Source organism: Nansenia antarctica, assembly GCF_963989245.1.
Source record: "Nansenia antarctica genome assembly, chromosome: 2".
NCBI lineage: Eukaryota > Metazoa > Chordata > Actinopteri > Argentiniformes > Microstomatidae > Nansenia > Nansenia antarctica.
Window position 1 is genome coordinate 37,491,665 of NC_137675.1, and position 144,179 is coordinate 37,635,843.

A 144,179-nucleotide genomic window follows, 5' to 3' on the forward strand; every position below is an offset into this window, starting at 1 on the left:
ATTATGTTTTTCTGTGATCTCACCTTCATTTTTAAGTCAGTGAGGCCCAAGGTCTGTGCTGCAGCTTTCATAACGGCCGTTCTGTTGGCGCTGTTATGAAAGTATAGATGGAGCTGCTGCAAGTGGTCCCTGAAGGTAGCCATGTAGGGGACCGCAGATGAGGCATCCCTACATGCCAGGGCGAGGCGATGGGCAGCACACGCCACTGGCAGCATCCAGGGGAAGTCGTCCTGCAGCTGCTTGGCCACACCATTCACCCGCCCTGTTACAGGAAAATAAATATAATCGAATCAAGACATGCAGATACCATTTCATGGTCAGTGTCTGAGCAACTAAAACATGCAGTAAAAATAAAAACCCATTTACAGTAATTCCACTTGCTCATGTTGTGTCTCATACCGGTCATTACAGCAGCTCCATCTGTTCCCAATCCAAATAACCTTTCGGTTGGAACCTTGTTTTTGTGCAGCACATCCTTTATGGCAGCCACTATAGTAGCTGCCTTTCCGTCAGGCACTGACACCAGATCGAGGAACTGGCTGTGGAGCTGGCCTTCATTGTCCATATATCTGAAAAGCACAAAAAGACATCCTCAACATATATGTATTACTCAGACACAATCAGTGTACTTTGATTTGAATAGTACCTGATGTGTATGTCCAGCTGCTTCTGCACAGAGACGTCTGTGCTCTCATCCACCTCCAGCCCAATAGCCAAGGACGAGTGGATGTTTTGGAGGATTGGCTCCATGACCACTTTAGCCAAAATCTCCAACATTTCATCTATGATGACATGGGACCGGTAGGTGGTCTGTTTCCTTATCTAAAAATACATTTGATTATAGTTGGAATATTACATTTTGAAGATAATTTGCGAACAAGAACAAGAACAACGAACAAGAACAAGAACAACATAGCAAGCATGATCATTGTTTACCTTCAGCTTTTTGAAGTAGTCACACCCCAGCAACTCGGCAAGTTCAAGGAGAGCAGGATAATTGGTGTGGTGTGCCTGCTCTCGCTTGGTGAGGTAATAGAGGCATTTAAACCCCCCAATGATGGCCTCATGCTCTAAATTGATGACTGGGTTGAATGCAGTCACAACTGAAGAACCTATACAAAGCAGGTACAAATGGTTATTGCAACAAAAGCTGGTTATACCTGATAGTCCTTTATCAATTAAAATAGCTTCCTATATCTAAAGAAGAAAGTTCACCTTGTGCCACTGAAGCATGACACTTCACACTTTGTTTGTGGTGCTCTGTCCTCGCATGCCTGTCCAATTGATCAAGCCTATATTGTTGGCTGCCTGTCTCTATAAATGGCCGATTGGCTCCTGCTGGTCCTCCCTTTGGGGTCTGTTTATGTTGCCGACATAAGCGGCAAAACATTCCTGTAAGGACAGAGTAAATTGGCATTATTGGTCATATTGCACTGAAATATTCTGAAGTGCATGATATGGTGTAAATAGTATACTCACCACGGTCACTGTTGTACAGCCATGGGAACTTCCTGTTCTGTGCCCATTTAGGGTCCCAGCCTGAGAGTCTGTGTTTTCCTTTGTCTCCCTGCTTCTCTGCTGCTCCACTCTTCTCTCCTGCTCCACTCTTCTCTGCTGCTCCACTCTTCTCTCCTCCACTCTTCTCTGCTGCTCCACTCTTCTCTCCTCCACTCTTCTCTGCTGCTCCACTCTTCTCTCCTCCACTCTTCTCTGCTGCTCCACTCTTCTCTGCTGCTCCACTCTTCTCTCCTCCACCCTTCTCTCCTGCTACTCTTTTCTCTGCTGCTCCACTCTTCTCTCCTGCTCCAGGCTTTTTTAAAAAGCAATTTTAGCAGATTCAAAACACGAAATTCTGTGCTCACTACCTTTTCCAGTTGAACATAAACTAAACTTTTTTAAAAAACATTTTAAATGCTGCTATTGTTTGCGAAGTTACAAGATCGTTAGCCCGCAGCGCAGAGCGCACAATGTATACGAGTTGACTCGCTGGAACGAGACAGGCCGCAAGACCACCACACACGTGCCATATCATACCGTCTCATCATATTATTACATCGTATTTATCATCATATTTTTCACTATGTGTGGTTACCTGACCATCTTCCTCATCTTCTGGTACTTTTCGTTTGAAATACTTTAACAAACTCATCTGAAAATGGAACCAGGAATTTATGAACACATAGCTAGCTAACATTGCTAGCTAACATTTCTGGCAATTACTTTAAGTAGTTCTAAGGTAGCGGAAACATAATTGTTTCACAAAATAGCCTGATTTAGTTGACCATGAACATCAGACTACATTACGAATGTTCATTTAAAATACTTGTATACTGAGCACTGGTATAAGAACACGAACCATAGAATGCAATAACCCACCGTCGTGCTGATGCAGTGTTGCTAATCAATCTGTAATGGATTGTAACATTTGAAGTAGTTTGTAGACTAGACGCAGCCTAGATGTATTCGACCAATCACAAAACAGTTTTGCAAGCGCGTCGCTTCGCGCTTGTGGGTGTGTCTAGCGCTGTGAAGGTCTGAAAAGCGGCCTACATTTGTTTTTTGTTTTTTTTTAAAATCTGAATGGTGGCGGAGGAAATTCAATTGTGGCGGCCCGCCACGAATAAATGCATGTAGAGGAAACACTGGTTGAACTCGTAGGCTATAAGGCTGCTTTCAGAGAGAAATGGCAATGTACTTACTGTATATCAGAAATGAAAGTAACTATCTGACCAGACAGGCCATTTCAGGATATCTCTTACCACCTAGACCTAGGACAAATCTTTTCAAATCTACTGTAATTTACAGAGCCATTACAGGATGGAACTCTTTACCCAAGCATGTTAGTAAATAATGTATATAATATTATAATATATACAGTATAGTATATAATGTTGACAATTGTCCAAATATGATTTTGTGTCGGACCCCAGGAAGACTAGTTATGGCATTAGCTAATGGGGATCCTAATAAAGAAATAAACAACGAGAGGGCTGAATTAATATCAAACGTGTCGCGTTATGTTTTTATAACACTTCCAGGCTCCGTGGAGAACACACTTACGTTAAGCAAACCTAAGTAATTATGCAGGCAGTAAGGTTATAGCTTGCAAGGCCAGCGCTAGCTATGGCCAGGGGTGGACCCAGCCCATCCAAATGCGTCTGGCCAACCCGATCCAAAGTTAAGACTTTTTTTTCTGGTATTGTTAATATTACAGGGGAGTGTTTGAATGTTTAATGTATTTACTGTAGGTGTATATAATATATTTATCGGTGTAGCGCTGCCCATCGCAATACGAGTGAACTGGGTTAGCTAGCTAGGTACTGTTATCTGTCTCGTCCAGCCAGTATCAATCTCATCTCAAGTAGTGCAAAGAAAGAGGTGTTTCCCTGGCCTCTCTTCTTGAGCAGTACAGGACGTTAGCTAACTAACCTCAGGAGTGGGGCGTGGGGAGAGGAAGCTCATTTGGATTCAAAGCGACATTCACAAAAAAAGCCAGTGGAGAAAAGGACTGGAATAGAGGGGTATAGAAGCATGCTAGAATTCCAGAGACCTATATTGAATTGTTGAAAAACAGGATAATATGACTCCTTTAAATACAGAGCGACCGAGCAGGTGGAGGCTGGGGCGGTGGGTGGGACACTGTTTAACCATGCTGGAGTGTTGCATTCCTGGCTAGGATTAGCCTGTCCATGTACATGTGATGATGTTTTGCCTACATATGAATCAGCTGTCCATCACCTGATGTTGTTCGACTTTAAAGCCTATAATAACTACGCCGTAACACAGTCCGTAATCATGAAACATTGATTAGGTACTCATTTGCGTTGGTTGTAATATCAACAGTCTCTGACAACCTTTCCCACAGCGTGTGCAGACTCCATTGATGTGGTGTTACTTCTGGCACTGCTGAGTCTATGGAAGCAGCACTTGTTCTCATGTTGTTTCTAATCCTGTATATGTTCCTATTCTTACAGGAGAGAGCTCCAACCCAGACTCAGACATCGAGCTCAGCTCCACCGCATCAGGAAACCATAAACAATACAGACGGAGGAGCTCAAGACAGAAGAATCACCAGTGCATGGTCTGCTTCAGTAGTTTCTATGAGCCAGAGGACTTGAGAAGTCACACCTGCAGGCCCCGTCCCTGTTTAGACTGCAGTGAGAGTTTAATTTGTCCAACTCACCTTAACTCACAACCACAGACTCAGGGAGGAAAGAAGACTCAGTCTTTTCTTCAGGGTGGACAGAGTTTTGGTCGTATGGCCCACCTAAAGAAGCTATTCCGCTGCTCCCGCTGTAGGAAGAATTTCCGCGATGCAGATGCCCTAAAGAGGCATCAGCTGAAACGCACAAAGAAGCCATTCCTCTGCTCCCAGTGTGGGAAGAGTTTCAGTGAGGCAGGAATGCTGAAGAAGCATCAGAGAGTACACACAGGAGAGAAGCCATATCTCTGCTCCCTGTGTGGGAAGAGTTTCCGTTTGGCAGAACACCTAAAGAGCCATCAGAGAGTACACACAGGAGAGAGGCCATATCGCTGCTCCCAATGTGGGAAGAGTTTCAGCCAGACAGGAACCCTAAAGAAACACCAGAATACACACACAGGAGAGAAGCCATATCACTGCTCCCAGTGTGGGAAGAGTTTCAACAGGATAGGAACCCTAAAGCGCCATCAGAAAGTACACACAGGAGAGAAGCCATACCACTGCTTGCAGTGTAAAAAGAGTTTCAGTGAGGCATTATCCCTAAAGATGCATCAGAGAATACACACTGGAGAGAGGCCATATCACTGCTCCCAATGTGGGAAGAGTTTCAGTCAGGCAGGAACCCTAAAGAAACACCAGATAACACACAATGAAGAGAAGTAATATCACTGCTCCCAGTATGGGAGGAGTTTCAACGAGTGAGGATCCCTAAGGGAGGGAGGGGGGGGGGGGCGGGTCTCCTGTTTGCACCATCATCTACTGTATGTACATTTGCTTGTATGTACATTTGCTTGTATTGCGTATCTATTCTGGATACTCCCTGGCGCTGGGCGAAGAGAGAATGAGGGCTGTAATAAGGAACAGGGAGAGGGTTGAATGGCAGACGAGGTCAGAGGTCAACGTAAGAGTTTGGTTCCCCCTGCAGCCGTTCAATGTAAATAAAGGCCCAGATGTAGAAGCCAGGTGGTATTTGTCCTGAGCAGTAGGCCAGGCCGAGGTACACAGGATGGACAAGGTCAACAACAGTGCTCAGGTAGGCTGTGGCGTTTAAACGATGCTCAATTGGTACCTAATAAGTCAAATCAAATAAGGGGCCCAAAGCGTGCCAAGAAAATATCCCCCACACCATTACACCCCCCCCCCCCATACCATTACACCACCCCCCTTTTAAACGAGGCCTTAAAACCTACCTTTATAATAGAGCCTTTTATTAGCCTTTTTTATTGACATTTTATTGTTTTATTAGTTTTATTTTTATTCTTGTTTTTAATCTTCCTTATGTAAAGTGCATTACAAATAAAATGTATTATTGTTATTTTATTATTGTTGTTGTTGTTATTATTATTATTATTGTCCAGTTTGGTGGGGCTGTGCAAATTGTAGCCTCAGTTTCCTGTTCTTAGCTGACTGGAGTGGCACCCGGTGTTTTCTTCTTCTGCTGCTGTAGCCCGTCTGCTTCCAGGTTCCATGTGTTGGGCGTTCAGAGATGCTCGAGTCCTTCAGGGTCGTGTCATGATATAAGCTGTGTGTGTGGTGTGTGTGTCCGTCTCTCCCCCTCTCCCTCCCTCCCTCCCTCCCTCTGTAGGCTACTGAGGATGTAAACAGGTCAGTGTGAGGTATGAAACTGGAGCCATGCAGACATGCAACCTGCACTCAGCAGCAGAGGCAGAGCTCCCAGGATGCACCTCTGCAGGGTTCAGGGTCCATTTGGTTTTAATTCAGGGGGTGATTTAATTTGTAATTAAACATTTGAAAACGTTTGTTGTCCTTAAAGGGTCATAGCATAGTCCTCTGTTGAGCATTCATTCATCTGGCACACACATCATCTATAGTGACTCATTTACTAGTAAGCTGTCATGTATTGTGGCTGGACGACACTGACAAAAGAAGCAACGAGAGCACAGAGACAATAACACAATGCCATTTCTGAGCCTGGGGCCGATTCCTAGAAGCGCGATTAACTGATCCAGGTTTAAATCAGATCCGGGCGCTAATTTAAGCTTGCGTTCGGTTCCATCAATGTGGCTCAAATAATTTGCTGCTTGGTTGCTATGCAACCAATCCTTCTGAGTAACTGGTCGCGAGCAGGTTTAGAGGCTGGTTTAGGTAATACGTGCGTCAAAAATGTCTCACAGGCGGAAGCTATATCCCGAACGACAGTTCCGTCAAGTGTCTTTTAGGAAATATTAGTTCCCACTTTTTACGAGATAGATAGATAGTTTGATTGTGTGATAAGATATGAACTTTCATTGCCATCACCGCAGGGGTTAAGGCAGCCAGCTAGAGGTCTGAATGTTTTTTTGTTTTTTTTACATTTAACGGAAGCCTTCATGCAAATCGATTTACAATATATATATATATATATATATATATATATATATATATATATATATATATATATCTGTCTAAGTGAATCATCTATCCATCAGTAATCATAAGAAAAAATAATCTATGCCAAATCCAGGGTCCAGTTAGAAGAACATCATTTACTACTCAGAAAGGCTTCAAACACCATTGTAATCGTGTCAGTTCTTGTAAATTAGCCTGCACCATCATTTTATAGCCTTACATACCTTTTTAGATGAGATTTTAGATCAGATTCAGACAACAAAATGCAATAAAAAGTGTGTCAGAAGAGGGATTTGACCCACCGTCTTAAAATGATGAATAAATACTATGGCAGCGGTCAATACCACTATGCCTTCGTAACGATATGACGATGTAGCCTGCTGCTGATATCACCACAGTAGTAAATATTCATTTATTAAAATATGAACATATAACAATAACTTGGGCTAGTATGACCTACGCATTTAATCGGTCAGCAATTTCTTGCTAAACCATTTCCCTCGCCTTGTTAATTGCGGCAGTATTGCACTATTTTACATCTTATTTTTCGTCTTCATAACGATCAATAAGTAGGAGTGCTGAAAGGCAGCCTGCTTCGTTTCAAAATGCATAGGAAAAAGGTATTTAATGTTTACCTCTATAGAAGGAGAAAGTTTACAGGTACGTCAGACAAGTCTGAACGGTCAAAGTTTCTCTCAAAGTCCAGAACATTCATTACATTTCAGTATATATACACATAGGTACACTTCAGGTAACAAGTCCGCCCTTGGGTGAGGTCTAGGCCAATCATTTACAAGGGGTGTGGATTTGTACATTGAGGAAGATGATGGGGGATGAAGGTTAAGGGGGAATCGACCCCCACTTTCTCCTAGAGACACAAAGGCCACAAACTGGTTTAGTCTGGTCCTAGAGTACTGGGTCTGGGGAAACACAAAGGTCCAAAACTGCTCTAGATGGCTTAGTCCATCTAGGTGCAGGTCAGGAGAAAAGAGAGCAATCAGGTCTTTGTAATAATTTAAATGTGTCTGTTGTCTAACCAATGTCAAGCTTCAAGTAGAGAAACTGGTTTCATTGTCTACTAAGCTGAGGTCGTCAATGTTGGTTCTGCCCTTGTGAATTCAGTCAGGTGAAGGAATATTCTTATTAATATATAAAATGTCTTAGGCAATATTATTCCATCACAGTGCTGTGCAAAAAGTAGGACCCCTGCAGAGTGTAGTATCTTCATTTCGACAGTTCGACTCTTCTGGGCTCTTTATGTCTGCGTGCACGCGCCCATATCGAGGATTTCTAAACCGGTGTTCTGTGAACACTGATGACACAAGCCTGATCCTCGTTTGAGGAATCACCTGAGGCTTGAATCCCAATCATGAGTTGCCTGAACGCAGCTTTTATTTTAATCACCGATATACTAATCAATGTACGTGGAATACCCCCCTGGGGGCCGTTCCACTAACGTTGATTAGTATATCGGCATCTTGACTTCCTATTGGTCTACCCGCAAGTCTCCACTCATTGGAGGATTTTTTCCTGTGGTAAATTTAAGGAGACACTTGAAAGATCTTCATCATTATTGACATCTGATCGTCTTCGCGGTAGGTTTTCTGTTCAATTCAACTTGTTTTCTATCTAAAAATATATACATATAGCTACATGTTTGTCTTGTATCCAGCGGCTTTTGATTCGAAATACAGTCTACTCCGCTCCGGTTGTAATTTCGAGAGCCTACTCTTAGAGTAACTCTAGCCCGCTAGACGCTATTTGTGTGAATGGTCCCTCCGGTTTCGAAGGGTTAATAGTAAATAGTAAATAATCAACTGGAATATATAGGTAGATCGCTAGATAAGTGTATATGTTGTTTTATGTCCACATAAAATGTAATCCATGTAACACACAGTACTGACTAGCCTAATTTCGGTTCTTTGTTTTGATAAGTTCATATTTTATTTTTACAGAGTCTAGCTATGGCCACAAACGCACCTCAAGTGTCACCTCTCCAAATGTTACCTCAAGTGACACCTATCGTTACAAACGGCTGGCTCTATGAGCAGAGTTTAAAGGGGATGACTGCAGCAGAATTAACTGAAGAAATAATTAAATTGGTTCCTAATAAATATGGACGCTCAAACAGCCTCAGACAAAAATGTGATGATGCCCTCTCTAAAATCAAGAAAATGAAGAAAAACAAGTGTAAAGACCTACAATTATTTTGGCAATCTGAATTTCTTCCACCAAAGGCCCGAACCCCAAATTCAATTGAAACCCAACTCAAAAAAGAAAACCTATCCCTAAGCAGAAAGCTTCAGTCATCAGAAGAGCAGGTCTCTCAAATACAAACACAGCTCACAGCCATGGAGGAAAACGCAGCTGATAGTCAGACCAAATTCCAGACCAGTATATTACAGTATCAGCAGGCCAGCATAGATGCCACATTGGACAGACAATCATTGAAATTACAATTGGAACAATTTGAACTTGAGAACTCTAATCTGACCAAACAGTATGACCTCTGCCTACAACAATTAATTAGAGTAAAAGCAACTTTACCAAGAAAAAGAGCATTGGACATGAAAGACAAAACAATTAAACGGCTAAAAACTACCATTAAGCTATCCAAGGAGGATCTTGAGGAGAAAGAGGGAGTAATACAGGTGCTCACTGAGAAGTTGAGCCACCAGGACAAGTGGAAGCAGGAGAAGCTGGCCCTTCAGAAGAGGCTGAGTGTGATGAGAGGGAATGTGGCGACAGCCAGGCGGGAGAGGGATGAGGCTGAAGATATGGCAGAGGCCTCCATTCAACACCTGGAAGCTGAGGTAAAGCAGCTGGAAAGGAGAGAGCGAGAGCTTCAGTCTGTGATAGACTGCACTGAGAGGGAGGAGGTTGCCACATTTGAAAATGGCAGATACACAAATGAAATCCGGGAGGTCTGCATGACACTACTGACAGAGGGGAATGTGAGCATCCGAAAGCTGCCAAAGGTCCTCACTACAGTAATTAAAAACCTGACGGGCAAGGTACCACAGAGGCTTCCCAGCAAGACACTTCTCAGCAGTCGTATTATGATGGAGGCCAGAATAGTGGCGAGTAAGCAGGTAAAAATATATCTGAACATGATATTGGTCTATTGCTCAACTTCTTGAAAATGTTTTGCCCATTTAAACACAATGATGTTTATGGCAAATTCATAATAAAATCAATTGTGTCCATTGGTAAGGTTGCTGAGGAAATGCTGAAGGACTTTGATCCGGAGAGTGGTGCAGGCACAACACTACACCAGGATGCCACCACATTTAATCACAGCCATTACCAAGGCATGCAGGTATGTACTGCCATTGAGCCCTCTAACAATAACCATAATCCTCTAAAGTGTGTGTGTGTGTGTGTGTGTGTGTGTGTGTGTAAACAACATGTACTTGTTTCCAATTAAATCAGGCAGTAAATTATTATACTAATTTATACATTGTTTGCAATTCTGGATTTACATAAAATATATAAGATATTTAAGTATACAAAATGCATTTATTGTTATTGTGAATTTGCTTTAAGGCAAACATGATTGAGGTTTAAAAGCGGTTACAGTGTATGTTTTAGGTGTCACTGAAGTCAGGGAAACACCTGACATTAGGGCTGAGGCAGGTAGCAGGAGGAGATGCTGAGACCTATCTGACCGCTTTCAAGGAGAGCATAGACAGTCTAGCAGCAGCAATCACATCAGCTGAGGAGGAGAAGTCAGTAATCGTGGCATCACTTGTGTCGAGCATCAAGTGCTTGATGTCAGACCAGGCAGCAGTCAACGGGGTCTTCAATCGACTTCTGGCCCAGTTTTCGGGAAGAGCTACTGCCAACAATAATCCCAGCGTTTGATAGGTATAATGCAGTGATTTTAGATAATCCCAGAGTTTGATAGCAGTGCATTAGGCTAGTTATTTCAATAAGACCAGGAGGCTTCAATTTGTTTTGTGTGTTAATAGAAACAATAAATGAGTATTGATAAGAAATTAGAAAAGGACAAGAAGAATTATAGTTAGTTAACTGTTAACTCTGATTCTTGTGAGTAGTGTTTTATTTTGTGCAAACACATTTTACACACATTTTACACACTTTAATCTAATCTAAAGCTTTTAAAATATGTTTTAGTCTTTCAACAGACCAGCAACAGCAGCTCGTGGAGATGGGGACCTTTGCGTGCCGAATGTACCTGCTGGTGAATATGGAGCCTGCAGCAGCCCGTGCTCTCCATGCTCTGGATATCACACTCTCTGAGGGCACCAATCCCCACAGTCTGCACAGTAAGGAGGCAGGGACACAACGAGTGATCAGAACCGCTGCAGCCCTATTCACACGGCGTGGGTCTGCAGTTGCTGGGGCACCCGACATGTGGGAGGTTATTTTGAGAGGCAAAGGTGTCACGGCCAGGCTCATGACCATGACAAAAACGGGAGACACACACGCGATCTTAAAGTAAATGATAAGAAATGTTTTATTATAACTAATAGAGGCCAATAACAATAATAAGATGAGGTGTGGTAGTCAGTAAATCAGTGGTGTAATGTGAGTGTAGTGGAAAGTGGTGAGGTGAGTGTTGCATGGTGTGAAACAAGGAACAAACAAAATAGGATAAAGAATAATGGTGCCTAGAAGGGGGCCTGCATACTGAGGCCTGCATGGGTCTTTTATATGTCCCGGATCCTGGAACCAGGTGGGGCACAATCAGCTGTCCACCAGCTGATCTGCATTCCCCTGATTAGTAACCCTGTCCAGCAGGAGGCCTCTCTGCAGACAGGGAAACAGATGTTATTACAGGCCAGGACAATATATGGGGCCAGGGCCGTCACAAAGGGCAGACAAAAAACTATCTTGTGACCTACCATGGCCACCGAATGAACATTTCATTTCAAAATGCCCTGGCCCTGTACTTCCACTGGGAAGATGCTGCTATGTTCCTCACTGACTGGCCTGCTGACAACGACCTGGTAAAGTCAGTGAGGTATGACATTAAGGAGCCTCTGTACAGGGCCGGGTGCAGGGCCATGGGCCTGGTCTATGCTCTCCTCATGGAGCCTTTCGAAAGGATCCTGAAGATGCCTGGTAACATCCTAGATCTGAACAGTGATCTTGAAAGGATGCTCTCCTCCCTCCAGGTGTGGTCCATCGATGGCTCCATGGCGATGAAGAGGGGTTCAGTGTTCGCCGTGCAGCCCCTTGACAACGAGCTGACGGCAAAGATATTCAGAGAGGTGGAGAATGCGGAGGAGAGCGCCTTCACCCAGCTCGCCATCGAGCTCATTAGCGCGGAGATGCTGGTTGTGCTACAGAGGCAGGCTTCCATCCAGCTGCCAGGGGGGAAACACTGGCACCCCAGCACTCCAGTACAGCAGATGGCAAGCACAGTCCCCAAGACCAACATGCTGGGTGAGTGTGACCTGGCTGTGCTTGACCATCTGCTCCGTTCCAAGCCCTCCATCTCCAATCACAACCTGGAGACGCTGGTCATGTGGTGGCAAAATAAGCCCAGCAATTATCTGGAGAGCCTGAGCCCTGCTGAGAGAACAAAGGTTCTTGATGAGGCAAGGCGTCAAGTTCCTTCCTTCATTTTGTCAATGAAGGAAAAGAAGGCTACACTACAATTGGCTCTGGAGGAGAAGATGGCGAGCAAGATAGAATCAAAAAAAGCTAAAGATGCCGCACTTCGGACCACAAAAATTCAGTTGACACAAGGTGTCACCAAGTTGGGGGGGCCATGGTCCAAGGAGGAGGTACAGTCGCGGCTCAACGAGATAGGCTCTGGTGAGTGGAGGGAGGCGCTCCTGGCCCAGATAAGATTTCAAAAAACCGTCCTGAACTCTGCGGGGGAGAGGCATCTCTTCCAGGAAACAAGGGAGAAGAGGAAATACTCTGTGGAAGAAATAAAAAAAAACTCATGTCCATCTTGGAGGCTAATGTCAGTGTCCCTCAGATCATTCAGCCTGGTGGTCTTGTATATAGGTCCAGGGAAGAGCAGCAAATCACAATTAGCGACTGCAGAGCCAAAATGCTCTTTAAATTAAAAGAGGCAGAGCAGAAGTGGAAAATACAGCAGGCTATGTCATGGCTGGAGGAGTTCGGTAGAAGGCCTGAGCTGTTGGTTGGCAGGAGGGTCATGCACCTGTGCAAGGAGGATGGGAAGGTAGAGTGGTTTCCAGCAACAGTCTGTGGACTTAAAGAGCCTCAAGCAGAGGAAGTCATTAACACTCTGTTCAACATCAAGTATGATGTTTGTGAGGAACACTGGTGTTTTCGTCTTTTAAAGGATATTAAAAACCACGATTTGTACTTTCTCTGATCACTCCCCACCCTCCAACACCCCGTCCCATTGAATCACCGCTGGACTGGCCATACAATCTACCTGCCCGCTGGCAGATGGGCCGCGCTAGTTTTGGGCCGGTCGGGCCGCCTGACCCCACCCCCCCCCAAAAAAAAAAAACTAGCGCGGCCGAGCCCAAACTAGCGCGGCCCAAAATAGCGCGGCATCAACTAGCGCTGAATCAAGCGGCGGCCCCCGTTTATACTAACACATGGGCTGGCCCAATCACATGCTTAGGCCCTGCTGTCCATCGGCCCCCTCCCCCACTCTGATCCCTCGGCCGACAACCCAAGTACAGTGTCATGTCCGTAGATAAGATAGTGAAAGGGGGTGCCCAGAAAATTAGGGAGAAAAAAAGTAAGAAGCTAGCAGAGGATGCCTCAAAATGTCAGAAACTGACAGATATGTTCTCTGCATCGACTGTGGGGGGGGGCTAGGCCTACTACAGCTGCGGCTGCCACAGCAAAATCTTTACCGCTAACTAACGTTAGCACTGATGTGCCGTTAGCAATTGAGGAGGAGACAGAGGACACAGCTAGAGAGGTAAGCAATGTTGTTACTTGGTTTTACAAAAGCAAAGTTATGTTAGTCGCTTGCATTGGCCAGATTAAGGGAGCAGCAGCAGAGAATGTCTTATGACTAACCCGTACAGGCAGCATGATTGCATTGCGCTTCACCAGGACTTGGCTGGAATTCATGCACACACAGTGATCTCTCTCGTGGTGTAACGTTAGTGCTGCTTGGCTGTGGACTCTATAGCTAACGTTAGATGGGGGTGTTCTGCATTTTGTGACTTTCTATTTTGTTGCTAGCTAGCAAGTTGAGGTATCACTGTCACTGACATAAATGCAATACCAACAATGGGTGTTAATAATACTTTTTATTTGAAAATCTACACTAGCCTAGTTCAGAACTAATGAATGCTTTTTATTGCATGGAGAAATAAAACTCATGCAGTCTGCAACCCAATAATGTTGTCTTGCAACCTTCCATTTGGTGTAACATAATGCAATCATGCAGCCTGTGTGTACATGTAAATGAGAACTTTGCTGATTTTGACAACCAGTTAGTTTACTTCTCTGTCCATGTCTTGTTGAACCAGGTTGAGCTGCTGCTGCCCTCCCCAGAAAAGCAGAGTGTCAGGGAAAGAGAGGAAAAGGAGAGAGAAAAAGATGAAACAGAGGAAACAGAGTGCCACGTTCAGGACTTCAATTACTTTGCCTACAGGTCCTGAGCCTTCCATGCTAGATCACTTTTTAGATTACCACCCTCAGCAGAACCAAAAATACAGCGGCACAAAAGTATTTCACATGTGCAGATGGCACCAGTAGGAAGTGGCTCACATATTGCGAAGAACAGCATACATTGTTTTGTTTTGTCTGTATGGCATTTGGCAAAAGCACTGACCCCAGAACATTTATTACTGGAATGACAGGATGGAGACGTGCGCAACAGAATGTGGAGGAGCATGAAAAGAGTGCTACACACCGAAAGTGTGCTGAAGCCTATTTTCTAAGAAGTAGAAAAGGAGATATCCAGAGCAAGTTTGCTGGCAGTCAGATGTCTGCTCATAGGCAGCAAGTAAGAAAGAAACGCCAGGTTTTGGAGTGTGTTGTGGATGTGGTGAAGGTGATAGGCAAGAGGGGCTTGAGCTACAGGCATGTGGAGAACGAGGCAGCATACAAGTGGGACGACAGTACCCTGGATCATGGCAACTTTTTGGAGCTCATCCTTATAATAGGAAAGTGCAATGTTAGCCTCAAAGAGCATCTTGAGGAGTGCATTAAAAAGAGCAAAGAATTGCATGCATCCAGTGGAACAAAAGGTAGAGGGTCCCTCGTCACCTTACTGTCCAAGACCACTGTAAACTCAGTGATAGACAGTATTGGTCATTTCATTCAGGAGACCATCGCAAGTGACATACAAAAAGCTGGAATGTTCACTGTTCAGCTCGACACCACACAGGACATAACCAGCCAGGATCAGTGTGCCGTCGTTATTCGGTACGTGACAGAGGAAGTCCATGAGAGGCTGGTTGCTGTGGTGAAGTGCCATGCATCCACAGGGCAATACTTTGTGGAATTGCTCTCTGGGGTCCTGGATGGTCTGAAACTGGACAAGGCCATGTGCATCGGCAACTCAACAGATGGAGCATCAAATATGCAGGGTCAGTACAGAGGCTTTTCAGCACTTATGGCATCCCAGTCTCCTACTCATGTCCATGTATGGTGCTATGCCCATGTACTGAATCTTGTCCTGGCAGACACGACTGGAAGTGTTTTGGAAAGTGGATCTCTGTTCAGTCTACTAAACGACGTGGCAGTCTTCATCAAGGACTCAGAGGGTCATACTGTGGGACAATGAAGCCCAAGACAAAAGGCACAGACGACTATCTCCAATAGGAGAAACACGGTGGTTGTCCAAGCATGAAGCAGTTGGAAAAGTGTTTGGACACTTTAATAAACCGACAAGCAGCCTCTACCTCGAAACAGTGCTCACACTGACAGCCATAGAACAGCAGGCAAAGGAGAAGCCAACCATCCGTGCCAAAGCAAGAGGATTCAAAGAGGGCCTCCTCAAATACGAAACCGTCTTAACAGCACAGATCTTCCTCAGAATATTTGAGCTGACCACACCACTCTCCAAGTACCTCCAGACCAGTGGGATGGAAATCCTCTCCGCCCATCGGATGGTGATAGCCACACAAGACAGCCTCAAAAACATCACACGGGATTTCACTACTGTGAAGGCGGCTGCAGACACCTTTGTAAAGTGGGCCAACGAGAACTTGGAAGAGAGAGAGGGAGGAGCAGACATCGAAGTGGAGACTTCACTCCCCAAGAAAAGAATAAGAATGAGGAAGAACATGCCGGGAGAGAAGGCTCTAGATGAGGTACCTGACAATGCTCTCAGAGCATACGAGGTGAATGTCCACAACCTAATTCTGGACACAGCCAGCGAGGTAATCCAGAGAAGGTTTTTAACAAACGGCACTCTCATTAATGATTTGGCATGCCTGGACCCCAGGAACAACAATTTCAAGACGACAGACCTTCCTCACAATGCTTTCCAGGACCTCAGCAAATGTCTAATCAGATTTGACAGCAGGGCTACAGTGGAAAACCTTCAGATGGAAATGAAGAACTTCGCTCTGCAGTGGGACAGGCTTAAGGCATCCCACATGGAGGAATACACTGCCAGAACAGTGGAAGAAGATGGGTCTGCAGGAGAGGATAAGGAGCCAGATATTGTCAGCAAAAGCTGCGCCTCCTGCAGAAACTGCCCACTCTGCTGCTTTCAGGTACTTCGACAGTTCAACATGCTCTCAGATGCCTACCATGTCCTTGGGCTTGCCTACAAGTACCTGCTGACGCTCTCCGTAACCCAGGTGGCCTGCGAGAGAACATTTTCAACACTCAAGTTCATCAAGAACAGACTGAGGAGCACCCTGTCTGCAGACAAGCTGGAGACGTTCTTGTTGATGGCGACCGAAAAAGATGTCCTCATGGGGTTGGACTCTGACACCATCATTGACAGGGTAGCTGAGAAGAGTGACCTCATGAGAAAGATGCTCCTCTAGCTTAAAAAGGTGAGACATATATTTAAAAATATCTAAATTCTCATCACTAGGCTAGTCCAGTCTCAGGGATGTGTGTGCCACACACCGCCACCTACTGTGCGGGAGTGTGCCACAGACTTGCCAAACAAATGCTAATCTCTCTCCTTTTCTCTCTCTCTTTCTCTCTATGTCTCATAGGATGCCTTCCCTTGTCATGTTTTAAAGACTGCAGCCTTTCCGTTTGTGTTGGTTGATCTGGAGTTCACAGGCAGCGTTTTGACTTGGTGAGTATATACACTATATAGACATGCTGCAAATCTGTTTTTTGATTCCCAGAAGATTCTGATCTGAATCTGTCATGTAATCATTCCTCTCTCCTTCTCTCTCTCTTGCTCTCTCTCTCTCTCTCTCTCTCTCTCTCTCTCTCTCTCTCTCTCTCTCTCTCTCTCTCTCTCTCTCTCTCTCTCTCTCTCTCTATGTCTCATAGGATGCCTTCCCTTGTCATGTTTTAAAGACTGCAGCCTTTCCGTTTGTGTTGGTTGATCTGGAGTTCACAGGCAGCGTTTTGACTTGGTGAGTATACACTATATAGACATGCTGCAAATCTGTTTTTTGATTCCCAGAAGATTCTGATCTGAATCAGTTATGTAATCACTTATCATGTCTTCTCACTCCTTGTCTCTTTATCTCTGCCCCTCCCTCTACTCTGTTCCTCTCACTAGCTTTCGGATATGGCCATTAATTGTCCAGGTGGAGATTGAAAGGGCTGAGCCTTTCGGAACTGGGTGAGTATCGAATCTTTTCAGCTATAGCCATCTTTTACATGTGTTGCTGTACCATGTCTCACATTTCTCTTGTGTGTGTGTGTGTGTGTGTGTGTGTGTGTGTCTTTCTCCCTCTTCCCTATTGCATTGTCTGCAAATGTTTTACAGTGGTGTTATATTGAGTGATATTTGATATTGTTTGTATTTAAAATGTTAATAAATAATTGTAATTATTCCTATGACTGCAGAGCTTTTTGTTATACAACTACTTAACAGTATTAAAATGTTAATAAATAATTGTAATTATTCCTATGACTGCCGAGCTTTTTGTTATACAACTACTTAACAGTATTGAGTATGGGTATTGTTTGCTCAGCACACCAGCCATGTCTCATCACCGTGGAGTACGTCAACAGTGAGTGAGTACACTGGTTCACACTTGCATTGGTATACTTGCTGTCCATGTCACTTACTCCGCTCTATAGGGGGTTTTACAAATGGTATATTCAACAGACTGCCAGCATGTTGATCGGCGGTGTCGGACCGATTGGGTTGGGCCGGTCTGAGCCACATGGCAGGGCCTAATTTTTGTCCCAGTCCAGCCCTGCATTGAATAAATGTTTTGTTACCTACCTTTAGTGCCTGGACCTGGATTATTTATGCAATTTCTTGGTCATAACTCTTCCTCTCTTTTTGAATTATGCATAGTTGTATGCATAGCATTTATACACAAAAACCTAACACAGCATTTACAAAAGACAACAAAAACATTACGATGGCCATGTTAGATTTAGTCTGCCCTCTTGGATATGAATTGTGTGATAAATTTTTCTATTTGCTATTAATATTGGTCTTAAAATTCTCAAAAACATGATATATAGGTTTATTTAATAAAAATGAACAGTTTAAAAGATACATTTGAATTTCATAATTGGTGTATCCAGTGTCTTAACGACAGCCATATTGGATTTAATCCGCCGTCTTGGATATTAATTGTGCGATAAAAAAATTCATTTGCTATTAATATTGGTCTTAGAATTCTGAAAAGAATGATATATAGGTTTGTGTAATAAAATGAATAGTTTAAAAGATAAAGTTGAATTTCATAATTTGTGTGTTCCATTACTGCACAGCAGTTATACTTGCAGTTATACTTGTTAGCTAGATTCTATTGAGATACATTCCTGGAATTCACATGTGTATGTAAAGAGGTAAACCTTGATAACTTTTGAACCGTACATGATAGAACCATGGGGTTTGGACCATTGTTTTTCTCATGAAATTCTCTGTGAGATGGACACTAAAGTGAAAGCAAAATTATATGTGTGAACACCCTATATTATGGCGATGTCCTGTAGAACTGAAAGCGGCAGGTAACAGGCAGGTAACATCCATATGCTGTATCAGTGGCGGCTGGTGCTAAAAAAATTGGGTGGGGCACAGGTTATGGGGGCATGCTCCACGGGGAAGAATATCAACTTTAAAATCTGGATTTACAGTCGATTTTAGCATGAGAATATCAGTGTTTCCCCTAGGTTTGCTGCCTTGGGGGGGTGGCATGGACCGTGGCATGGATCCCCCCCACCCCAGGGGGTAAGACCCTGCGACATACCAGCGTCATGTCCAGGGGGTGTACTAACTTGTACATTAAGCCGCCTCACGCTACGGAAACAGGAGATAGGCTCCTTCCCTATGGGCCATTAGGCTCGAGAACCATCGGTTCTCAAGGCTACTTACTTATGTGGTCTTGACTACCTGTCCACTTTCTCACCTGGTTCTTGCTCTCTCTCTCTCTCTCTCTCTCTCTCTCTCTCTCTCTCTCTCTCTCTCTCTCTCTCTCTCTCGTGTGCCGACACCATCCTGCTCTCTCTCCTTCTCTCCCTCCCTATCCTTCTCTCTCCCTTTTGCTGTCAACCAAAAGGCAAACATAACAACCAGAGTATTTATAATCTAATAAGAGGTATAAATTGATCCATATCAATTGTTATTCATATATATTAGACCCATTCCAACGGTCTCCGAGAAGCCTGTGAAGAGCCTAGGTCGTTGGTATGATGCCTCCCTCAAAGATAAAGAGCAAGTAGAGCAGCTCAGGAAGGAGGTAGCCAGCGGCCTGGAGAACATCGACAGAACCCTGCTTCCTGGCAAGCTGAAGCTCTGGTGCATGCAGTATGGACTACTTCCAAGTCTCCTGTGGCCACTAACCCTCTATGAAGTTCCTCTCTCAAAGGTGTAAAAGCTGGAGAGACTGGTCAACTCATATGCAAGGAAGTGGCTTGGCCTTCCCAGGTGCCTCAGCAGCATTGGGCTCTACGGCAAAGGGATGTTACACCTGCCCAGTTCCAGTCTGACAGAGGAGTACAAGTGTGCCAAAGTCAGACTGGAGATGATGCTTCTGGATTCGAATGATCCATTTGTAGCCCAAGCTGCCCCCATCCTGGCCACTGGGAGGAAGTGGACCCCATTGGCTGCAACTGAGCAGGCAAAGGCAGCACTCAGACACAGGGACATTGTGGGCCGAGTACAGGAGGGGAGGAGTGGTCTTGGCCTCGGGATTAGTACACCGGCCTGGAGCAAGGCCAATCCATCTCAGAGACGCAAGCTGGTGGTCCAGGAGGTACGTCGGGAAGAGGAAGCAGGAAGGCGCGCACAAGCTGTGGCGCAGGCAAAGCAAGGGCAGTGGATGGCATGGGAAGGAGTGGAAAAGAGGAAGATCTCCTGGAAAGATCTGTGGGAGATGGAGGCATTCAGAGCGAGCTTCACCATCAGGGCTGCCTACGATGTCCTGCCTTCTCCTGCAAACCTAAGCCAGTGGTATGGCGAAGACCCCACGTGCCCTCTATGTCAAAGTCCAGCAACACTGAAGCACATCTTAGTGGGATGCAAGACCAGCCTCACCCAAGGCCGTTACACCTGGCGGCACGACCAGGTGCTAAGGTGTCTTGCAGCAGTGCTGGAAAGTCAACGGACAAGTGTGAACGCCCTTCCTCCCCCGTCATCCCGGTGGCAGCCAGCACCATTTGTTCGGGAGGGCGAGGGTCAAGGCAGCCTCACCACCATAAGACCAGACACTGGGCAGCTGGGCAGAGCACGGGACTGGAAGCTGCTGGCAGACTTGGACAAGAAACTCTGCTTCCCAGCTGAGATCGCAGCCACCAACCTGCGACCAGACCTTGTGCTGTGGTCAGCCTCGCTCAAGCTCGTTTACATCATCGAGCTCACTGTGCCCTGGGAGGGTGCAGTGGAGGAGGCCTACGAGCGGAAGAGGCTGAGGTACACTGAACTCGCAGCAGATGCCCAACAACAAGGCTGGACAGCGAAGGTACGCCCAGTGGAAGTAGGCTGCAGAGGGTTCGTAGCCACCTCAACATCCAGGCTACTCAGGGAGATGGGAGTGCGAGGGAAGACCCACCGGCAGGCAATCAAGGACCTCTCCAGGGCTGCTGAAAAGGGGAGCCAGTGGCTGTGGATGAAGAGAAAGGACTCGACCCGGGCGTTCAAATGAGCTGATCGCATCTAGGGAGTGAACCTGGGACGCTGGGATTCACTGCTGAACCCTCTGGAGGTGTCGTGGGCTTATCAGCGAAACATTCATGAAGGAGGGCGCCCACTTGACAACCCAAAGGATGCCATCGCTCATTTGAACACCACAGAGTCTCATCGGTGCCTTAAGTATGTATCTATCGAGGGATATCAACATCTAGTCCTACATAACAGATCTACATACATATCATATATTCGTCATAGTCAGGGACTCCAATTAAATGTCACGTAGCCTATAGGCATCTCCATCAATCCAGGATTCATTACATTGTCTACTGTCACATTGCCCATTATAGTGGGCTGTTGTTCAGGTATTGATGTTAGCCATTGATGTAGTCAGGATTATAGAGTTGGTTTAATTACCTGGATGTAGTGTGCCATGGCCTCTCTGTGGTCCGTGAAGGAGGCAGTGTTGTTAGCAAATGTGATCAGCTTGCGTGGAAATAACAGCCCATACCTCACGTTAGCCTCCCGCGGGGTTGAGAAAGTTTTTGTTCGATATCAGTTAGACGGCGTTCCGTCTCGTTAGCGGCTGTTTCCAGGTCCTTTACCTTGGTCGTATTGGAAATCATATCCTTGCGGAGTGAATCCAGACATTCTTTAATTGGTTTAAGTTTCAGATCAAATGCGGAGTCAAGCTCTTCACGTATGACTTCTCTCATAATTGATGCAAGTTCTCCGCGGTCCATCACCGTAACTTTTTGTTTTAGATCGCTTCTTAGATTTCTTAACTCTCTGCTACCAGCAGCGTTGGCCATACAACTTGAGTAACCTATATCAAACAATCAACAAACAGCCGGTGCGGAGATTGCGACCACAAACGAGATAAGTTTGACTTCGGTAATAGGTCCAGTTGCAATATCCTCAAGTTAGGAACAAAAGATGCCTCCTTCTAATCCATTTGTTCAATTTGTTTACCCCGGAAGTCGGAAGTCCTCAGGACTTCCGCATTGGAGCATATGCTGGATATACAACCGGATATTCAAGGCGCAAATTTTTGCGCCCCGGCCGAGAAATAGGAGACAGCCAATTGGAGCGCTGCTACAGCTCACGTGTAAGCGAAAAGTATTTGGCCTGCGATAGACTTGCATTCGACCGGCGTCCCGACTCCTCCCCCTATGTATTTTAACAGTGAATTTTACACACACACAGATAAAAATGTTTATTGTATTGGAGGATTTTTAATGAATGCTGATAGGCGCCGACAGAATATCAGCCGCATTTTGTGAATAAACAATGTTTATTTTAAAAAAAAACTTTTACAAATCGCAACTAGGAAGTGAAGGTGGGGGCGGCGCCCCAGCGCCCTCTATCGGCCAGCCGCCACTGTGCTGTATATATAAATAATGTCGGTGTCGACCGTGATAGCAGTGTCGTATCGACACCATTCAAATGGTTTCAGATTCCCTGTCCTCTCCCCTATCCGGACACGTTTGAATTGTTATCCTAACCCACGGTAAACCACAGTTATTAACCCGCAAAGGGTGCCTCCGGGCACCGTGTTTGTCCGTGAATAACACCGGCTATGAAGGTGGTACAAACACAATACTCCTTTGCTAACTTCACCATCGGTATACGGTCATTTTGAGCCCTGAACCACCGCGCTGACACCCTGAGAAGATATGCTTTTAACCGTAAACTCAATGAACCGGGAGTTCACCCGCTGCTGCAAGCGTATCTATAACGAACGCGGAGATTGAATGAGCCCCGCGTCAGTCAGCCTTTCCGTAGAAATACGTCGCACCGTTATATATCTAACGTTACATGTTTTAAGGCTGATCTGTGCATGATAGTGCTGCATTATGTTGATCTATTTATATCGATCTATTCTTGCCAATTCCTTATTACCAGTGGAAAGGGGGAAGACTAAAACACGTTGAATGGAATAGATAGGACTTTCCGTTCAATGGAGGAAGCATGACACTCGCGAGTTCATCTCGCTTTTCCCCCGGTTGATGTATTAAACAATGTAGTATATTTTACTTGAAACACACACACGCATACATGAATTGTAGAGTAATAGGGCCGTGCTATGAAGGGCCTGTCCTCCTGACAATGGATTTTTTATGACAGCTTGTAAACACACACCCTTTTTTCTCAAAACAGCCAGATGACCATATTAGGATAAAGAACGGGGGAGATGACCATTTTTGGATAGGAGGCTAGGAACAACTGTAGAATGACGGTTTATGGCTTTTTGACCCATACCTCCTTTTCTTGGTTGGGCCATGGGTGAAGGTATATTTGCATATGAAAAGGTATAAAACTCGGGTGCAAAGATGCAGCCCGCTCTCTCTGCTTCCTGTGACCTCCCCAGCTGACCAGATCCACCCAGACGATCGTATCCTGTGTATTTGCCTTGTTTGAATAAACGGTCTTAAACTGCTCAAGAACTATTCTTCATTTTAGTAGCCAACAGGTAACATAATAGACAAAAGGTGGCGAGCTAGCCAGGAGTCACGAAATAGGTGAGAAGTTTGAAGACATCAGCTGGAACCATCGGCCTTGACCAGGTAAGGACTAAAAAAGCTATTTACTCTTTACACCGCTAGGGCCGCGTGCACAACAGTTGTGACTTTCAGGCATTTTTCCTTGTGACAAAGAATCTTGATGTGTTTTAAGTAACTGTTGGGAATATAAGATCTTTATTACTTTCATAAGAGTGGTGGGGTTGAACAAAGAGCCGGGTTGTGAAGCCCGTATTTGTAAATACGTTTTAAGTGTAAGATAATTTGGAATATAGTGTATGTTGTACAACAGAGAATGAGCTGTTTGTAGTGCCCGTTTTGCGAACGCGCTGTCAGTAGAATATTGTGAGAAGACGTTCTCACAGTGGGCTGATATTTTGTGATTATAAGTGTGTTGGATCAGAAAAGAGTTTGATAATTGTGTTATTGTGTGTATGGAATGAGAATTCCTATTTGATAAAGTGTAATTGGACTGTGGAGTCCGGTTTGTAAGTAGGAGCATACTTTGAAGTAGAAATAGACTCCATTCTAAATTCTCCATTGTCCATTGTCTTGAAAACGCGGACACGCGGACACACAAAGGCCATTAGCCTTTAAGTTCTTTTAGAAGAGAACAAACGTGGAAAGCATGGGCATTAGAGAATATTAGAATGAGAATAAATTGGTAAATAATAATTTAACTACATTGAAAGATAATCTTGATTGTAATTTGTTTGTGAAACCAAAGTTGTGTTAAAGAGATTGTTTTAAAGCAGTCCACAACACAAGGCCGTGGTTTTTCTTCAAACCATAAGGACAGAAGGTTGTAAAACCCCCTCCCCTCTTCTGCTCTGCTCATTTCAAAAACACGCGCTTTCACGCTAAAGCACACACACGCACACACAATAGGCTATAGAATTTCGTTCACGGAGCTGAGAATCCCTTCTACAAGGGAAGCTGAATTTGATTGATTTCATTACTAATCTCTTACAGATAAAGATAAGTCCATTCACATAGATTGTAGTATTTATAAAGATAGAAATAACGTGAATTGATCATTGGGGCATTTTTAATAGTTTAAAGACATTTTAAAAAATGTATTCACGGGCCCGGGGAGGAGTGTGCGCATGCGCATTGAAAGCGCATTCCACACACAGAGAAGGGCATTGAAGGACGCATTCCAACACAGAGAGCGCGGAGTTCAAAAGAATACTCTTTTCTTCCATTTTCATTTCTACTCTTTCCTTCAACCCCTCCCTGCGATAAAGTTGTGATCGCTGAATCACGGAAGTTGAAGCATTGTGTTTGTTAGGAGAAAAATAATAGATTGTGACTTTAGATCGGATTCAGGGCGTTTTAAGCAATCGATACGCGAGTCGGCTGTTTGGCTCCATCTGCTGGCCGAAGCACGACAAGACATCTTTAAAAAACACTGGTTCCTCTGTGTGATTGCTTGCAGAAGGTTGATGAAATAATCCTTTACATTCATAGATTGATGTTTGTAAATGACTGTTGAATATTACATTACTTTAATTAATTAAATTAATTACTAATTGGTTAAAATAATAATTCAGATCATTCATTGTCTGTTTCACAAAACAATTGATTGATTCCACAGGTTTGATCAAATGTCTGTGACAATCTAATGATAACCATTCTTTTGTTTGATATTTTGATAATAGCTAATTGACTTCACAGGTTTTAAATCAATGATGTATATGATTGTATAATGAATAATTCTAACTAATCATTCATTCCTTTCAAATAACAAGTTGATTTATTTACAGGTTGTAATTAATATTTGTAATTTACATCTTTTATTTTAGTTAGGTCATTTCCACAGCTTTTGATTAAGGAATAGCAGAATAGTTCCTATTTGATAATTGAGCAGTAAAAGGTTTTTGTAAATCAGTAAATACTTGGAGCGTGACCTGCCTTTGTGATTTGATAATTGTGTTGACCAGCCTTTGTAGTTTAATAATTAAGTTGACCTGAACTATAATTAGTATTGAATGAGCAATTAAGTGACACATATTCATAAACAAAACAACAACAAAAAACATTTAAGTGATAAAACACACACATAGATTACATTTAAGTCAATAATACACAATACCACTTAAATCAATCCGTTGTTCTAGGTTGTAGTGATTCTGTGTGGACAGTTAATACAGTTAAAGTTAGACTAGCATCTGTTTAGCAAATAAGGCAATAAAGAAGGTGGGTTGTAAGAAAAGTACACCTTATTCAATTTACAGTATATTTTCAGCTTATAAAGCATTTAGGAACCCATCAGCTTAAGATGGGGGCAGAGTCAAGTAAAATGTTAAAGGCTGTTAATGAAGATAGTGGAATATTGGCTACTTTATCCCCCATGGCTATAGTAAAAAAAATGAATCCTCTTGTTAAGGTAATTAGCAAAATGTCAACGAAATGGAATATTCGTTGGGCAGACATTGAACAACCGTGGCCAAAAGAGGGCACCTTTGACTTAAAAGTAATTGCAACATTGGAAGTACTTATCAATGTGCACAAGGCACATCAGAAAGGAAAATACAGGTCAGAGAAACGCAAGTTAGAATTAGCAATTTTAGAACTATTTAAGGTAGAGGGGCAGAAATTAGCATTGGCTTGGAATGAGAAAACAGCACAGATGGAACCGAAAGAAAAAGATGAGTTGGCCAAAGCACTGGAAGAGAAATTGAACATTCCATTCTCACACATGTCTCCTGTCTCCAGTCCTCCTCCCTATGCCAAGATACTGGAGGACAATTCCCAGCGGATCTACCCTCAGGTCCCCGTCCTAAGTACGAACGGAGACTTCACTATCCAAGATGAATATGAGACCGTACTAGAGAGGGGAAAAGCGAACGTGACCGTGAATTTCGAACCAGAGAACAAGTCAGGTGCCAAACCAAAGAAGAGAGGGAAGGAACCAAAGGGCAAGAAAAAGGGCAAAAAAGATGACCGTGAGGAGGACAAAGAGAGTAGTAAGACAGATGACAGTGAAGGTGGCAGTGGAGATGACAGCGAAGATTCAAGTGATGACAGCGATGCACAGGCAGGCTACAATGCTCAGGTCAGAAAAATAATAGCCAGGGCCGAAAAGAAGGGTGGGACAAGACACTACAAGAAGGGAAAAGAAGAAAGCAGTTCTGAAGATGAGAAGAAGCCTCTGAAGGTGGAGAAGAAGAGAGAGAGCTCAAAGCAAAAACAGAAGAGGCTGCAGAAAGAGGAAGAAGAGAAAGAGGAAGAAGAGAAAGAAAAGGCGGCGAGGAAACGCCACGAGAGACTCCTAAGAGAGGAAGAAAGCCAACACAGACGACTGAAGCAGCAACGAGAAAGGGCGGAGGAAGATTATCGTCAAGTGTCATCACATATTCCCCAGTTGAACCTCTCAAGTCCCGCAGTGACAGTCAGGCGGGACGAAATAATAAAGAAACTTGCAAGCGATTATAACCTAAGGAGCCAAGATAAGACACCAGAGGAAGAGGCGATACTGAAGAACTGTCCGGTGCTGATTCGGGGTAACAAGATAGAATATCATCCTTGGAATCATACAGATCTATCTGAAGTGATAGAGAAACTCCCCGTTCTGGAGGATGGGGGGCACCCTTGGACAACAGAGGTAGACGTGAGACTGACAGGAACGCAAGCAGCCATGGGAGACCTGAAAAGACTCTTAGCTTCAATTACAGGGTTGGATACAATGCAGGAGATATTGATGAAGGCAGGACTTCATAAATATATCAATACATCGGTCTATGATCCAGAGCTCTTCGCGGCCAACAGAGGCAGGCTGTGGAAGGCAATCAGGGAGACTTACCCTACTCACATTCACCCAGACAATATCATTGTGAAGCCACTGGGGGGAGATGAAAATCCCAGGGGATTTGTTGCCCGTGTGCACACTCAATGGAGAAGTGTGACAGGGAAGGACGCTGAAGATAACCCGTTAGAAAAAGCCATAATCAGGGAAAAGATACAAGAAGGTCTTCCTACCCCAGTTAAGAATAAGCTAGCAGAAGTGGTGGGGCTACGACACATGAACAAGGCTGTTTATATAGACAACGTAGCTCATCAAGTAGAATTATTTAGAAAGAAGATTCAGGTACAGAAGACACAAGACGAAGAGTCACTCAGAAGATTGACTCAAGTACAATTGACTGAAGGCAAGAGAACCAGAGAGAGAGAGTGCAGGCTTTAGCTCTACAGGTCCCATCTCAGCCACAGCAACAGCCACCTGTAGTGCAAACTGTCCCTCCCCAGTCATACCCACAGGGGCCACAAGGGGGGTATCCTGCTACTTACAAGCCATACCCACAGGGGCCACCAGGGGTGCAAGCGGTTCCATACCAGCCATACACACAGCCTGGCCAAGGACCACCACCAGGGGGATGGACAGCAGCAGGGAGGAAGATTCTAGGGCCATGCTTCCAATGCGGCCAGTATGGACATCTAGCCCGTACCTGCTACAAGAGGCCCCAGGAGGGCGCAGGGGGGAGACAAAGAGGAGGATATTGGCCCCCTGCTGCACCGGCTCCAGGAGTGGTGAACCCCTACGGAGGCCCAGGAGCTGGGCTATAGGGGTGCCCAGAAGATCCGAGGGGGAGGTGCCAGCTGGTGGTGACAAACAGGCCTGAAGACGAACCTACAATATGGGTGTCGGTCAATCAACGTCCATTAGAATTAATGGTGGACAGTGGAGCAGCCTATACCTGTCTGAAGCCTGAAGACGCCACGCACCTTCCTATGTCTGGAAAATATGTGAAGACAATCGGATTTGAGGGAATTAAACAGCTGATTCCTACTACTGAGCTTGTAAACTTAGAGTACAAAGGACAGAGAGCAGCTCTGTCAATACTTGTGTCAGAACACACGCCAATAGGGCTGCTAGGGAGAGATGCTCTATGCCAATTGAACTGTACAGTAAAATGCACACCTGACGACTGTCAGGTGACGGTGCCATCAGAAAACAGACAGCTGTCTGTCATGATGGACAACAACGCATCCATGGTGTATTGGGTGGGAGGGCTTAGCCCAGACCTAATGGAACCAGCAAAGATGTGGGACAATTACATCCTGGCAAACATGTCAGGGGCCAGAAGGCCTACTGATCCATTGCATTGTACACTCCAGTATTTTAGAAATGCTGCAGACGCAAACCCAGATGAGTGGCTGAAGCATCAGCCAAAACAGGTACAGCTTAGCATAAGTTGTATAATCCTAGGCCCTCAGGGAGTGGCTATGAAGATAAACAGTGACACTTATCTAGATCAGGAGCATAAGGTTGAGGGTAGCATCCCACATGTGACACTTATGATATCTGAACGTTATGAGCAGAAGCATTTAGGGGCAATGATGGCAGACTCAGAGAGAGACAGATTTGTAACAACAAAAGAAAACCCTGCTATCTGGAGGAGCAGTGATGGACAGTTTACAAAGCTGATGATCTCTGTTCAAGGAATGGGACATCCCCACACTGTGAAACTAATGAACAAGCCAATCCTTCCTGTACAAGCGGAAAAAGACCTCAGAGAGGAAATGATGCAGAATGTGCCAGCAGACCTGTGGGCAAAGAACAGTACAGACATTGGATTTGTGAAATCAGCTCGTCCATTGAGAGTTGAACTCAGACCGGGTGCAGAACCCCCTTGGAAAAATCAATACCCATTGAAACAGGAAGCAATTGATGGAATTGAGCCACAGATCAAAGGACTGTTAGAGGCAGGAGTCTTGAAGATAACTCAATATGGAATGGAATGGAATGGAATGGAATGGACTTTATTTGTCATTGCTACAGTACAGGTACCAAACAACGAAATTTAGGAGGGGTGGCTCCCCTGGTGTTAGGAAAGGAAAAAAAAAAAAACATTTTAGAAAAAGCATAAAATCACAAGAAGGTAAGGAGCTGGTTTACATCAATAAAGGCTATGTACACAATCCACTGTACTATACTGCACAGATAGTCAACTAGGGTTGTCATATTGCACAAAAGTATTTTTTATACTTTATACTTTATTTTTTATACAATATCCGTTAAGCAACACACCTCTTCTGCCAGTGAAGAAACCTGATGGTTCATATCGTCTGGTACATGACCTACGTGCTGTGAATGAGGTAGTTGTCAGCTATCCAGCTGAAGTTCCTGATCCTCATGTGTTGTTGACTCAGATTCCATCTACAGCCAAAGTGTTTACAGTAATTGATTTATGCGGGGCTTTCTTTTCTGTACCTCTTAGTGTAGAAAGTCAAGGGTTATTTGGGTTTATCTACAAAGGTCAGCATTATCAATATACCAGAATGCCGCAGGGGTACAAACACAGTCCTCATGTTTTTAATCAGGTCTTGAAGGAGGACTTAGACGGGTTAGAGCAGACGATAAGTAGTACTGCCATTCAGTACATGGATGACATACTCCTTTGTGCCCCAGATGAAGAAACATGTCACAGGGATTCCGTTAAACTGTTAAAGGTTTTGGCGGAGAAGGGACACACGGTGTCTAAAAAAAAGCTACAATATTGTCAGGAAAGGGTAGCTTATTTAGGACAATCTATTACCAGTGGCGGCTGGTGCAAAAAAAAAATTCGCGTGCACGCGCATAAAACGCACTGGCGCTCAAAACAAAGACGTAATTTCACTTTACCCACGCAATACCCACTTAAACATGTGTGAAGATACGTAACGGCGTTTTGTGACAGAACTTTCACTTTCATTCATGAAATTCACCCCGTCTGTGTTACTGTTTACACAAGTACAATCACAGTGTGACAGTCAGATGGAGCATTCGGTAAACAACAACAGCAAGGTAATGCTATCAGTTGAGTTAAAGAAAAACAGCTCTTACCTTTGATGACAGAACATGAGCCCTGCTTACCCGTACCTCCACCGTTCTGTTCGTGGTGATTTTAGAGGCAATAGATTATTTTTGCCCCGCGCATACGTTAGGTGCGAGGCTGCTCGGTTAACCCATTAGAGGGAACATTATTAGTTGCACAAAATAGGCTGATTTAATTGACCATGAACATCAGAGACAGACATTACGAATGTTCATTTAAAATACTCCGGAAGCCCGGAAGTCCGGAAAACCGGAAGTCGGAAGTCCTCAGCATAATGCATTGTCTGCAATACAACCGGTTATTCAGGACGCACATTTTTGCGCCCCGGCCTAGAAATAGACACAGCCAATTGGAGCGCTGCTACAGCTCACGTGTAAGCGAAAAGTATTCGGCCTGCCATAGACTGGCATTGACCGGCGCCCCGACGCCTCCCCCTATGTATTTTAACAGTGAACTTTACACACACACAGATAAAATGTTTATTGTATTGGAGGATTTGTAATGAATGCTGATAGGCGCCGACAGAATATCAGCCGCATTTTGTGAATAAACAATGTTTATTTTTTTTAAAAACTTTTACAAATCGCAACTAGGAAGTGAAGGTGGGGGCGGCGCCCCAGCGCCCTCTATCGGCCAGCCGCCACTGTCTATTACACAGGGACATCGCAGTGTCTCTAATGCACATTTGGAAGCTATTCAGAAGGCTCCAAAACCACGATCAGTTAGGGAAATGATGATGTTTTTGGGCATTACTGGGTATAGTTCAGCATGGGTGGAGGATTACACTAGACTGGTAGCTCCATTGAGGGGGATGATTAAGGAAACAGGTAGTGGTAACCTCCAATGTTGCATCACTTGGACAAGGGAAGCTGATTTGGCGTTTGAGACAATTAAACACAAATTGCAAGAAGCGCCAGCTTTAGCGCTTCCAGATTATTCTAAAGAATTTGGATTGTATGTTTCTTCTTCAGCCGGAGGGAAGTATGCCTGCGCTGTTCTTACTCAACCAACAGGCATTGGACCTAGTCCACAGCCCATAGCCTATTATTCTGTCGCATATTCAGAGGTAGAAATGGGTTTTGCGCCATGCTACAGAGCAATGGCCGGGGCATATCTTATGTATGAGAAGGCATCAACCTTAACAATGGGGTACCCAATTACCATTCTCTGCCACCACAGTCTAAGAAATCTCTTGAATCAAGGCAAGTACATTTTGACTATGCCTAGGATTAGGGATTATTACAGGATGTTGGAAAGGGAAGATGTAACATTAGCAAGATGTAACACACTTAACCCAGCAGAGACCTTGCCAACCCCAGAAGATGGGGAGCCACACGATTGTGTGAAGGAAGCCATGAGGTACTCTAAGCGTAGAGCAGACCTACTAGCGTTGCCTTTAAAGGAAGCTGATGTTGAGTATTGGACTGATGGATCTTGTTACCGGGTAGGAGAACATTTATGTGCTGGGTATGCCATAGTCCGATCCCAAAATTCAGAGTTCATTGTGGAACAAGCTGAGGCTGTTCCTCAGCCTTGTTCAGCTCAGTTGGCTGAGTTGATTGCCCTCACAGAGGCATGCAACTTGGGAACCGGACGGAGAGTAACAGTGTACACAGACTCTGCCTACGCACATAATGTGTGTCACTTACATGGAGCTGTATGGAAGGGGCGGGGTTTTAAGAAAACTGATGGTTCGCCTATACAGCACCACGCCCAGATCATGAAGCTGTTACAAGCCATGATGAAACCAAAGGAATAAGCCATAGTGAAGTGTGCCGCACACAGGTCTGACTCATCACATGTCACACAAGGTAACAGGGCTGCAGATGATGCAGCCAAAGCCATTACAGGAGCAGACAAGGCAGGTAAGGTTCTTCTGATCACACATGAAGTACAATTACAAGGCATGGTCACACTTGAGGATTTATTGATGTTACAGAGTGGGGCAACTACGCTAGACAAAAACCTATGGTTAACAAGGGGGGCTAGTCAGGATGACACAGGTCTATGGAGAAATCATGAGGGGTTGGTTGTGGCACCCCCAGATTTAGTAGGCATGTTGATACAGGAAGCCCATGGATTAGCACATGTGGCTAGGGGGGAGGTAAGACGCAAGATCACCAAGGAATATGGTTTTTGGGCTCCATATTTACTGGAACAAATAGACCATGTCCTTGGTCAATGTGTGGTTTGTTTGAAAAACAATATCAGACCTGGAATACCAGTGGGAACTGGGCATATCCCTACCCCAAACAGGCCAATGAAACATTTGGTGATCGACTATGTGGACATGATTCGTCCTGTTGCAGGATACAGGTACATGTTAGTCGTGGTGGACAGGTTCAGCAGATGGGTAGAAGCTTGCCCCACTCGAAGAAAGGATGCTCAGTCTGTAGCAAAGTTCCTATGCAGGGAATTCATACCTAGGTTTGGAATTCCAGATAGGATAGCATCAGACAATGGAAAGGAATTTGTGGATAAGACGGTAAAGCTTATACTACAAAAGTTAAGGATCAAGCAGAGATTTGGGTGTATTTACTCACCTCAAAGCCAGGGGATGGTAGAGAGGATGAACGGGGTCCTTAAGAACTGTCTTTCTAAGGTCTGTCAGCATACAGGTCTTAATTGGGTGGAAGGACTCCCTCTTGCATTGATGGCCTGTCGTTCCAGTGAGATTCGAGGGCTGCACTTGACTCCCCATGAACAGGCTATGGGGAGAGTAATGACAGCTCCCTGTGCACGAACCAGCGGGAAAGGGCCAAGTTTGGCTCTCCTGGAGAGTGACATGAAAGCCTATGTGCAGTAAATGACTAACCGGCAAAAGAGTATCTCTTCTTATGTGATCCATAAACAGGAACGTGAAGAGGAGGTGAACGCACAGGAGAAGAAGGACGCGTTGCAACCAGGTGACAAAGTATACGTGAAGGTATACCGACGAAAGTGGCATGATGCTCGACGGGAAGGACCGTACGAGGTTGTTCGTTGCACTGGGACTGCCATTCAAATCAAGGGGTCCCCCACTTGGTATCATGTTCATCACTGCATCAAGGCACCCAATGAGGAAGATGAGGGAGAACCTCAGCAGGATGGTGAGGAAACCCCTGGGGACGAGGATGTCCACAGCTTGGACATCCGGGCTGATGAGGATGTTGGTGAGTATCTGCGTCATGATTCAGATGGTGCCGGGGGCCTCGTCCCAGACCCTGTCCAGCCCAGTGGTGAGCGGGCCGATGGAGATCGTGAAGGTCCCAGTGACTGTGACACCCCTCTTGGGGATTCTACCAAGCCGGGTGTTGCCCCTGTTGTCACCCCTTCCGACCCAGGCAATGCTCCAGACGGAGATGTCACCAACCCGGGCGGCTGCCCAGACCAAGGTACCATTGAGAGACACAGACCTGTCAGGGATACACCCCAGCCAGGCAGACCCCGTGATAGACCAAGGCCAATTAGAAAAAGGCTCAAGCCACGCCGTTTCAGAGATAAATATATCTCTTAGTGTCCCTACCCCGTTGACTTCATTGGACAATATTACGTTAACTTCTTTGGACAATATTAGGTTAACTTCTTTGGACAATATTACGTTGACTTCTTTGGACAATGTTACATTTCACTCACACACTGTTATGCCTGGACGTCAGAGAAGAATGATCTCATCAATGAGATATTTTGCTTGCCCACATTCACGTTGTATTGTTGGTGACTGTTTGATCTATACCGCCGAAGAGGACGAGTGGTATTTACTGGATGCTAAATATGTTAAAGTTGTGGCTCGCAGGCTTGAAACTCATGTGATATTAACTAACTATGACAAGGAGTTGAACCCGTATTGGTGTGCTAAACGTAATATCGGTGATCGGGTGTCTTTGACCAAGAATTTCAAGGACCTAGTTTGTAGGTCCACTCCTGACTTTCCACACATTTGGCGGATGGACTGTGAGGAATTTGAGTTTGAATATGTTAAAGTTGTGTTACCAAAGGCTGTTAAAAAAGTTGCTGTGATTACTTCTACGAAGGCGCCTGTAGTCACTACTGAAGATTATTTGTTGTTTGATTCTAATCAACTGGGGACACGGTCCCACCCTAATTCTGCCACTAGTATCATGAAGGATTTTGCTTCAAAAATGAATTATTCTGATTGCTGGATTTGTCAACAGGTACCTGTAAGTACGTCTGCTCCTATGTTTTCCCCCATACCGTTAACTAAAGCAGAATGGTTTCATTATAATTGGCAGGGTTTAGCCCATCTTGTTTTACAGGGCAAGGACCAGAGCTCTTCTTGTCAGCCCAGCACGATTCTAGTTCCTTTAAATTCTTCCTATGCAGGTGTTGATGATGGTGTGTTGGAACGCCTGACAGCAGAAGTTAACGAACACCATAGGCCTAGCGGTTTTGGGAGGGTTATTATTGATAGGCTTACACATTTGTCACAGCCAACAGGTCCGAAGATGATGTATATTATCCAAGCTATGTTCGTCCAATTGAATGATACAGCAGTAAGTCCTCATTTGTCATGTTCTGGGATTGTGACTACTACACCGTGGAGATCTTCAATTGTTATTTCTGGATTGAAATGTAAGGTTGTTGATTGTGCTATGGTGCCTCAATTGAAATTACATGATACCAATAATACCAGACGGCAGAAAGGCACCACGCAGCTTAAAGTCATGCCTCTTGTAAATGTTACAACCTGTATTGACATTCAATCTCTGTCCAAAAGCCGCTCGATTCTTCAGCTAGGGGACGCTTCTTGTGTGGACCCTATTTATGTCTTTTCGAATCCTGGTAAGGAGCTTCAACTCCCGGAGGGTGTGTTTCTTGTGTGTAATGATCAGTGTTGCCACAGTTACTTTGAAAAAGTATTCTGATTACTGATTACTGATTACTCCTTTAAAAAGTAATCTAGTTACTTTACTGATTACTTGATTTTAAAAGTAACTAAGTTAGATTACTAGTTACTTTTTCAGTTACTATTGGCAGCTGCCTATAGGCACCCGACCCCCCCCCCCCCCCCCCCCCGCAACATAAAAATGAAAACTGGTTTTGCCAAAACTCACTTTATTTTAACAGTAACTTAAATTACATAATTAAACTTTAAACAATAACTGTGCTGTGCTGAGATTCCAAATGTTTCTTTAAATTTGATGTTGTGCTTTTACCACAGGACAATATTTTCTTGCCAGCACAGAGTGTACAACGAACATTTATGTTCTTGTCATCCTTTGCTGACACAAACTCAAAATAATCCTTATATTTCCAGCTATTTAACGCATATCTCTGTTCTCGCTCCATTGTGTAGGCTACGCTTCTGTTTACACTGTGCAATCAGCGTGGTGATACACGTGAGCGATTCTGCTGCAACCTCGTGTTGAAAACGTGAGCACTGACGTCACTCCCCAAGACGCGAGAAAAGCAAACAAATGTTTGTTTACTCTCGAACATTACAAAGAAATACTGCATTTAGCCTAAGTTATGAGGTAGTAACGCAATAGTAACGCACAGTCACTTGAATAAGTAACTTTAATCCGATTACTGATTTTGAAATTGTATCGCGTTAGAATACTCGTTACTGGAAAAAGTATTCAGATTAGAGTAACGCGTTACTTAGTAACGCGTTACCGGCATCACTGGTAATGATGATGCATTCTCTAAACTGCCTGCTATGAGTGATGGTATTTGTTATTTGGCTCATCTGATACCTTTGATTAGGAAAGTTACTCGAAATGAGATGTCCGTGCTTCACAAACAAGCAACCTATCGTAGTCGTAGGGAGTTATCTACTGCTCAGAAGTTTTTTGGCCTAATATTCCCAAGTTATGGTGTCTACAACTCTCAGACTGAATTGAGTGCCCTGTCATCTGTTCTTGAAAAACACATTAATGCTTCGGATACGGTGATATCTGCCCTGGCTACTGAATTGACTGAAACTAAGAATGTGGCACAGCACAGCACAGCACAACGGGGGGAAATGCGATAAGAATGATGTCAAAATGCAGCACCATCATGCACAGATCAGCCTTAAAACATGTAACGTTAGATATAACGTTATACAGGGAGCGATGTATTTCTACGGAAAGGCTGATAGATTGTAGAATCTTCTTGTCGGTAAAACGATGGAATCAATCTATTGAGGATTGTGATCTTAAATGCGTTGTGTCATCTCAGGATAGATTAGGTGCACAGCAGTGGCGTAGCGGACGGGCCCGCAAGCGACGCACCGCGGGGGGGGGGGGGGGGGGGGGGCAGCCACTAGGGGGCCCCCTAATATCGGAAACAAACTTATTTTTTATTTTTTATTAAAAAATAAAAATAAAACAAAGAAAATAAGTGGCCCTTCATTGTGTCAACCTTAATTTTAATATATAGGCCTATATTTAAAAATATATACATAGTTAGCCGTATCCAATAGCAACATGACTTTGACGTCACACGAAAATGAGCAAGCGAAAATACCTCAGCGGTGCGCAAAAACGGGAACTTTCCTATAAAAAGGAACAAAATTCAGCGAAACTTCGAAAAATGTCATCTTTTCTTTTACCCAATGCAGCTTCTGGCCCTTGCACACCAATGCGTTTTTCACGTGCGTGTTTTACGTCCGTTAAAAAAATAAATTAGAACTCATGTTGTGTCAATCACGCTTGCACACCGAATCCGTAATATTCGTCCGTCAAAAAAAAAATCGGAACAGGTTCGATTTTCTGCGTTTTTCGCGCCGTCAAAAGCCTTTTGAGAGTTGTTATTGACCACTCCGCCATGGTATAGAGCAGGGGTGCTCATTACGTCGATCGCGATCGACCGGTCGATGGGTAGATCACACGGCATTGAAAAAAAAAAAAACATTTAAATATTTTTGGGGGAAAAGTAGCACACACACACACACACACACACACACACACACACACACACAGACAAGCACACACACACACACACACACACACACACACACACACACACACACAGACAGACAGACACAAGCACTCACACATGCACACACAGACAGACAGACAGACAGACACACACACACACACACACACACACACACACAGACAGACAGACAGACAGACAGACAGACAGACAGACACACACACACAGACAGACAGACAGACAGACAGACACACACACACACACTCCGCCGCCCGGAGACGTCGATGGCACCTGGCTTGGCACTGGCCAGTCTGGTGTAAACCACTCAGAGCTCCTGAGTTAATGTTAATGTTAATGGACTACCAGTGTGAATATTTGTTATATAGTTTAATAAATCTCTTCTTTGATTTTGAAACAGTGTAGCGTGTGTAACGATGGTCAAACAGCCAAACTTCTTTCAATCAATTCTTTTATTTGACCTGCAGAGAAGACCTGCAGAGAAGACATATAAAACACAATTCTTCTCTGTTCTGCAACTCTTGTGAATCCATTAAGATGGCGGCCATTTTCTGTACCACCGTCTATGTATATTTTACATCAGGATAATTTGCTTACAGAAAGAACACAAATTTCCCTCAAACATTACAAATAACAATTACAAACAACATGTGGAGCAACATACCTGCAGAGAAGACATATAAAACACAATTCTTCTCTGTTCTGCAACTCTTGTGAATCTGCGCGTTCAAAATAACATACAATAAATGTTCTGTTTCACATCATCACAATACATCACAATACATGTAAAAACAAACAGCACAGTACTACACCAACATTTTCACCCTACATTACAAGATTCTCCATACAAACAACAAAACACGAGGAGCGTTTTACATGCGCACATACCCATTAAGATGGCGGCCATTTTCTGGTACCACCGTGAGTACGGCAACAAGAGAAGGACAAAAGAACGCGCAGACCTGCAGTACACCCAAACTCCAAAGGGGGGCTCCAACAATAACCAGGGCTGCTCAAGCACGGTGAAACTCATCTACATTCACCACAACTAAACATACATTCCCAACTCTGTTACACCCACCTCCCCTGAATTTCGCCAACCTTGAGCAGCAACTATACATTTAAATACTACTTTTTACTTTTTACACTATTACATAGGGCCGCCAAAGGACAGGACAGCCAACTTGAAAAGTATCCTATAAGGATGAAGTGGAAAGAGAGGTAAACTATCTCTCCAACCAACTACTGGCGGTAGGATGCGTTCTACACCCCACAAGACCCTTTTTTTTTTTTTTTTCCTTCACTGTGTATTACTAGCCTTCAAGAGGCCACAACCTCTTATGAAACAATCAGAATAACGAACAAACCTATATGTCATAGGATGTCAGTGTGCACAGTGTATACATGCACTGAACTGAGCTTCGGCTTATCTAACTGTGGAAAGCCTGGAACACTGACCTACAAACAGCTGGAATGTTTGACTTAGTGTCTTGGATAATGTCTTGTCCTGACATAGTATAAATCAATCTGTCAACTGGTTTGATAAGGCGACCAAACTTGGACTTGACCTGTGTGACTGTACTAGGATGTTCACACTGTGTAACAGAAGCTAGAGTGTCAGTACGCTGTGTGTCACTAGCATCATCTGTCTGATTTGTGTTACCAGAAACATCAGTACAATCATCAGCGCTAACCACAAATCTAGAATCAGAGTTAATGGACTGATCTACCATTTGCTCCTCAGCCATCTGCTCGGGGACCCTCTGAGGGGCAAACGAGACTGAAGACACTACAGTGTTAGTAGCCTCTGTCCGTGAGTGGTCAGGGAATGGTAACTGGGTGACCCACTCCAGGGTTCTTCCCTTGGGATCCTTGGGCTCTGGAACAGTCAAGGGAACATCCCTCTCCCGAACAGCTCTACCCCCATACTCCATGTCTTCAACCTCCCCTCCCTCACTCCCAGGACAGGAATCCACTCTCTCCGACTCGAACGCGGTTCCTCTACTCACTTCCCCAGGCAAGGAATCCTGTTCCACTTCCGACACGGACATGTCACTTGGCTCATTTGATGTATGAACAGCAGACAGGGATGAAACTGGGTCAGAGATCACACTCGTATCATACACCGGCAGAAAGTTCACCAACAACAATAGATTACGGTGGACTACCTTCTCTCGTCCAGTGACAGTGTCTTGTATTCTATATGTGTGAGTCTCAGAGTTCCTATCCACCACAGTGTATACAGTAGACTCCCAACGGTCAGCCACCTTTCTCTTTCCTCTCTCTCTCTTGTTCGCCAACAGCACACGGTCTCCGACGTCAATGGTGGGCCCTTTCACTCGTCTGTTGTAGAGCTCTGTGTGACGGTGCTGTTCTTTTATGACATGTTCCTGGGCTATGACCATAGCTTCTCTCAGATCCTTCGTAAGAGACATCACATACTTGTCGTAGCTGACCACAGCTGGATCATTCAGGACTGTCCGGAAGAGTATATCGACAGGGAGACGAGGAGTACGCCCGAACATCAGATAGAAAGGTGCATAGCCAGTTGACTCATGCGCTGTGCTATTGTACATGAACGTCAGAGTTTGCAAACGCCTCGGCCAGTTGATTTTTGCCTCTGGTTCAAGCGCTCGGATCATGTTACCGAGAGTTCTATTGAAACGTTCCACACTACCGTTACCCATCGGGTGATACGGGGTTGTGTGCGACTTTCTGACACCGGAGACTCTGAGCAGCTCACTCACTAGTTGACTCTCGAAGCTAGCTCCCTGGTCGCTATGGATACGTTCTGGGAACCCAAAGACGCAGAAGAACTTGTCCCATAGAACTCTCGCCACCTGTTTGGCTGACTGATCTTTGCAGGGGAATGCCTGGGCCATTCTTGTAAAATGGTCAGTAACAACTAACACATCAACTGACTTGTTCCTTGAGTCCTCCGCTGACCAGAAATCAATGCAAACCAGCTGAAGTGGCCTGGTTGATGTGATACTCTGCAAAGGCGCCCTCGCAGCAGGTTCAACTGTCTTACTGACAATACACCGCTGGCAGTTACGGACGTAGTCTCTTACGTCTCTGTCGAGGTTGAGCCAGAAGAACCTCTGTCTGGCCAAGCCAAGACTCCTGAACTGACCTTGATGGCCAGCATGGTCATGAACACCTCTCAGAACTTCAACTTTCTTAGACTCAGGAACCACATACTGGCGGCGTTTTGACTTCACGACTTGATCCCTCGAGACTCTGTAGAGTATCCCATTGCTCACAACAAGTTTCTCCCAGTGCTTCAGGTACCTCATGACTGTGACTGATTCCTTATCTCTCTCTCTCCTGGAGGGTCTCCGATGTCTCTCCACATAGTACAAGACTCGAGAGAGAGTCCTGTCTCTGAGCTGTTCATCCCGGAGTTCCTTCTCACTGTAAGCAGGAAGTGAGTCCTGACCACCTGGGACTAACTGAGGCAAATGGTGCAAGACTGCTACAGCGCGCGTTCTTGCTCCGACCTCCCACAGATCGTCATATGACTGTAGAACAACAGACACTTCATCCATCTCCATAGACTGAGCGTGGACATGCAGAGGTGATGGGACACTTTGAGCGTAACTCTCTGCCTGGCGTGGAGTGTCACCACTATCATTGGACGACCGGAAGGCGTCCTGTACAGAAGCACTCGACACATCCTGGACTTCGGAGAGGAGATTCTTGTAGGGCTCTTCAAGTAATCTGTGACTGACTCTCTGCTTGACGAAAGGCACACGACTCAAGGCATCAGCGACAACATTCTGTGGGCCTGGCACGTACTTGATGTCGAAGTTATAGCTCGCTAACTTAGCCACCCATCGTTGCTCGCAGCAGTCCAGCTTGGGCTTCGTCATGATATGAGTCAATGGATTATTGTCCGTCCAAACAGTGAAATCATGCCCCTTCAACCAATGGCTGAACTTGTCACAGACACTCCACTTCAAGGCTAGGAATTCCAACCGATGGGCTGGGTAGTTTCTCTGAGACTGAGAGAGGGACTTGCTGGCGAATGCGATTGGCCTCGCTCGGTCTTCACCCTCTTGGATCTGCGACAGGACAGCACCGATGCCATCAAGGGACGCGTCCGTTGACAGCATGAAGGGACGGCTGAAGTCAGGGTGAGCCAGGACAGCCGTCTCAACCAGCGCCGTTTTCAGCTTCTGGAAAGCCTGCTCCGTTTCGGGGGTCCAGTCAGTAACATTCAACTTCCTGCTTTGTGACCTTTGTTTGGACTGTTTCACCTTCCCTTTTCTCTTCTGGCCCGTCAACAGAGAGAAGAGAGGCTTTGCAATAGCGGAGAAGCTAGGCACAAAGTGCTGGTAATAATTGATCATCCCCAAGAAAGATCTGATTCGTTTCTGTGAGGGGGTTACACCGTCCACTTCCATCAGGTCAGCACTTGTCATCTTTGCGATGCTCTCAACTTTGCTGGGATCAGTCAACACACCGTTGTCATTAATTATGTGGCCGAGGAATTTGACGGATTTCCGGAGAAAAAAACACTTTTTGGGGGCCAATTTCAGGTTATGACCACGCAGTCTACTGAACACCATCTCCAAGCGTTCCAGAGCTGTCCTCTCATCAGGGGCATACACCAATAAATCATCCAGATAAACCAGTAAGCTCAGATAGTTCTGGTCTCCGAAAATGCTAGTCATCATACGCATGAAGCTCCCAGGACTATTACAGAGGCCCTGCGGGAGGCGATTATACTCATACAAGCCCATAGGTGTTGTAAAGGCAGAGTACTTTCTGTCATCCTCGTGTAGTGGCATGTTATAAAACCCTGAGGTTAGATCCATAGTACTAAACAAGGAGTTACCTCCAAGTGCAGCTAAGCAGTCGGCCTGGTGAGGGAGAGGGTGAGCATCCTTCAGGGTCCTCTTGTTCAGCCAGCGAAAGTCTGTACAGATACGGAGATCTCCGTTCTTTTTCCATACAAGAACCAACGGAGATGCATATTCACTGGTTGACTTCCTGATTATATCTTTCTCCTCCATCTCACTCAGTACTTGGCGCAACTTCTGATACTGACTGGGGGGCACTCGTCTGAATGGGAGCCGGAATGGCCTGTGATCTGAGAGGTGAATGCGATGTATGAAGCCCTTTGCCTCTCCACAATCCAGGTGATGGCGTGAGAAGATGTCCTTGTAGCGCACAACCAGGTCAGCCATCTTGCTTCTACACTGTTCAGACACGTCACAGGAGTGTATGTCGAGCCCACTCAATCCCATGTACTTCAGTTCCTCATCAACAGTGCGGGCCGCATTTTCACTGGACGGGGTTACTTGACAGCAACTGAGTAGTGGGACCTCAGCAGGTCCGGTCTCATCCATGTCCTCGAGCGCAATGCAGGAGAAGACGTCGGCCAATTTAGCATTGCGTCTTACCAAGACGGGCCTGTCGGACGAGTTGATCAGCTTCAATGGAACCCATCCGTCTCCCCACAAAGGAGTAACAACTCTGGCCACCAGAACCCCTCTTGGAGCTGAGCGACACGATGTGGGCTCTGTCATCACAGCGCTACCAGGAGACACAATAGTGGACTTGGGTAGCTTGCCCCACATCAGGTACTCCCGACCAGGCTCAAGACACACGGCTGAGTTGCACCTGACTGTGCCTATCTTGTCAGGTATGACGTCACCTCGCCAACGGTTCAGACCAGCGAGCATCGAGAGAAACTGTTCAGATTCTGGATCGCCAGCAGGACAGGGCGTAGACACAGCCTTCCAGTAGCCATCACATTGCTTATACTGCCGGAGGATATATTTAATAACATTGGTGCCTAGTATCAACTCATCATGCTGGCCTTCAACTACCAGAGTGGGAACCATAATCCTACAGCCATACACCTCCATTTCCACGTTGAAAGCTGACTCAGGCTTGACACGGCGACCACCACAGCCAACAAGCACCACATTTGAACTGAACTGGTTATGCTCTGTAGCAACTCCAACCTCTCTAAGCTTTCCCTCTGCCGTCTTACTCATTGTACAAGCCATAGACCCACTGTCTAGCATAGCATTTAGAGTCACTGTATTACCAACTGTCACAGGTGTGTAGAAAAGGCTGTCACTACCACTAATTGTATGCGTATTCTGATAAACAATATCTTCAGAGTTATCACTTGAGCTTTTGAGAGCTATATACACTGTCTCAGCACTAGATTCGTCCTCACAATGGGAGTTTACTTGGCGACCTATACTTTCTCCCTCTGAATACAGGCCACCTAGTTTCCCTGAGGCTGAGGTGCTCGGGACGACCTGGTGGGACACTCAACTTTTGTGTGACCTGGGGCTAAACAGACAAAGCACAGCTTCTCTGACATGCAGTGTGAGATGGTAGTGTGTCTACTGTCATCACAGACTCGGCAGGCCTTCTCACGGGCGCCACCCTGGTATCTTCCGCCACGAGGAGCACTGTCACGCTGCTGCACTTTCCCCATCATCTGCTCCAGCCTCTCCATAATGCGAGCAAGAATCCTGTCTTCAGATTGCTGAGTGTTCTGGGCCACAGCAGTCGCGGAGGAGTGGCACGGAAGCTGGCCTAAAGCATGGTCCTGGGAAGGAATGAGGGTAGAAGGCGGACACTGTGTGTGGTACACTGGACTATGGGCAGGAGCAGGGGGGTACTGGGTGGAACACTGCTCAGACACAGACTGAATCGAAGGCTCTGGATGAGACTGCACAGTGTGGAGGGCGGTGGCATGGCTCTTCAATGGCACAAAACTACCGGTCCTGCCAGAGGCTCTCAGCTCTCTCTGATAATTATCAATCTTCAACTGTATGTCTCGTGAGCTCCACTCCTCAATAGCCTTGCATTCCAGAATACGGGATAGTCCAGAGTCCGGGCAATGCCTGACAAACATCCGTGCTACCTCTTCACCCACGTTCTCCATCCTCCTACCTTGTCTGCGAAGGCCCTCACCAGCTACATCAGCTGCTTTGTTGATCCTCAACCAGTAGTCTACAGGGTTCTCATTGGGTCTGGGTAGAGTGGCATAGAAATCTGACAACGGGAGGCATGATGACACATCACTGAAGTACTTGAGAAGGATATCATAGATGAGATCAGGGTTCTGCTTCACATCAAGTGTCTGATCGCTTCGCAAACCAACCCTCACAACATCCTTTGCCTTACCCATCAGCCTTGCCAGTATCTCCTCAGCCTGTTCATGCATTGGACATTTCTGCTTTCTCAGATAAGCTTTAGACATGTCAATCCAGTCCTGGACTGAACACTTATCAGAACTATCACCTCGGAACATTGGTGGTTCCCTGTCTGATGTTACATTCACAGTAACGCACGGAACCTCCTGTCTAACAACATTAGGATCAGTTACAGGATCTGGAGGCGATGTGCAGTTGAGGTGTGCACTGCTCATACTACTTGAGTGAACTACACCAGCTGAAATTAACTTGGTTACAATGGACTCGCCAATCTGAGCACCTAGCTGACCCATCATGTCTGAAAGGTGATGAAGAGCTTCAGTGTCATTAACACTGGGTGTGGATGTGGGAGGAGCCTCCCCTGTAAACTGTCCGACAGCAGCACAACCTGGGTCCTGACCTGACCCTGTGCCTCTACCACTGTCAGTAAACAACTGGGAACACCCCACCTCCCTACTATTCAACCCACCGATGACAGCACTGTCTGCTCTGCTCTGACATGCCCCCCATGCACCCCTCCCCATAGGCAACACTGGACTGGCAAAAATCTCATCATTAAAACCTGGCCTCTGAGCCATAGTGGTACAGACTTGCGTTGTGTAATATTACTGAATGAAAAAAATTATAATAATAATAATGTTTAAAAAAAATATAAAGTTACAGCAGGACATAAAAACCAAAACAATCAAAGCACTTTTTAAACTGATGTAATCACAGACCTCAGACTGAATGACCATTTACTATAATACTCTGACCACACTTGATCTATCACACTAAGACCTGGCATCCACGCAGCATCCACGGAGATCGGCGTTCAGCTGATCTTGAGATCGACGTGTCACGGCACCAGTGTAACGATGGTCAAACAGCCAAACTTCTTTCAATCAATTCTTTTATTTGACCTGCAGAGAAGACCTGCAGAGAAGACATATAAAACACAATTCTTCTCTGTTCTGCAACTCTTGTGAATCCATTAAGATGGCGGCCATTTTCTGTACCACCGTCTATGTATATTTTACATCAGGATAATTTGCTTACAGAAAGAACACAAATTTCCCTCAAACATTACAAATAACAATTACAAACAACATGTGGAGCAACATACCTGCAGAGAAGACATATAAAACACAATTCTTCTCTGTTCTGCAACTCTTGTGAATCTGCGCGTTCAAAATAACATACAATAAATGTTCTGTTTCACATCATCACAATACATCACAATACATGTAAAAACAAACAGCACAGTACTACACCAACATTTTCACCCTACATTACAAGATTCTCCATACAAACAACAAAACACGGGGAGCGTTTTACATGCGCACATACCCATTAAGATGGCGGCCATTTTCTGGTACCACCGTGAGTACGGCAACAAGAGAAGGACAAAAGAACGCGCAGACCTGCAGTACACCCAAACTCCAAAGGGGGGCTCCAACAATAACCAGGGCTGCTCAAGCACGGTGAAACTCATCTACATTCACCACAACTAAACATACATTCCCAACTCTGTTACACGTGGCCTTAATTTGTTATTATTACAGTACATTTTTGTGTTCGCAGCAATGGCAATATGTTTTATTTGGTTGGTAGATCTTGTTGAGCTGGTAATTTGAAAAGTAGCTCACAAGCCTAAAAAGTGTGAGCACCCCTGGTATAGAGGGACACATCGTCAAATTCGAACTGCAGGACAGTTGGATTAATGCTTACGGAAGTACATGTCTCAAGTATTATCTCGGCGGTTAGTCGAGTGAAAGAAAACAACATACAGATGATAATTCACACAATATAATACCACGAAAGCGTACGGCACTAAACAATAACATTTATTTGGGCAGCATCACTAAACAATAACATTCATTTGGGCAGCATCATACTCAAACTCAGGCAGAAGGGCAGGGTCCGGCCAGGTTCACACTGTCACAGACTGCCAGTGCATCATACAGGTAGGCTACATCATTCAGCTGGTTATAGCGGTTTCTTTTTCTATTCTACTATTCTATTCTACTTCTGCTGTCTGCGTCTCCCTGGGTATTCCAGGTGGCAAACAGTAAAGAAATGCCACAATATACCAGGACTTAAGAAACGAGATGTCCAACAAGGATTTGACAAACCCTGGCCTATTTTGCGCAACAAGTAGACTCTGATGCAGCGGAGGCAGGGTTGCCAGATTGGCTGGTTTTTGGTGGATTTAGCAGTTTTTAGATTGGTTAGGTTGGAAATTCTCAATCCCATCTGGCAACCCTTAGCGGAGAGTCTACAGATTGTATGTTTACAGATATCGCACTGCTGTGCACACCACACTTTGTTAAAATAAATAAAGCTTGTACTTTTCTACTTATAATACATTCTACTGATGTAGTCTACCATTTGGTTTTAGTTATAGGCTATTGCTCTCACTTGTTTGTACCTTTTGCTAAGTCAAACATTTAGAATGTAGAGTGCATATTGCGAAATTTCGCAACGTCAATAACGCATCGGAATCTAAAAAACGCAGTTTTTTTTTTTTTTTTACCTCCGTTGCGAAAGGGCCCCCGCCGCCACCTTGCGGGGGGCCTCGTGATTTTGCGGTACGCCACGGGTGCACAGCATACACGATTTGACAAGGAAATAGGATGTTCAACACGGGTCGGAATCTCTGTTCTTGATTTAAGACAGTCAACGAATGGTCCATCAGCACAGTATCTCAGCATCGGCATTCAATGACCATTCCACGACATCATTATGACATACAGACAGGCTGATAGATACGAGTGCAGCGCTGTCTTGCTGGTAGTCAAATATATTTATTTATACAGCATATGGATGTTACGTGCCTGTTAGCCTACTTGCCGCTTTCAATTCTAGTAGATTTGTAGTTTAGATCTCGCAACCAGGGATTGGGAAGCGATGTATTTCTACGAAAAGGCTGACTGACGCGGGGCTCCAATCTCCGCGTTTATAGAGTGCTCCGGTGTCTTGCTGGTAGTCACATATGTATTTATATATACAGCATATGGATGTTACGTGCCTGTTACCTGCCGATTTCAGTTCTAGTAGTTTAGATCTCGCAACCAGGGAAATGCCGACACAATTCTATTTTTATTTCTCCTGACACGTTGAGTAGTTTGAATCCGCTGTAGACAGCTCCGGTTTAGCCGGAGCAAGATTATCGGCATTAGTCAAATACATGCTTTCACATCAAGTCATCCGCTCACTGCTGTCCATCAAAAATGGCACATCCATCAATAATATTACATAATAACAACTGCTCTGATTAGATTGCTTAGATTGTTTAATACATCAACGGGGGGAAAAGCGAGATGAACTCGCGAGTATCAATGCTTCATTGAACGGAAAGTCCTATCTATCCCATTCAAAGTGTTTAGTCTTCCCCCTTTCCACTGGTAATAAGGAATTGGCAAGAATAGATCGATATAAATAGATCAACATAATGCAGCACTATCATGCACAGATCAGCCTTAAAACATGTAACGTTAGATATATAACGGAGCGATGTATTTCTACGGAAAGGCTGACTGACGCGGGGCTCATTCAATCTCCGCATTCGTTATAGATACGCTTGCAGCAGCGGGTGAACTCCCGGTTCATTGAGTTTAACACTTAATCAGCCGTGAGGTGTTAAACAGCACCAGTGAGTACAAAAAAAAATCTACCTTTGCACTCGATCAAATTTCAGGACCCTCCTTTCATGACTTTTCCTAGTGCGTTCTACAACCCAGCATCTTTACATTTTCAAAATCGAGTTAGTATAAAGCGATTTTGCAGTATTTCTGTGTGTGTCTGTGTATTTGCCTTGGGATTCGGCTGCCATCTTTTTCTCCAAGGCTGCAATTCTCTTTTATATCAGCAGAGGTAGCAAGGGGGCACACACTGTGCTCAACCTTCAGGCTTCAGTGCTGAATTAGATACAGTGGATAAGACTGATATTTGTAACATAATGTGTTTATATATAGGCTATATATAGCAATAGTGATACATAAGATATGTATATGTACAGACAGTTATGAAAATGATAAACTGTACAGTATGACTTTTACAATCCCTTCAGATTTGTTGGAGCTGAGGTTTTTTTTTCACCCAAGTTCCATGCAATAGTGATAAGATATTATGATATGTGTAGCCTATGTACAGTTATGAATGATACACTGCACAGTATGTACCTATCAAGCTGTGTGGTATTACATAGGTACCACAGCAAAGTAGTTCATCAACAAATATTATATAACAAACGGATATTTATAATATTGTATATAATGTCTTTTTTGATGATTATGCCTGTACAGCGCTGTCAATTTTCAAATAATGCTATAGGCTATATATATATATATCTACCCTCCCTCCACCCCCACCCAGAGAGCTTTGGACTGTCTGGATATGAACACTTGAACACTTGATCTCTGCACTTTATATTTATATTAATTATTACTCTTGCACTTTGATGTTGGTTTGCACTGTCTTGTCCTGTCTTGCACCTATCCTGCTGCAAACCGTGCTCCATTGTTCCAAACCAAATTCCTAACATGTTTACATGTCATGGCAATAAAAGTCTTCTGATTCTGATTCTGATTCTGATATGAATGTTCAGTTGTGATATGAAGTAGCCAACAATTCTCATGTCGACCATGATAATAATAGGCTACAACAAGGTTGTACATAGATATACGCAGATTCATATTTGGATAGTTGATTTTGGCACCATTGTATAGTAGCCAATTGCAGAGAGTATACATTATTTTGTTTGTTTACTGCACATTATAAATGAAATGAAAATAGCTGTTGTGAAAAGTGAAAATATAGTGTGTTCATGTTGCAGTGAAATCTATTTACATAGATATATCAGATGTGATATTTCTACTACAAACGAACACAGAGAGACAGATAATTCAAGTAACATTTTTATTTACTTGCAATGTTCACGTCAATTCTTCCAAGTAAAAAGTATGGTAATTAATATGAACACCAATATATATTAAAAAAAAAGTAGAAAGTGAATAGGAGGTCGCCGGAGCGCTCAGCGTGGGCGCTGTCAGGTAGACAGGGCAGGAGAGGCATCAGGCCTGGCCATGGGACAGTCAGCATCCCCAGCACACCGTTGCTGGCTTGGTGCATGTGCCACAGACAAATCGTCCACATGACTGGCAGATGTTAATTGCTTTGTTCCCTCGACATATGGTGCCTTGACACTTTTTTCTTTTCACCTGTGGGGACGGAGGTGTGCGAGGATTTTCGAGCTGCAGTCGCCTTCTCGCTGCTGGTGTAGAAGGAAGCCTTGTCATTACCAGTGGCTCACACAGCTCCCCTGCCAACTTAAAAAGGAATTTCTTCCTGCTTATCCTGACGCCCATGCACTGGCTGTACAGAATGCGTGCATTAATTGCAGCCATGTCCAAAATGTTGTAAAACACAGCTACAGGCCAACGGCGGGTCCCTCCTTTTACTGTGTATTTCCTCGTCATCTGGTCCAGAACATCAACACCGAACTTAGTGCTGTTGTAGTAGGAAACCGTTTCGGGCAGTTTCTTTGGGCCATCATCAGTAGAAACGGTTTGATGCAGTGTGCTGAGGAGGCATACATTTTTCTTAGGTTTTGCCTGGTAAACCGTGAGTGTGGCTTCTCCAGCCCTCAGCACCTTGCTGGAAAATCTTTCAGTCTGTGCCCGTGTACATGGGGGCAACTCCCGTCTGATTTTATTAATTGTGCCAACAATTGTGGTTTGTTGGGCCAAAAGGGTGTTTGCCAGTGGCAAGGAGGTGAAGTAATTGTCTGTCGTGACATTTCTTCCTTTGCCCACGAACGGCTCCATCAGACGCAGCACAACATTGTCCGATAACCGCTGACCGGCCGGCCTGCTTGCATCTTTCCCTAGGTAGGGATGTGCGTTCAACATGTATTTGGTGTCCACATCCGCTGCAACCCAGAACTTTATGCCAAATTTGTCAGGTTTATTGGCCATGTACTGTGTGAAACCACATCTTGCTTTGGTCGGGAACAACTGTTCATCCACGGTAATGTTGTCACCAGGTGTGTACGATGCAATGCTGTTTTTCACAAATTTGTCAAAAATGTCTGAAATCATGGCAAATTTATCCACCGGAACGCGGGCAGCTCGTGTGTTCTTGTCATCAAAGCGTAGATAGCGCATGATATCTCGGAACTTCTGGCGAGTCATTGTCTCCTTGAAGACAGCGATTCCGAATTGTGATGACCAGAGGTCATCCACCCTCACGGACTTGGAACATAAAACTCCTTTGTAGTAAAGGAGACCCACGAATGCCTTTAGTTCGTCCATTGTCAAATTGAACATCTCATCATTACTCCGGTCAGCTTCTGCCTGAGTGTACTTTAGAATCTGTTGCCACATTTCCGTGTCAATCAGACACAGTAGACTGCTCAACGGACTTGTAATGTTCCATTTGGCATAACGAGTCGGGCCTGGAGCTGTCTTTATGATATTGGCCTGTCGTTCTCTGCCTCTCCGAGGGCCTGGGTTGCGCTGTGTTGCGCCTGGTTGCTCAGTCCACACTGTGCCGTCTCGACCCTGCTCTTTCGTGGCTTCACTTGCGTCCTCAATGTCAGAGTCGCATTCTGAAGCATCTGCGTCTGATTCAATGACATGATCGCCTGCTGCCTGTAAGACACAATAAACTATTAGTTGTTGTTTTCATGTAATCATGCACAGAAAAACAATAGCCAATATGATGCGATTTTATATTAGCACGGGACATGTCCACACACAATAAACTATTAGTTGTTGTTTTCATGTAATCATGCACAGAAAAACAATAGCCTATATGATGCGATTTTATATTAGCACGGGACATGTCCACACACAATAAACTATTAGTTGTTGTTTTCATGTAATCATGCACAGAAAAACAATAGCCTATATGATGCGATTTTATATTAGCACGGGACATGTCCACACACAATAAACTATTAGTTGTTGTTTTCATGTAATCATGCACAGAAAAACAATAGCCTATATGATGCGATTTTATATTAGCACGGGACATGTCCACACACACACACAACTGACAATGCAATCTATATTAGTTTTTCATACTATAATTTACAGATTTTTTGTTTACAGTGTTGTAACCAAGTCTTACCATGATTTTTCTCTCATCATCTCCTGATTCTCCCCCGCCGTCCGAGTGGTCCGCTGGTACATCGTGCATGTAGGCTAAAATCTCTTCAGGGGACCACTCGCGTCTGCTCTCTGGGCGACTCATCACAGCAAAATTACGAGTAGTTCTGGTCTCCAACTGTAATGCAGGCTAATTTATAGGAATAAGTGTGTTCATATGCAAACATATTCAATGGCATGTAATTAGTAGGCCATTGTTTATCACAGATGAATCCTGACAATTGAATGCCATTGAGATTGAAATTAGTAGGCCATTGTTTATCACAGATGAATCCTGACAATTGAATGCCATTGAGATTGAGACGCGGTAGCCTAATTGTAACCAGGGAGTAGCTGAAAAGGACTGTATAATTTAGGAAGGGGCTGGTTATCTAACTAACTCTAAGCTAGATAGGCAGTGTAGGAGGATACAGGCAGGGGGCGCCAGCAAACCGTTAGACTAGCAGTTACTATCGTTAGCATTAGCATGGAATTAGCATTAGCATGGAATTAGCATTAGCATGGAATTAGCATTAGCCTACAAACAACTAACACACGGTAACGGTATCACATATGAACAACACATTTATTTACAGAACTGATGTATACATCCCCAGGTATATACATTCCCTCCCCGCCGGCCACACACACACTCAATCACTCACTCATAGTCTCTGGCCTGAACAGGCTTATAGTCCAGGGCTGTGGTGCGCGTTGAGGCCTGGTTGGATGGCATGTGCGTCGAGGAAGGTAGCAGACGAAAGGGGGGGGGTGACGTAGCAACGCGGAGGGAAAGGGCCGTCTTCGTGGTCCACAACGAGGTGAAGGGCCCAGGTCCGGTGGTCCGCGTCGAAGCTCCGATGGAGTCAGTGTTCGGTCGCAGTCCGCTCGTGGAGGCGACGATTATGTCCAGTTGGCGTCTCGCTTGGTCCAACGTTGAACAGCCGGCTGCTGGCAAGGCGGTCCAACGGGAACACAACTAAACGGGCTACAGTGGTACACTCAATAATCACTTTCCTGGCGTCTTCAGCTGCTGCACGGGGTGCGTGTTGCTGAATCCGCCATCTTAGATTGGCTTCTCTTTACTCTCTCTCGTTTGGTCTCTCTCTCTCTGATTCTCATCACACACTGACTCGCGGACTACTTCCGTCTCTTATATATACACCACCGAACCTAACATCCGGGTCACGGACACACCCCGGATATACTACGTCATCAAACATATACATAAACAGTACAATAATAATACATACACCTTCATAAAACGTACAGAAATAGTATGAAAAATAAGAAAGGAAATAACAGGGCAGAAGGGCTGATTTCGGGGAAACTAAAACTGGTTCTAAACTGTGGGCCTTCATAACAGCCGCCCCATGAAACCCTCGGTTTCAGTTAACTAAGGAAGGCACACTGGCTAGGCTGCTCTAGCAGCGTGAGGTAGGAGGTGATAGTGTCCTGGCTAATTTGAGGGAGCTCAATCAGGCGTGCCACAGGTCGGGTGTAAGTGCGACCACCAACGTCCACGATGGCCGTCCGCACCCTTCCATCCGGACCCGGCAGGACCTTGGTCACTCTGCCTGTCTGCCAGGCGGCGCGTGGAAGGGACTGGTCGATCACCAGTACCACGGCACCTTCGGACAAGTTGTCTCTCTCCCTCAGCAGAGTCTTCTGCTTCTCCTCCTTCTCCAGGGCGCGGATGTGCTCCTCGAAGCAGATCAGAGCGTCTTCCTGGTCCATGTTCTGCAGCGCCTCGTACTCAGCGAAGGTGGGGTTGTCCAGCAGGTACTGCTGGGCCTCGGACCAGGTGGTGCGGTAGGTGACGTTGGCCATGTTGTCCAGAATGCTCTTCAGCGCCTCCCAGTTCCTCTTCCTGAGCTGCTTGGCTTGTTCCTTCTCCTTCTTAGCCTTGTAGGCCTTAAACGCTTGCTTCTTCTCACTCAGCTTGGGCAGGGCGCTGTAGCGTGGGTCGTTGATGATCATTCTCATGGCTTGCTCCCATGACTCGTTGGATGAAACACCCTTCTCCTTCAGAAGCTCTTTGAAGGCCTGCTTGGCCTCCTCTTTTGGGTTCCCCTTGTACGTCTTCTTCGCCAACTCCGGCCTTTCCTCCTTGGAGGCGTCTACAATACTGGCTGAGACTTCCATGGCTGACGTGTACTCGACGGAGTTGACGGGTGCGTCAATGCTGACCTCGGCCACGTGAGGGTGCATGGCCACCTGCAGGTGTTCCTCGGCAACAGCGGTTGCCGCCATGGCACGGTAGCGCCACCACCGGGACTCCTTAGTCTGGGAGTTGTAGTAGTAAGGCTTTCCCGTGTCAGACTTGTACTCCTTCCACGGGCACTTAGACAACATTTGCTCAGCAGGAGATTTCAGGTCGTCTGGTTTCTCCCCTGAGGACTGTTTAGTCTCTGTGTTGTAGAAGTAGGTCTTCCCATCCAGCGACTTATGCTCTGTCCACAGAGACTTCTTCTTTGGTTGGTCATCCTGTGGTGAACCATTTGTGGTACTAACTGTTCCAGGTGCACTGGCAGCAATAGATTCCACTCCAGGCGGTCCGGTTGGTTGGTTTGCTTCTTCGGTTCGGACATGGAGGGATGACGTAGCTCTCCCGTCTCTATCTCTCCCCTCAGTAGCGCCTTGGAGGGCCCACCCAAGCGCAGTCTTAACAGCCATCGGGCAGCCTCGTGGTCCTCTCAGCGGAGGACGGAGCGACACGATCAGGTCAGCGTTGTCCGAGCCGATGAGAAGGGTTGGCTCCGCTCCTTCTATCGGGTGTAGGTCTACTCGCCGTAGGTGGGGATATCTTGCGCGTAACCTCTCCAGGGGGTAGTCGTAGCGGGAGAGCGCTAGCTGGTCCGCGGTGAAGACATTCCGAAGCCGATATCTGTCCGACGGCCGCCCCGCCGGGGAGATAGAGAAGTGGATTCTCGCCCCGGTGACCTCTTTAAGGTCGCGACGTATCGTGCGCAGAGTCAGCTTCTCCGCAGTCCCTTGGAGCCCCAACTGGCGCGCTGCCCCCTGGAGAAGGATGGTCCGTTCCGACCCGTCGTCTAGAACGGCGTACGTGTCGTACACAGCGTTGTTGTGGTGCAGTCGGACCTTCACCACCTTCAGTAGGACCTTGGAGCCGCTGCTCCGGGCTGGGTCTAGGTAGTAGACAGGTGTTGCCTCTTCCGGTTCGCTACCGGACCTAGGGCTTCTGGTGCCCTCCGTGGACCTGGCGAGGGAGACCTCGTGTAGGATGTTGAGGTGGACCTCCTCACAGCGGTTGCACTTTCTCCTCAAGGTGCAGTTCTTAGCCAGATGGTCGCGCCCACAGTTCCAGCACCTCTTGTTCTCCTCGAGCCACCTCTGCTTGTCCTCGGTACTCAGGTTGTTGAAGTCACTGCACTCATTGAACCAGTGCTCGCTGGCGCAGTACGGACATGGCGGTGGGCCTCTCCGTCCCTTTTGAGGGGGTTGAGAGGAATCCTTTCCCTCAGGTCGGGCTTTCCTCTCTCTCCGAGGCTCCTCCTCCGTGTGCAGCACTCCTACTGGGCGTCCTCTGTTCGAGCTCGGCCGGTCCCAGCGGTCTCCCTTCTCCCTCTCCTTCTTCGGCTCAGCGTAACCCATGGCGTCTACGTTGGTGTCATGCACTTCCTCCAGTAGGAACTCCGCGAAGGCAGCCATGCTCAGACCCAACTTCCCGGGGTTACGAACGCGCTGCTGTCGCCGGAACCTCTCCTGCCGGAAGCGTGGGATCTTGCGGAGCAGCCGCTCTACGTTGGAGGTGCTGTTGATCTCGCTGGCGCCAGCTGGGCCCTGCGTCTTCAGCATTCCAACCAAGGTGTGCACGCGGAGCGCGAAGTCATCCAGCGCCCGGTCATCCTTGATGGGGGCCTGCTGTTCGAGGGCTTGCAGTTCAGCAAGGGCGTGGTTCCAGGGACGACCGTAGCGGGCATCCAAGTCAGCGAGCGCTCTGGTGTAAGGTGTCGGTGCGGAGGCATGGGCCAGTACCATGTTGTGGGCTCTGGGGTTCCTCACATGCTGAAGGAGAATCGCATATTTGTAGGACTCTGAGCAGGAGTCGTCCAAGAGCGTGTCTAGGCAGATGCGTAGCTCCACATACTGGCTCCTGTCCTCGTCCTTGAAGAAGGGGAACTTGGGTCCCTCCACCTGGGGGAACATCCTGTAGTGGATCATCGGGGCTGGAGTGACGGTCTGGGTGTCCGGCCTGCATGCATTTTGGTGCACTGGAGGACCTAGGGGTGTGCTACGCTCTTGGGGGATGGCTCCTCTCCCGGGCAGCGACGCTGGCTCCCTCTGGGCCGCGTAGCGGTCGGGTCCCTGGTCCTCTTCCTTCCAGGTGGTCAGATGGGCCTGTAGTTGGACAGTCATGGCGGGGGTCATGGAGCCATCGGCGGGGGGTTCAGGAGATGGCACTCGAGAGGGCCGTGCGGATGATGCTCTGGAGCTACGGGCCGACGGAGCTCTGCTGATGCACACGTCGCGCATGGTCTGCATCACTTCCTCCATCTTCTCCGCGTGCAGTTGCTCTCTCTCCATCTGGAGGCGGTCGCGCTCCATCTGGAAGCGTTCACGTTCTAGCGCCTCCTGGCGCTGTCTCTCCGCCTGGAGGCGGTCGCGCTCCATCTGGAAGCGTTCACGTTCTAGCGCCTCCTGGCGCTGTCTCTCCGCCTCGCGTTCCGCTCCGGTCATCTGGAAGCGTTCACGTTCTAGCGCCTCCTGGCGCTGTCTCTCCGCCGCCCCCATCTGGAGGCGTTCACGCTCGAAATGGATGCGTTCCCTCTCTCGTTCACGCTCGAACTGGAGGCGTTCTCGCTCTAACGTCACCTCGGCCTGTTGGCGCTCCCGCTCTAACGCCATCTCGGCCTGTTGGCGCATACATTCGGACAGCGCGGCACTACTCCCTCTGGAGTGCAGGCTATCCGCCCCAGAGGCAGAACTGCCCACGGAAACCCTGGACCGGGAGGAAGCCACTGAGCGGCAGGAGCTAGGTCTCGAGCGCGCCGTACTGGGAGGCAGATCGTTAAGGCTGAGGCCCTCCCTCTTCCGCCCGCAGGCGCTGTCGGACCGGGCCTCTCCTTCCTGCTCGTCCGTTTCCACGGCAAAACCCTGCGGTTCTGCCATCTCATCCTCAGGCTGGTGCTCTGTGAGGGCTGTCTCAGTGCTAGCCACCCGCGCGCCGGCGGACACCTCGGCCTCTCCGACCACTGTATCCCGTGGAGTGCGCTCCTCGCTACCACTCAGTGAGCTTTCGAGCTCAAGCTCATACTCCTGTAACCTCGGAGGCAACCGCGGGACTCTCTGTGGTCGTGGCTCTGGCTCAGGGGGCGGAGAAGGGGGGGTAACTGTCTGGTCTGGTTGGCTGCGCTCAGCCATGCTATCACTACACTACCTATCCGGCTCGAAGGACCAAATTGTAACCAGGGAGTAGCTGAAAAGGACTGTATAATTTAGGAAGGGGCTGGTTATCTAACTAACTCTAAGCTAGATAGGCAGTGTAGGAGGATACAGGCAGGGGGCGCCAGCAAACCGTTAGACTAGCAGTTACTATTGTTAGCATTAGCATGGAATTAGCATTAGCATGGAATTAGCATTAGCATGGAATTAGCATTAGCCTACAAACAACTAACACACGGTAACGGTATCACATATGAACAACACATTTATTTACAGAACTGATGTATACATCCCCAGGTATATACATTCCCTCCCCGCCGGCCACACACACACTCAATCACTCACTCATAGTCTCTGGCCTGAACAGGCTTATAGTCCAGGGCTGTGGTGCGCGTTGAGGCCTGGTTGGATGGCATGTGCGTCGAGGAAGGTAGCAGACGAAAGGGGGGGGGTGACGTAGCAACGCGGAGGGAAAGGGCCGTCTTCGTGGTCCACAACGAGGTGAAGGGCCCAGGTCCGGTGGTCCGCGTCGAAGCTCCGATGGAGTCAGTGTTCGGTCGCAGTCCGCTCGTGGAGGCGACGATTATGTCCAGTTGGCGTCTCGCTTGGTCCAACGTTGAACAGCCGGCTGCTGGCAAGGCGGTCCAACGGGAACACAACTAAACGGGCTACAGTGGTACACTCAATAATCACTTTCCTGGCGTCTTCAGCTGCTGCACGGGGTGCGTGTTGCTGAATCCGCCATCTTAGATTGGCTTCTCTTTACTCTCTCTCGTTTGGTCTCTCTCTCTCTGATTCTCATCACACACTGACTCGCAGACTACTTCCGTCTCTTATATATACACCACCGAACCTAACATCCGGGTCACGGACACACCCCGGATATACTACGTCATCAAACATATACATAAACAGTACAATAATAATACATACACCTTCATAAAACGTACAGAAATAGTATGAAAAATAAGAAAGGAAATAACAGGGCAGAAGGGCTGATTTCGGGGAAACTAAAACTGGTTCTAAACTGTGGGCCTTCATAACACTAATAGTGATAATGACTTCTATTTGAGTAGCCTATTATCGTCTCATTAGGACGGCCAATGTAACACGTTGTTTTTTGGATTTTGCATTCCTTGTTTTGTGGTAAACGAATCTCTTTCTGATCGTCCCGTTCACAAAAAACGAAGGTAATAAGTCACGTAATATGGCGAAATAAATGTTCGTTCAGACAATACAACATATATTGAAAAATATTAAAAATACATGTGGTATGGAGGTACTGGGATGATATGTGGCAGTTTCTCGCGCCTGTCCCGTTCGGTTGTTCAAAGAATATAATATAAAACGCATCACATGTTTGTCATTGTGTGAAAATGTTTCTGTAGCGAAGAACCGTGGCTATGGGACAACTCGTTTCTATGTTACAAAGTTCTGAGTTACATACACTTGATGTTGATGGGGGAGGGTTGAATGGCTCTCGTCGTTTCCGATCAATGAACAATAAGATCAGGTTTCTCCCACGGTGAGTTTCTCTTGCGTGATATAGTGAAGACAGACAGGAAAGGGAGAGAGTATATTGACAATTGATAAGATATTGATAATGTATTTCGCTGTCGACCAAAATCGTTTGAAATTACGTGCTTGTGCATTGAATGACACTATGTACAGCGCTGTCAATTTTCAAATAATGCATATTGTTTATCAAAGATGAATCCTGACAATTGAATGCCATTTGAGATCGAGACTCGGTAGCCTAATAGCGATAAAGAGTTCAATCTGTAAACAGTTATCATCTCAATAGGACGGCCAATGTAATGCGTTGTTTTTTTGATTTTGCATTCCTTGTTTCCTGACAAAATCACTGTATGGGACAACTCGTTTCTAAGTTACAAACTCGTTTCCGATCAATGAACAAAGACATCGGGTTTCCCCCGCAGTTTTTTGATTGATTGAAAACTTTATTAGAAGATTTGCAGAAGTAGGTACATGAAAGTACATATTACATACAAGGTCAACTAACAGGATAAAAACCCAAGAAAGCCACTGGCTTATTTCAATTGGGGTCCTTGATTCTCAATTCATCGTTACATGTAAGACAGACAAAAAAATAACTAGTACTATCTACAAGATAATACAGACAAATAACTAGTACTATCTACAAGATAAACATACATCCATCATGGGAAGAACAATACAACAAATATGTGGCATACTATCTACAAGATAAACATACATCCATCATGGGAAGAACAATACAACAAATATGTGGCAGTTTCTCGCGCCTGTCCCGTTCGGTTGTTCAAAGAATATAATATAAAACGCATCACATGTTTGTCATTGTGTGAAAATGTTTCTGTAGCGAAGAACCGTGGCTATGGGACAACTCGTTTCTAAGTTACAAAGTTCTGAGTTACATACACTTGATGTTGATGGGGGAGGGTTGAATGGCTCTCGATCGTTTCCGATCAATGAACAATAAGATCAGGTTTCTCCCACGGTGTGTTTCTCTTGCGTGATATAGTGAAGACAGACAGGAAAGGGAGAGAGTATATTGACAATTGATAAGATATTGATAATGTATTTCGCTGTCGACCAAAATCGTTTGAAATTACGTGCTTGTGCATTGAATGACACTATGTACAGCGCTGTCAATTTTCAAATAATGCATATTGTTTATCAAAGATGAATCCTGACAATTGAATGCCATTTGAGATCGAGACTCGGTAGCCTAATAGCGATAATGAGTTCAATCTGTAAACAGTTATCATCTCAATAGGACGGCCAATGTAATGCGTTGTTTTTTTGATTTTGCATTCCTTGTTTCCTGACAAAATCACTGTATGGGACAACTCGTTTCTAAGTTACAAACTCGTTTCCGATCAATGAACAAAGACATCGGGTTTCCCCCGCAGTTTTTTGATTGATTGAAAACTTTATTAGAAGATTTGCAGAAGTAGGTACATGAAAGTACATATTACATACAAGGTCAACTAACAGGATAAAAACCCAAGAAAGCCACTGGCTTATTTCAATTGGGGTCCTTGATTCTCAATTCATCGTTACATGTAAGACAGACAAAAAAATAACTAGTACTATCTACAAGATAATACAGACAAATAACTAGTACTATCTACAAGATAAACATACATCCATCATGGGAAGAACAATACAACAAAACATTAGGTATGTACAGCAGTGTGTTTCTGTTGCGTTTCTGTTGCGTGTTCACGCTTCTTGCGTGACATCGCCATCCAGCGATTTTTGTGGGTCAGTACACACACGCCCATTGTGATTAGTGGTCGTGTGATTCCACACCTCGTCGCGCTTTAGTAGGTAAAAAAACGTCGGCGCCTCCAGTGTTAAGGTTAAAAGCATAACTTCTCGGGGTGTCAGCGCGGTGGTTAAGGGCTCAAAATGACCGTATACCGATGATGAAGTTAGCAAAGGAGTATTGTGATTGTACCACCTCCATAGCCGGTGTTATTCACGGGCAAAGACGGTGCATAATAGCGATTTTTGTGTTATGCTTGTTGTAAATAAAAGTTCTATGATGCATTGAAATGACATTAAACTAAGATAATACGATGGTCAGCATAATTTTTCGAATCTTTATTAATAAGCTATTACAGAAACTGTAATGACATTTTCCAAGAGCGAATGTGGTATTTAAAGATGGCGGTTAGAGGTGTACAGTGAACACAAACGATGACGATGTTGTGACGATTTCCATTGACCAATCAACGGTGTGCAGCGTCACACGTCACACGCAGCCTGGCAAAAAGGTTCCGGGTCTCAATTTGGTTCCTGGTATCGAAGGGTAGCTAAAGAAGCGACCCGAACCGACCCGAGCCGACAAATGGAAAAGCGCCAAAGAAGCAGGCCAGCCCGGGTCGACCGGGGCTGGCCCTGTAGTGGAAAAGCGGCAATAGTTAGGTCTCGAAATGAAGCCATGGCTCGATGAAATATGAATTGGGACAGCCCTACCCCTAAACGTGAACGCGCAAATCGAGCCATAGGGGTGAAAACGAAGGGCTAGGGGTGAATTGGGACGGGGCCTTATAGTCTAGCAGCAAGTCCTCAAAAAAGGCTTTAGTTTTCGAGATACCCCTACCCGAGGTAGAGCAAATGACAACAATTATTTTTCTTATCTTTAGGGTCTCCCATTAATGAAATTGATTGTTGTCAAATTTTATTTTTGGGGAAAAGATGTTTTTTTGGTTGTTCTTTAGAGCTACCCCAATCCCTGAAAAAGAGCCAAATTAGACCAGGCCGAATATGGGGAAGGTGACAAAAAAGCCCATAACTTGAGAATGATCACTCCTTTCCTCTTCAGATTTGCTGAGGTATGAACCAGGTGGTTGTTCTACATCACCAAATAGTCAGACAACTATTTACCTAAATAAATACTGAATTATAGTCCTGTAAACTTAGCTTTAGTTTAGACGGAAATTGTACTTTTTGGTGACAGGAACATAGGACTCCATCACTTTTCTCTAATTTATCAGAAAAACAGAAATCCCTGAAAAATATATCATTACTGAATTGTCTAAGGTGCTATTGAACAATAACCAGTAGTTGTATGGAAATATCTCATACAGTTCTATTGCAAATGAGATTTCTTTAGACATAGGCCTACCTCTTCTCTGATACAGTCAAATTCCGAATGGGGGATAATAGCCTATAAGTTAAGAATGCGGGGATAATGGGGGATATGGGGGATAATAGCCTATAAGTTAAGAATGCTCACTCTGATGGTCATCATATTTGGAGAGGGAAATACCAGGTGGCTGAACTACATCACCAAATAGTCAGAATAAGAGTAACCCAATAAAATAAAGTTTATTAGTTCTAAATTGCAAGCCTCTAAAACATAGGTGTAAATAGTACAGGTTTTATTAAAACTGGAACCTTAATTCAAAGTACAGTATAGAAATAATTTTGAAGCTTGACAGTGGAACACTCTCTGCCACTCTGGTTTGAGTGACAGCTGCATGTTTCAAAACTGTGTAGCCAACTGGGCAGCAGCAGCCATAACAATCTCCATCTCAGAGGGAGAGGGGCTGTGGATTGACAGTTCTGTTCAGATTATCACCAATCTAATGACAGATAACAGGTAACACATATGTCCAACTATGATATTAATATGTTGTTGAATATGTTGAAAGATTTGTGAGCTTTTAAACCATAGTGCAGGCATTCTGATCTAGGCAGAGGCTAGCAGAGGCTAGCTAACATAGGCTAGCTAACAGAGGCTAGCTAACAGAGGCTAGCATAAGTTAATTGTGTGTGTGTGTGTGTGTGTTTTCCATATTTACCACTTCACTTCACTGTAACAATGGAGCCAACAGGGCCAACGCAGACAGCTAGCCAGCCATATTTACAGACACAGGATGAAAAGGTCTGCTTATTATGTGAAAAAGCTCTACAAGGACATCAAAATAATGTCAAGAATCCCAGCTTACAAGGACTCAGAACCATACTGAACGTTGCTCAAGGACGAGATGATGAAGTTCATAAGAGACTATCGCCCCACTCAGATGACATACTGTCCTTCAAGGTCAAGGTTTCATATCACAGGTCATGTCGGGCCAGTTATTCAAGCACACATAACTATACGCCTACAACCAGTGATCAAGAACCACCCCAGGATCAGTAAAAGACTTAGACTGTCCAGAGACACTAGATTTGACATCCGTAGCCAGTGTTTCATTTTCAGCCAATGTTTCAATTGCAGCCAGAAAGTCACAAAGAGAGAAGGCCTGACCCCTATATGTACCGGTACAGGTGAAAGTACAAGGTCAAAGGTCCTCAACGCAGCCTCAGAGAGGTTTGATGAAATAATACATCACCGTATGCTGACCTATGAAGATCTTTTTGCCTATGATGCAAAGTATCACAGAAGTTTTCTAGGACACTATCTTTCAGAAAGGAACATTCTAGCAGCTAGAAACAAACATTTAACAGAAAAGAAGTTAAATGAACATGAAAGAGCGTTCATTGAGCTAACTGAAGAATTAACTAAGACAGTTTTTTCAAAGCATATGACTGTCACAACACTGAGTGCTGTAACTGAGAGCTATAAAGGAAAACTGAGTACAGCTACAGAACCAACAATGTATAAATCCTGGAAACTCAAAGAAAAGATGAACCAGCATTATGGGGATAAACTCATCTTCATTGAACCTCCTGGAAAATCTGATCTGATCTGTTCTGGTGCCATGACTGTTGGCCATGCAATGAGAGAAGCTTCTCTCCTCAGAGAAAACATAACAGAAGACAGGGAGACAATGCCTCCACAGAGAACAGAGACCCTCACTGACACTCAAATCATCCACCAGGCTGCAGGTATATTGAGGAAAACTATGGAAAAGGTTGAGCATGAGCCTCAATTCTACATAAGCAGTGACAAGCTTTCCCTTCTCCAGTGCAGTGAATATGTGCCAAACACTCTGTATGATTTTGTGAACTGGTGTGTCAATGCAGGTGCATTTAAAAATGTGCAGACCTGTGATGAGGACCCAGCTCTGAAGAATAACACAAGTGTTATAACCTTTTGCCATGATCTAATTGCACAGTGCTGCAGCAGGCGTACACCTATCACACTAGGACTTGGGATTATGATCCATCATGAGTTTGGCAGCAAGGCCCTTATCAACAAGCTACACATGATGGGTCATTGTGTGTCGTATGATGAAGTGCGTCAATTTCTCACATCAGTAGCAGCAGATCAATTACAGAGAAGCAAAGGTGTTTACATTCCAAATGGACTGACAAGAACCACAGAACATGGGATAATTGATGCAGCCATTGACAACTTTGACCAGAATGAAGAGACGCTGGATGGCAAAAATACAACAGATTCCATGGCAATTGTTGTATACAGAAGAGGTGATGTTGCCACAGCACACAACCCCATCCTGAGAATCCCAGAGAGATCTCTCCATGCCCTGGACAGCTGTGATTTGGATAATGAAGAGGTTCAGAGGTAAATATTATAGACCAACTATCTGCCAGACACATGCAATACTTGATTGAAATGGCTCTGATATACTGTATCGAGGGCCGAAGAACATAACCTCCTATCTGAAAAATTCACTTTTTTTTTTTTTCTTGTAGAATGCTATTTTTTTTAAAAATAGCATTCTACAAGAAAACAACACAGTTATTTTTTAAGGATACCCCTATACAATTCATACAATTGTATAGGGGTATCCTTACAAAATAGCATTCTACAAGAAAACAACACCGTTTTTTGTGTTTTCCCAAAAAAGTAAAATTTTCAGATAGGAGGTTATGTTCTTCGGCCCTCGGTATGTTAATGCAATATAATCCAATATTAAAATGTAAAATGTGTAATGTGCACTGGAGGCTTCAAGTTTCACATTACACTTGTGTAAGTCAGACTAGCATTTGTCCAATATTCAAGTTACACATTATTTGTGAGGTCACACATCATAATCTAAGGAATCTGGAGTGTTGTTGTTTGTAAGGGCATTTTGTTAAAGATTTAATTATATGACAAAAGATGCCTAATGACTTGTTCTTGAATTTCAGATACATCAAGCCAGGTAGGCGATCTGAACCACCAGCAGTTCTACCACAGGTCCTCAAATCAGACAGCACAAAAGCTCAGGCAGCAGAAGGCCAAGACTTACTTTGGAAGGTGAGCCGTATCATGAAAGAAGAAGACCAGAGAATCCCAGGATGGTCTGCATTCAATGCCTATGTATCCACGTCAGACATCCCATTAACAACAGTACAATATATGCCCTTCATAAGAGCTTCACCATCAGACCTATCTACAATCTATACAGCTCTTTTGCAGCTCACACAGCTTGCTCAAGAACTGGGACAGAGGCATATACTTGTAACTGCTGACCTTGCCATCTACAGCAAAGCACAGCAAATTCTGTGGAGCAAACCTGAAGCTTTGGATGGCAAGATCACCATGAGAATTGGAGGAATGCACGTCACCATGGCCTTTCTGGCAAGCATTGGGAAGGTGTATGCAGACGGGGGCCTCTTTGACATGATAACCGAGTCTGGAGTCTATGCTGACGCAACAGCTCGGCAGATGCTTCAGGGGAAACAACTGACAAGAGGTGTGAGGAGCATCAAGGTTGTTTCAGAGGCTCTGTTCAGGCTCTTCTGGATGGCACTGGTCTCCTGGCTGAACAAAAAAGGCCAGAGTCCATTGTCTGCTGAACAAGAACACCTCCTGCGAGATGTGCAGCATGCCTTTCATGGCGACGACCAGGTCTCTGCCAGACAGTTCTTAAGTGAAGTGGAGACAGACCGTCCTGAACTGAGGAGAAGAATACAACAGTTTTCAGAGAGGGGAGTTCAACAATCAGCAACTTTTAAGTACTGGCTGAATTTCCTCAAAGGGGCTGATCTCTTACTCAGAATGCTACGATCAGAGCGTGAAGCTAACTTTGACCTTCATCTCAACTGCATGTCTGAAGCAATACCATGGTTCCGGGCTGCTGGCAGGATGAAATGCAATGTGTGGTCATGGTATTTGACAGGTATGACGGCCCACAGTCAATCAAAGACCTGGAGAGGCAAAGGAGAGGTGCAAGTGATGGAAGGCCTACACATGTTATCACTGGCAACACAAATGTCCCAAACTACAGGAAGTACTTGAGGAGTAGTGGAAACAAGACTGCACTGTGCATGTTTGTGAGCAACTACATTGTCATTGCAGCCCCATAGAGACTACACTCAGATGACTCCATCATCTTGGCAGGTGGATTTGACAAAGGGGAGGAGGTGAAGAGCATCTGCACAGCAGGAGTCAGCAGTTTGACATCACTGTACAGTGATCAGGAGGAGGCAGACACAAGGATGGTGCTCCATGCCATACATCTTGCAGAGTCATATTCCCGCATCATTGTGAGGTCTGATGACACAGATGTGGAAGTACTGCTCATATACTATGCAAGCAAAGAAATGTTTGGTTCATCTCTGGTGTACATGCATACAGGCCATGGAATGAGAGAGAGCTATGTCCCCATCAACACCATATCTGAGAAGATTGGAAAAGACATGTCTAACTGTCTACCAGCATGTCATGCACTCACTGGCTGTGACACAACAAGTAGTTTGTACAGAATAGGAAAGACAACAGCATTCAACAAACTCAAGACCCATCTCAGCGAGCTCAAAGATCTGGCCCATTTTGGACTCTCTGCCAGCTTGGAAGAGTCTTTGCCAGTCGCAAGAGAATTTGCGCTACTCCTATATGGAAAAAAGAAAATGGAAAATGGATTGATTGGGTTACTCTTATTCTGACTATTTGGTGATGTAGTTCAGCCACCTGGTATTTCCCTCTCCAAATATAATGACCATCAGAGTGAGCATTCTTAACTTATAGGCTATTATGCCACTTATCCCCCATTCGGAATTTGACTATCAGAGAAGAGGTAGGCCTATGTCTAAAGAAATCTCATTTGCAATAGAACTGTATGAGATATTTCCATACAACTACTGGTTATTGTTCAATAGCACCCTAGACAATTCAGTAATGATATATTTTTCAGGGATTTCTGTTTTTCTGATAAATGAGAGAAAAGTGATGGAGTCCTATGTTCCTGTCACCAAAAAGTACAATTTCCGTCTAAACTAAAGCTAAGTTTACAGGACTATAATTCAGTATTAATTTAGGTAAATAGTTGTCTGACTATTTGGTGATGTAGGACAACCACCTGGTTCATACCTCAGCAAATCTGAAGAGGAAAGGAGTGATCATTCTCAAGTTATGGGCTTTTTTGTCACCTTCCCCATATTCGGCCTGGTCTAATTTGGCTCTTTTTCAGGGATTGGGGTAGCTCTAAAGAACAACCAAAAAAACATATTTTCCCCCAAATTTTTTTTTGACAACAATCAATGTCATTAATGGGAGACCCTAAAGATAAGAAAAATCATTGTTGTCATTTGCTCTACCTCGGGTAGGGGTATCTCAAAATCTGAGGGGCCTTCCTGCTAGACTATTAGTAGTCTACAGGGGTCGTAGGTCTGTTCATAATCTGTTTGCCCCTGGTAGAGGCTAAGGTGCTCTCACCTAAAGACATGTTCTCCAGCAACCTTTGGTTGTGGCAGGGGATAGATATATTAGTATCTGTGGCTGGGTTTCCGTTAACCGGCAATTGCCGGTCTTTGTCCGGTAAAATTTGGTGAAGTCCGACAAATTGAAAAGTCGTCGGACATATTGTCCGGTGAAAATAATTCCCTTTGAATACAATTCGCTAAAGCTGGCTGGGTGCGTTCGTAAACACGCTCTGGAAATCCGATCAGCACTCGCGGAACGCCTCTCGTCCAATCGAACGACTCGGTCGCTCTGTGACATCGAAGCCAGCGTGCGCTCCGGCGCTCTCAGAGCGTGTTTACGAACGCACCCCTAGAAGTTTCCAGCCAGCTAGCTGAAGCTGCTACACACACCAGAGCCATGGCGACCGAACGGCAAGTTAAACAACATACTATAAAAGTGACATTGTTTTACTCATTACTCATACGTTTGTTGTCATTCGGCGGTGCTAATAGTCGCTTTCTTTTTTAATTAATTTAATTAATTTTATTTTAGCAGTTTCCCCGAAAGTTAAGTGTTTGTTTTTATATCACTATTTGCACTTCTGGTTAGATGCTAAACTGCATTTTGTTGTCTGGTACTTGTACTCTGCAATGACAATAAAGTTGAATCTCACCTAATCTAATCTAATCTAATCTAAAATAATCTAAAATAATCCCATCACTATTACTCCCTATTTTCATCAGTGTTTCAATCCTTGAATCTGTGATGGAAATCAAGCAAAGCCACTTCAAGTCTCCCCACCACTGACAGCGCTGGGTGTGCCTTTCCTTACACTCTCGGTTATTCCCTGTGGATTTAAAAAAACGGTGTTTTGGTTTCTATAATGTGGTCTATTCTCAGTGTTGACGAGCAACTCAGGGGGCTTTGAGATGGCTAACAGCTAATTAAAGGAGTAATTCCACTCAAAAGGGTAGAAGTAAGCTGACTGTCTGTCTGTCTGTCTGTCTGTCTGTCTGTCTGTCTGTCTGTCTATCTGTCTGTCTGCCTGTCTGTCTGTCTGTCTGTCTCTCTGTCAGTGTGCTGGACTACCTATGACTTCCATGGTACCTGGGAACGCGTTGTCGGAGAGAAACGCCCTCTGTACAAAGGACCTACTGACCAAAATCCCTGTTCCCCGTAGCCTACATGCTTGCACTGTTACTGTTCAATAAAATGTTATACATCTAGACATTGTGGTATTTCTTTATATACGTATCCCAGACTGCCTATCAATTGTTTCTCAATAAACAGTTATGTTCTTCCCATTGTCATACTCCCGAGCTAAACGAAATGCCTTCCCAACCAGCGAGACTTATAGAAATGACGTTGTTTTATTGATTTAAAAAAAAGGGTAAAACTGTAAAGAGAAAATAGAAAACTCACATTAATCCCAAACAATTTAACAAACTTCAGTTAACGTAATGTGGAGTCCGTTCATTGATCGATGCTGTCTGTTCAGTTCCCAGTGAGGCGCCCGTTCAGCGCTGGACCCGTTCAGCGCTGGATTTGACGCATGGCATAGCGCGCATGCGTCAAATCATGTTATATTATTATATATTATATAGCTCGCATCTAATCGTATCGGATGAGAAATAGACATTAAATGGCATATATAGGCCGCTACACAACAGTAATCACCGCGACAAACATTAGATTTGGAGGAAAAAAATATATGATTTTGTAAAAAAAAATTTTTATTATATTTTAATATGATGACCGGAATATATCACGTTTGTCCGGTAAATCGAATTCTTCCCGGACACGATGTCCGACGGCAAATTTTTCTAACGGAAACCCTGATCTGTGGTGTCTTTAGGGCTGATGGCTAGAATAAGATAAACAAGAATACAAGAATAAAATCAAATGAATGAATTAAAAGTCTATCTAAAAATACTAATTTAAAAGTAGAATAATAATAATAACTTTTTATTTGTATAGCGCTTTTCCTGCAAAGGTTGCAGCTCAAAGTGCTCCAATCATTATATAATCATAATTTAATTATTTAGTCATTTTAAGGCAATATTCAAAAGATTGGTTTTTAGTCTTGACTTGAACATATGTTCAAGTCAAGACTAAAAACCAATCTTTTGAGCACATATTATGTGCTGAGGTTGCATCCCTAATGTAAACTGGCAGTGCATTCCACAATTTGGGTGCATAAAATGAGAATGCAAAAATCTGGTACACAGAGAAAACCAGCGTCAGAAGACCTGAGAGCTCTATTGGAATGGAATGGAATGGAATGGACTTTATTTGTCATTGCTACAGTACAGGTACCAAACAACGAAATTTAGGAGGGGTGGCTCCCCTGGTGTTAGGAAAGGAATTTTTTTTTTTTTTTTAGAAAAAGCATAAAATCACAGAAGGTAAGGAGCTGGTTTACATAAATAAAGGCTATGTACACAATCCACTGTACTATACTGCACAGATATTCAACTAGGGTTGTCATATTGCACAAAAAGTATTTTTTCACGTTATTTTAAAGTGTCCCAGTTTGCAGGCTTGAAATGTACATGTTTGTGCCTCAGCACTAGCTGCCATACAATCCGTCCGGACTGTCCTGGGCCCAGAACTTAGGCCTTTGCTGTGTTCAGGGCCTTGACGGCCCTGTGGTAGAAGCAGTTCTTCAGTCTGTTTGTCTTAGCGGCCGGGGTCCTGTACCTCCTATTCGAGGGCAGCCTGATAAAGTGTACGTGCCCAGGGTGGGTCGGGTCCCTGGAGATCTTGGAGGCCTTCCTGAGACAGCGTGTGTTGTACAGCTCTTCCAGAGAGGGGAGGGGGGCGCCGGTGATCTTCTGTGCTGTTCTCACGACTCTCTGTAGCGCGTTTCTCTCCGCTGTTGTGCAGCTGTGGAACCAGTTGTTCAGTATGTGTATTGGGCTGATATGCTAGCAAAAGGTCTTTCAGATATTCTGGTGCTATGCCAGTGAGAGCTTTATAAACAAGCAGAAGGATCTTGAAATCTATTCTGAACTTAACAGGAAGCCAATGTAGAGTTTCTAAAATAGGAGTTATATGAGCTTGTCTTGGCCGTTGGGCTTACATGACTGCCTTCAGATGTGTAGCTTCACAGTAAAAGTATTGTGAGGTTGGTGGTTTCAGCAGCACACCGGACTGATCTGATAGGGCTTTCACACCGGCAAAGAACCGTTCCGGTTCGCGTTCGGGAACCTCCGAACCTTGCTGCTGTCTGGCGAACGAGCCCGCGTTCATACCAATTTAAGTGGAACCATCCGCGTCATCAAAGATGGGTGATGAAGGGGCGGGATTAACTAAAATGTCACTAAATGGCAGCTACTTCACTGTTTAGAATAAGGTAGAACAGGGGAATGGTGGGGTGGGGAGTTTTAGGGGTAAACATAAAACACACAATATCAAATAACTGGAGTGAGGAGACACCTAAAAAATGAATTAAATGGGATAGAAAAACACTCACTAATCTTGAAAAAAAAGAGCACCAAAATAAGCAATAGTACAGTGAACACTTTATTGATATTTGACTGTAAATGTTAATTTAAATGAATAAATACATAATTAAGATTAAATGTTAATCTTAAAGATTACTGTAGATAACAGGTAATGTATCTGAAACACTGAAGACACCTTTGAAGCTCTGCCACTAGATGAACAATGCAGTGTACAAACCTTTTTCCTTCTTATTTTTTCCCTGGAGGGAAGTAACAACAATAGCACTAAAGTGATGCCTATTATGAATATGTTGTCCTCCAATATCCAGTTTAATTGAAATCACATAACATTGTAGAAGTCCTTAGACTTTGTGACAAGAAGTTTAAATCACTAGTTGTGTCTATACTGTAGTATTGCACCAAAGAAAATAGCAAAATAGCATGTTAATAACAGGTGTAACCGCTGCCAAAATGCCAGTCCACAAAAGAGAACAGCAGGACAATTTGAGCAGATGGCAATTTTCCCATAATAATATTGTTTTGGTCCACTTGTATCACAGCAGTTGTACAGTATTTCACAAAAGCAGGTTCAGTAGGTTCATTACTGTGGCCAGTTCAGGACACTGCAGAGATGTCAGCACAAGTTGTAATAGTTTCTCTGAACATCTACATGCTCTCTGTTCCTCTGATCAAATATCAAACATGATAATAATTTTTGTAGTGTCCGTGAGTCCAGTAATCCTAGCTTTCTTTTTGTCTCCACTAGGGATGCACCGGTTCTATTGTAAACCATGCTGTCAAACTCTACGGTTATCATACCGGGAGAATGTATGGTTATCGGTTCACCAGTGTTACTGCTCAATGTACTGCTAAAGGATTAGGGTTAGTGCCAGTGTGTTCCACAAGCAAACCGTAATCTGGCCATCCTGTGGTTTGCACCTTGCAGTATATCCTCTGTAGTGCTGCTGGTGAAGTCTTCTGCAGATGGTCGTCTCTGACACATTCACACCTACCTCCTGGAGAGTGTTCCTGGTCTGTGGGACAGTTGTTCTACCTCCTGGAGAGTGTTCCTGGTCTGTGGGACAGTTGTTCTACCTCCTGGAGAGTGTTCCTGGTCTGTGGGACAGTTGTTTTGGGGTTTTTCCTCAATCATGGTGAGCATCCTTTGATCATCCACTGTAGATGGATGGTGTTTAAAAACAAAAAAGTGCTACAGCTTCCAGAGAGAACCTCCTCAAATTAAGAGAAATAAGAAATTATGTTATAGTAGGCTATAACTATCTCATACCGTGACTCAACAAGTCTCTCTCTCTCTCTCTCTCTCTCTCTTTCCCTTCTCCTCCCTCTCATTGGTCTTTAGGCTTCTGTTCCTTGCGAGCCCGAGAGGCCATGAGTCTGAAGAAGAGGGCCGGCCAGAGGGTGCGGAGGTAGACAGCTAGCGTGGGCAGGGGCCCAGCCAGCAGCACGTCTTTAGTCCTGTGACGGACAGCCTTCAGAACCGCCTGGGCCACGTCCCTCGGATCCCGGCCCAGCGCTGTGGTCTTGTCCAGGACTAGATCCAATGTGGAACAGGGAGAAACCAATTACTTACACACACACACACACACACACACACACACACACACAGGTGAACTCTCTCACGCACATAACACACACAAAAAAGCAGATAAATACAATCCCAAACCACACCCTCATCCCATCCCTTGCCGGACCTTGTTGTGGATAGGGATGCTCCGATTTATCGATCGGACTCGATCGGTGATCGGCAAAAATGGCCGATCGCAAAAGCCGATCTTTTAAGTTATTTTATTGTGAGAAAACGTTATTTCTATGTTGCGATAACTTCTCAACAGGATTTTACAGGGTTCGTTCAAACTATCGTAATTCTTGAACTATATGTGCGGTATTATTACGGTAGTTCACCAAAAAAACAAATGCATTGACCTCAAACCGTCATAGGAGCTGTAGAGTGATTTCAAGAGAAGCGGTATTTTAGCTGTGTTTTATACTTTAGTGAGTTTCTGTACATATATGTTTGTGATTGTGAAATGTCACGAAGACCATCTAGGGTAACCAATCCACCTTAAAGTTTCATAGAGGACGACGATGTAAGTGACAAAGGACTGATTTCTTCTTCTGAACCAGGGTATGGAGGTTAGTTCTAGCTAATTTACCTGATAGAACATCGACATGCTAGAAACGCATAACTACACATCATTAGATGATCATACAGCCCCTAACACAAACACGTCCCAAAACAAAAGTATTTACAAAAGCCTTACCAAACAGTAGTCTATGGCAAACGAGAATGGTGAATCCAATCCATAAAGTATTTAGTGATCGTTAAACTGTTCTTTATTATATTGAGTGGTTCAAGTTTCGTGTTATGAAAAAAAACGAGTCGGCGAGTGGTGTAGTTCTAGGCTGCGTTCGTAAATTCGCTCTGGAAATCTGACCAGCAGTCATGGAATGCCTCTTGTCCAATCAAATTACTTGGTCCCTTTATGACGTTGAGCCCAGTGTGCCCTCCGGCGCTCTCAGAGCGAATTTACGAACGCAGCCCTAGACTGTCTCGCGTCCCCCTTTACCTCGCTTCTACCCTGCTGCTACGCTGCTTCTATAACATCAGGATCAGACACAGGGTGAGACTTTCAAAATAAAAATGTTAATGGATTCTGTGTGCTTTAGACTTGCGTAGAATCGATTTTATTTTTATTTAAAAAGTCAGACCGGAAAATGTATTATTGTTGCCAGACCCACTGCGTGGGAATACGACGCGTGCGGATGAGAGACATCATCAAAACTTGCACACTTATTGCTCGTGTGCCATTGGTTAAGCTGCGCCCAAAGCCCTGATATGTTGCCACGTGAAATGATAAGACAAGAGGCCACGATACGATAATCGCCGTAGGAGGCGATTCGACTGTAGGCATGTGAAGTTATAATTTCTTCAAACTTGCAGTGGTAGCAACGGTGTGTGTGTTTTAGTAAATATAGCGTGTGTGTGTAGCTGTACGTGTGTGTGGCCCTCCTGTGAGAGGTGTGTGTGTACCTGTGAGAGGTGGGTGTGTGTGTGTGTGTGTGTGCCATATCTCAGTATGTAGGCTATGCAGTGTAAGTAAGTGTGTGAGTTTATTCTGTTATTTATGCTATTATATCTAGTATTGTGTTGAGAAGCAATGGAAATGAATCAAGAATTGATAAAGTAGGCTAACTTACATTATCATTGTTCTATATGCAACAGAACAGATCACCCAGCATTGCTAATGAAAAGAATCAATGAATGCGAGTCTAATACCAATACTTGCAAAAAATATGTAGGCTATTATCCAGTCAGTAGGCCTACAGTTATGTATTTTTAAAAAGATCGGTATCGGTAGATCTTGAGGGAAAAAAAATCGGTGATCGGTAATCGGCCCCAAAAATCCAGATCGGAGCATCCCTAGTTGTGGATCTGAATTTTTTTTTATAAATGGGAGAAATCCTTGACAAGTGTACCATCTTGACAAGTGTACCATCTTGACAAGTGTACCATCTTGACAAGTGTACCATCTGACAAGTGTACCATCTGACAAGTGTACCATCTGACAAGTGTACCATCTGACAAGTGTACCATCTGACAAGTGTACCATCTTGACAAGTATACCATCTGACAAGTGTACCATCTGACAAGTGTACCATCTGACAAGTGTACCATCTGACAAGTGTACCATCTGACAAGTGTACCATCTTGCGAATTCAAATCCTTTCAGATCCTTCGAGTCAACAAACCAAAGAGAATAAGACCAACACACACACACACGTCCCCCTTTCTTCTCCCTTACCACCATATTTGGAGCCGTCGCCTACGACGGCATTGATGGACAAGTTGGTTCGGATGTAGCCGGGGCTGACCACCGTCACCTCCACGCCGTGTTGTTCCATCTCCGCTCTCAGGCAGTCAAAGTAGGCCTGGGTGGCGTGCTTCGAGGCCGCGTCTGACCAGAACACGAAAACACAGCGTTTGGCCATTGACACGGCATTGTTAAACACAAGTTTAAGAATGACCTGGTAATAAAAAATGGGTAAAGCGAACGGAATACTCACAGGCGGATCTGTAGGGGAGTGAGATTCTGCCCTGCACGCTGCTGATGACCACGACATGCCCACTCCGCACACGTACCATGGAGGGCAGGAGGGCTACAGGTGGGTGGAGAGGAGGAGGGAGGTGGGTAGAGAGGAGGAGGGAGGTGGGTGGAGAGGGAGGAGGGAGGTGGGTGGAGAGGGAGGTGGGTGGAGAGGAGGAGGGAGGTGGGTGGAGAGGAGGACGGAGGTGGGTGGAGAGGGAGGAGGGAGGTGGGTGGAGAGGGAGTTAAAGCCTTCATCTGCTGCCAAAGAGACCGGCCGTTGGGCTTACAAACTGCCTTCAGATGTGTAGCTTCACAGTAAAAGTATTGTGAGGTTGGTGGTTTCAGCAGCACACCGGACTGATCTGAGAGATGCATACTGCTAGGGGAACCTTATGCTGCTATTTCCTTACAATTTCTCATTGGAAACAAAACTTGAGGGCGGTCGCTTTTTTAAACAGTCTTGTTATACCTTTCAAGCGAAACACTGTGCTTTCTGTGTTGTTTACCCAGAGAGGTTGAGACAAACTGTTTCACTGGTGGCAGACTGCTGCTTTGAGACGTGTGAAAAATCATAATACGCTACAGTGCCTGGTATCATGCACTGTTCTTTTTTTTGTTTTGTTATTGCTTTAGAGGCCTCAATAATTTTTTCTTTTTTTACTGAGCTAGATTTACACGGCCAATTGCTCCATGGTTGAGGGAATTTACTGCATGAATTCTAAACTGAGAATCTTTGATTGATTGATTGATTGAAAACCTTTATTGTCCCCAATGGGGAAATTTTGTTGTCAAACAGCTCAGTTAGGGCAGAAAACATTCAATACAGAAAACAGAAAACATTCAATAAAATACATAAAACAGTGGAGGCTCAATAAGTAAAAAGTTCCATAAGTTCCAGCTCCAGGTCTCCCCCACCCTGCAGGGCCTGGTTGTAGAGTCGGAGTGCAGCTGGAACAAAGGACTGTCCAAATCTTTTTGTACTTTGACGGGGGAGAACAAATCTGTGGCTGAACTTGCTCCTCATCCCCGCCAGCTCGCAGTACATCGGGTGGGAGGGATTGGCCAGCATGGCCGCCAGTTTTTTCCCCATCCTCTGTTCTGCCACCACCTCTAGGCTGTCCAGCCCGGTCCCCACCACAGAGCTGGCCTTCTTCACCAGTTTGTTTAGCTTCGCAGCATCCCTGGCACAGATGTTTCCACCCCAGCAGGCCACGGCGAAGAACAGAACGCTGGCAACCACCGACTGATAAAACATTTGCAGCAGCTTGTTGCAGACACCGAAAGACCTCAGCCTTCTCAGGAAAAACAGTCTGCTCTGCCCTTTCCTGAGAAGAGCCTCGGTGTTGTCAGTCCAGTCCAGTTTGTTATTAATTTGTACTCCCAGGTACCTGTAGGAGTCCACCCTCTCGACTTCCACCCCCTTGATGGTGATGGGGGCTGGGGTCTTTCTCTTCCTCCTAAAATCCACCACCAACTCCTTTGTTTTGCTGGTGTTAAGCAAAAGGTAGTTGGTGTCGCACCACTGCACAAAGCTCTCCACCAGGGCCCTGTACTCCTCATCCCTGTCGTCTGTGATGTAACCGACGATAGAGGAGTCAACCGAAAACTTCTGCAGGTGGCACTGGTCGGAGCTAAACTGGAAGTCGGAGGTATAGAGGGTGAAGAGAAAGGGTGACAGAACAGTTCCCTGGGGGGCACCGGTGTTGCACACCACCACCTCAGACTGACAGCCCTGCAGTCTCACATACTGACGCCTGTCTGTGAGGTAGTTGTGGATCCAAGCCGTCAGGGAGTCCTCCACACACATCACTGCTAGTTTGTCAGCCAGCAGTGATGGCTTGATAGTGTTAAATGCACTGGAGAAGTCGAAGAACATGGTCCTCACCATGCTCTGTGGCCTCTCCAGGTGTGTGTAGGCCCTGTGCAGCATGTAAATGATGGCATCCTCCACCCCCATGCTCTCCTGGTATGCAAACTGCCGGGGGTCCAGGAAGTCCTTCACCTGGGGCTTAAGGTGTTGCAGCACTAGCCTCTCCAGGATCTTCATGACCTGTGGTGTCAGGGCGACAGGTCTGTAGTCGTTTGGGGTGCTGGGCCGTCCCTTCTTTGGCACTGGGACGATGCAAGAGGTCTTCCAGAGCTGTGGCACCCTCCTCAGTCTTAGAGATAGACTGAAGAGATGTTGGAATGTGTCCGCCAGCTCTCCAGCACACACCTTCAGAACCCTGGGGTTGATGTTGTCTGGACCTCTGGACTTGTTCACATTCACCCTGGAAAGCTGCCTTCTCACCTGCTCAGATGTTATAAAGCTGTGAGTACCGGTGTCTCCAGGTGTGAAGCATGCTCCCTGGCTCCTGGTGTTGGTAAGGGGAGGCAGTTGCTGCTGGGGTGTGAGGGGGTCAGGGGGAGTGGGGGCTACTGTTGCCAGGGGTGCGGTACATTGGAGAGGGGAGGAGAGGGTCGGGGGCTGTGGGGGGTGACAGGGGGATGGTTGGTCAAACCTGTTAAAGAAGCAGTTCAGGTCATCCGCCTGCTCTCGGGTCCCCTCCACCACAGTATGTGGCTGCTTGTGGCCCGTGATCTTCTTGAAGCCCTTCCACACCTCCTTGGAGCTGTGGGCCTCTAGCCCGCCCTCCAATTTCCTCCTGTATTCCTCTTTGGCTGCTCTCAGCTCCTTCTTCACCTCCTTCTGAGTGGCCCTGGCTCCCTCAGTGTCCCCTGCCTTAAACAGCCTCCTCTTCCTTTTCAGAAGGTTCTTGATGTTCCCATTTATCCACGGCTTGTTGTTAGGAAAGCACCGTACCTTTTTAATGGGGACGATGCTCTCCTCGCAGAACTTGATATAGTCTGTGACACAGTCTAGCAGACCATCTATGTCCTCCCCGTGGACTCTCTGGAACATCCCCCAGTCGGTTGTTTCAAAACACGCCCTCAGCTCCTCCTCCACGTCTTCTGACCATTGCTGGACAGTCCTGGTGGTGATAGGCAGCCTTTTTATGATAGGGGTGTATGTTGGTTCCATCCAGACCATGTTGTGATCGGATGCCCCTAGTGGCGGGAGGGCAGTGGATGTGTAGGCTCCCTTCACATTGGCATATAGTTTGTCTAGTATTTTGTTCTCCCTTGTTTTACATGTGACATACTGGGTAAAATCCGTCAATGTCTTTTCCATATTTACATGGTTGAAGTCCCCATTCACAATGATAAATGCGTTTGGGTGAGCGGTCTGTATCCCCGCGATACAGGAATGGATGACGTCATTTGCGCGCGCCGGGGTCGCGCTTGGTGGAATGTAAACAGTCACGGCCACAACATGGGAAAACTCTCTCGGACAGAGATCTGGCCTCAAACCTAGCGCCAACAGTTCTATGTCTGGAGTGCAGACTTGCTCTTTGATTGTGATATGACCTGGCTTGCACCACTTGGAATTAACAAACACAGCGATCCCGCCTCCTTTGATCTTACCGCTATTTCTCGTTCTGTCCGCGCGGACCATGGTGAAACCATCTTGCTCTACCGCTCCGTCTGGGATACCAGGATTCAGCCAGGATTCAGTCAGGAATAGCAGGCTGCATTTCCCATATTCCCCCTGTCCCTTCATCAGAGCAGAGAGCTCATCAGCCTTGTTGACCAGCGACCTGACGTTCCCCATAAGAACCGACGGCAGGTAGGTCCTCTTGGCTTGTCTGTCTCCCCTCGCCCTCACGAACGCTCCAGCCCTCGTTCCTCGTCTGCGTGTCTTTATTTCGCTGGGCATTCCTGTTGGAGGAACAGTAGCTCGACTCCTAAGGGCAATGAGCTCCTCTCTGGAATACACCCGCACTCCTCCGTTTATCAGGCACATATTGAGCACTCCGGTTAAAAGATAAAAGATAAAAGTTTGAAATAAAAGGTTGAAAAGGGCTAAAAAAGGGCTAAAAAAGTAGAAGTAAGACTGAGCTGTTTAACTGGCAGCCACCCAACCGGCGCCATTTTGTCACATCTTGATTATATAAGAACAATATCATCATCCCTGTTAAAAGATCGCTTTTTATCCAACGGTGAGCTGGATCGCAACGACTACATTCGTTATAACAACCCAGTCTTTTCCATTTAACATTTGTTGTACATTCTAAATAATAGTGTTTTCAAATGTGAAACAGGGAAATTCATTCTATAAAAACAATGAATGAAAATCAGTGTATCTATCATCACATGTGAGTGAGAGCAGTCATGTACTGGACTTCGCCAATAGTAAACGCCTGCCTCCAATACACAACGGGCATGTTCACAACTGAATCAAATAAATGCTTTTCGTTTTACAGTCTTACAGTTAATACCTTTATCTTTTGGATAAGGCTCTACCAACTTTCTGCACTGGCTTGTAGTGATATTCCCCCATTCTTGTCTTCAAGCCTCATTCTAACCCTCCCACCTGGTTTACCTTCTGTAAGAGCTATGGGCCCAAAGTAATTTGTCTCCATGACATCCCTCTGGACGGAGATATGCGTGTCCAAGATGTTGCCACGGTAACTGATCCCGGCGTTGTTGATCAGGATGTCCACGTGGCCGTAGCACTTAAGGATCTCCTCCCCAGCCCTGGCAACCGTATCTGCGTCGGAGAGGTCAAAGGTCACGGTGCAGGGTGTGTATGTCTGACATCGACATCGTAGGAAGGACGGAAAACAGAGTTTAGTTCAACTGTCAATCTTCATGACGCAACTCCACTGCAACTGTTGTTGTTGATGTGTTCATTACGTCAGCTTCGCTTTTTGGGGATGATGCACCAGAATCACCACAACAGCACACAGTGTGTGTGTTACTGTCACTGGATGTCTGCTGTGGTTAGTATGTATGTAGTATGCATGTATGTGTGTGTGTGTGTGTGTGTGTGTGTGTGTGTGTGTGTGTGTGTGTGTGTGTGTCACTGAACGTCTGCTGTGATTGGTATGCTAGTGTGTGTACCTGTGCTGCTGGCCTTAATCTGTGGTAGCTGTGTGTGTGTGTGTGTGTGTGTGTGTGTGTGTGTGTGCGCCACTGAACGTCTGCTGTGATTGGTATGCTAGTGTGTGTACCTGTGCTGCTGGCCTTAATCTGTGGTAGCTGTGTGTGTGTGTGTGTGTGTGTGTGTGTGTGTGTGTGTGTGTGTGTGTGTGTGTGTGTGTGTGTGTGTGTGTGTGTGTGTGTGTGTGTGTGTGTGTGTGTGTGTGTGTGTGTGCGTGCGTGTTCGTGTGTGTGTGTGTGTGTGTTCGTGTGTGTGTGCGTGTGTGTGTGCGTGTGTGTGTACCTGGCGCTGGCCTTGCTCCATGGTAGCTGTGAGCTCCTGGACCAGCTCCTGTAGTCTGCCTCTGTCCTGCCCGCACAGAACAAGCCGAGCTCCTGCAGCATGGAACACCCTGGCACACTCTGCAGGGTAGGACAGGACAGGACAGGACAGGAATGGAATGGAATGGAATGGAATGGTCTTTATTTGTCATTGCTACAGTACAGGTACCAAACAACGAAATTTAGGAGGGGTGGCTCCCCTGGTGTTAGGAAAGGGGAAAAAAAAAGGACACACACAGAATAACACACACCTTTTCACATTCTGCAATAGTAACAAAACAGAAAATATATATATATATACATATTATTATTATTATTATTCCCAATACCAATGTGTGAACACAACACTAACCTCTCCCTAGACCGGAGCTGGCTCCAGTGATGACCACCACTGAGCCCTGCATGGAAGCCCCCTGTCTGAGCCTCAGAACCAGTCGGTACAGCAGCAAGACCCCAAGTCCACCCAGGAGCAGCGGAACCAAGCCCCCCATCGCACGCTCCACGGCTCTTTGCCTGGAGAACACGCAACACATTACTTTTCATGAAACCTCTGGCATTATTGTTGTGACCTGGGTTAGGTAGCATTACGTATTAGGTATTACTTTACTTAGACCATTAAGTGTAACAGGGAGAGTAGAGTGGTACTTTATTAATCGCAGAGGGGAAGTTTTAGCAGCACATAGAGAAGCCACTGTAACACCAGTAGTAAATCAAGTGGTGGTGTGTTACCAAGTGTTATCTAGCTGTGTGTGACACTGACTTTTAACATGTTGTAGGCATACTAACTGATACACCATGCAAAAGACAGTAGCAAGTAACCATGACAACTCATGTCTCTGCTGTTCACTCAGGAAGGCAAGGGGAATTTCGTGTGTGTATGTGTGTGTCAGTGTGTGTGTATCTGCTGTGTATAGGGTATTAAGGCATCCTAGTCTAGGCTAGCTGATTCCAAAGCAGGACATAACCTAGGACAACAGTCAGTAACAGCACAGCAGCCTTACTTACAGCGCGCACACACACACACACACACACACACACACACACACACACACACACACACACACACACACACACACACACACACACACACTTTTAGTCTTCTCAACAAATAGTACTGTATGCTTACTAGCTACACTGTAGTCCCGTAATTTGTAAAATACATGTTGCTAGCTAATCATGACAGTACTGAACAGTGCTTGCTAGCTAGCTACATCATGAAGCCAAACCCCGAAACAGACACAGTGGCACTGGAGGAAAGCCAATCATTTCGACTATCAGTGACACACGCGAACTACCAACGTTATTTTGAGACTTACCTCAACTCAAACCACCAACCAAACCGAGGGACAGTGAACAAATGTAATTCAATGTCTGGATTCAGCTGCTAAGTCTATCCAACAATAACCGCGCATGGACTGTCCCGCTCCGTGGACGACTATCTATCAACAAACAGTTCAACTGCTAGCTTGAGAAACAAGATTCTGTCCTTAGCAGCTAGCTAGTTACATCCGTGTTCTGGAGCTCCGCCCACCTACCTCCGGTGTATGGAAATAAAGATTTATTCAAAATAAAAGCGCCCACGTTAAACTTGTTGAATTTCGAAATACTAAATATGGATAAATGAACCACAAATTATATGTAACTATATCTGGAAATGAACATGTAATCCTCTCAATGTATTATTTGTGTTTGTAAGGGTGAAAAGATGGATGAAAGACACACTGCACTGCATAGGGGACACATAATAGACTGTACACAATGTTCCAAGACTAAACGTGAGTTTTACTACCACTCTGGGTGTTATATCACTTTGCTTTCACTTCAGATTTAAACAAATATAACATCCATCACATAGAGAATTGTATGTACTCTTTACATTTACATACAAATTACTGGAATTTATCTCAATAGAATCTACTCTAGATATGAATTTGATGGGCCAATTCAATTCTCACTAAATTGTTACCAAAGGATGTTATCATGCTGACAATTCAATGTCAGTATACTGTAGGCCTAGTGACTCCCTCCCTGAGAGAGTTCAAAGAAGCCCATCACGATCACACACTCAACGGTGATTATTTACAAGGTGCTATCGTTGATATGCAAACTGCATTTGGGAGCAGATTTAGCGAGTTCCGAAAGGAAAAAATGTCACTATCTTTCCCTGTCACACCCCTGGAGATTGACCCGTCCTTATTGAACACATTCCCAGGAGTAAATCAAGCTGACCTTGAAATGGAAATGGCCGATATAGCTGACAAAGATTTATGGGTGTTCAAGTTCAAAAGTCTGACAGCCGAGCTTGAAGACGTCACTCGCCAGAAAGCCCAGCTTGCCCAAAGCCACAAATGGAGCGAAATTGAAAGCCTCCCAACACCCGAGAAACTTGTGTTTGAAACATGGAATGCTCTTCCTGACAGTTATAGGAACATGAAGAAATATGCATTTGGAGTATTATCCATCTTTGGATCAACATACCTGTGCGAGCAGATATTCTCAAACATGAACTACATCAAATCCAAATACCGCACCCGCCTCACAGATGAGAGCTTGCAGTCCTGCGTGAAGATTAAAGTTACATCTTACATGCCCGATGTTGAGAAGCTGTCCAGTGAGGTCCGAAAACAGAAGTCACATTAAACGGGTAAGAACACACTGTCATAGGCACATATTTAGTAACAAAGTGGCTGTTTTTATAAAGTGATTTCAGATTTTTGTCAGTATATATTTGGAATGACACATAGGGATATTACTGTGTTTTGTTGCTCAGGTCCGAGGATGCGTTGTATTGTGCGTGTCAAAAGAGAAGAGGATGCTGCTGCGTTTTACCCTTGACTAGTAGTTCTGTTCAGTTCACTTCACTTCAGTTCTAGCACTGACTTACTTGGCATTGGCAGAAAACTAAAGAGAAGAGGATAATGCACAGAAATCGAACTTAAACTGTATTATTTAAATGTAATATACTTTACCTTTTCAAAAGGCTGCTGTTTTATTGTTTATAATTGCAGGCTGCGTTTTAACTGCAGGCTGCGTTTTATTGCACTGTTTGCCCAGATAAGGGGGAAAAGAGAAGAGGATTGTATTGTATTCGACTTATATGTTGTATTCGTATTGTATTATTGAGGGTTGAAGAGGACTGCATTTTATTCCATGGGGAGGTCTGAAAATACAGGAGGCCTATTATGCACGTTCCATTTTGTTGTTGTTTTTTCGAATCCTCAAAATAAAAATCACATCAAAAATGTGATTTCTTTATTGTAATTCTATAATTTCATCAATGCTGTTATGCAACGAAACATAATACATTAATATTGTAATGGAAGTTAAACTTAAAGCACCGTCGTACAGCAGAGTAGTCACGTGGTGCGTCATTCTCTCCAGGGTGCGCTGCAGCGAAAATAAACATTTAATCATGAATGCTCATTATGTATTTGTCGCCTACCTAGTAATTTTTTTTGATAGTAGGCTAATATAGCTAATATAGACACTTACAGCATGTGTTGCCTTCATTATAAGGCTTATATAAGGCTTTAAAAAACAGATTCGTTTTTTGTTTTTTTGGTCCAATATGGCTCTTTCAACATTTTGGGTTGCCGACCCCCTGGCCTAGTCCATGTTATTGAAGGTCATGCTTATAAAATCCTTACCACTATTCACCCACATGGTGGTGCTGTGAGCTTAATTTTGAACACAGACTTTGAAACCCATTAGAGGCCAGTTACTATGGCGACAGAGGGTACTGCATACAGCCAGCTGGCATACACCCAGGGCTGCCACCTATATATAGGGCTGTTAATATCCACATAGTATTTATGGCTGCTCAGCACTTCCATTTTTACATTGTGGTTAGAATACGATTAAATGTGGAAATGCTATTACAATATCTATCTGTATCGTCACGACAACCCAGTAAGGCTATCATGTTGGGAAGTACACATGTCTTTTGAGTGCTACAAGGACCTTTATGGGGGACAACGATTGCATCCACTGGACAAAGATCATGATAGCAGCCTATATTTGTAATTATTTAATGTGTTCCCCTTAACACTCTTTCCCACAAAATAACCACCATTCCAATGCTGCTGGCAAGTTCCTAGTGAAAGCAATTAGAGCAGTACAGGGTCAAAGGTTAAACAACATTCAAAGTAAGGTTACACACACAGGCACACACACACGCACACACACACACACACACACACACACACGCACACACGCACACACACACCCCCTTCAATCTTATAACTAAGTTAAGACCCCACCCATCACTCTTCTCCGATGCTATATATAGACCGCTGAACCATCTGCAAGAATGATATTGCTCTCTTGATATCCCCATCAGCACTTTGTGCTGTGTAGAAGAGATTTGGCCCCCAACTCTTACCCCCAAACTCAACCTACACCCCCCCCCCCCCCCCCCTACCCACCCACCCCCCAAAAGATCTGCCATCCAAGCTGTGGGTGGTTTTGCTCTCCCTGGGATCTGACTGACTACAGCTCCAGGTCAGAGGCACCCTGGGATTTGTAAAGTTGTTGTGATTTAGATCAACCTGAAGCTTCTACTCCTCACACAAGGATTACCAAGATCTGGTGAGCTGGATCACAACATCAGCTTTGATTTTACTAACCAACTGCATGCATTTACTTGGTCATCAAAGGAAAAAATGGGAAAGTAAATAAGTCATTTAGAATTAAACTAATGGCTGAGGAATTTGAGTCAATGAGCAATTCATTATTTATTCATTTGATATAATGTGGATTTCAAGGAGATATAGTCAAGTGGTGTTGCAATCCCTTAACTGATTTTAAAATCTGTTCCATGTCTTAAAGACACACGCTCTCAGAGAGAATGTGCTGACCGCTTCCCTCAGTCAGGCTGCAGGTTTTACAGGGTGTGCCAGGCTTGGAATACACAGCTGAGCACAGTGTGGTCCTTAACATGTCCTCACTTCTCCAACATCTTCACTCAGCTTTTGAGGAGATTCAATCATTCTCTTCCTGAATTGTACCAGTGTTTAATGTGTGTGTTTCTGTGTAAGTGAGTAAGTGTGCATTGCGTTGCACCCGTCTGATAGTCCAATGACACCACAACTTGACGCTTAAAGGTCTTGGCTGAAAATGGTGCTTAAAAATAGCTCTGCTGGGTTGGGTTACAATGCGATGTTCCGCCATTGACAGGGTCTTAAAGAACCTGCAGTTATGTTCAGGACAGTGATTTGGAAAGGTCTGTATAAGACATGTAAAGATGTAGGGATCATATGTACCCTTATCCAGATACATCCTCTATATGCTCCAATCCAAACTCCAGAACACCTTTGGCAGATATCGAAATTAAAAAAAGATCACAGAAATGGGTATTGAATTATTTAAATAGTATTGGAATTGATTGACCGTAAAGTGTTGGTCATGTGTTGGTTGGAGATGTCATTGTTGCACTCCCTGCATGTGTACAGTATCTGGTGCCCAGAGTGTCCAACCAACCAAAACTGAAATGAACAGTAGCTATACATTTCCTCTCAGCAGACATCTGTTTGACTGGGGAATCTTAAGAATCTGAGGGCGTTGACATACACCCTGAACTTGAAAAGTAAGGAGGGGTGTGTGTGTGTGGGGGGGGGGGGGTAGTCTGCATGGCCTCATTAGTTTGGGTTGCAAGGTCTCACTTTCAAGGGTTGATGGTGTTGGATTGGTCCTGAATTGGTGCAGTGTTCAGAGACAGTCACTAGGGGGACTCCAGATCCCTCTATCTTTTTTTTTTTGTAAGTTTTTTTTTTTTTAAATGGGGCAGTTTTCATTTGTATAGATAGTGAAGAAAGACAGGAAAGTAAAGGTATGTCAGCCAGGCATGGGCCAGATTCCAACCCACATGCCGACATGGGCATGCATGTGCACTACAGGTCATGGTGCTAGACCACTGGACCACCCCTATGCTATCTTGTCTCTCTATGCTTTCTTGACCAGAAATATTTAGCGTAATGCTATTTTAGTTTACTATTGAGTAGTTAATAGAGACTAGAATGCCTAGACCAGTCATAGTGTTTGTGACTTTCTCTCATTTCCTGCTCTGTCTTCCTCCAGCCTTACAGTCATGCCTCTCTCTGGAACACCAGCCCCACCTAACAAGCGGAAAAAGACCGCCAAGATCATCACTGATCTGTCACACGTCACTCAGGATGGTAAGGCAGTGAGGCACGCACACGTATGCTCACACAAACACAAATATGCAAAACAAGATCATAATTATATCTACAAAACTACTGTATGTGAAAGATCAGAATAGCCAGAAGTGCCTAATCCGAGCCTGACCACGAAAACATTTAAACCTTTAAGTTTCAAGTCCTGCAAGGCCCCAGGGTTTTCCCAGTCAGATCATGTAGTCAGGAGAAACTCCTGTTTCTTACCATGTAAGAGTGTGTGTGTGTGCGTGTGTGTGTGTGTGGGGGGGGGGGGGGGGGGGGGGTTGGGGGTGGTAACCTCCCAAGGGGGCCTGGAGGCCAGTCTCTAACCCTATTGGCCAGCAGCTGGTCCAAGGTTCTGGATCTATTGGTAACTTGTACTGCTTGTTCAGGACATGTTCAGGACATGTCATGGAGGATGGAAAAATATGTTATTTATAGCCCTAATTATTGTGAAGACTATTCAAGACATTGTCAAGATCTCCACAGCCATATCATGAAGGTTACTCCACACGGCTACACTTAACAGGGCCTAAGGAACCCTGTCACACAGACAAACATGTGTCTTCTAGATGTCACAGCAGAAAGATCATTGTTGTTTCTAAGCATCACATGTGGTCATGTGATCCAGACTCCAACCTCAATGTCACAACAGTCGGTCACAGTCAGAGAGTAACAGCATTACCATGGAAACAGGTCGTTGTTAAAATCCACTCTGTCTGATAGGAGTTGAAGGACTAGTTATTGATGATTTCTCCACTGAAACACACGCACACGCACACACACACACACACACACACACACACACACACACACACACACACACGCGCACAGACTTGCATATCACACATCAATCACACACATCACTCGATATCTCTGTATATAATATGTGTGTGTGTGTGCATGCGTGTGTGCATTTTCATTCCAATAAAAACATACAGATTAAAAGTGAATATAATAAAGATAACTACAAATATATGAGGTACATAACCTACATGGTGGCATAACATACAGCTGCTATTAGTAGTAAACACAGTATAAGATAACAAATTGTCGAAACAATTGGAATCCATTGTCCACACCTCCTGCCTTCAGCCACACACTCGTGTGTTTGACCACTTCTTTCAACACTTCATAACTTTTGACAGAGGCATCGGAGAGGCACTGGGTGCTGAGCAAATAGAGATAACACCATTGTTAATTTTGGCAGGCTTTTTAGTCACTTAGTCTTTGGTGTTTAGATGAAGATGCACACCATTTCTAGTCACACCAAGTCACCTCCATTTTTCTTAGTTCCAGTCCAGTTCCAGTTGATGAAAACTGAAAACATTCCAGTGCAGTCTCAGTCCACAAAAACTCCAACACATTTCAGTCAAGTTCGTGTGTGACTTTGTAAGTGACTAAAAAGCCTGCCAAAATTAACACTGGATAACACAGATGTGAAAATGACTCAGGGTTTATGTCATGAGGCACTGTGTGTTATTCCTTGCTGTTCTCCCACTCTCTCTTAGTTGCCAGACTGTTGAGGAACAGACAGTTTATCTTTGGCCAATGAGATTCATTCATTTTACACTGCTTGATATCAACAATATGAGAGCATCCCCCTTGTAAACAGTCATCTGTGCTCAGCATGATCCATTGTGCTCTAAAGAATGTCCAGTTGGTATATACATCTCTCCTGTCATGTCCATCCGTTCCGGCACTGGAATCGCCGGGTAAATTATCTTTAGCTTCAGCCATTGTGTTCACTGGGTAATTATCTTTAGCTTCAGCCATTGTGTTCACTGGGTAATTATCTTTAGCTTCAGCCATTGTGTTCACTGGGTAATTATCTTTAGCTTCAGCCATTGTGTTTGTGATAGCTAGTGCGGTCCGTCTCGCAGTAATGTTAGTCAGAATATATGCAGTGAACGTTTTCCGTCTTCAGATATGTTATTCTCCTCCTCTGTTGGTTGCCACTGAGTCCAGGAGGGTATTCCATCAAAGTTGCTAAAGGAAAATCCAGGCTTATTTTTCTTACTCTTGCTGGATTTACCAAAATAAGCCTGGATTTTTTTTTGGGTCTCACGAGACATGTCAGAATAAGCCTGGATTTTCCCTTAGCGACATTGATGGAAGACCCCCCAGTTCTGACACCATGTTAAAAGGATCGGTTATAAACATAGTCTTTACTCTAAGTTCAGATACGGTTATAAACATAGTCTTTACTCTTAGTTCAGATACGGTTATAAACATAGTTTAATGCAGGTCAACTCTGGTAACAACAGATACAAGGTCATACCCATGCTGACACATCTCCTAGGTGAAAGATAAATCAATGACACACATAAGGACAAGCCTTCTTAAAAAAAGAATCCAAGCCATTCATTACATTACATTTACTGTACATTATTTTACATGTTCTGTACACAAGTGAATCATCTATTCATCAGTCATCATAAGAAATATTGGCCACTGGCAGCTACAATGCTAGAAGAAGAAATACTTCTTTATTTATTTATTTTATAGTAGAGATGGACAGGGATTGAGGATCTCCTTAGGAAGGACAGTTAAGATGTAGCCTGAAGAGATGGACCTTCAATCCACTTGAATGTCCTTTCAAACCAATCTGGTTTCACAGATAAAATAAACTTTTTGAGAAACCATTCTTTCTTTTTTCGTTTCTTTTTGTTCTACAATACATTGTAGATTTATTTGTATTTCTTATATACAGTATGAATCCATACATTAACAATTACAGTGCAAGAAGAATTATGTTTGTTGACCTTGTTTAATCAAGTAAGGCCCTGTTTTGAACTAATTACAGTGTACAATAAGAGATATGAATAGACAACGCTTTATAAAGCACAATTAAGATAGGATACCAATCGCCCTGGTCTCCTCTGCAGAATATGATTCAGAGCCAGAGGCGTCAGAGTTTGACCTGGGGACGAAGATCAGGACTCCCAAGGACATCATGCTGGAGGAGCTGTCCCTACTCAAGAACAAGGGCTCCAAGATGTTCCGGATGAGGCAGAAGCGTGTGGAGAACTTCATATGGGAGAACAACCCCGACCTCTTCAGCAGTGAGACTATGGTAAGAACATGGAGGCTAATAATTTGAGTCAATACAAAAAAATTGACTGCAGTAAAATTGTTAGAGAGCATAATTAATATATTAATGCTGCCCAAAGTTTTTTTTTTTTTACATGAAGCCATTTAAGTTGTGATAACTAATAAATACAAATAAGGTTGAAGCTACCAATATAAATCCTATACTCCATGCAGGGTTGAACCCTCACCATACATATTGTGCTTTGTGTCAGGAGAATTTGCAGAACCTGGTTCCCAGCCTGGGGGGCCAGATGATGGATGTTGGTGGCCATCTAAAGGGCAAGCAGCCAGGAGGGCAGCCCCCTGTTCCCCCTCCCAAACCTGGAAGCCATGGGCACGGGGGGGCAGCGACAGGGGTTGGAGGAGGCGCAGGGACAGAGTTGGGAGGTGCAGGAGGGGCAGGAGGTGCAGGAGGTGATGGACATGGGCATGGTGCGTCAGGAGAGGGCGGGGAAGGCAAGTATCCTCTCAAACTCATTCATCATCTTGGAACACACATCGTATCAGGTTAGAAGTGAACACCTAATAATAGGTATGATATGGATAATGACCTGGGGGGTATTCCATCAACGTCACTAAAGGAAAATCCAGGCTTATTTTTATAAATCTCACGGGATTGATCAAAATAAGCCTGGATTGTCCTTTGGCGACGTTGATTGAATACCCCCCTGACGTTTTGTCTTGAAAACTAAGTACAAACAAGCTCTAATATGATGTGACTGCAAATCCGTTTGCCCAACTTGAATGTCACCTGTCTGACTCACTCCTCTTCCAGGTGGTCATGGTGGTGCGGGTGGTCATGGTGGTGCGGGTGGTCATAGTGGTGCGGGTGGTCATGGAAAAACAACGCTGTTGGTGAAGACATACACATCACCTTGGGAAAAGGCTATGAAGGGGGACGAGGAGCTGACAGCCACCTTGAGAGCTGAAATGCCAGGCCCACATGTTCATCTGGATCTGCCCAAGTATAAGAGCTTCAACAGGTAGAGTTCCATCAATACCTTGACCTTTCAGCCATCTTGGATACATTATTTTCTGGTATCAGGCTTGAATTGACAGTGCACTGCTAACTATGTGTTTGCTCTCAACACAACATTCAAATTTGTTTTACCTAGTGGAGCACCTACTGTATATGACTGGTTACACATTTGCTCACAGCTGATCTTCATTTCATTACTTTATCAATTCACATTAGGAGCGCTACACCCTTTGGAGGCTTTGAGAAAGCTGCCGGGCTCCTGACCTTCAAACTGCCGGACATAGAGGTGGCTGAGGAACCTGAACCAGCTGTGGTATACCAACATGACGTTGGCTCTCGACCCTCCTTCAACCGCACTCCTATAGGCTGGGTGGGGAGCAGCAGTGAGCCAACCAGCATCCACATGGAGATGGAAACCGTGCCCTTCGATGGGGAGACTGACGACCTGTAAACAGCATGCCACATCGTCCCAAAACACACAGACACAGACAAACACACACAAACACACACATGTGCATGAAGAGACACACGCAAATGCATATACAGTCATGTGAAAAATATGATTTCTTTTCAGAAATATGGACATATCAATATTTGATCTTCTTTCAAAAAATATCTATGTAGATGAAGGTGTTGCAGTTGAACCAAAAACAATGAAAATGTAACTTTGTTATCATTTATTTCACAAAACAATTTAAAAAGATGCCAATTCCTACTAAGTAAAAAGTTAGGAAACCCTATGCCCTGATTGTTGTGTCTGCACACTGGGTTAGTGGTGAGGCATCGGAGTTCAGGTGGGAGTGTTCGATTGTTCTGCTGTAGTGTTATGCCTGAACGATGTTGTATGTGATGTGTTGCTCTGTTCTGTCAGTTGTTAAAAAGTAAACGAACGTTGAGTTGATGTGTCGCGTGTTTAATATTACAAACATAATACTAGTAGCTGGTATTGCCCTCTTTGTGGCTGAAATAACCTCAATTAGATGTTTCCTATAACTGTCTACCAGTAATAATAATAATAATAAGAATGGATTTTATTTATAAAGCACTTTACATTTCAAGAATCTCAAAGTGCTACAGTCAATAAAAGAAACAAAACAGCACAACACAATAAAGATCACTAAAAACATCAAAAGCAGAAAGGTTAAAAAGACACTGTGGCATAAAACTAAAGAAAAAAATAAATACAAATCTGGCTACTGGAACGCTTTGTTAAAAAGATGAGTCTTAAGTCCGCTCTTAAAAGAGTCGACCGACTGTGGTGCTCTCAGGTGGGCAGGGAGGGCGTTCCACAGTTCGGGGGCGATGGAGTGGGACATTGACTGGGAGAAGGTTCTTTCCCACTCATCTATGCATAATTCCTTCAGCTGTGTGATGTTTGAGGGGTGTCTTGCATGCACAGCCCGTTTCAAATCACCCCACAGCATCTCAATAGGATTAAGATCCGGGATCCAGAACTCGAAATTTCTCTTCTGAGCCATTCCTTGGTGGATTTACTGGAATGTTTCGGGTCATTGTCATGTTGCATGGTCCACATCCGCTTCAGCTTACATTTTTGGACAGATGGTCTCACATTTTCCTTAAGACCCTCTGATACAATAAAGAATTCATGACAAGAGAATTCATGACACTGTGACAAGAGCTACATGTAGGTCCCATGATGACATTTCAGGATTGTTGGAGACTTCTTTAAGCATCTTGTGGTCTGCTCTTGGGCTGAACTTGCTAGGACGGCATGATCTTGCCAAGTTGGCAGTTCTTTTAAATGTTCTCCAGTTGTAAATTGTTTTCCGGATAGTGGAATGGCTGATTACTAATTGTTCGTAATTCCCAGACTCATACACATCTACAACCTTCTTTCTGAAGGTCTCAGAGCTCTTTTGATCTCGCCATGGTGATACCACTGACTTCAGCAATCAAGAGCAAACTGAGGTTTAAATAAAACAGGCTCCTCCCTAACAATGTTCTAATGTACCTGATGTGATGCACTTGATTCTAATTTTAGCCATTTTAAGTAGTAATAAATGTGCGGGTGTCCTAACCTTTTCCTCACGACAATTGCATTTCTATTAATTACATTTTACAATAATAATAATAATAATAATAATAATAATAATAATAATAAAATTCTTCCGTTTTATTTGTTTAGTTAATAATGTTAGTAGTTACCTCCAGCTCTCAAATGTCCATATATTTAAATATGTTTTCATATCCTTTTCACATGACTGTAGAAATAGTCTGTAGGTTGTGATTTTGCCAATTTCTTGAGTTAAATTGATCAGATAAATAGGAATATGTGTATGGAACAAACCATGGCAATTGAGTCTAGAAAGAAACAGAGGGAGGAGATGTACACATTCATCATAAGCACTATTAGGTCTACTGTATGTTGGAAACACAGAAGTCAATCATGACCACAAACCATAACGTCATTACAATGGTATCTTCCAAATATCCTAGAACTTATGACTACCCCTACTGTTGTCAATATATGATTATTCATATGGCATGGTATATTATATGTTGTAAATGAGGAGAGAAAGATAAACAGGACTGGGAGTTTAAGCTTTTTCTTTTAGCATTTTTCTGTGCCAGCATGTTGCTCTGAATTTCCACCTGTGCCTTTTTGCTAATCAGAAGCGTGTTGGTCCTTTAGCTTTAACCTGCTATTCCTTTAGGATCTTTGACAGCTCAGCTCGGGCTCATTGTAATGCACGGAATGGAATTAGGAATATCAAGCTCCTGAACTGAATAAAACAACGTTGTTCTTTGCTCCACCTTTTTCTCTGCCAGTGATTTCGGTCCATGCTTTGTGTCACATAGACTGGTCATCTTTCAGTAACTGTGTTGGATAAGTTATTTTTGATGTAGTGAACGACTTTTTCAACATAGCTTTAGTTTGACAAATTATATTCAAGTAGTTTAACTTATTTCCTTATAAAGTAATTGGTAATATAGTTACATATATTTTCAGAGTATCTTCCCCAACACTGCTAATACAGGCACTTTAAACACACTATATGGACAAAAGTATGTGGACACAATTATCTTCTGGGGCTGTTTTCATGGTTTGGGCTAGGGCCCTTAGTTCCAGTGAAGGGAAATCTTAATGCTACAGCATACAATGCAATTCTAGAGAATTGTATGCTTCCAGCTTTGTGACAACAGTTTGGGGAAGGTCCTTTCCAGTTTCAGCATGACAATGCCCCCATACACAAAGTGAGGTCCATAATGACATGGTTTGCCGAATTTGGTCTGGGAGAACTTGACTGGCCTGCACACAGAGCTCTGACCTCAACCCCATCGAACATCTTTGGGATGAATTGGAACACTGACTGCGATAAGAGCCAGTTCTTCTCGCCCAACATCAGTGCCCAACCTCATTAATGGTCTTGTGGCTGAATGGGAGCAAATCCCCTATGTATGGATGGATACCTTGAAGCCAACTATTCACACTGATTGGTCCAATTGAATGACTATAGTGAGGTGGTAAATTTGGGTCATTAGTAACTAATTACTGATGTAGTGAGTAGTGAGGCAAAGGAGTTTCAACATTTACATTTTCTGTATGGCTGGAGTAAATAACCAGCAACATTTGTACGATTGGTTACTTTGAGTTGTATGGCCGCAGTAACTAGCCAGCAATATTTGCAATGACATTGCACATGATTCAAACTCACTTGGTATGCATTCGAGAAGTGTTGAGGTGTAGAGTGTTATCAGAGATGTGTTGAAATCTTTGAAAAATAGCTCTGTACAGTCCATTATATGTGTCCTTTACAGTGCAAATTGGGTAATTTAAGCTGTATGGCTGGAGTAAATAGCCAGCAACATTTACAATAACTTCTCTTTAGATTCAAACTGACCTGATATGCATTCTAGAAGTGTTCCAGGTCAAGTGGTACCAAAGATGTATTGAAATCTTTGAAAAAATAGTGCTCTACAGACCATTAGAGACAATAGCAGTTCATAACAATAATTAGGATATACGAACAATTACAAACCCTTCTATAACAAATAGTATGGTTATGATTGATATATGTGACACATTCTAATGCTTTGGTCCTCATATCGGCAACCAATCAAAATGTTCGGACTTTTCTTTTGAAACACAGAACTACGTTTCAGAGTTGTTGAGAATCACAACACAAACTTGCTAGTCAAGCCAAAATACTGCAACGCAATGGATTCGTTGAGTAATCCCCTCTGCTACCTAGTTAATATATAATACCTAGTATAACACTACTTTACATTGTTAGCAGGCTCACAAAAAATCAAACTGTGTTAGTTGACTAGCGATATGTCATTGATTTTCAACAACGCAGAAATGTATTCACATTTTCCGAAAGAAAAGTCTGATCATAACATCGGATCCCGATATGAGAATCAAAGCATTAGAACGTGTCACATATTTGTTAAGATGATTAGCATATTTGTTGTGGTTCCTTGACCCCTTTTTATCATGTTTAAATGCAAAAAAATGTTTTTACTTGGTGCTCTTATTTTGAAGAAATCGTTACTTACATTGACCGGAAGTACATGGACGCAGTTCCACAGGTTTGCACAGACACGTGATCTCACAGCTGACTTTCAAAGATGGAGTATTGTTTTGCAGTGTACGTTCACTTGTGGGGGCTACATCTACATCTCACGGATTTGCTGCGTTTTGGCTGTACAAGGACGGCGACAAATATGGCACAGGCAACACAATTAAATGTCCTCGAAATCAACACTCCGATCAGCGTGGAACACGATAGAAAGCGGCGACAGTTTACCATACGTCTAAACGGTAATTGTAACGAGTTCACCTGATGCCTGCTTTCCCTTTAGTTTAGATGGCTAGTTAGATAACAAATGTACTACTAATTTCTCTGTGCTAGTACTAGCTAGCTAGCTATCGTCTCAAGTTCAGAGAGTGTGAACTCATCTTCCGTGGCTATCAAATTAGTTGAACGAACATTATTTTTATTTTTTAAATTGGGCGTCGTGACTGAAAAAGAAAAAAAAAGACCAAGTAAAAGAAAGAAAAGAAAGTAATGTAGCCATCTAATATACCCAAGCAAGCAGGCAATCGGGACTGTTTTTGTTGTCAATCTTTCACTTTAACATGTTACCTAAATCAATGCCCTTAACTTAGATAAGTATTAAACTGAAAGATCATGGAAAGAAAAAGCAAAACATTCATGGTAAGATACACAAAACATTGTCCGCATGCGTTTCATACCAGCTAAACATAATCTGCAAAATAATCTTAATTTGTTAACCTGTGCTGCCATTTTGTCAAGCGATAGCGAACCTATGTTAGGACAACACGAACAATTATTAAAGTTATGTGTTTAAAGGGGCAATCTGGGATTCCAACTACAACAAAGCGGTCACCCGTCACTATTTGCGGTAACTAGCTGACGGGTGGGGCTGGTAACCCCTCTCAAATTAATAGACAGAACTATGTAAAGACTGACCATCATGGAGATAAAAACATATATATTATATAATAATAATTGAATACAAATAATAATAATAATAATAATTGAATAAAACAAGCCTTTTTGCGTTCTGATGGGGGTAAAACAGTTTAACTAAGCTGAGGTATTTATACATGATATTCTTCAACAATCAATGGCTAAAACAAATTGGGCCGGTTTCATGGTCTCAGATTAAGACTAATCCTAGACTAAAACGCATCCTAACTGGAGATTTTCCATTTCAAGTGTGATTTAACCCTACTAGGCTTAAGCCTGGTCTGTGAAACCAGCCCAGTATGTACCAGTCCCCTTTAAGTAGCCTACATTTTGGGGGGAAAACACACTGGTGCACTCTATCACTGAATAAAAACCTGCTTCAAGATATCCTACGAAGTTATCCTATACTACCTATTTCTTGCAGTAAGTTAAAATGAAGAGAGATTGTATCTTGTTTTCCCTGGAGTCTCTGACATAATGTGTTATTAGAAGTCTGCCAGACAGTCTTGCGTAATACTCTTATTTTCATATGCGACTTGAAGAGAAAAGCAAATAACCTTAAAGGGGTGGTTCAGCCTGTTTTGACGTTTAGGATAAATATTTTACCCTGAGTTGTCCTCATAGGTCAGTAGCGAAAGCTTCCCTGGGTCTCCCTTCTCCATTTTGCTAATGGTTTGTTTGTTTGGGTTTTTCTGCCTTTTGGTTTTGTCTTCAGCATGTGAAATCCATACTTGATCGGGTTGAGATCAGGTGATTGACTCGACCATTGACTCGTCGTCTGTCACATCATCAATAAACACTAGTGACCCAGTGCCGTTGGAAGCCATGCATGCACATGCAGTCACAGTGCCTCCACAGTGTTTTACAGAAACATAGCCTACCATCTCCATAGTTTTTTCCCCATCATTCTGGTACAGGTTGATCTATCTGTCCCAAGAATGCTGTTCCAGAACTGGGCTGGCTTTTTTAGGTGTTTTTTGGCAAAGTCTAATCCTTTCTATTCTTGAGGCTTATGAATGGTTTGCACCTCCTAAATATGTTTATTCTGTGTCATTTGCCTAATTTATGGGCACCCGTTTCATTTACCGTAATCTGTTTCTCATCTCTGCGTTTTGCTGCCACGCTCGCCCGCTTGTCTCCCGTCTCCTCGTTTCACGAAGGGCAGGGCTCAGCTCTCTCCACACACACACACACACGCTCTGACCTAGCTAATCTCAAACAAGCCATTCGTCTCTGCTGTAAGTGCAATAAAAGTCAAATAAAGGCCAACAATATAGTTTTAGTAATGGACGGACGTTGACCCCAAACATCTGACAAGCACGCTAAAATATCTATTTTATTAGGCTATATAAACTATAATACTTTTTTTTATACACACCCAACCCGAATCTGGCGACAGTGGCAAGCCCATGGTCTCGTTGGTAACGTTAGTCCGCCAGTAGTCTTGCATAGCCAGACCTATCTCCACACTTCGCTTTGGCTGGAGAATTTCTTTTCTTTTTTGAGTGAGTGTGCGCGCACGGCGCGAGAGTTTTTGCAGGGTGAGATGTCTGCAGATAAGCAAGTTGAAACGTTAGCAAATATAATTCCAGGGTGTTCTGACAAAGTTGGTTCAAATTGGTCATTATTATTTTGACTAGAAAGTGTCTGATTATAGTTCCATGGTGTGAATAGTGTCAAAGAACTAGCAAGCTAACTAGCCAGCTCAGAGGTGATTAGATGAGCGAGTCTGCTTGCCACTTGCCAGCTAAAGAGCTAACTGGATGCACTTTATTATTTTAGTTAAAGTAGTCACAATGTTTCTTATTCTGATAGAATTGGGCTTCATGGTATATTTACAGTACATAGTGGATTGAAGCATTGGAACAAACCCTCACTCATTGGAAATATCTGTTATTTTGTAGATGGACATTTCTTTTTTCAGGTGAGAGGGTAAGGTCAAAATTGCATTATCTGACTGCATTGCCCACAGCAACCCAATATTCAATTAGAATGGTGTTATACATTGATATGGATCAATGTATACCTCTTATTAAATTATAAATACTCTGGCTGTTATGTTTGCCTTTTGGTTGACAGCAAAAGAGGGAAAGAGGAGGATAGAGAGAAGGAGAGAGAGCAGGATGGTGTCGGCACACCAGAGAGAGAGAGCAAGAACCAGGTGAGAAAGTGGACAGGTAGTCAGGTTTGTTATATAATTTCGTGGGAATGTTTTGGGGATTTGCTAATCTATACGTTTTTGGAAAGCGCATTGTATGAGGAATCAGAAAATATATGTTTCCATTTGCACAGATGTCTGAAAGGCGGCCATCTTGGCATTTAAGAAATGGCCGCCATAATACACACGTTTTGTAATATCTTGGCTTCTAAATAAGCTAGAACGTTTTAACTGCTAAACCTACATTTTCAGGGTCAAGGAATCCAATGGTTGTAGTTACAAAGCTATTTTTTGTATTCTTTTTTTTTTTATATCATCACATAAAAATGTGTAACTTATACTTTAAGAAATTGTCGTTTTTCTATTACTTCCATACGTGAGTCCACAGACCACAGTATGATCACGACAACCTCCTGCATTAGATAGTCTCGATGTTATGATTTAAACTTTTGTTGGCTTTTTGGGGGGATTTGCTAATCTATACATTTTTGGATGTTATGGCAACAGCCAGCAACCAGTAAGGCAATACAGAGGCAGGTAAATCTTTAGCCTAATGGCATATTTAATGATCTTCTTTCGGCGTATGGGTAGTTGTTTTCCTCTCCACTCCACCATGCTCGGGGCCGAGGGGCTACCCTTTTACCACCCCGAGACCTGGTTGAGGGGCTCACCCGGGCTATATTTCTGGACACCCCTCCAGAAGCCACGTCATCGTCTCGTCATCTAGTACCGACAGAACATGCATCCCGTTGGGTGGGTGGTACACCGGGCAATCCAGGATAACATGGTCTGCGGTTTGGTCCTCTGCGCCACACTCGCACGACGCATTTGGGGCCAAGCCCCATCTGTGCATTGATGAGCGGAAACGCCCGATGCCGGTCCGGAGACGATTGAGCCTCACCCAGGATAGCCTTGGCAAGTCCATCCCGAGGGGCTCAGGGCCGGCGACTGGGATATGGTCGCGGAGTTTGGAGGTGTTTGCCTCCCACTCCGCGCGCCACATAATCCGCCCATCCTGCCGCACTGATGTTAAGATCTCTGCATTGCTGCCTGAGATCCTGTGCGGCAGGCACAAATGGGTGTCTCGACTTGAGACGCCGGGAGGGCTCCGCTGTTATAGTGAGCCTATCGTGGAGCAGATGGTTATTAAGCTCCACGGCCCGGCAGGCGAGACGTGCTGTGGCTCCCATGCGGCGGAGGTCTGCGGGCTGGATGCCTGCTAGGATGGGAAGGTTGTCCACGGGGGTAGGACGCAGGCATCCTGTCACAAACCGCAAGGCTTCGTTTATAGGCGAGTCGATGAGGCGGGTGTGGGCACTGCGACACCATACTGGGGCGCAGTATTCACTAGTTGAATAAAGGAGGGCTAGGGCTGCCGTGTGCAAGGTCTTTGCGCCGGCGCCCCAGCCTGAGCCAACCAGTCGCCTCATCAACGCCACACGAGCTGTTAACTTCTTGCGCAGTGACTCGAGGTGCCGGCGAAACGTGAGCGTCCTGTCCAATGTCACGCCGAGATAGATTGGCTCAGCGGAACATGGCAGGGGAGTTCCATCTAGGTATACTCTAAGCTCACATTTAGCCTCCCTGTTGTTAAGGTGGAAGACAGCCGACACCGTCTTTGCCTCGCTAAGCTTCAATCTCCATTTCCGGAAGTATGCCACTAGTGTCTGCATGTCCTGGCTCAGAATCCCCTCCACAGACTGCCAATTTCCAGCAGAGTACACCACTGCGAGGTCGTCTGCGTAGGCGTACTTCCGCGAGAGTGTGTTGGGCAGGTCATAGGTGTAGATATTATAGAGGAGGGGGGCCAGGACCGATCCCTGAGGGACGCCGTTCTTAAGGCGTCGAAGCCTGCTTAGCTGTCCGCAACCGGTGGTAAGGGTAAAGCTGCGGTTACGGATGAGCTCCATGATCATTCTGACCATGTGCCTGTCCGGCAGCAGGCGGAGCAGCTTGCAGGTGAGGCCGCGATGCCATACGGTATCGTAGGCAGCCGTCAGGTCTATAAAGACGGCCCCGTCTCGAGGATCTTGAAGGGGATGCATAACAGAGAGATGGGACGGTAACTCTTAGGGTCCCCTTCAGGCTTATTCGGTTTAGGGATCGCAACAACTAGGGCTCTTCGCCAGATTTTGGGGATCTTGAGTTGGCGCAAACAGGAAGTGAGGAACGCTCTCAGGCAGGACTTCAAGGCGGGTGCGGCATGGAGAATAAGCTCCGTATATCATATTTAATGATAAAAATAGGGAATGAAACAAAATAAATGAATGGGAGGAATGTGGGGAGTGTATGGTGTGCTGGTTGTTCTGTTTGTGGGATGTGTATTTACTCTATGTGTAATGACAGGCGGGTTGTGTCTCTTGACTATGTATAAGCGTTTATGCTATGTGTGATGTGATATGTGAATGGCGAGTCCAATGCGTGCCCATGTGAGCTGGGCTGTTAGATTAGTTCATCATCATCACTTTCGTGCGTCACAGCTTGGGAATCGTCATCGTTCTGGCACTGGCTGCTGCACATGTCGGTACAGGCTAAGTTCTTAGCTCTGCATGAACATCTGCCAGAAGAACAGTCAGTTTTGCATTTGCATTGTACCATCTCAATTAGTGTTGTTCCGATACCATTTTTTGATCCCGATACCGATACCGATACCTGACCGTGCAGTACTTGCCGATATCGAGTACCGATCCGATACCACGGCGTTTGAAAAAACAAAACAAAAAAACATGTTTTTTGAGCCGCATACTCACCTCGATGTAAAATTATTGCTAACACTTAGTCTGGCACTGCTCAAAACCTTTGTAAAACAGGAAAAAATACCAACAGAGAGTGAATGCTATAGAACTTTTTTTTATTGTCTACCTGGTATGGTGACAAGAAAATCAACCCCTTATAAAACCTGAAATGTGGCTCTCACAGATGCCAATCAGTGCAATATCCATTTAAGATATAAAACAGTCGTAGTAGTAGTGCAACAGCAAGTGAACATTTACAAACAAAATAACTTTAGTACTTAAAAAAAATAAAAATAAAAAAAAATAAAATAAAGTTAGTACTCGCCGATACCGATACCAGCATTTTTGTGCGTATCGGTGGCCATGCCGATACTAGTATCGGTATCGGAACAACACTAATCTCAATGATGGACTTTGGGGCTGGGAGGACGTCTGTGGTTGTTGGTTTAAGCATGCCATCCTCATGTTTGGAGTACCAATTTTGCAGGGGATCCAATTAGCCTATGGATCCTGCAGAGCAATGGCTGCCTGTGCCCATATAATTTTTTTTTTAAGAAGAATACAAAAAAATGCTTTGTAACTCCAACCATTGGATTCATTGACCCTGAAAATGTAGGTTTAGCAGTTAAAATCAATGTTCTAGCTTATTTAGAAGCCAAGATATTACAAAACGTGTGTATTATGGCGGCCATTTGTAAATGCCAAGATGGCCGCCTTTCAGACATCTGTGCAAATGGAAACATATATTTTCTGATTCCTCATACAATGCCCTTTCCAAAAATGTATAGATTAGCAAATCCCCAAAAAATTCCCACGAAAGTTTAAATTGAAACATAGTGAACCTGACTAAGGTAGTCAAGAACACATAAGTAGCCTTGAGAACCAATGGTTCTCGAGCCTAATGGCCCATAGGGCAGGAGCCTATCTGTTTCTGTAGCGTGAGGCGACATCCCCTGAACATGACACTGGTATGTCGCTAGGGTTGGGTACCGTTTGGTTTTATTCGATACCGGTGCCAAATCGGTACTTTAAAAACGGTACCGGTACCGAAACGGTACTTAAATCGGTACTTTTGATTAAAAAAAAAATCTATATAGAAATCCAGGATTTTTCACATCAGTGGCGGGGGACCACAGCTTCTGTGTGTCTCTTATTGTCCAAATGTTCCCTGAATTTTAGCTGCATGTTTTTCCAGCATGTAAATCCGTTGTCAATAAAAATTCGACTCCAATTCTTTCCCCCTGCCAATAAAACGTTGTTAAAGTGATGGAGAGACGCAAAGGAGAGGGATTTCCTGAAATCCATATTTCCCGCTAAATTCAGACCAATCACAAAACTGTTTTGCAAGCGCGTTGCCTCGCACTTGTTGAGAGCGATTCAGTCTCGGATTACATGCACTGACAATGTCAGTGCGGTTTCATGTAACGCCCGTTTCGGACACCAGGGGGCGAGAGAAGAACCGAAACGAGGCACCGAAATCTCTGTTGCAATTCGGTTTGGTAGATACCGAATGTAAAGTAACCGGTACCGTACCGGTTTTCGATACCCAACCCTATATGTCGCAGGGTCTTACCCCCAATCCAACCCTTAATGCTGAGTTATCTTCACCGAGGGGGGGGGGGGGGGGGGGGTCCATGCCCATGGTCCATGCCACCCCCCCAAGGCAGCAAACCTAGGGGAAACACTGCTTCCGGACTCTGTTCTTCACTTGGCTGGATGTTGTGAAGGTGTTTTAGGTGTTTTTCTTTACCATGTAAAGGATCCTGTGATCTACCACCATTGTTGTCTTCCATGGACATCCAGGCCTTTTAATGGTGTCAAGCTCACCAGTGCGTTCTTTTTTTCTCTGAATGTACCAAACTGTTAATGTGGCCACTCCTAACTGCTCTCTGATGGATTTTGTTTTTACAGCCTAAGGATGGCCTGTTTCACTTGCATTGAGAGCTACTTTGACCGCATGTTGTGCATTCACAGCAACAGCTTCCAAATGCAAATACCACACTTGGAATCAACTCAGACCTTTTACCTGCTTAATTGATAAAGAAATAATGAAGGAATAGCCTATACCTGTCCATGAAACAGCTTTCGAGTTAATAGTCCAATTACAGTGTTTCCTCCAGGAATTGTTACATTGGTGGCGGATAGCCCTGACCGCGGATAGCCCTGACCGCACGCGTTTTTTTTTTTTTCAATTTTTTTTCAAAACAACGACCTCATTTCAGCCAAAACTAGAGGATGGCCAAAAAAATAATAATGAATATACAGAATATAAACTTGTGACTGACAGTCACATACACACACACAAAGATCATCAGCTATAATGCGAAGTAGGCCTACATGAGCACAAAAGCGTCTAACGTTACTGATTAACTGTTTACTGTAGTGCAGAGAGTTGGTAGTCGTAGGCGGCGTATCAAATGACAAAGCTAAACGTTTAATGAAGGACATGAACGATTGTCAACAACACACTCAAGCAGTAAATAGAACAGTCTAAACAACTTGGGTACTACGCACTCAACTGCGGACGGAACAATACTCTCAACCTATAGTTCCGTGCGTGAATTATGTCAACCCACCACATTACAGAAGTAAAATCACAGTCAGATGGAGCATTCGGTAAACAGCTGAGTATCAGCTGAGTTAAAGAAAACAAACTCTTACCTTTGATGACACCCACATCAGCCCTGTTTTCCCGTACTTCTCCCGTGTGTCTCTGAAGGTCCAAATGTTCCCTGAATTTTAGCTGCATGTTTTTCCAGCATGTAATTCCGTTGTCAATAAAAAAATCGTCTCCCCTTCTTTTCCCCTTGACAATCCTGTGTCGTTGCTAAAGTGACGGCACATAAGAATAGTTTTTTGACTTGCTAATGTCTGCTGATACACCAACACAGCTAGCCGATGCTGATGGCTCTCCCGCTGTAGTTGTAGTTGTAGCTGGTGGTGGTGGTACCCCGCCATAAACGCTGTTAGCTGATCCACCACCTAGCTTCTTTGGTCCTGCCAGCCATGCAGTTTCGGGTCGCTCATAGCCACTGCTAGCTTCAGCAATGTTTGAAGTGTCTAGGACATCTTTTTTCTTGAAAAATCCATCCATCTGTTGCTGTTTTCGTTTAATTTTTCGAAGAAGCTCTCTGGACTGCAGCTGCTCCCGCGTTAGCATTAGCATCCATTTTTTCTTCTCCCTTCTCACCGTCACGAGCTCAAATGACACTTGTCGGCCGATCTAACTCTTAACACTCACTTACAGGACTTCTGACACCATGTTGTGTTATTCTATTAAACATACACGTGAGTCCTTCTGTATTTCAATGTAAGTGTCTTTATTTTAACTCGCTCTGTAAGCTCTACAATACCGGTCTCTTGTTGTCTCGTCGTAACCTGCCCACCTGACCTGGGGGGTATTCCATCAACGTCGCTAAAGGAAAATCCTGGCTTATTTTTGATAACTCTCGCGAGACCTATCAGAATATGCCTGGATATTTTTAAGAACTCTCGCGAGATTTATCAGACTAAACCTGGATTTTCCCTTTAGCGATGTTGATGGAATACCCCCCTGATGTCACTACGGTGGCCTGTACACAATAACAATAATACCACAGTTCACATTTAGACCAATCAGGAGCCCTTGTGTCACGTCGTCAACTGAATGTCATTAATCTGATTTTGGATCAGCGGTTAGAGAGAGATGGGCGTGGATTTAGGTGCACTTTTAGTCAACATCCATTATAGCGCTGATCTAGGATCAGATATATTTTAATCAGCTAAAATGTTCAGATTTTTTTTTGAGAACTTTTTTTTGGGTTTGTTTGTGGACTGAATCAATTCGTGGCGGAGGAAATTCATTCGTGGCGGCCCGCCACCAATAAATGCATGTAGAGGAAACACTGAATTACTTTCAGTCCCTTGAAAAAGAGGGGGCTGTAATTCCTAAACCCTTCCTCCAATTTGGATGTGAATACCTTCAAATTAAAGCTGAGAGTCTGCACTTTAAGCCCATATTCATTATATAACAGACATGAATATGTTCTGGTAAACACTGAACAGCTAAAATAACAAAAGTTCTGTCAGTCCAAATATATGTGGACCTAACTGTATGTGCGTGTGTGTGGCATGTGGTTGCGACACACATGCAGAGCCATACTCCAGGGTGATACTTCTATATGAGTGAGTGTTCTGTGATGTTACAGCCTGTTGCTTCTTCTGGTCACAGGCTCCCATGACCGGGCAGTACTCCTGTACGAGTACGTGGGGAAGAAGACTGTGGACCTGCAGCATACAGAGGTTCCAGATGCCTACAGAGGGAGAGGCATTGCCAAGCACCTGGCAAAGGTTGGACTATATGTAATGAAACGAAACCATGGCAACCGATGCCAAATCCCTCCCTCCTCCGCCCTGTCTGTAGGCCTGTTTTAAGAGGGTTGTCGGAAACTACATGTTGCACTTTATTATGCTAGGTGTTAGTACGCTAGGTGTTAGTACGCTAGGTGTTAGTACGCTAGGTGGGGTTAGTGTTTCTGACATTGCTGATCACAGGGCTGTAGAACTAGTGGCCATGCAGGTTGTTATGTTCCAGCCTAGTACCAACACACCTGGTTACCCCAGAAGACCATGATTACCTGACTACACTCACTTAAGACTGGTGCCAGAATAAAAGCCTGTGCATCCAGTGGGTCACTCCCATCAAGGCCTGGCTGAACATTTTATGACAGTATATTTTTCATATATTCATATTTGTCGATAACAATAATCATGTTATTATATATCATGATGTGTACACAGTATATTAAATAGTGTTTTATGTAACATTTGAAGGACATTTTCTGCTTGAGACTGAAGAAACCAGAGGGTTAAAAATGTCTCACGGCAATACGAGACAACCAAAAAGGCAGTAGGCATGTGTATGCATGAAATTTAAAAGTCAGTAGGCCTAGGACCTCTGAGCAAGGCAGGCTGTGTAGTTAACACCAGGCTTACACCAATACCAGTGGTAGCCTTTCCCCCTAGCCCCCCCCAGCCCCCTCCACCCCCCAACAGGAGAAACATTGCACACACACCCTTATTCCACTCAGGACTTAAACTTCAGTGTTTCCCCTAGGTTTGCTGCCTTGGGGGGGTGGCATGGACCCCCCCCCCCCCACAGCGTCATGTCCAGGGGGTGTACTAACTTGTACATTAAGCCGCCTCACGCTACGGAAACAGCAGATAGGCTCCTGCCCTATGGGCCATTAGGCTGGAGAACCATCGGTTCTCAAGGCTACTTACTTATGTGGTCTTGACTACCTGTCCACTTTCTCACCTGGTTCTTGCTCTCTCTCTCTCTGGTGTGCTGACACCATCCTGCTCTCTCTCATTCTCTCCTTCTCTCCTTCTCTATCCTCCTCTCTCCCTCTTTTGCTGTCAACCAAACGGCAAACATAACAACCAGAGTATTTATAATCTAATAAGAGGTATACATTGATCCATATCAATTTATAACATAATTATAATTGAATATTGGATTGCTGTGGGCAATGCAGTCAGATAATGTCATTTTGACTTTACTCTCTCACCTGAAAAAAAATCGTATGTCCAACTATAAAAAAACTGACATTTCCAATGCTTCAATCCACTGTCCATGTACTGTAACTATGCCATTATGGTATTACCATAAAGCCCAATTCTAGCAGAATAAGAAAGATAGTATATCTACTTCAAGTAAAATAATAAAGTGCATCCAGTTAGCTCTTAGCTGGCATGTGTGCTAGTGACTAGCTCATCTCATCACCTCTGAACTAGCTAGCTAGCTTGCTAGTTCTTTGACACTATTTACACACCATGGAACTATAATCAGACACTTTCTAGTCACAATAATAACGACCAATTTGAACCAACTTGCTCTGTTAGAACACTCAGCAATTATATTTGCTAACGTTTCAACTTGCTTACTTTCCATCTGCAGACATCTCACCCTGCAAAAACTCTCTCGCGTTGCTCGCGCACAATCTTGTATTATTCTCCAGCGCGAAGTGTTGAGATAGATCTCGCTATGCGAGACTACTGGCGGACTACGTTACCAACGAGCCCATGGGCTTGCCACTCGCCAGATTCGGGTTGGGTGCGTTTAAAAAAAGCTGATATTTTAGCCTGCTTGTCAGATGTTTGGTGTCTACGTCCGTAATAATTCCTCTTTCTTGGGGGGGCGGGGGGTTCCGTTGGGGGGGCGGCCCGGTGGTAGGGGAAACACTGAACTTAGCATTTGCTCCACTGTTGTTTTGCACACTGTACATTAGGGGTGTAACGGATCACGGAAATTCCGTGATCCGTTCGGATCGCCCTCCACGGTTCGGAACGCATGTGTACCGCGGATCAATTGCAAAATGTTAACAAGTATTAATATTACTTAATATCTTACTTAATATCTCTTGTAAATCACAATGTAGAGTTGCCATGAAAAGATAGACGCGACAGTTGCAGGCTTTGTTTTACTCTAAAGCGCAATGATAGGTTGATAATGCGAAAGAAAAAGAATCTGTTGTTTGCTCACTACACGTGAAGCTGGGAATCCACAACAACAAGGCTGCGTTCGTAAATCCGCTCTGGAATCTGATCAGCGTTCAAGGAACGCCTCTTGTCCAATCAAATTACTTGGTCCCTTTATGACGTCGGACCCAGTGTGCGCTCCGGCGCTCTCAAAGCGAATTTACGAACGCGGCCCAAGTGTATCATGTTGTTCGGCGGAGAAGAACTCGAAATGCCTCCCTCGTCATTTAAATCCCATGTATGGGAGCACTTTGGCTTCTCTGTCAACTATGACGGGAGGCACGAAAAAGGTAGCTCGACAACTTCTGATAATGTAGGCATTTTTTTCATACCATGTTCAAAATAAGGGTTCACTTTATTATTTAGTTAAAAGTGGCATAAAACATGTTTATTCATCTGCTTTAAAGAGCCCAGTGATTCACTGCTGCAACCAGGCGCCTCCTCCCTCTCTCCTATCATTTAAATTGAGTGTATTTCAGTATAATTATGTAATGTTTGAGTGTAGAATATGTTATATATATATTATATATATATGTATGTATATATATATATATTACCAGTTTTGACATCTTGAATGTTGTTGGTTTTTGTCACATAGTAAAAGTGGTGTTTTTACAGAATTCAAGAAAAAATCAGTTTTTATAAAAACAAAAATGTTTTGTGTTGATCCGAAAAATTATCCGATCCGTGACTCAAAAACCGTGACACGATCCGATCCGTGAGTTAGGTGATCCGTTACACCCCTACTGTACATATACCCTAACTGTTCATATCGTATTGATAACCATTGCCCTTGTTCTGTACCATATCTTAACTGTACATGTCTTTGCCCTTGTGTGTACATATCTGTGCCACAATGAAATACTATAGGCTACACACCTTGAAAATGATGTATTTCATTGTGGCACGATTCGTCCTCCACACATATCACACTGTACATATATCTGTCCATACTTTTATGGCATACGCACTATTGCACTTGTCAGATGCCGAACTGTGTTTCGTCGTCTTTGTACTGTCAATGACAATTAAATTGAATCTGATCTGATCTGAAGAGCGCCGACGTACACTCACTCAGAAGCGACCGTCAGAATGTGTTTTGTCCACACTTGAATGTTACATACTGGACCTTTTCAACTATCGGGACGGTCCCAATCTTGAAAAATTGTCAGGGACACCCAGATTTGGGGAAACAAACGTGAACATTGTAGTATCTGTCTGGCATCCCTTTTATTTGCAGTCCCAGGTTAGAAATAATGTAGCGACAATATATCAAAGAAACACAATGTGAACAGACTACAGTTACAATTATAGTGCAGTTAAAATAACACATTTTATTTCTTTGTAGGCGGCCATGGACTTTGTGGTGGAAGAGGACCTGAAGGCTCACGTTACCTGCTGGTATATCGCCAAATATGTCAAAGAGAACCCCCAACCTCAATATCTGGAGCATATCCAACACTGACCCTATGAAAGAACTGGGGGGGGGGGGGGGTTGTGAGGATCAGGAGCAGAGATAAGAGGATGTTGGAGAATGTAAGGAAGACAAAAGCAGATATGCTGCATTGAGTATGCTACAGAGGACATTAAGCTCTTGGATGGGGTTATTTGGGTGAGGGGGGGGGGGCAACTCGGCTCTCCCTGACTTGGCCATCCCTGTCGGAGGGCAGTGGTAGAGGATGGTCATTTTTTGTTGTGGCTATGACATGGACACCATTGCTCACAGCCTGATTTCCATAGATGTGGACAACCATACTCACAGCCTGTACCCCAGGGCTGTGGACATTAGACTCGCGCCATCCGTACCAGCTAATGCAGTACATCTGGGGAAAAATAAATCAAGTTTTAAAGAAGTTAGAGAAGAGAGACAGACACGGTCCTAAAGAATGACGAGTTTGGGTAGGTGAGGCTCTGAATTGTTTAGGTGAGGCTATAAGGCTCTGGATGGGGACGAAAACGGAATTGTCTTTTTGTAGCTCTGCCACCCGCAAGATATTTGCGGCGGGATACCCTTTATTGACTTGGTGAATGGGGAGATTTGGAGGGGATAGAATTCCCCCTTCCTTTACTTACAGAATGGAAACGCCCTGATGTTTGCCGCCATCTTACATCGGGGCAAAACGGGAATGCCCAGTTGAGTGAAGGGAAGGGAAGCAAACATTTATTTGGGAATGGAAAGGAGCCAAATAGGAGACCACTTGCTTAAATGCGTTATAAACTCACATGTCTCTCTTGATTTTATGTAAATCATGCACAGATGAGAATAGAAGATTTATGCAGAGTTTCCCCGAAAGCTTTGTAGCACAAGTAGTACTTAACTTCACACAATGTCCCAGCCACAGCACCGCAAGGGATTAACAGTTGTAAATACAAATGTTTTGTGCATGATAGAACATAATGTGTAACATGTAAGAACTTCGCTGATCTAGGAGAGCCATGTGCCTGGATTGTCAAAATAAATAAAGAACTACTTTTTCAGGAAACTCACCCACTGGTTTCCATTATGCATTGATGTCAATGAGGGATTTGTGTGTAATTTGGAGTTACACACGTGGATCTCATATTACGATTTGGCCTTGTAAGGCTTGACGCAATGAATAGCCATCATGGTGCAGGGATGAATCACCTGGGTCCAGTTGTTCAAAACTTGAACAATGATCCTAATCATTCTTTGCTGTCCAGGATCAGATCTATCTGGCTGATTTTGAAATGTATTGGGGAAATCAGTCAGACAGATCTGATCCTGGATAGCAAAAAAGAATCAGGATCATTCTGATCCAGATTAAAAGTTTTGAACAACTGGACCCTGAATTCCGCAACTGGCCTGGGCTTGTTGACTAACATCACTTTCATGTTACAATGGATACATTTGAAAATCTTATTGATGACGTATAAGGAGTAATCTGATTACTTCTACTTCACTTTTCCTTGAAACGATGGTGCCATTTCCATAAGTGATATTGCATAACGTTTAAACATTGTGCATTTTGAAGATGATAAACACAACTTGGGGTATGGATGTTTTATTGGCTCATATTGGAGTGATTTCGAATAAAGCATTCCTTATTATCCTTATTATCTGACTACAGTTATTCATATTTGTAATCTGATCTCATTACTACCAAACCCTGCACTTCCACCAAAAATGTCTGTCGAATTTGGTCATATAGCATCCTCCTCTATGCAAGTCTTATGGACTGCATTGAGTCTGAGACTTTGTCATGTGTCAAAATCAAATGACCCCGCCAAGATAGTTTGTAATAAAGTCCTACTTTCACTCACTGATCTCTATTCGCTGGGTGGTTGTCCAGCTTGCTCAACTCAGGATTTGGTCAGAGCACACTTTTAAGTGACTTTGCAAGGGACATTCGGCGAGCTTGATGCTCAATATGACGGAAAACCACCCGCCGAACCATCAGAGTGAGTAAATATAGGATTGTATTACAAACTGTCTTGGGAGGGTCATTATTATTTAGATACATGACAATGGCCCAATCCCGATTGTCTTTTCTACCACTTCGGCTCGTTTTGGAGTCACTCGCTTTGGAGCCAAGGCCTCCGAACAGAGCCACAAGCCGTAGTGGTTCCCCGAAGAAATGGGACAACCCTTCACGACTGATACGTCATCAGTATCGTAGAAAAGCATTGACGCTCACGATTCATTCACAACTTGAATGAACTTGAACACTATCAATCGATCAAACAAGTCATCAAATAAAAAAGAACAATGCTTCATTATCACACCATGACAGAATAAGCTCTAACCTGTATGAAACTTGTGCTCCTATGCTGCCAGTCTGCACTGATATAGGACAACAGTGCAACAAATTCGCGGCTGAACTTTAGTTACATTTACGGCGTCATATGCCATCAAAGGGAAACATGGAAAAATGCATGACTTACAGATTTATTTTTATGACGTTACGAAATCCGATGTGACAGGAACGCTGGAGAAACAGCCGCTGTCCACTGCATTAGTTAACTACGGTACATGTCCTTGATGAGTCTCCCGCTCACTGCCCTCCATCAAAAATGGCACATCCATCGATAATATTACATAATAACAACTGCTCGGATTAGATTGCCGGTTGTTTTGGTATAATAACAATTATCAACTGGGATAGTGGTGACTAGTGGTGCTGGATTTAAAGGGATCACAAATTACAAAATCGATATTTGGTTCCTTATCCTGAAAGGAGTCTAACACTGACTTCAGTCCACACGTTGGTTTTGTTTATATAGGAACTGTAACTAAGTTAATTGTTAGCAAAAATTCACCAAACCAATGGAAGACAATGGACCCAAAATAGCATGAGGAAGAGCGCGCGACATTTTAAACAAGCCAATTTAGGGTCCCTTGACTTCCATGAATGTCTGGTTGACCAAGCTTGTTACAGGGCACTCTGCTGTGATCACAGAGTTAGGGCGTTTTGATTACTGTCAGGTATACCATAAATGTTTTAGCTCACCGACGCTAGGTCCATCCCCTACATCCCATCGCATGTCAAATTATAACCAGTTATCAGATTTTTTTGATTTTGTTATCAGATTTTTGCCTCAGAGATAGTCTCTGCAAAATGAAAACGTTCTTCATTGTGGGAAGGATCATAAGAATCTGTCAGTGCGCTCATTCATGATGAAGATGAATTTTTGTCATCATTCTCAATGGAAGTTACTTGTGCTCATATTTGTGTGATTTGTGTTCCTGTACTCAACAACACTGATGTCTCCAAGTATTGGAGTATGATATTGGAGAATTGGATGTTGATGCAGAGCTTTGGTGAGGATGCATTCCCATTCTTTTGGCTGACCCTGTGGAAGAACCCTTTTTGAACCCTTTTAAGTTCCATGTAGAATCCTTTTGGGTTCAATGTAGAACCCTCTTTGGAAAGGGTTCTACAGAAGCATTTTCAAGTGTACTTGTGTTTCGAGTGTGCTTGCTCAGCTTGGGGACGTGCTGACACAGCTATTTCAGCTGTTTTTAAACATACGTTTTTTTCCCCCACAAACATGAAAACTATGCACCACCATCATCAGAAGCCACACGCTTAGACCATGAAGGACTTCAGAACTGTGGCAACTGGTCTGCACTGATTTTGACCCACTAAAGTTTGCCTATAAGGACCCAGTCTGATACTCCTAGACACAGTGGCTAGGCACCTACACTCCTGCACCAGGATTTTATTCATGGTCTTTTCATTTGCTTTTAATGCAGTACACGCACACGCACACGCTCACGCACACGTGCACAAACCCACACACACACACACACACACACACTCACACTCACACTCTCACAGCTGAAGCGCCTTCATGGACTACAGGTTTTAGATTAGATTAGATTCAAGTACCAGACAACCAAATGCAGTGTAGCATCTAGCCAGCAGTGCAAATAGTGATATAGTACAAAACATGATATTGGACACAAAGTCGGGTCTGTACAGTTATGAAGTGAAGTACAGCATGATACATACAGTAGGTAGTAGTTATAAACAAGAGATGAATAACAGTAAGCTATTTACAGTTAAGGTAGATTATGTACAGTATGGTGTATACAGATTAATTCTTCATCGTTATGTTATGTGCAAAGATAAATATGTGCAAACAGCAGTAGTGCAAAGGGTAATTGAGTGTCCACAGTGACAGTGATTAATAATTGACGGGGGTTATTATAAACATTTGTACACAAAAAAGAGGGCGTATGCCACTTTTATGCAAACTTTGGGATTTATAAAAAACTAACTTTTAAAAAGGAAAAGGTGCTTTGTTTTTTGGTTGTCCTCCACACACACTCTGACCCATGTGTAATCACATAAACTGGACAAATGACCATCTGCGACTGTGATGGCAGAAGGATGAAACTAGAGAAAATGTATAACATTGTGTAAAATAAATCTAAATATTTACCTCATGTATTATGAAGAGTTTCCTGGAGTGCACACTGCACATATCTTAACTGTTTATATCTTAACTGTTCATATCTTCGCCCTTATCCTGTACATATCACACTGTACATATATATTTACTGTACATATCATATTGATATTCATGCTCATATATTTACTTTTTACATTCATATTCATTGTATGTATACTGATTTTATATTCATTTATTTATACAGAGGGACAGGCTCAGTGTAGACTAGACCAGAGGGACAGGCTCAGTGTAGACTAGACCAGAGGGACAGACCAGGTGTAGACTAGACCAGAGGGACAGGCCAGGTGTAGACTAGACCAGAGGGACAGGCTCAGTGTAGACTAGATCAGAGGGACAGACCTGGTGTAGACTAGACCAGAGGGACAGGCTCAGTGTAGACTAGACCAGAGGGACAGGCTCAGTGTAGACTAGACCAGAGGGACAGACCAGGTGTAGACTAGACCAGAGGGACAGACCAAGTGTAGACTAGACCAGAGGGACAGGCTCAGTGTAGACTAGACCAGAGGGACAGACCTGGTGTAGACTAGACCAGAGGGACAGGCTCAGTGTAGACTAGACCAGAGGGACAGGCCTGGTGTAGACTAGACCAGAGGGACAGGCTCAGTGTAGACTAGACCAGAGGGACAGACCAGGTGTAGACTAGACCAGAGGGACAGACCTGGTGTAGACTAGACCAGAGGGACAGACCAGGTGTAGACTAGACCAGAGGGACAGACCTGGTGTAGACTAGACCAGAGGGACAGACCAGGTGTAGACTAGACCAGAGGGACAGGCTCAGTGTAGACTAGACCAGAGGGACAGGCTCAGTGTAGACTAGACCAGAGGGACAGGCTCAGTGTAGACTAGACCAGAGGGACAGACCAGGTGTAGACTAGACCAGAGGGACAGACTCAGTGTAGACTAGACCAGAGGGACAGACCTGGTGTAGACTAGACCAGAGGGACAGGCTCAGTGTAGACTAGACCAGAGGGACAGGCTCAGTGTAGACTAGACCAGAGGGACAGACCTGGTGTAGACTAGAACAGAGGGACAGGCTCAGTGTAGACTAGACCAGAGGGACAGACCAGGTGTAGACTAGACCAGAGGGACAGACCTTGTGTAGACTAGACCAGAGGGACAGACTCAGTGTAGACTAGACCAGAGGGACAGGCTCAGTGTAGACTAGACCAGAGGGACAGGCTCAGTGTAGACTAGACCAGAGGGACAGACCAACAGAGGTGTCAAAAGTATTCACATTCATTACTCAAGTAGAAGTATAGATACTATGGTTTAAAAAGACTTCTGTAGAAGTTGAAGTATCAACTCAAGCTTTTTACTCAAGTAAAAGTATAAAAGTACTTGTTTCAAAACTACTTAAAGTATAAAAGTAAAAGTAATGTAAGGGGGAAAAAATGCCATTAAGGACAAAAGCTTAGGCCACGCCACAGGGGCCTATAGTGCACTACCCCCCAAAAAACATTTTTCTAAAGGCCATAATGACTATTATGTTATTATTAAAATGTTAATGTTGAAAAATTTGGGATGCACTTGTTTCAGACGCATTTATGCCCATTGAAAATGAACACATTTTAGTACAATGCAAATACATTAAAGAACCATATATGTGTACTACTGAGCATTAACATGTGAACACGGAAGATATGATGACTAGTTGCCTAAGTATTGTAATGGTGCAAAAAGTAAAACGTCAAAAGTCAAACGTCAAAAGTCAAAAGTCAATAGCCTTTATTGGAACTGTGAGGGCAAAACCATACAAACCATAACAAAGTAGTGATTCAATATTTCCTGAAAAAACACACACATAATCTCCATCAGCATCAGAGTTACCAATAAGCTTTGTTCAGCCGCAAAAGCAGCAGGTTCTCAAAGTTCTTTGAGCCAATGCATGCTCTTTTTGGCCTGAAGATCAGCCCTGCGACACTAAACAGTCTTTCACAGGCTGCTGAGGCAGGGAGTCCCGTATTAAGTTTGAGTGATAGCTGGCACACAGCTGGGAAGGTCTTCAGTACCTCTACTGTGTCTCCTGGGCACCCCAGGTACGCATCCAACTGCTGGGACGTTTCAAGAGGGCCGGTCTTCTTCAAGGAGGAAAAGAAGTCCTCTTCCTCAGACGATTGGGAGCCCTCACTGAAGTGTTTCTCGGCCTGACAGTCCAAGTGGCTTCTGATATAGTGAAGGCCTGTGGAATAAAAAACAAAAATCATGACAATTTAGACTATATGGCAGTATTGTAACTGTGTATTGGATAGTGTTGTGTGTGTGTGTCATTAAATGTAATTTCAAACTAATTTCACTGTCTTCATAGAAATTACACATATTAAGCGGAAGTGAGACACTTACCAAGTTTGAGGATATTTTCGTCACTTGTCCAACAGGTCTTAAATTTGGGAACTAGAATGGCTGCGGCTATCAGTTCTGGATCTGCAAGCATCTCTCCGAAGCGTTTCTCAAGGCCTGAAAGAAGTGCAGCAATCAAAGGCTCACAGAACTTGGAGGCGACTTGAAGGTGCTGTAGCTTGGTCCTTAGCAGAGTTATGGTGGGGACCAACCATCCCATCTGCACACTGGTTTCTCCCTGAAGAACATCCAGTGCCTTTGCAACTGGGCTCATTGTCTTCGCATATTCTGCAAGAAATGCAAGTTCCACTGGAGTAAACCTGTACAAAGAAGAAGAGAAAAACACAACATGGAACATTAAGTCTACTTGATGTAGCACCTTCAACTGGAGGAACTGATCATTAAAAAGGAAAAATATTGTCATCTGAGACTTTTAGAAATGAAGTTGTGTTGCTACAAATCACATTCATAGTAAATATGGGGACTGCATATTGGCATAGTGCATACGTGTTCTACAGTATTCCAAGTATAAAACTGTGACTTAATCTGTTGTTAATCACTTCATTAACTGTAAGGCAGAAAAACAAGCACTTACTTGGGTGTATCTAGTTCACTGCAGACAGCTGCAAGGGCTCCCTCGCCTTGTTCTCGTGTTATTCTCACTATTCTTTCTACGGCTGAGAAGAGTGAATTCCACCTTGTAGCAACAGGCCTTACGAGTTGGAGTATGCAGTGGTCTTCAATTACTTCAGATGCGGTGGTTGATCTTGAACTTTTATTCCACAGGCTAGAGCATTTGGCAAATGTGGACCTTGACACGCGCTTGTACAGTGGGTTGACCTCTGCTTTTGAAGCATCAACTGTGGACACTAAATTGAGGAGGTGGCAGGCGCAGCGATGGTGCTTGGGTAGCTGGTATTCTAAGTAGTCATCTTTTCCAACAGGGCTCCGGCATCAACAAATTCAACACCCTCAAGGCTTTCCTCTTCTTCATCGTTATCATCATTTTGGCCACCATCATCCTCTTCTCCATCACCCTCTCCTACAGGTTCAGCATTGTTGTTCTCGTCAGTCTGCCCATAAACTCTGAAGGCTTTCAGGAAGTTTGATCCGTTGTCAGTTGTAGTGCGAACGATCTTCTCTCTGACATTGAATTCTGTGTGAATATCATTTAGGGCACCAGCCAGGGCAGAAAAGGTATGTGACCCTTTAAGTTGCTTGCATGCCAGGGCAGCACAGGATCTCTGCATGGTCTGGGGCAAGCCTTGGACAATGAATTTGAGGACTACTTCATCCACACTTGCCTGGGACACTCTTCGAGCCTCCCACAGCTTGGTTTGTTTGGAGGGTGGGGTCAAAGAACCTTCAGTGGATGACTTCCTTTTGAGGGCTGTTGAAGAAAGTTGCGTGTACCTCTCTAGACGAGTGGGGTGTTTCTTCTGTGGAGAAAATGAATGCACAGGCACAGATTGAGATTCCTATTATTTCTCTCAAACCACAAGCTGAGACTATCTAGGACTTCCGCTGTATTAAATGACACGCTGGAAGTTCATGAATGGAGGTCAGACTACAAGTTAGGGAGCAGTTTCACTGGTCTATGCAATTATGTTGAGCAGACCAGAATATTGCCACTTAAAGCTGTTTTAGGACCACAAGCAGCTGCTGGCATGACTGAAAAGTAACATTATTGTTAATGGCACACACCGCGCACATTTCTTCTCCCGTGGGAACATAATTAACTCTTTACAGCAACAAACACGGTAAAACTCCGACCTCAACACATGAAGGATTACAAATGAAACATTGAATCATAGCCTAGTGCTAGCAAGCAAACCATGGCATGTTCTTAGCCATAGCAAACATTGCAAATTTACCATTAGTACGTTACTAGGTTACTACAAAATGTCGACTGATAATAACAAACTTTCAGCTTACCTCAATATGCTTTTTCAAATTAGACGGTGAGTTTTTGAAGGCCATTAGCTCGTGGTACTTGGGTGCGCAGAGCTTGCAGCGCATTCGAAAGGAGTTGTTTTCGCATCCAACCATTTCAAAAAATTCTTCCAGGTACGGCCAGGGATGGAGAAGGGTTGGCTGATCTTCCTGGCTATCAACCTGGTTGATGCTGGTGCTTGGTTGGGACATTTCGCTGTTATTTTGAGTCTCTGGCACGGTCACGGACATCTTTGGCTACATACATCTGCTTTCCTTGCTGGAGTGTGATTTGTGTCATGTGCAGCAGATGGAATGCATCTCGTACAAACCAATAGGGTGTCGGAATGGTATAATGTTTATACTTCTCATCCAACCACAATCAAATTCACTCTATCCGGATGGCGTGACTTATCTGGATAGGTTTTTTTGTGGTTTTTTTAACGATGAAAAGCTGTAATGAAAACAAGCTGAAATGAAATAGGAGTAACAAGGCTATTTTTAAAATGTAAGGAGTAGAAAGTACAGATAATTGCGTGAAAATGTAAGGAGTAGAAGTAAAAAGTCAGCTGAAAAATAATTACTCCAGTAAAGTATAGATACCCAAAATGTCTACTTAAGTAAGGTAACGAAGTATTTGTACTTCGTTACTTGACACCTCTGCAGACCAGGTGTAGACTAGACCAGAGGGACAGACTCAGTGTAGACTAGACCAGAGGGACAGGCTCAGTGTAGACTAGGCCAGAGGGACAGGCTCAGTGTAGACTAGACCAGAGGGACAGACTCAGTGTAGACTAGACCAGAGGGACAGACCTGGTGTAGACTAGACCAGAGGGACAGGCTCAGTGTAGACTAGACCAGAGGGACAGGCTCAGTGTAGACTAGACCAGAGGGACAGACTCAGTGTAGACTAGACCAGAGGGACAGGCTAGACTAGACCAGAGGGACAGACCTGGTGTAGACTAGATCAGAGGGACAGACTCAGTGTAGACTAGACCAGAGGGACAGGCTCAGTGTAGTGGATAAACCAATAGGAGCAGAGCTCCCCTCTGGGGCTCCGCTCTCCTCATTGAACTGGAGTCTACCTCCATTAACTATGGCTTATAGCTAAGGAACTAGCAGGCTCCTACTAATCAGCCCAAACAACCCCAAACAGGGGTCATCCCAAACATACAGGTACACAAAAGTAAATGTGTTTACAATCTTAAATCTTTTATTCTTTTCCACATTTATTCTTTCTTTTCCACATTCATTCTTTCTTTTCCACATTGTTTTCCACATTTATTCTTTCTTTTCCACATTCATTCTTTCTTTTTCACATTGTTTTCCACATTCATTCTTTCTTTTCCACATTCATTCTTTCTTTTCCACATTCATTCTTTCTTTTTCACATTCATTCTTTCATTCTTTCTTTTCCACATTCATTCTTTCTTTTCCACATTCATTCTTTCTTTTCCACTTTATCAGTAATGTATGCAAATATATGGGGCCGTATCTTGCATGTTGTCCACGCCCCTACGCATTTTCATTGGTGGATACCACGCGTGACGTATGAAAGCAGCGACACTGTTATTACCACAGACGGGTAGAGAGTCTATAGCCCCATTCTCTCACAGCGTCTTTCTCCCTATAATTTCCATGGAATCCCAAACTATGTCTATGACATCCCAAGCTATTCCCGTGTTGTCCCCTTTCACACATGTCGGCAATGGTCTATACTAGTCCATCAGCACTGTATGGGAGAACTTGGTGATAACCACAATACCAGTTGACTCAATAACGCTCCGTGCACACCGCGGACCGTGACCCACCGTTCTGGCGCAACCTGGTGGGATGGACTTGACGTACTTCAACGTGCGATGCAGATGCAAAGCTCTACTCGTGTTGCTAGCGAAGTTTCCCACAGAAGTGGGGGAAAAAACGTCAGATCAGATATATAAACGGGTTATTTTGATAAACTGGACACATTTTGTGAATATATATGGTTACTTTCTCGCCTGAAAACATATAAAAACGTCATAAAATGACATATTAACACTTGTAGAGCCAAATTACAGATTTTAGCCAATGGCGGCCAAAATTGAGGATTTAAAATCTGAGGCGAGAGCTGAGGGCTTCATCACGTCTCGCGCAGTATCAACCAATGAAAATGCGCAGGGGCGTGGACAACATGCTGCATACATTACTGATAAAGCATACATTACTGATAAAGCGAAAGACAATGTTGTTTTCACCTAGCTATTCACATAGAATACTGGTAGTTTGTCTTTGTCATTGTCAGATGTGTATGCAAATATAGGGGCGTATCTTGGACGCACTCTACGCATTTTCATTGGTTGATACTGCGCGTGACGTGGTAAAGCACTCAGCCAAGATCCAAAAAGATTTTTTTACGACGTTACGAGTGCACACAAAGAATATACGTGCTGCACATATCTTAACTGTACATATACACTGCCAGTTTACATTAGGGATGCAACCTCAGCAAATATGTTCAAGTCAAGACTAAAAACCCATCTTTTTAATATTTTAATAAGAATGACTAAATAATTAAATTAAGATTATATAATGATTAAAGCACTTTGAGCTGCAACGTTTGCAGGAAAAGCGCTAAACAAATAAAGTTGTTATTATTATTATTATTATTATATATTCGCCCTTGTCCTGTACCCATCACACTGTACATATATCTTTACTGTACATTTCATATTGATATTCATGCAAATATATTGCCTTTTTACATTCATATTCAATGCGCGTAGTGCGAGGCTTGACGTGAACAAGTTGAGCACCATACGCATTGACTTCACAGTAATGAACATCTTCATAAGGGTAACGTTCCCGATAAGTCCAATGATACACCATGCAATGTCCATACAATGATACACCATGCAATGTCCATTGCATGATACACCATGCAATGTCCATACAATGATACACCATGCAATGTCCATACAATGATACACCATGCAATGTCCATACAATGATACACCATGCAATGTCCATACAATGATACACCATGCAATGTCCATTGCATGATACACCATGCAATGTCCATACAATGATACACCATGCAATGTCCATACAATGATACACCATGCAATGTCCATACAATGATACACCATGCAATGTCCATACAATGATACACCATGCAATGTCCATTGCATGATACACCATGCAATGTCCATACAATGATACACCATGCAATGTCCATTGCATAATACACCATGCAATGTCCATACAATGATACACCATGCAATGTCCATACAATGATACACCATGCAATGTCCATACAATGATACACCATGCAATGTCCATACAATGATACACCATGCAATGTCCATTGCATGATACACCATGCAATGTCCATTGCATGATACACCATGCAATGTCCATACAATGATACACCATGCAATGTCCATACAATGATACACCATGCAATGTCCATACAATGATACACCATGCAATGTCCATACAATGATACACCATGCAATGTCCATACAATGATACACCATGCAATGTCCATACAATGATACACCATGCAATGTCCATACAATGATACACCATGCAATGTCCATACAATGATACACCATGCAATGTCCATACAATGAAGGTGATGATCCATACATGAACAAGCCCACTGTAGACAACTGACTATCATCCCCAAACACACCCCATGTATACGGACTACGAAAACCTTGGCGCACAGCCACTTTATTACTGAACTCTCTATTATCACTAGTTGCACCACTATTTTATTTTATTTTTGCACTCCCAATTTTATTTGCCGATGACGAGACCTGAATTTCAATTGAATGAATGAATGAATGGTCTTTATTGTCATTGATATAGTACAGGTACCAAACAACGAAATTTGGGAGGGGGGGGCTCCCGTGGTGCTAGGAGAAAAAAAAACTAAAAACAAGAAGGGAAAAGAGCTGGTTTACATAAATAAAGGCTATGTACACTATCCACTATACTATACTATACAAATAAAACACTGTGCTGTACTCCATGCTATGCTATACCTATTCTAACATTTCCTATCTCTGAACCTTATGTACCCGAGGGTTGTCATATTGCACATAGTGTTATTGCACATTCATTTAAAGTGTCGCAGTTTGCAGGTTTGAAATGTTCACAGTTGTGTTTCAGTATTACACTTGATTTCAATCTAGTAGCTGCCATCAATTTGTCAAGATTGTCCAGGGCCTAGAACCTAGGTCTTTGCTGTGTTCAGGGCCTGAATGGCCCTGGGGTAGAAGCTGAGCTTCAGTCTGTTTGTCCTTGCGAACATGGTCCTGAACCGCCTGTTCGAGGCCAGCCGAGCAAAGTGTTCGTACCCAGGGTGGGATGGGTCTCTGGAGATCTTGGAGGCCTTATCCTGTATCCTGTCTTACCTGTAATATTGTCACCTTTATCTTGTATAATAATAATACTACTAATAATAATATTAATAATATTAATAAGAATAAGAATAACTTTTTATTTGTATAGCGCTTTTCCTTTTACGTTGCAGCTCATTATGCCTATAATTGTATTAGTTTATATACAATTGTTTATTAGTTTATATAAAATAAACTATTTCATGTATATTATGCACTTTGAGCTGCAACGTTTGCAGAAAAAGTGCTATACAAATAAAACGTTATTATTATTATTAGGCTATTATTATTATTATTATTATTATTATTATTATTATTTCCTTATGTCTTGTGCTGCAATGACTCGTGTAATGTGACGTAACAATAAACCTGAAACATTCATGGATTTTGCACAACGCATCTGGTTAGATAATAATAATAATAATAATAATAAAACGTTTATTTATTAGTTAATATACTTTTTCTAGATGACGAACTGCGTTTCGTTGTCTTATTACTTAGTACTTCTACTCTGTTAATGACAATTAGGTTGAATCTAATCTAATCTAAAAGAAAAAAACATGATTTAGGATAATAAATACAAACAGAGATATCTGTTTCTGCAAAACAAATATGTAGTACAGTTTAATCGGGAATCATATTTAATTGGATCTGTAATTATTAAACAATACTTGGATGTTATGAAATGCATTATCATGAATAAAAAGTTGAACAGTAGGACCCAGTCAAAAGACCCAGTCAAAGACCCAGGAAATCATCGTGGACTTCAGGAGGAAAAAATCTGAGGTCCAGCCCCTGCTCATCGACGGAGAGAGCGTGGAGAGAGTCTCAACCCTCCGAAAATGCACAAGGTGTCCTGCTTGAAGGGAGAAGTGTTTTTTCAATGAATTCTAACTTTATTGGGGGCATATGGCACTCTATATTGGGGTAAAAAGTGAATTGGAACTGCTGCTCTCATTCGATGTAGGCCTCCATAAATGGCTAGACGCTGCACTCTTGTGGGTGAAAATGGTAGTGACAGCCCAGCACAGCAAACCATCGATAAAACCCAGCCTGGAACTTTGTCAATGATGTAACTTTATTAAATATGCGGGATAAAGCACTCTATTTGTGGGTAGAATATGCACAAGGTGTCCTGGATGAAGGGAGAAGTGTGTTTCAAAAGAGTACCTGAACATTTCATTACCATCTGGGTGGGCAAATTCTAGATGTGATTTTTTTATTCCTATACATCCCTAGAAAAGTCTGGGAAAATGCCTATTTTAAGTAGATAATGTATCATTTGTATATTTAAACTTTAAAATTCTGAAAACAATTACTAAGTAGCTAAGTAAGCAATCTAGCTGACTATGACTGGAAACGAAGTACTATCCAGTTAGAATTATAGAAGATCTAGTTGTGTTTTCCTGCTGGTCTCGCTGCCTGGGTTTGAACAGACTTGTGGTGACTAAAAATGGCTTTAAAAAATGCCTTTCCACCAAAGAATATATACAGTGGGGAGAACAAGTATTTGATACACTGCTGATTTTGCAGATTTTCCCACTTAGAAAGAATGTAGAGGTCTGTAATTTTTATCATAGGTACACTTCAACTGTGAGAGACGGAATCTAAAACAAAAATCCAGAAAATCACATTGTATGACTTTTAAATAATTAATTTCAATTTTATTGTATGAAATAAGTATTTGATCACCTACCAACCAGTAATAATTCCGGCTCTCACAGACCTGTTCGTTTTTCTTTAAGAAGCCCTCCTATTCTCCACTCATTACCTGTATTAACTGCGCCTGTTTGAACTTGTTACCTTTATAAAAGACACCTCTCCACACACTCAATCAATCAGACCCCAACCTCTCCACAATGGGCAAGACCAAAGAGCTTTCTAAGGACATCAGGGACAAAATTGTAGACCTGCACAAGGCTGGGATGGGCTACAGGACAATAGGGAAGCAGCTTGGTGAGAAGGCAACAACTGTTGGCGCAATTATTAGAAAATGGAAGAAATTTAAGATGACGGTCAATCTCCCTCGGTCTGGGGCTCCATGCAAGATCTCACCTCGTGGGGCATCAATGATCATAAGAAAGGTGAGGGATCAGCCCAGAACTACACGGCAGGACCTGGTCAATGACCTGAAGAGAGCTGGGACCACAGTCTCAAAGAAAACTATCAGTAACACACTACGCCGTCAGGGATTAAAATCCTGTAGCGCACGCAAGGTCCCCCTGCTCAAGCCAGCGCATGTCCAGGCCCGTCTGAGGTTTGCCAATGATCATCTGGATGATCCAGAGGAGGAATGGGAGAAGGTCATGTGGTCTGATGAGACCAAAATAGAGCTTTTTGGCATAAACTCCACTCGCCGTGTTTGGAGGAAGAAGAAGGATGAGTACAACCCCAAGAACACCATCCCAACCGTGAAGCATGGAGGTGGAAACATCATTCTTTGGGGATGCTTTTCTGCAAAGGGGACAGGACGAATGCACCGTATTGAGGGGAGGATGGATGGGGCCAAGTATCGCGAGATCTTGGCCAATAACCTCCTTCCCTCAGTAAGAGCATTGAAGATGGGTCGTGGCTGGGTCTTTCAGCATGACAACGACTCGAAACACACAGCCAGGGCAACTAAGGAGTGGCTCCGTAAGAAGCATCTCAAGGTCCTGGAGTGGCCTAGCCAGTCTCCAGACCTGAACCCAATAGAAAATCTTTGGAGGGAGCTGAAAGTCTGTGTTGCCCAGCGACAGCCCCGAAACCTGAAGGATCTGGAGAAGATCTGTATGGAGGAGTGGGCCCAAATCCCTGCTGCAGTGTGTGCAAACCTGGTCAAGAACTACAGGAAACGTCTGATCTCTGTAATTGCAAACAAAGGTTTCTTTACCAAATATTAAGCTCTGTTTTTCTGATGTATCAAATATTTATTTCATGCAATAAAATGTAAATTAATTACTTTAAAATCATACAATTTGATTTTCTGGATTTTTTTTTTAGATTCTGTCTCTCACAGTTGAAGTGTACCTATGATAAAAATTACAGACCTCTACATTCTTTCTAAGTGGGAAAACGTGCAAAATCAGCAGTCTATCAAATACTCCCCACTGTATATATATATGCCATATATATGCGATATATCATACCTCCACTATGATTCATATGCCCTAACCCTTTTTTTTTATTTTAAAAACATGCTATGAGTGGAATGGAGTGTCTGCTCTCGGCTGAGGGCTTCATCACGTCTCGCGCAGTATCAACCAATGAAAATGTGCAGGGGCGTGGACAACATGCTGCATACATTACTGATAATGCATACATTACTGATAATGCATACATTACTGATAAAGCGAAAGACAATGTTGTTTTCACCTAGCTATTAACATAGAATAGTTTGTCTTTGTCATTGTCAGATGTGTATGCAAATATAGGGGCGTATCTTAGACGCACTCTACGCATTTTCATTGGTTTCAGGGGTCTCTAAAGCTAGACAAGCGAATAGAGAGCACTCAGCATCCGTGCATGTTGATGTGGCGTGGCAAACACCTTCTCGTGGTGCCCCCCGTAAGTAGCTAATGACTGCCAAAAGCAAGAAGCGAAACAAAGTTTGCCAACCAGGGCCCCTCACCCGGGCTGGTGTTCGGCAGCAGCCGGGGGAGAGGTCTGCTGACCTCGAACCCAGAATACTGCAGCTGAACACCGAAGGACTAACCCCCAGTAAGATCGACGTCATCGAACACCTGGCCAATACCACCAAGGCCCTCGTCATTCTCCTCCAGGAGACCCACTGCATATCAGCAGACAAGCTAGTTCTACCAAACTTTGAGCTAGCTGGGTCTACCCTGAGCAGGAAGCATGGCCTCGCCACGTTTGTCCAACAAAGGTTGAGCTGGACTCTCGCTGACCAATCCCCGGCTGACTCGGAGATTGAGTGGCTGTGCGTGGACGTTGCCGGTCTAAAAATCATCAACGTCTACAAACCTCCACCCTCGCGAATCACACCAGTGTGTCTACCAGTGTTCCCCCACCCCTGTATCTATGCTGGTGACTTCAATTGCCAGCATGAAGACTGGGGCTACCGCACCAACTCACCCGACGGAGAGAACCTGGCTGTCTGGGCAGCTAATAACAGCCTGGCCCTGTTGTACGACCCCAAGGGCGCAGCCAGCTTCCGCTCCGGTCGTTGGAACACTGGGACGAACCCTGACCTGGCATTCGCGAGTGCCAGCGCTGACAACCGGCTCCCCGATAGACGTGTGCTAGGAAAGTTCCCGAGGTCTCAACATCGACCCTCACTGATAACAACGGCCAAACTCGTTAACCTTGTTCCGAGTGAGCCAGTGAAACGGTGGAACTTCCGAAAGGCCGACTGGAAACGCTTCCGCCTCCTTACCAACAAATCCACAAGGCACCTCCCATCGCCTAACTCTAACAACGTGGATGAGGCGTACCGGGACTTCTGTGGCATGTTGGTGAAAGCGGCAAAAAAATCCATCCCACGCGGACGTCGCATTAGCTACAAACCGTGTTGGGATGAGGAGTGTGAGAAGCTCCACTGTGCTTTCCTCCAGGCCCCTGCAGGAGCTGAGTCGGACAGGCTCGCAACAGCCTTGCTGTCAAGACTCAGCCGTAAAAGACAGGAGCGCTGGGAGGAGGCCATTGACTCCATCGACTTCTCGCACTCCAGCCGTAAGGCATGGAGTATCATGAACAATCTCACTGGTAGGTCCAGACACTCCCCCCGTCACTGCCCCATCTCTGCAAATAAAATCGCATCACAATTTGTGAAAAGTGGGTCATACGAGGGCAAAGACCGCGAGTCGTCTCGACTTGTGGCAAAAGAAGTGTCAGACCTCTGGAGGGCCCCAACACCTAGCAGTGACTACATCTCCGGTGAATTCACCCCGGAGGAGTTCGCTGCTGCCCTCCAGCATCTAAAGCCAGGGAAAGCTCCGGGGCCTGATTCCATCTGCCCGGAGCTTATTCTCCATGCCGCACCCGCCTTGAAGTCCTGGCTGAGAGCGTTCCTCACTTCCTGTTTGCGCCAACTCAAGATCCCCAAAATCTGGCGAAGAGCCCTAGTTGTTGCGATCCCTAAACCGAATAAGCCTGAAGGGGACCCTAAGAGTTACCGTCCCATCTCTCTGTTATGCATCCCCTTCAAGATCCTCGAGCGTCTCATCTACGCCCGCATCGAACCAATTGTCGACCCGCTGCTCCCACGTGAGCAGGCCGGGTTCCGACGCGGGAGGTCGACCGTAGATCAAGTCACCCTTATGACTCAAGACATCGAGGATTGCTTTTCGGCAAAAAAGAAGGCCGGGGCCGTCTTTATAGACCTGACGGCTGCCTACGATACCGTATGGCATCGCGGCCTCTCCTGCAAGCTGCTCCGCCTGCTGCCGGACAGGCACATGGTCAGAATGATCATGGAGCTCATCCGTAACCGCAGCTTTACCCTCACCACCGGTCGCGGACAGCTAAGCAGGCTTCGACGCCTTAAGAACGGCGTCCCTCAGGGATCGGTCCTGGCCCCCCTCCTCTATAATATCTATACCTATGACCTGCCCAACACACTCTCGCGGAAGTACGCCTACGCAGACGACCTCGCAGTGGTGTACTCTGCTGGAAATTGGCAGTCTGTGGAGGGGATTCTGAGCCAGGACATGCAGACACTAGTGGCATACTTCCGGAAATGGAGATTGAAGCTTAGCGAGGCAAAGACGGTGTCGGCTGCCTTCCACCTTAACAACAGGGAGGCTAAACGTGAGCTTAGAGTACACCTAGATGGAACTCCCCTGCCATGTTCCGCTGAGCCAATCTATCTCGGCGTGACATTGGACAGGACGCTCACGTTTCGCCGACACCTCGAGTCACTGCGCAAGAAGTTAACAGCTCGTGTGGCGTTGATGAGGCGACTGGTTGGCTCGGGCTGGGGCGCCGGCGCAAGGACCTTGCGCACGGCAGCCCTAGCCCTCGTTTATTCAACTAGTGAATACTGCGCCCCAGTATGGTGTCGCAGTGCCCACACCCGCCTCATCGACTCGCCTATAAACGAAGCCTTGCGCATTGTGACAGGATGCCTGCGTCCTACCCCCGTGGACAACCTTCCCATCCTAGCAGGCATCCAGCCCGCAGGCCTCCGCCGCATGGGAGCCACAGCACGTCTCGCCTGCCGGGCCGCGGAGCTTAATAACCATCTGCTCCATGATAGGCTCACTATAACAGCGGAGCCCTCCCGGCGTCTCAAGTCGAGACACCCATTTGTGCCTGCCGCACAGGATCTCAGGCAGCAATGCAGAGATCTCAACATCAGTGCGGCAGGATGGGCGGATTATATGTGGCGCGCGGAGTGGGAGGCTAACACCTCCAAACTCCGCGACCACATCCCAGTCGCCGGCGCTGAGCCCCTCGGGATGGACTTGCCAAGGCTATCCTGGGTGAGGCTCAATCGTCTCCGGACCGGCGTCGGGCGTTTCCGCTCATCAATGCACAGATGGGGCTTGGCCCCAAATGCGTCGTGCGAGTGTGGCGCAGAGGACCAAACCGCAGACCATATTATCCTGGATTGCCCGGTGTACCACCCACCCAACGGGATGCATGGTCTGTCGGTATTAGATGACGAGACGATGACGTGGCTTCTGGAGGGGTGTCCAGAAATATAGCCCGGGTGAGCCCCTCAACCAGGTCTCGGGGTGGTAAAAGGGTAGCCCCTCGGCCCCGAGCCTGGTGGAGTGGAGAGGAAAAACAACTACCCATACGCCGAAGAAGAAGATTGGTTGATACTGCCCGTGACGTGGTAAAGCACTCAGCCAAGATTACCTGAACATTTAATTACCATCTGGGTGGGCAAATTCTAGATGTGATTTTTTTTATTCCTATACATCCCTAGAAAAGTTTGGGAAAATGCCTATTTTAAGTAGATAATGTATAATTTGTATATTTAAACTTAAAAATGCTGAAAACAATAAATGTACCCATCCATGGGTTTAGGGTTAGGGTTATACATTATATATAATTTGTATTGTAATCTGTAAAATATACAGACTTTTCCAGAATAGAAATCTAATCAGTAAAAACTAATCTAAAACTAATCTAAGCAAGCCTTTAGAATATGGATAATAACACATATGTTACGCTTGCCTGGCTCTAGACAAGGTGACAAAAAGGGAGACGACACATGGATAACAATAATAGGAGATGTATTAAAGTATATAATATTGAATTGAAATAATGATAACGTAAAATAGTAACAACAACCCAAAAATGGCTGCTGGTCGACAAGGAAGAGACCGAGTCCATCAATTTGACCCCCTCTTAAAGTTCCTGGGACAATCAGGATGATCACCCCCACCTGTGCCCATCTGGAACCAAAAGAGAAGGTCAACAGGACAACAGATGTATAGCACCCACTGGTGGTACAAGTGTGGATCGTCACACATACAATACATACAAATCTTACTTACTCCTCTTACTGTAGGCTATTGTCTTTATATAATGTGTGCATATAATGCACTTTGAATTGCCCTTGTCGTATGAAATGTGCTATACAAATAAACTTGCCTTGCCTAAACCCTTTTGGAAGGTTTTGTTTATGTCCAGGTTTCACACATCTCTGTAGTTACATTCAGTGAGTCTAGTTGCTGGTGACCGCTAGGACCATAGGCAGATGCCATGTTGGTAAGTAATTTGTTCAAAGCAAAAAAACAAATAAAGTGTGTGTTTACCCCCTCAAATAAATTAACTTAGCCCCAGTCAGATCCATATTTAGAGGTAAGTTACCTCAGGTAACTTTAGCTAGCAAGCTAGTTTAGAGTTAGTGGTAATGTTTATCTAGCTAGTTACTAAGCGTCCTTATTACATTTATTTTGAACTTATATTCTCAATTGACTTTCACATTGATCTAATTACAGTTTTTCCCAATTGCTAATACACAAAAGCCAATTCTCTAAACCAAATGACCAGTTCTCTAAACACATTTAATAAAACTAGCTCCCATTTGCCAAAACCATAAACACATTTCACATGAAGACACAATTCACAAAACACAATCCTCCTTTTCTCATAAGTCTAAACACATTTTGTCTTGCTAAAACACAAGTTGCAAAAAGCTCATGTGATGCAAAATGCTTGCCACAGTCAGCAAAATTTGAACACAATGAACACACCTGGCTTCATTCATTAAACATAACGACTCAAAATTTAAGACACTTGTTGCAAATGATTGTGGTGTGTGTGTGTGTGTGTGTGTGTGTGTGTGTGTGTGCACGCGTGTGTGTGTGTGTGTGTGGTATAGTTCCATAAATAAAATAAAAAAACATCACACCCTGAACATTGTTTTCAGTGAGTATTGTTGTGTGTAATGGATCCTCTGTAGTGTTTGCATTGAGTTGTGATACAGTACAGTAGTGTACATGTTATGGTACATGTGGGAAAACTAGGGTTAGGGTTAGGTGCTAGGGTGCTAGGGTTAAGGTTAGGGTTAGGATTAGGGGTAGGGTTAGGGTTAAGGTTAGGGTTAGACATGCCAGCATGTACCAAGTCACCCTAGCACCTAACCCTAACCCTAGTTTTCCCACATGTACCATATTCCCACATGTACCGTAACATACATACTGTATTTTCTGTAGATTTACATATTGTTCATATGAAACACACACACATCTATGAATGCCCAATACTCTACAGTGATATATTCTGAGAACAGATACTGTAAGGTTTCTAAAAATGTGCTTTGGCAGTTGTGAAAAAAAAGAACATTCTCACACACTGAACATTGTGTTTTCAGTTGTTTTGTTGTAGTCTGTAATGATGCATATAGTGTTTACATTTTTGCAGGCTTTGAGCAGCTGTTTTGGTGTGAAAGTTTGAGTTTTGAAGAGAGAAGGTGTGGTTTTGCTTATGTAGCTTTAGAAAAGTGTGTTGTGTTTAGAGTTTTGGGAAAATGGAGGGAAGTTTTGTGAAATGTGTTTTAGCAATTGAGAAAAACTGTATAATCAAAGCTGTTCTATTGCCACTGAATGCCTCAGCTAGACAGTTAGATATCTCACTAAACATCCCAGTGGTCCAGAATATTAAATATCTAGGTATCACTATCTACCCCTCAATTTCAAACACAGTTCTATATCGTGGAGCTCCGCCCCATAGGGGAGCTCTGCTCCTATTGGTTTACCCGCTACCTAAAGTAGCCAATGACTGAATTTTTCAATGCCTGCGCCCGCCTGGGGTGCTATATAAAGGGGTGTACTTCGCTCCATCATTCTCCCAAAAAGTTCAGCACGGGTTTATATCTGAAGACTGAGAAGGACGACTACTAAGACTGGAGGACCCGCCAGACTTTTCCCTTCAAGATGGATCGTCCGCCGCCTATGGAGAAGTTCCTCCGGGACGCCTGCCGCTGCGACTTCCAAGCAGCGGAGGACACTTTTCAGCGGAGGAGACTTTTCCCTTCAGCGATGGATCGTCCGCCGCCGACCACGAAGAAGTTCCTCCGGGACACCTGCCGCTGCGATTTTCTAGCAGCGGAGGACAAGCAAGAACGGCGTTCTGGGCAGGCACCTCCCCAAGTAGGGATGGTCCCGCCCGCTCAGCCGGCCCTGACATCACGCCGCCCTCACCCAGCTGAGTGGTCGGTGCCGGTGTCAGAATCAGAAAGCTCTGATGAGAGCGAGCGGCAGGTAGAGCACGTGCTCCCCGCCCTCGCCCTCCCATCACTCCACCACGACTTCCAGGGCCTCCTGGAAGCTGCGGCAGGCGTGTTGGCAATTCCCCGTCCCGCCTCCCCTCCCCCAACGGAGTCCTTCTGGGAGAAGGACCTGTTTTACGGGAAAAGGGCGAAGCGACAGGACCAACCTCCTAACGCTGTCCTCCCGGGCTTAGATAAGTTCGTGGAGGACAAGTGGGGAGAACCACTCACAGGCAGGGCGCCGGTGAAGGCGTTCTTGCCCTTTACCAGAGTGGAGGGGCTCGCGGAGGGGATGACCAACGGCTCCCCGCCGCTCGAACCAGCGCTAGCCGCCTACTTGGTACCGGGGTCCAGCGCCTGGTCGGTGCCTAAAAAACCTATGCCGCCCAACCAGCGTGACAGGTTTAACGCCACCCTGGTAGACAAGAGCTACGCTCTCGGTGCGCAGGCGGCGGCAGCGGCGAATAACATCGCCGTGTTTAACGCCGCCATTGCGAAAATCACCACAGACCGACCCAACGGTTTGTCTGCAGCGGAGGCGGTGCTTCTGAGCAAGCTCAGTGCCGCGACGATGTACCTGGCCCAGGGCGTCGCGGTTTGTGGGGGTCGCCTGATGGCAAACGCGGTGGTGCAGCAGCGACAGATGTGGCTGTCTCTCACCACCATGACCGGGGCGGACCGGATGGCCCTACTGAATGCTCCAATAGAGAGACAAGGGCTATTCGGTCCCGCCATGGACACCTTGACGGTGCGCCTGGCCGCGATGGAGGAGGCTAAGAGGCACCTTGCCAGCCACCTCCCCCTCCAGCGACCCTCCACCTCTTCTTCTTCCGCCGTGGTGACGACTAGACCGTCAACGGCTGCGAAACGGAGGTTTCGGTGTGATGCGGCACTGGCTCCACCTCTACAGACGGAGCCATGCCCCAATCGGCATCCCCAGCCCCCGCCGCTGACCACTGGGAGGGCCCGCTACGGCCCCCCACGGCAGCGTGGCCCGGTTTCACTGGCGGAGGGGTCGGTAATGACCCCACCACCGGTTTCCTCTTCATGGCTGCTACCTCATAAAGAGGTAAAAGAAGGAAAATCCCCACCTTACTTTTTCAGTAAAGGTGATTTTCCCATGGTATCTACCGGAGCGGAGACCCGCCTGCCTTGTCGGAGCGTGGTCCAATCGCTACCGGTTAGAAACGAAGCGGAGACTGGCCCAGCGTGCCAGCTCTCTGCCTAACAGACTTACCCCTATCACGACACAAACGGGGTTAAACACCCCTGTCTGTAGCCGTATAGAGGGACCGTTATTTACATCAATAACCCCTCCATGTCTATCAGGATCTGGCCCAGCTCATGAGCGTGCGGCCGGTTCTTTGATTATCAGGCATAATAAACCTGCGTCAATAAAGGGCATTGTTACACATAGCAAACACTCTTTACAGACGGCAGCCCATCCCTTTCGAAATGACCCCACCTTGGGCTGTGCCACCTCCTCGGTGTGCAGCGGCGGCTGGGGTCATACAGAAATTCAAGCTTTTTCTGTCGACTGCACCACAACAGACGGCCCAGCCGCTGTCGTTGCGTTATGCAGAATGGCTAGAAGGGGCAGGTATTCTGTCGGGCTGGCTGGACAGGACATTGAGGAGGGGATATGCACTACAGTTCATTCAGCCTCCTCCGCCCTTCAGGGGCGTGAGAGAGACTGTTTTGTCCTGCCCGATAAAAACACGTGCGCTCCAGGAGGAGATTACGAATCTCCTAACAAAGGGTGCAGTGACAATGGTTCCGAGGGACCAGTGGGACATGGGGTAGTACTCCCCGTATTTCCTTGTCCCAAAGAAATCCGGAGGCATGAGACCCATACTAGATTTAAGGGTCCTCAACGAGAGAGTGGCGAAACGCCCCTTTCGTATGTTGACGACGAGGCGCCTTCTGTCTTGTATACAGAAAGGCGACTACGGAATCAGCATAGACCTGAGGGACGCGTATTTTCATGTGCCAATCACAGAGAGGCACAGGAAATTTCTACGTTTTGCCTTCCAAGGGAAGGTTTACGAGTACACGCGCCTGCCCTTCGGGTACGCGCTTGCTCCTCGAACTTTCTCCAAATGCGTGCAGACAGCACTCGAACCACTGAGGCGAAACGGGATATGCATATTAGCATATGTCGACGACCTACTGGTCTTGGCCCAATGCCCAAATCGAGCCATTCGGGACGCAACCTCACTGGTGCAGCACCTCACTCAGCTGGGGTTAGCTGTCAACTGGACAAAGAGTGCTCCGTGGCCGGCTCAACAGTTTCCCTATCTAGGCATTCAGTTGGATACTGCCAAGATGAGGGCCAGTTTATCGGCACCACGGAGAGCGACACTGACGTCAGCTTTCCGGGTGTGTCGAGTGACAAATACAATCACCGCTCTGTCAATGATGTCCTTACTAGGACTGATGTCTGCAGCCCATGTAGTGGTCCCCTTAGGCCTATTACACATGCGCAGACTGCAGAGGTGGTTCGCACGACTGCGACTGGATCCAGTGAGACACCGTCGCAAGTTGATTGTAATACCGAGATCGGTCAAGACCGACCTGAGCTACTGGAGAGTCGCCATGGCGGAGTCGCCATGGGCAGACCGGCATCCCACTACCCAGTCTTCACGGACGCGTCGTTGACTGGGTGGGGAGGAGTGTGTCAGGCAGGTTCGGTGGCAGGAAGATGGGGACCGTTAGAGACGCGTCACATCAACCTGCTGGAACTCGAGGCGGTGAAGTTAACGCTACTTCATTTTGCCCCGGTTGAGAGGGATTTGTTAGAACGCAGGGGTCTGACAGACGCGGTCATTCAGACCATTCAGAGTGCGCACGCGCAATCCACTGCAAAGGGATATGCGGCGCGCTGGCGAGTGTTTACACAGTGGTGTGAGGGACAGGACGTTGACCCAGTCTGCTGTCGGGTCGAAACGTTCTTGTGCTTCTTACAGTCGCTGTTTGACAAGGGATTGGCGGCGGGAACTATTAAAGTTTACGCGGCTGCCATCTCAGCTTGTCATGAGGGTTTTGCGACAACGACACTGTTCAGTCATTCGCTGGTTAAGCGTTTTTTGACTGGAGTGTGTAGGCTTAGACGCCCTCATAGGACTCTAATGCCAAAATGGGACCTGTCGATTGTGCTAGAGGCGCTGTGCGTGCCCCCATTCGAACCCATTGACACTGTGTCGTTGCGTTTATTGTCTCTCAAGACGAGTCTACTCCTCGCCTTGACTACGGCTAAGCGAGTGAGTGATTTATGTGCTCTCTCGACACGGGCAGATTGTTTGATCATATCTGATGACGAAACAAAAGCTGTGTTACGCCCTAACCCGGCTTTTATCCCTAAGGTTAATCGTGGGTTTAGGGTTCAGAGCTGTGCTCTGAGCGCCTTTTTTCCTCCTCCTCACGACGGAGAGAGGGAGAGGCGTTTACATTGTCTATGTCCGGTGCGCGCGTTGGCACAATATGTGAAGCGCACGGCAGGACTGAGATCTTCTCCCCAGCTTCTGATCTGCTACGGCGGACAGAAAGCCGGGGCACCACTCTCGAAGCAGAGGCTGTCCCATTGGATTTGCGAGGCTATTAGCCTCGCATACGAATCGAAGGGGCAGCCCGTGCCGACTGGTATTCGGGCTCATTCCACCAGGGGCATGGCCACATCAGTGGCCATTCTCAGGGGAGTGGGAGTGGAGGAGATATGTGAGGCGGCGTCTTGGTCGTCGCCATCACCTTTTGTACGGTATTACTTGAAAGATATTTCTTCCTCATCATTTTCTCATTCTGTCCTCAGTTTTGCTGATGACTGATGTAGTGGGGAAGGCACTTGGATTACCCTGGTCATGGGGATTCTATTCAAGTGCTGTCAGGATGAATACGGATGTGCCTGGGGAGGGGACCCTCCTCCAGGACATGTTCCGTTAGATCAACAACCCTACGTGCTCACGTAAGGGTTAGATCAGTGATATTTCTTCCGCATCCTTTTCTCATTCTGTCCTCAGTTTTGCTGATGACTGATGTAGTGGGGAAAGCACTTGGATTACCCTGGTTGGGGATTCTATTCAAGTGCTGTCAGGATGATTACGGATGTGCCTGGGGAGGGGACCCTCCTCCAGGACATGTTCCGTTAGATCTACAACCCTACGTGCTCACGTAAGGGTTAGGTCAGTGATATTCTTCCTCAATCCTTTCTCATTCTGTCCTCAGTTTTGCTGATGACTGATGTTGTGGGAAGGGCACTTGGATTACCCTGGTCATGGGGATTCTATTCAAGTGCTGTCAGGATGAATACGGATGTGCCTGGGGAGGGGACCCTCCTCCAGGACATGTCTGTTAGATCAACAACCCAACGTAAGGGTTAGGTAAGTGATATTTCTTCCTCATCCTTTTCTCACTCTGTCCTCAGTTTGCTGAGGACTGATGTAGTGGGGATGGCACTTGGATTACCCTGGTTGGGGATGCTATTCAAGTGCTGTCAGGATGATTACGGATGTGCCTGGGGAGGGGACCCTCCTCCAGGACATGTTCCGTTAGATCTACGACCCTGCGTGCTCACGTAGGGGCTAGATCAGTGGAGCAGACTCGTGTGGGTTGGGCCAACTTTTTAAGGTTGTCTTGAACCAACATCAGTGGTCAGCTCCGGGTGCCGCTGAGATTGTTTTCGGATTAATAGTCTCAGTGGGGGTACATTTGGCCTCGCTCGCTCCGCCTAAACCAATAGGAGCAGAGCTCCCCTATGGGGCGGAGCTCCACGATATAGAACGATAGTTATGGAGATAGACTCCAGTTCTATGAGTGGAGCGGAGCCCCATAGGGCTGCTGGCCCACTTCGACTCGTTCAAACCCGGCTGTTTTGTATGTTTGGGAGAATGATGGAGCGAAGTACACCCCTTTATATAGCACCCCAGGCGGGCGCAGGCATTGAAAAATTCAGTCATTGGCTACTTTAGGTAGCGGGTAAACCAATAGGAGCAGAGCTCCCCTATGGGGCTCCGCTCCACTCATAGAACTGGAGTCTATCTCCATAACTATCGTATCAATTAATTATAAGAATGTGCTGAAGGAGGTAGATTCTGATCTACAAAGGTGGAAAACTTCACCCCTCACATTTCATTCTCGTATCTCAGTTATTAAAATGAATATTCTTCCACGAATAAACTTTTTTAGTTCCATGCTCTCTCTAGCCCCACCAAGTGGTTATTGGAAGAAATTACACTCTATCTCTTCTCATTTTATATGAATGTGTGGGAAGTGCAACAAAGAGACGACAGACGTAGGTTGGAGTCGAGGATGTTTACTTCACTCCTTTCTGCTACATGCTAACATACACTCTCAGTGACAACCACAATCACTTCACCCGGAACCGGAAACCCTTGCCCCTTTAACCCCCACTCTTAAAGGTACAAACCCTTCTTGGTGAATGTCTCTTAATGTGAATCACCACACAGGCCCCCCCAGAATTCACCAACCCAGAAGGTACAAAAAACCAAGATAACCATTAAAAGTCCAACTGAACAGGCAATCCATGAACAGTACTACAGTTAACGTGGCGGGGGGCGGATCAAGCGGCCGAAACGGCTGCGCTTTGCAGGAGGGGGATTAAGGGTGAGAACTGGAACTGGAGCTGGAACTGGAACTGGGACTGGGGCAGGGACAGAGGTTGGGACAGGGACAGAGGTCGGGGTAGGGACAGAGGTTGGGGTAGGGACAGAGGTTGGGGTAGGGGGCCGCCCCCGCCGCGGGGGTAGGGCCAACTGAACTGGCTCGTCAATGTTCAAGTGAGCAGGCTTGAGACGGTCTATAGCGACCCGCTCTGACCTGCCCCCCATGTCCACCACAAAGTGCTTAGCGCCCGCCTCCAGGACACGGAAGGGCCCGTCGTAGGGGGGCCGCAGTGGAGCCCGATGGCTGTCGTGTCGGATGAAAACGTACTTAGCCAACGGCAGGTCCCTGGGGACGTAGGACTGGGGGAGGCAGTGACGTGATGTCGGAATGGGGACGAGGTCATTCACAATGCCCCGGAACACAGTTCTATGAGAGGCGGCCGACCAGGGAGCTGCAGCCTCTGGAAGAAACTCCCCAGGAACCCGCAGTGGCTGGCCATACACCAGCTCGGCGGACGAGGCCTGGAGATCCTCTTTGGGGGCAGAGCGAAGACCGAGCATGACCCACGGGAGGCGGTCCACCCAGCCACTGTCCATCAGGCTGGCCCGAAGAGCGGCCTTCATGTCCCGATGGAACCGCTCACAAAGTCCATTGCCCTGCGGGTGGTACGCCGTAGTGCGGTGGATCTTCACCCCCAGGTGCTCAGCAACCGTAGTCCAGAGCTCCGAGGTGAACTGGGGGCCCCTGTCGCTCGTGATGTCACCTGGTGTGCCAAAGCGGGCCACCCAGCACCCAATGAACGCCCGGGCCACCTCCGCTGCCGTAGTAGAGGCCAGGGGAACAGCTTCTGGCCACCTGGTGGTCCGGTCCACCATGGTGAGGAGGTAGGTATATCCGTGAGACGGGGGCAGGGGGCCTACCAGGTCCACATGCACGTGGTCAAAACGCCTCTCTGGCACCACAAACGGTGCCAAAGGGGCTTTGGTATGGCGGTGCACCTTAGCGCGCTGACATGCCACACACGAGCCAGCCCAGGTTCTAACGTCCCTCCGGAGGCCAGGCCAAACAAACTTAATCCCCACCAATTTAGCCGAGGCTTTCACCCCCGGGTGGGAAAGGCCGTGGATGGTGTTGAAAACCCTGCGCCGCCAGGCAGCCGGCACCATAGGACGTGGTTGGCCGGTGGAGACGTCGCAGAGGAGAGTGGCTTTGGCCGCGTCGAACACCACGTCCTCCAGCTGCAGTGCAGTAGGAGCGACCCGGTAGGCCTGAATGTCAGAGTCTGCGGCTTGGTCCGCCGCCATGGCGGCATAGTCGAGTCCTAAGTGAACAGACCCGACGACCGCCCGTGAGAGGCAGTCGGCGACGAAGTTGTCCTTGCCCGCCAAGTGCTGGATGTCCGTGGTGAACTCGGAGATCGCCGAGAGCTGACGCTGCTGACGCCCAGACCATGGCTCCGAGGTCTTGGCCATGGAGAATGTCAGTGGCTTGTGGTCCACGAAGGCGGTGAACTGGCGGCCCTCTAACAGGAATCTAAAGTGTCTGGTGGCCAGGAAAAGACCCAGCAGTTCCCTGTCAAAGGTGCTGTACTTGCGCTCGTTGTCGCGGAGCTGTTTGCTGAAGAAGGCCAGCGGCTGCCAAGCCCCGTTCACCCACTGCTCGCACACCGCCCCCACTGCATAGTCAGAGGCGTCCGTCGTGAGGGCGACCGGGGCTGTGGGAGACGGGTGCGCCAGTAGAGCAGCGTTAGCCAGCGCGTTCTTAGCAGCCCCGAAAGCCTTGTCCATCTCCGGGGACCAGTCCAACACGTCCTTGGGCCCTTTTCCCCGCAGGGTCTCGTACAAGGGACGCATGAGGTGGGCGGCATGGGGAATAAAACGGTTGTAAAAATTCACCATGCCCAGGAACTCTTGTAGAGACTGTATCGTGCGGGGACGGGGGAAACTGGTGATGGCCTCCACTCTGGCGGGAAGAGGGGCGGCTCCCTGCGGAGCGACATGGTGTCCGAGGAAGGTGATGGATGACTGCCCGAACTGGCACTTGGCTGGGTTTACAATGAGGCCGTGGGCCCTGAGCCGCTCAAACAACTGCCGGAGATGTGTCATGTGCTCCTCCATGGACGCGCTGGCCACCAGAATGTCATCCAGGTAAACAAACATGAATGGCATGTCTCGGAGCACAGAGTCCATCAGGCGCTGAAACGTCTGCGCCGCCCCTTTGAGGCCAAAAGGCATTCGCAGAAACTCGAAAAGTCCAAAGGGTGTGATGACAGCCGTCTTTGGCACATCCTGCGGATGGACCGGCACCTGGTGGTACCCGCGCACCAGGTCCACCTTGGAAAAAATGACGGCCCCCGCCAGGTGGGCAGAGAAGTCCTGTATGTGTGGAACGGGGTACCGGTCGGGGGTTGTGGCGTTATTCAGGCGACGGAAATCGCCGCAGGGGCGCCAACCCCCGTCGGCCTTAGTCACCATATGTAGGGGGGAAGCCCACGGGCTCTTTGAGCGGCGCACGATGCCGAGTCGCTCCATGGTCGAAAACTCCCCTCTGGCGATTGCAAGCTTGGCCGCGTCGAGGCGTCGGGCCCGGGCATAGACTGGGGGGCCCACGGTGGTGATATGGTGCTCTACGCCGTGCTTAGCCACCTCCGCTGAGAACGTGGGTGTAGTGAGGTCAGGGAAACCGGCGAGCAGGCGTTGATATGGATCCCCGGTGGCCAGCGTGTTTGCCAGGCAAAGCGCTCCCGCCCCCCCCAGCGTACAGGGGTACGAAGCAAAAGAGAGGGCATCGATCAGGCGACAGTTCTTAATATCCACCAGCAGGTTAAAAGCACAGAGGAAGTCCGCGCCCAGAAGTGGCGTGGATACAGCAGCCATAACAAAGTCCCAGCCGAAACGGCGCCCGCCAAAACACACTTCCACATACCTGATGCCAAATGTTCGTATGGGTGTGCCATTAGCGGCGTCCATCTGGGGGCCGTGTCCGCCGGCCATGGTGTCCACTGCCTGCGCTGGCAGGATGCTGCGTTGAGCGCCTGAGTCGACCAGCAACCGCCGGCCAGATAAGGAGTCGGCGACGAACAACAGCTTGCAGTCACGGCCGGCGCCCATAGCCGCTAATGAGCGCCGGCCCTGGCGTTTCCCTGTACCCTGAAACTGCATGGCTTGCGACACTGCTTGGCCTTGGACCCAAACCTTGCATGGTAGTAACAGAGCCCGTCGTCGGCTTGGCGGCGGGCCGTCACCGCGGCCGCGGTGTCTGTATAGTCCTCCAGGGGTGGAGGTGGGGTCAAGTGGTCTGGGTGGGGCAGCAGCGCATGGATAAACTGCTGCCGGTTAGCGAGGTACACCCTGTCGGCCTCCGCAGCCAGAGAACGATAATCCTTGGTGGAGGAGAGGGGGGAACTGGCCAGTGCTGTGCGCACAGGCGCCGGGAGCTGCCGCAGGAAAATGTGTGTAAACAAGAACGAGGGATCAGCTGATCCCAGCACAGACAACATTCTCTCCATCAACTCCGACGGTTTGCCGTCGCCGAGGCCATTGAGTGACAGCAGGCGGTCTGCTTTCTCTAATTCTGACAGCTCATAAAGTTTCAGCAGGAATGTCTTCAATGCACCGTACATGCCGACAGCCGGTGGATCCTCTAACAGCATCATCGCGCGTGCCGTTGTCGAGGCATCTAACGCAGACACCACATGGAAATATTTAGTCCCATCCTGCGTTATCCCTCTCAGCCGGAATTGGGCTTCTATGTGGTGAAACCACGGCCGTGGGTTCTGCTGCCAAAAGTCGGGCAGCTTGACGGTTGCAGCGTATATGTTAGCATAGTCCGGTGCGGGCGCTATGGGCAACGCGGCGGCGTTACCGGCGTTCTCGTTGACAGACATCTCGTTCGCTTTCGTCAGGGTCACCAATGTGGGAAGTGCAACAAAGAGACGACAGACGTAGGTTGGAGTCGAGGATGTTTACTTCACTCCTTTCTGCTACATGCTAACATACACTCTCAGTGACAACCACAATCACTTCACCCGGAACCGGAAACCCTTGCCCCTTTAACCCCCACTCTTAAAGGTACAAACCCTTCTTGGTGAATGTCTCTTAATGTGAATCACCACAAATGAATGAATGGACTTTATTGTCATTGCTACAGTACAGGTACCAAACAACGAAATTTAGGAGGGGTGGCTCCCCTGGTGTTAGGAAAGGAAAAAAAAAAAAAAACTTTAAAAAAAAAATCACAAGAAGGGAAGGAGCTGGTTTACATAAATAAAGGCTATGTACACAATCCACTGTACTATACTGTACAGATAGTCGACTAGGGTTGTCATATTGCACAATAGTATTTTTTCACATTATTTAAAGTGTCACAGTTTGCAGGCTTGAAATGTACATGCTTGTGCCTCAGCACTACACCTGATTTTTTCAGTCCAGCAGCTGCCATACAATCCGTCCAGACTGTCCAGGGCCCAGAACTTAGGTCTTTGCTGTGTTCAGGGCCTGGACGGCCCTGTGGTAGAAGCAGTTCTTCAGTCTGTTTGTCTTAGCGGCCAGGGTCCTGAACCTCCTTTTCGAGGGCAGCCTGGTAAAGTGTACGTGCCCAGGGTGGGTCGGGTCCCTGGAGATCTTTGAGGCCTTCCTGAGACAGCGTGTGTTGTACAGCTCTTCCAGAGAGGGGAGGGGGGCGCCGGTGATCTTCTGTGCTGTTCTCACTACTCTCTGTAGCGCATTTCTCTCCGCTGTTGTGCAGCTGGAGAACCAGTTGCAGATGCCGTAGGTGAGGATGCTCTCCACTGCGCCGCGGTAAAAGGTCACCAGTATCTCCTGCTTGCTGTGTTCCTTCCTGAGGCATCTCAGGGTGTATAGCCGCTGTTGTGCCCTCTTGATGGTGCCTTTTGTGTTGTACTTCCAGGTCAGGTCATCCCGCATGTGATGTCCCAGGAATCGGAGGGTTGAGACTCTCTCCACGCTCTCTCCGTCGATGAGCAGGGGCTGGATCTTGGACTTTTTCCTCCTGAAGTCTACGATGATTTCCTGGGTCTTTGACTTGTTCAGCAGCAGGTTGTTAACCTTGCACAGCTTGCTCAGTTGCTCTACCTCATCCCTGTACGCCGCCTCGTCCCCCCCCCGAGATACATCCCACCACGGTGGTGTCGTCTGCAAACTTTACGATGTAGTTGCTGGGGTGGACGGGGGTGAAGTCGTAGGTGTAGAGGTTGTAGAGGATGGGGCTTAGCACGCAGCCCTGGGGGGACCCAGTGCTGAGGCTGAGGGCTGTGGAGGTGTGGGGGCCCACCCGCACCCTCTGGGGGCGGTCGGTCAGGAAGTCCTTGATCCACGCACATATAGAGTGTGATAGACCCAGGTCTAGTAGTTTGGTCACTAGCCTGTCTGGAAGGATGGTGTTGAAGGTGGAGCTGAAGTCCACGAAGAGCAGTCTCGCGTAGCTGTTTCCCCTCTCCAGGTGGGATAGAGTGGCGTGGAGAGTCGTCGCGATGGCGTCCTCTGTGGACCTGTGGGCTCTGTAGGCGAACTGGTATGGATCCAGGTTGGGCGGGAGGCGTGTGAGTATGTGGGCCCGGACTAGTTTCTCGAAGCACTTCATGATGATTGGTGTGAGTGCCACCGGGCGGTAGTCGTTTAGGCAGCTCACCGTGCTGCTTATATGGAGGGGGAAGAAGCCCAGACTCAAATTCTCAACCCTCCAGAGGCTAAAAAACGAAGGGGGATTGGGGCTACCAAACTTCGAATGGTATTATTGGTCCTTTGTGCTGCGTCCTCTCTCCACATGGTTTGATCCGGCTGCTCGTGTTTCTTGGCGCCCCTTAGAGGAAAACATTGTCCATCCTCATAGGTTACAAGATGTAATATACTCTAACATTTCTATTAAACAGTCCAAATTGAAATTCGGCTCCATCATCACTGAATTAATCTCAGTTTGGCGATGCGCAGAAAAGTTCTGCAAAATCTCAACCAACTGGTACCTCCATTCGCCTATATTTAAAAATTCAATTCTACAGTTGGGAGGCCGCCCAATCTCATTTCCCCAGTGGAGTGACAAGGGAGTTCACACATTCTCAGATTTATTTGGGGCTGAGGGTCTCCGCTCATTCCAAGACATTCAGAGAAACTTTAATTTACCGGGTACGTCCTTTTTTTTCTACCTTCAATTACGTACAGCTATGCGCACATACGGGGTAACCTGGAATAGCTCATTAGACATACATCCATTTCACATAGCATTCACCAGACCCAGGGGTCAGGTCTCAGCTCTTTACTCCATCCTGGTTAAGGCTTCTTTAAAACCATTACACATTGACAGAGTGTGGAAAGATACTTTATCACACAATAACTTAAATTGGCAATTAATTTGGCAAAACATATCCCTTTCCTCCAGAAATCCCAACCACCAGGCTATCCATTTCAATTTTACTCATAGGACATACTTCACTCCATATCTGCTACATAAAATAAAGACCATACCTTCACCTAACTGTACTCTTTGCACCCGAAATACAGTTGGCACCTTTTTTCATATGGTATGGGAATGCCCGGGAGTGGCTGATTTCTGGAGGACAGTTTGTGATGCATTGTCCCTGATCCTGTCCAAACACATTCCACACTCACCAGTAGTTCTATTGCTAAATGACAGTTCAAACCTTGATCTAAACATCAAACAAAGACGCATCTGGCTGGCCGACCTTACAGCAGCCAAAAGGCTTATAGCTTGCAGGTGGAAGTCACCCCATTTCTTGACCACGCAGAGGTGGATATTAGACTTCATAGATATAGCCAGCATGGAACACTGGATAGCCAACAGGCATCATGCAATTTCGGACAATGTTTCATGCTGGGACCAAACTATAACCATCCTCAAGACACTACTATAGACTAATCGATTTGCTCCTTCCATAGGGTCCTGTAGGGGGCGGGGGGCTGTGATTGGGTGGGGGGTGGTGGGCGGGGGGCTGTGATAGGGGGGGGTGGGTGGCGGGGGGGTTGTGATTGGGCGGGTGGGTGGGAGGTATCTGGCGGGAGGGACATTTGTGGGAGGAGGGGTAGGTGGGGAACTACTGGGGTAAAGGGAGATTGGGAAGGGAAGGGGAGGGTTGAAAGGTTTATGCGCATTTTGTATTTGTACTGGTAAACCGTATTTTTGTTATTCTATTTTCTCCTTTGTTTATTTGTATGTTACCACTCCCCTTGTTTTACTCCCTGAAATAATAATAAAAAATTGATCACAAAAAAAATAATCAAAGCTGTAAAGAAAATACAGGTGATGAACAAGAATAGAAATGAAAGAACCAAACTAAGATTGTTTTCGCCAATAGCTATGAAATACATCTCTTAAAAATGTCTGCAAATGCTGAATCACAAAACACGGACGGAATGTACACTGTTTTCACTGTCGAAATACAGTATTATGTCTGAAAAATCTCAAATAATTCTGAAATAACACTGGCTACAATTGTATGTGCATGGGTATGCCTGTCTACACAACACATGAAGCACAGAATGTGACAGTGTGTGTACCTCAAATGTACTTTTTGAAGTTGCTTGCTGCATACTTTCTGTACAGAGCAAGAACATTAAGAAATGGTCACATCTAATGTCTTGCCAGGCAATGCATCTAGTCTATTTCATTTCATTGTAT

The 144,179-nt window shown here is 45.3% G+C and overlaps 3 protein-coding genes across 3 annotated transcripts; 2 read left to right on the forward strand and 1 right to left on the reverse strand.

Moving 5' to 3' along the window:
• Positions 1-70,198: 70,198 nt before the first annotated feature.
• Positions 70,199-80,990, reverse strand: dhrs7b (dehydrogenase/reductase (SDR family) member 7B). Its single transcript, XM_080523917.1, has 7 exons — positions 80,856-80,990; positions 79,892-80,052; positions 79,502-79,620; positions 78,659-78,869; positions 74,213-74,305; positions 73,951-74,103; positions 70,199-71,678 (listed from the first exon to the last, which is right to left on the reverse strand). Exons 2-7 carry the CDS (start codon positions 80,028-80,030, stop codon positions 71,473-71,475), a joined length of 921 nt encoding a protein of 306 aa, XP_080380043.1. The 5' UTR covers positions 80,031-80,052; positions 80,856-80,990; the 3' UTR covers positions 70,199-71,472.
• Positions 80,991-85,624: 4,634 nt separating this feature from the next.
• Positions 85,625-90,235, forward strand: myoz1a (myozenin 1a; the record flags this gene model as incomplete). Its single annotated transcript, XM_080523016.1, has 5 exons — positions 85,625-85,712; positions 88,601-88,788; positions 89,018-89,261; positions 89,581-89,788; positions 90,001-90,235. The coding sequence occupies 5 exons, from the start codon at positions 85,625-85,627 to the stop codon at positions 90,233-90,235; spliced, it is 963 nt and encodes a 320-aa protein (XP_080379142.1).
• A 4,172-nt stretch (positions 90,236-94,407) lies between these two features.
• Positions 94,408-108,120, forward strand: natd1 (protein NATD1; the record flags this gene model as incomplete). The annotated part of the gene is made up of 3 exons (XM_080524617.1): positions 94,408-94,570; positions 104,347-104,465; positions 108,004-108,120. Exons 1-3 carry the CDS (start codon positions 94,474-94,476, stop codon positions 108,118-108,120), a joined length of 333 nt encoding a protein of 110 aa, XP_080380743.1. The 5' UTR covers positions 94,408-94,473.
• Positions 108,121-144,179: the final 36,059 nt, after the last annotated feature.

Bases quoted from the DNA above. Each gene is read 5' to 3' on its own strand.
- dhrs7b (XM_080523917.1), bottom strand. From the start codon at position 80,030: ATGGGGGGCTTGGTTCCGCTGCTCCTGGGTGGACTTGGGGTCTTGCTG. The intron at 74,306-78,658 runs GTAAACCAGGTG...ACCCACCTGTAG, and splicing joins GCCCATAGCTCTTACAGAAG to CCCTCCTGCCCTCCATGGTA. The intron at 74,104-74,212 runs GTGAGTATTCCG...TGTTCTGGTCAG, and splicing joins ACTCCCCTACAGATCCGCCT to ACGCGGCCTCGAAGCACGCC.